General features: G+C 47.1%; 1 protein-coding gene and 2 long non-coding RNA genes across 9 annotated transcripts; 2 read left to right on the plus strand and 1 right to left on the minus strand.

The window, feature by feature from the left end:
• Positions 1 to 524: 524 nt before the first annotated feature.
• On the minus strand, positions 525 to 54,002 carry HNF1B (HNF1 homeobox B). Of its 6 annotated transcripts, none has more exons than XM_053892726.1 (9): positions 53,291 to 53,978; positions 48,354 to 48,553; positions 43,206 to 43,470; positions 41,300 to 41,535; positions 22,170 to 22,330; positions 16,366 to 16,498; positions 12,132 to 12,326; positions 9,369 to 9,487; positions 525 to 1,465 (listed from the first exon to the last, which is right to left on the minus strand). In XM_053892726.1, exons 1-9 carry the CDS (start codon positions 53,632 to 53,634, stop codon positions 1,445 to 1,447), a joined length of 1,674 nt encoding a protein of 557 aa, XP_053748701.1. In that variant the 5' UTR covers positions 53,635 to 53,978; the 3' UTR covers positions 525 to 1,444. The 6 variants fall into 6 exon arrangements, with proteins under 6 accessions (XP_053748701.1, XP_053748700.1, XP_053748703.1 ...); XM_053892725.1 differs by having other exon boundaries at positions 16,366 to 16,501; positions 53,291 to 53,977; XM_053892728.1 differs by having other exon boundaries at positions 43,206 to 43,392; positions 53,291 to 53,976.
• Positions 53,953 to 55,888, plus strand: LOC109251972 (uncharacterized). Its single transcript, XR_002073798.2, has 2 exons — positions 53,953 to 54,056; positions 54,776 to 55,888. It is a non-coding gene; the product is annotated as an uncharacterized LOC109251972 (long non-coding RNA).
• Positions 55,889 to 88,973: 33,085 nt separating this feature from the next.
• On the plus strand, positions 88,974 to 103,917 carry LOC109251970 (uncharacterized). 2 transcript variants are annotated; one of them, XR_002073796.2, is made up of 5 exons: positions 88,974 to 89,761; positions 95,689 to 95,753; positions 99,140 to 99,298; positions 99,996 to 100,071; positions 100,721 to 103,917. It is a non-coding gene; the product is annotated as an uncharacterized LOC109251970 (long non-coding RNA). The 2 variants fall into 2 exon arrangements; XR_002073795.2 differs by having other exon boundaries at positions 88,975 to 89,761; positions 99,996 to 100,080.
• Positions 103,918 to 142,467: the final 38,550 nt, after the last annotated feature.

A 142,467-nucleotide genomic window follows, 5' to 3' on the forward strand; every position in this document is an offset into this window, starting at 1 on the left:
TGTTTGTGGCAATGTCCTTGCTGGTGGAGTGTCCAGGCCTTTGGCTTTTATTCGTCAGCATCCTGGCCGGAGGGGCAAAGCTGGACAGGAGGCGGCAACCACAAGAGTTTCCCATTCTCCTAGTGACTAACAGCTCCATAGAAGGAAGACTGGGATTAATGCTTGAAACGAGGCCAAGAAAGTTACCCACAGGGTTTCCATTCTTTCCGCTTTTAATCTGTCCCTATGACCAAGAGTCACCAAGAGCTGGCTCTATTCCTTTGTTCCTATGAGTTGCAGGGAAGACAAAGGTGTGGGCTCCCACTGTGGCCAGATCCCCTGGTGGTGGGGGTGGGGGGTTGTGGAGTCTGGCGAGGGGAATTAACTCTTCTTACCTTAGCAGTACAGCTGGTGTGAAGACACTAGGACGTGTAGCCATGAATCCAATGGACTAAGTGGAAAACTCCAAGGAGAACAGGAACCAGGGGCTCTTGGTGGAACCGGGGCAGGGGAAATGTCAGAGACAGAAATATGAGACTCTGGGCGGTGATAAAATAAATCGTTTTAATGGGAGGCTTTCCGAAAGGGTAACTTTTTCTTGTGCTATGAAGCAGCCAGTTTCCTTGCCTTGGGGGTTTCTTGGGTGGTGTCCTGACTGAACCCCTAGCCCCACCGGGAGCTGGATGTTAGTCTGACACTATGTTCAGCCCCTCCAGGATCCAGAGGTGTGTCTTAACATCAGGAGATTGGAGTCAGCTGGCAGTCAGTCCCAAACGTACAGTCCCTGTGTGTGTCCAGGCCTGAGGGAAAGGGGCAGAGGCTTCACTTCCGACTCAGGATATGTCTCCGTGGGGGGAGAAAAAAGGGGGCAAATCACTTTGAAAATTCAACTCTGACCTTTACAAAGAAAACTAATAGACACTTTAGTATTATATACAGGGTAGGGGCGAAAGGGAGTGGAGGGGAAATTGCACTTAATTACAGTAGGTTATAGTTTACACCCATTGGACAAATTTGCTTCTTCAAAAGAAATCTCGAGATCAGCTGGGAGGGGGTGGGGGAGGGGGGTCTGCAGATATTTACAGTGTGTTTGGCTCAGTTCAACAGCACGTGTCCTCCTCCTGTCAGTAACAGATTCAAGTTTTCACATCAGTTTGTTCGATGAAGGAGCATAATGCAGGCACGACAGCGTTCTCTCTTCCTCTTCTGCGGTTTCTTGTCTCCCGCCTGTGGGCGGGATGGGAGTACTTGACGTCTTGGGAGAGGCATGGCAACAATACTGCATAGAAGGGAAGGGCTGCGCCTCGGAGCGGCTGTCTGAAGCGTCAGCAAGATGTCAGGTAAGCAGAGACCTCTCGAAGGTGCTTGTCAGGTCACTGGGCTTTTCTGTGACAGCTGCCCGGAGGGTGATGGTGTGGAAAATAGGGTCCTTGTTGCTGTGCACAAAGCAAGTGATGTGTGGTCATCACCAGGCTTGGAGAGGGCACTGCAGAGAGAGCAGAGAGAGCTCAGCTGTGTGCAGTTAGCGGGGACAATGGCCCTTGGTTTGTCTTCTCCAGGGGAGCTGAGACCCAAGTCAGCCGGCAAAGGGCCAAGGACCTAGTGCCTGCTTGATGCCACAGTGTTGGTCCTGAAGCACACTCCCTTTAGGAACACTCGGGAGCCAGATCTTCTGGCCACTCCAGAAGAGAGAAGTGAATTGCTGGGGACCTTGAATTAATCATAACTCACTGACCTTTATTCTGGAGTCAAGCTCCTCTTTCTTTGAGACTGGGTTTTTATTTTAATGTTTATTTGTTTTTGAGAGGGGGGAGGGGCAGAGAGAGAGGGAGACACAGAATCTGAGCAGGCTCCAGGCTGTGAGCTGTCAGTACAAAGCCCGACGTGGGGCTCGAAGTCACAAACCGCAAGATCATGACCTGAGCCGAAGCTGGAAGCTTCTACCCAGGTGCCCTGAGAGTGGGTTTTACGATGTGCTCGGTGTGGGTGCAATGGCATCTGGACAGGAGCTTTTTGCCTCTCATGGAAGTCAGGGTTCTGTTCCTAAGACCTCTAAGGGCTGGGGTCCCCTAGACCATTGATCCCCAAACTTCAATGGACCTAAGAATACCAGACATCCCGTGAAAATGTGTATTCTGATGGAGTGGGCTTGTGGTGGACCTAAGAACCTGCATTTCTAATCAGTTCCCAGATTGTGCCAATGCTGCCGATCTACTTGAGCACATGAGAAAATGGCCACTTGCTCAAACGACCCATCAGGGAAGGAGTATGGGAAAGTGCTCTCTGTAGGCTTGCTCCTAATAGGACAAGAAACCTGGGCTGAAGGCCTCTGATGCCCAGATGAGGGCAGGAGACCCCAGAACAGATGGAGAAACCCCCTGAGAGGAGTTACCCCTTCCAGAGCCCTTGGCCTCATTCATTTCAACCGTCATGGCACACCATTCCCGTCCTTTTCCCTCCAGGGAGGCCCTTTTTGCTTCCCTCTGTCTCTTCTTTCCCTTTCACTTGTTTGGGCATCTAAGGGGAAAGTTCTGCCTTTTGAGTTAATGGCTCTTTCTCTAAAGACTCTTCCCTAAACACTTAGGAGCACACATAAGTGTGCGTGCGCACACACACCCACACGCACAGCCCCCCCCTACCGTTACTACGAAAGGCCTATTATCCCATTATCATCTCATAAATCAGTGCTCCCAGTCATAATCCTGTATGAGGTTGCCATTATGCCCATTTTACAGATTAGGAAGACGAGTTCAAACAAAATGAATTGTCCAGGGTTTTAGAACTAGGACAGCATAGAGACAGAAATTCAAACTGGTTCTGGGTACCCTCCTGGCACATGTTCTTTCTATTATGCTCTGAGGTTAAGAGTCTTCTACTGGCTTTGTGTTCTTGGTCAAGGTATTCTCTTTGTGCCTCAGTTTTTTCATCTGTAAAATGGAAGTTGTAGAGGGATCGGGTGAGCCGATGCATGGGAAGTGTTCAGAATTAACACTGGGCTACACAGGGTGCCCTAGTCCGTGCTGCCCTCGAGCCCTCTTCAGAATGCGACTGAGCTGTACATTCATTTGAAGGGACCGGTTCTGACCCTTTTAAATTCTTGAGGCCCTTGTCAGGGTCCTCTGATACCCTTTGCCTCCTCTTCCTCCCGTCGCCCGCCCCCACTTTTGAGTCTCTTTACTTCCCACTATCAGCCCTTTTCCAATTTTCAGATTTCAGGGAAGGAGAGAGAAAATGGCTTGTGACCTTGCAGGTTTCAATAGAAGAGCAAACAAGAAGGGCAGATAAGGAGACGCCAGCGAGATTCTATGACCTGTCATTAGGGATGGGCTTCCCAGCTATCAAATGTTTGCTCACATAATAAAATGGTGGCAGAGCCCTAAATGTTGTCAAAGGAACTAGAGTTATTTGTCCCCTTCAGAGTCTAAACACAAACAGCTGATAAGGGGTGCGCTGTGGTCCCTCAGAACCAAGGCCTGGCACACACAGCCCCTCGGGGGCCTTGCCCAGAGGATCTGAGGGAACCTCCCTCTGAAGGGGGTGGTAGCTGTGGTGATTACGTATGGTAAGAGCTAACATTTATCGAGGTCCCACTGTGTACCAGGCACTGTGCTAAGGAAGGACTTTACTCACATCATTGTATTGGATTCACACATCAACCCTTTGAAGCAGGTAATTATATTCATTCATTTAATACATTTTTGAAGGCTGTCTATATACTTAGCACTTTTTTAGGCACAGGGGATGCAGCCACAAATAAGACCCTGTCCATACCCTCACAGAGTTTATATTCTAGAGAGAGATCTGAACAATAAAGTGAATGAATATATATGTATGTGTACACACATGTGTACATATATTGTACATATGTACACAAAATACAATTTCAGATGGAGATGAATGCTCTGTAGAAATATAAGCATGATGACAGGTTAGGGTGATTTGAAGGCAAAGGGAATAAATTATAGAGGGGAATCAGGAGGGGCCTCCTGGAGGTGGTGACATTTGAGCTGAATGAAATGAGGGAGCAAGCATGAAAAGATGTGCATTATGGAATTTGGGGGGCAGAAGAGACCACAAATGCAGAAGTCCTGAAGCGAGATCACTTCAATTCTGGTTCAGCTGAAGCCGGGTGAAAGAGGGAGGAGAGGAAGGAAGTGAGAAGGGCAGGGCCGTCAGGGGGCTGATTACACGGCAGGAGGCCTTGGAAGCCTCCATTTCAGCTTGGCTGCAATGGAACACTATTGGAGAGTTTTGACACGGGTGGGGGTGACATGATTGGTTTCCCCTCTCAAGAGATCATTCTGGCTGCTGCGTAGTGAACAGACAGTAACCACCATCGTGGGGCAGGAGTGGACGTAGGAGTGGGAAGCTGGGGCCAGTGAAGAGCATCAGTGAGAGCAGGGGCTGGACTGGTGGGGAGTGAGAAGTGCTCAGATGTGGGATGCAGAGCTTATCCATGGACTGGTTGTAGGGCGCGCAGAGAAGAATCAAGGAGACTCCCAGGTACCTCACCTGAATAACTGGTTACCATTTCTGGAAACGGAGAAGCCCCAGGACGAAGCAGTGCGAGTAGGGAGAAACGGGCAAAATGAAGAGTTCCTATTTTGGTGAGGCTTGTCAGATACACCGGGCATTTGCATGTACATGCCCGAGCTGCACCGGCTTTGTGAATGGGCCACTCAAGGGAGAGGTCTGTACTGGAGACAGAAGTACACGATCCATCAGTGTGTATGCTTGATCCAGAGCCATGGGATTGGGGATCACCCAGGAGTGAACACAGAAGAGAATGAGTGATAGGGCCCTCCAACAACTAAATGTTGGGGAAACAAGCTGCCAGCTATGGAAATGAGGAGTGCCACAGTGGGGGAGAACCAGGAATGGGTATCGTTCCAGAAACCAAGTGAAAAAAGGAGGGAGGATCAGCTGTGTCAGAGGTGGAGGTCGGAAAGTCACCATTGGGTTTGACAATATGGCGGTACTTGTGAGCTGGACCGGAGAGGTTCTAATGCGGTGTCAGGACAAATGCCCATCAGGAATAGCCCTAAGACAGAATTGGGGGTGAGGGAGTAGAGACCGTGAGTACAGATAACTTCCTGCTGTTATTAAGTTAGATTAATTATGGCTCCATTAATTAGAAGTAATGATTATACTTCAAGGAAATTGAGGCCTAGAAAGATTATAAATAACTTGCCCAGGGTCTCACAACAGAAAAGTCTATGCTCTTAAACACAAGGAAGGTTATTTCCTTCTACCTTCTGAGTGTGGTCACAGGGAGGCCACGGAGAAATAAATGCTACTTACAGTCTTCCTTCCTCAGGGTTGCCAGCAGGGGAGGCCAAGTTCACCCCAGCCGCCATGGGCTGGGTGTTCTAGGCCAAGCACCAAGCTAGGTATTTTACAAGATTTATAGCATTCAGTCTTTTTAATGACCGCCCAGAAGAGGAATCATTATTTTCATGTTACAAATGAGGAAACCGAAGCTCAGAGAGGCTAGGACTTTTGCCTGAGGTCACCCGGGTAGAAGGTGGTAGAATCTTGGGCCTGGGTCTGCCTAACTCCCAAGTCAGTGCTCTTAATCATCACACCATACTGGCTGACCACCAGCAGAGATGGTTGGAAGCTGTGGAATAGTTGCCAGGGATTTATGGCAAGGCTGTCCACCTCCCTGTCAGCACCCCTGACTGGTGGCTGCTCTAGGGGCCCTCTCCTGACCTCTCTATAAACTAGGAAGTGGAGCTGTAGGCACAGAGGTTGTGGAAACAGGATTCGGCTCTCAGCCTGCCCACACTTGTTCTAAACAAGGTCGGTGCTTGCTGCGGTCTGGTTTCCAGACTGGCGGGGCATTGTTTTGCAGGAGCTCAGGCACAGACCCACTCGTATGGTAACTCGCCAGCACCCAAGGTTGAGGAGGAGGGGGAGGCATAAGCTCTAGAAAGGACGGAGGGCAGGAGCTGCAGGTGAGACAGTCCCACCCTGAGATTCCTGAAATGTGATCCACAAGGCCCTGGGGCACGTCTGTCCTGACAATGGAAAATACTGGGATCAGATACCAGTTCAAATCCTGGTTTTAGCCTTCTACCTACATAACCTTGGGTCATTTTTATGAGTGCTTAAAAATGGATATTAGAAGGAGAGCATTGCCTAATGGATTTGGAGTGAGAAGACCAGTAGTCTGGAAGTTGAGTTCCAGGTTCATCATCTGTGTGAATTTGGCCAGATCCCACCTCCGAAGCTCAGTGTTTTGCTCTGTAAGTCGGCCTCGCAGAATGGGTGGGGAAGGTTGGCCACGAAAGGTAAGAATGGAAAAGCACCCGGAGTGCTGCTATGGAAATGGGAGGCACTCAAAAAATGTTAGTTCTGAATTCATTCATTCACTCACTCACTCACTCACTCATATTTACTGAATGTCTACTATAGCCCAGGCATTTGGCTAAGCACAAAGGCAGTCCCTGCTCTATTTGCTTTTATCCTGGGAGTGAACCTCCTTTGACCCCATGTAGTTCAGTGAGTTACATTTTGAAGAAGTCGATAGAAAGTATCTCCTAAAGGATCACAGGTGGCAAGGAGAAACAGGGGGTTAGCACTCTGAGTACTTGACCATGTACCAGACACTGTCTCCTACACTTTGAAGATCCTGTGGTGGGGGGTGGGTAGGATTTTCTCCACGAGAGACGCAGAAGTGGTCTCGCAGGGTGAATCAACTGCCCAAGGTCACATGGCGAGTAGGGAAGAAACCAGGATTAATGCAAGGCTGCTGGGCTTTCCTAGAACTCTGGGGTGCTTCTACAGTAGCACTGCCCAGGTTGTGTCCCTCTGCCCGGAGCTTCTGTGCACACTAATGGCCCCATTCGAGGCACACAGCAGCATGTGAAAGATTCGGAGAAGCCCCGCCTTGTGGTGTCTAACTTTAACCCAGCCGTTCACCCAATACTTATAATCAAGGGATCTTCCCCTCCTCACACCATGTGCCCCCAACTCCCAGCAATGGTCTTAAAACTCCTTTTGGAAAATAATACTTTAAAACAAAGAGAAAGCAGAATTGCCACCGGAACTCATTTCTGACCCTTTGCCTTGGGAACAGAGTTAGTGCAAATTTTCTTCACCTTGGTTCTTTCTGCTGTCAGGAGGCAGCACCTGTACCCTCACTTGACTTTGTTCTGCCCTTCCCCCCACTTCCTCTTCTTCAGTTTGTAGGAAGGAAGTTTCCTGATTGGAACACCTATGTGGGCTAGATTTTACCCTTGTTCCTGACCGTTAACTCCACAACAGCAGCAAATACCATGGGTATTTTAGAGATGGATATTGGAAGATAAATATCGTTTAGGTGGAAGGAGTCTAGGATTTAGAGCCAAAGCCCAGAGTCTAAAGGTCCAGCTCTAGAAGTGATCACCTGTTGGACCTTGGGAAGGTCACTCTCCACCTCTGAGCCTCAGTTCATTCCTTTGTACTAAGGAAGTTTCAGTAAAAAGAAATGATGAGATCCTGTTCATGAGAAGTGTAAACATAAAATGCTATGTGAATAGTTTTATCCCAAGTGTAATCATCCTTCTTATCATCCCAGAAATGAGTCTACTACCAGACTCCTGGAATATCCAGGGACTTAGGGACAACTTCACGGTGGTTCTAGAGGGCTGTTCATGCAGCTTCAAGGTTGGCTGGCCACTCTGTCCAGTGGAGGGGAGACGCCATTTGGGGGCCAGATGCTCAGAGAGCATCTCCAAGTATTTTGATTAAGAGACAATTTCCTGAATTCAGAGGGCCTGTTTCAACAAGCAAGCATCAAAGTCAACTTGGGGAAGACAGGAATAATTAATCACAGCCCTGTCTAGGGCTGACCAAGCGGCAGATGGATTGATAAACCTTTCAAAGGGGAAGGTATTCCCAAGCAGGGCTGCTGCGCCTGGCTGCCCCCCTGATTGAGATCTGTGAGCACAGATAAATGTTTTCCCTGCTCACTACAAAGAGTGGGAAATCACACGGGAGTCGAAGGGCAGGGCAACAGGGGGTGTCCTTTCATCTTCCATTGGGTGAGAGAAGAGTGGCAGAGCCGGTCCCACACAACGCTCCCTCTCTCCCCAACTCCAGAGCCCAGCTACCTAGGCTGTGTGTGTGTGTGTGTGTGTGCGCACGTGCGCACGTGCACGCATTTCATGAACACACATGCACACACCCAGGACATGCCAGGCCCTTAATCTACATGACCTCATTGAATCTCCAGAATAAGGAGATGTTACAACTCTCATTTTAAAGCTGAAGAAACAAGGGCTCAGAGAGGTCAAGGTAACCAAACAAGTGGCAAACCAGGAACAGAAGCTACTGCTCCACAACACTGCAGGACCAGGAGATGTGGGCAAAGGGAAAAACAGAGAACCTGAGCCCATGAAAGAACTTGCTCGGCAGCATGTGGCAGTGGAGGAGGTGTGATTCACAGGGCTCAGGTGGATAAAAGACCATCAACAAGACCAAACCCTGCTGAGAGCCACTGACATGAAGTTCAAGGTTGTTGCCTACTTATCTAGTAATCAATAAAGGCCAAACAGTTCCCACACTGCACAGACCCCAGCTCCTAAAAGGTCCTATTGTATTATTCTGGAATTGTCATGCATGCTCAGACATCTTGTCCTATTTCCTAACTCTCGGTGTCCCGTGACAGTCCAGCTGTCCAAGCGGCAATGATGAGCCGCACCTTTGGTTGTCTTTGCTACTTCGTCAACCCTGCGTGGAGGTGGGAACCAGCCATCCACTGAAAGAGTGACTAACCCTCTGGATTTCCCACTTTTCATGTACCAGGAAGTCAATTCCAAGCTTCTTGACAGCAGACCAAGTAAATGCAGGTCCCCTCTAAGGCCAGGTTGTCTACTGGGGCATCTCCATGGGTTGGTTGAATTGGGTCATTCTCTGGAGCTTACAGCGTTCTGGGTCCAGCATGGGTCTTGGACTGGGGGAATTGGCCTCAGGACCCTGACTGCTTACTCCCTTTTTCCATTGATTAACTTGTGGAAAATCCTCAAAGGGGTCCCTCTTGCAAAGCATGAAACTCTTTAGAGGGTGTGACTTTCCTGAGTCTCCCTTGGAAACACCTTTTCTATGGCTCACTGATTAATCTCCTGGGGAATACTCAGTCTCACTACCTGAAGGCTCTGTGTCACCCAGTCTCCAGTGATTTATCAAGCTGTAGTCATTTTTTGCTCTTGTTGGCAAAGCTAGGGGAGCAGTCAGTCCCTTTAGGCTGTGGCCCATCTTCTTTGCCCTGTGACCTCAGGGATTCCTCTAGCAAGTAACCAGGAGCCTGGGAAGGACCAGGCTTACGGCTCAGTCCACATGCACCACGCTCTCTGCACGTCAGTAGCCCCAGCCATTGCCCTCTCCTGACTTCCTGGCGGCATTACCTGTTTACTGGAAGACATGTTGGTAAGCGTACTGATGCTGCTTGTATCCGTGACCACCATCGCAGACGGAAACCGGGATGTGTGCGAATACTGGGGGGGTTCCTGCTTGTGTGTGTACACTGGAGAGACAGAGTGAAGACAGAGTCAAGCTGAGATCACACAAGCACATGCACAGCTACAGATACCCCATCCCATCCGATCACTCCTGTGTCCCCAGGCAGACGGAAGGGCAGTGGTGGCGGCGGCGATGTTTTGGAAGGCAGTGTGATGGGGTGAAAACACTAGCCATGTGTTTAAATCCCCGCTCAATTACTTAACCTCAATTTCCTCATCTGTAAAATAGGAATGTAGGGTTAGAAAACATCATGTGGAAAGTACTTTGTACCAAAGAGCTTTGCACAGTGTCTTTCATGTAGTAGTGGACAGCACTTCTGTTCTCCTGACTTTCAAGTGTTGATTTATTTTTGAGACAGAGCGAGACAGAGCATGAACGGGGGAGGGGCAGAGAGAGAGGGAGACACAGAATCTGAAGCAGGCTCCAGGCTCTGAGCTGTCAGCACAGAGCCCGACACGGGGCCCGAACTCACGGACCGTGAGATCATGACCCGAGCCGAAGTCGGACACCCAACCGATGGAGCCACCCAGGCGCCCCGTGTTCTCCTGACTTTCAATAAAATGTTAGGTGCCCAGACATCAACAAGTGGCCCCCTCAGGCATATGTGACGCATCAGAGATTTTAAGACAAAAAAAAAAAAAGTTCTAAGCAGTTAGCAAACATAAACGAGCTGGCCAGCGCATGCTTGTTGTATCTGCCATGACTCAAGCACCTGGCCTCATGCAAGCAATTATAAATGAATTAACAATGATAATTAGACATGGATATAGTTAATTGTATAATCAACAATTATACAATTATAAATAATTATATAAATCTGGGTTGTTCCAGACTGCACTAAAATGACATCGTATGTCACATCATGCCATCGCAGAAATAGGAAGGATGACGAAGGGAGACAAGATTCAAATAAAACCTCCAGGAGCATGTGACTCGGTTTTTAGCTTTAACAGTACTTGTTCACCAAGTCTAGAACCTTTTGAGTTCTGTAACTGACCATTAGATTCATATAAACTCCAGGTCACATGACCTAACAGAAGCATGTGGCTGTTGGGCCATGAGGGAGGGAGCAGTTTATTCTCTACCAAAGCATCCTCTAGTAGGGAATGGGGTAAATGTCACCACTTGCCAGCCCAGCTTGTCCTTCCTGTGGAGGGAGGCCAGTTATTTCCTGGTCCGGGGGCCCCTAGCTGGGCCTTGGTGGTCCACAGGTCACTGGTGACCAGTGTCTGGCTGTCCCACCTAGGCCTGGCCACTGAGGAATCCTGCCCAGGTGAGGGGGCAGGGACAATTGGGGGCATATTGCCAGGCCCTGAAAAGACAGAAAGTGGGGTATGACATATGGTCCCAGACTCTGCTACAGGCTATGCAGATTTTTTTTTAAAGCCACAAAAAAAAAAAAAAAAATGTGATTGGAATGTGAGATGGTGCATAGAAACAAGCTCCACAGGCCTGAGGCGGGGACAGAGCCTGAGGATAGAAGGCCGAACTTGGTTGCTCTTCCTTAGACCCATGGTTCCGATTGAGGCAGCTGGGGAGAAACAAAACTCCCCTTCCCCATTCCTGCCTCCTCTTATTAAAAACTCCCTTAATAAACAATGACTTGCATTTCTTTCACTCTTATGCTCACCAAACACGGTTCATACCAAGTCTTACTTCATCTCCATTATCACTCTACATTATTATTTCCATTTTACAGATGAGGAAAATTGAGGCCCAGAGAGTGGCTAAGTAACTTACCAATGGCTACACAACTGGTAAGTCTCAGGACCAGGATTTAAGTCTAGGTGTGTCTGACTCCAAGAGATGATCACTCTATTACAGAGACTTCTCTGGTGTTCCTGTGGGATGGTGCCTGCCATGATTTCTCCCCAGACTTGTAGGCCAGGGGCTGTATCCTGACATGGCCAGAGGGCTGGGGGCCTGGGGCTCAGGGTGGAGGGCAGAGATCTAGTGGCTGGCTGTGGGTGGGAAATAAGTGGCTGAAAGACAGGACTGAGAGTAGGTATAGAAATAGGATATGAGAACTGGCGGGGGAGGGGGGCTGGGGGAGGGGAGAAGTGCTAATATTCCTTATCCAGGATGGCATGCAGATGGCATTTTCCACCTGTGCTCATGATTCTCAATTCGAGATGTTCGGGGTGTGTAAATTGGAGAGCACGGGGATTCTAGAAGATTCTTCAATTTCAGGGAGGGCACATGGGATGCAAATTGCATTCCCACTCTTGCCATCTGGTAATGGCTGCTCAGACTTTCAGATTGAAAAGGCTAAGTTGAGGCTCATCAGGAAAAGGTACTGTGACTGATCGGTGATATCTTCCATGGGTACCAAAGTGGGCAACGGTGGCATGTGTCCCACACATGTGTTACACCCTGCTTTCTTTCTCCAACTCCACTTGTGTAAAGTGGGCCCTCAACTGTCCTCTTCAAACCTGCCCACCCCCCAGGAATTGGGCGGGGGGATCTAGGAAAGGCACAGACCACAGGAAGGTCATGCTGAGACACTGTCTGGGTTGATAACAGGTAGAGAAAAGTGACCAAATCAGTATACTTCCAAGCAAGTACAGATCCAGAGAGGGCAGAGGTGGGTTGCGTAGGGCCCTTGCTGGTACCTCCGCCCCACCCCCCCAACCCGCCTGCATCCTTACTGTGGGAGTTCTGTAGCTGAGTCACGGCTGCCATGAAGGGCTGCTGAGTCATGTGGCTGCCGGGGCTTTGCTGCATGAGGGGCTGCTGGTGAGGGCTGTGTAGCTGCTGGGAGAACTGGACAGGCTGCAGGGCGGCCAGGCTGCCAGCCACACTGTTGATGACAGGGACGCTCTGTGCTTGGGAGGTGTTGAGGCCTGTGGGAGCAAGAAGGAAAGATCAGAGGTGGCTTCCGGGAAGGGGAGGGTTGAGTGCATGGATGAGGTCACCCACCGAGCCCCTGCTGTGAGCCAGGCAAGGCTGAGCTTTGCTTGAGAGATTGCACAGGAAACGACTTTCTAGATCCGTTATACAGACAAAGAAACTGAGGCTTGGAGAGATCGACCTGCTGACATTCCACAGTGAGTTGTAGATGGAAATGGGCTTACACAGATCTGAGGTGTGAGAGTCTCCCAAAGTCACCCAGCACCTCCCAAACTTGAGGTTGCCAGGGCCCTGGGAAAGCTGCCTCTACTTGCCCACTCCCTCCAGGCCCGACTCCCTGAGAGGGCTGCCCGGTGCCCTCAGGGCACTTAAAGGAGGCAGATTAGTGCCCAGGCCTGTCTGTCCAGCAGAGGGCAGGAGTGATCAGGAACTCACATTTCGACAAAACAACAAAACCACCTCCACAGTCCTAGGAGTACGAAGCCAGAACACCCTCATTTAGTGGACTGGTGCAAAGACCCCGACAGAGGTCAGGTGCTCATTCTCTTGCCGATAGCAGAGAGCAGGAAAAACAGCAGACCTCAGCCAGTTCTATGAAGTGGACGTAACTCATCCAGTGGCACGGGGCTTGTGGCATCCAGAGGTCCAGGTACTGGGAGGAGGTACGACTCACTTACTGAGTCGTAAGTGAAAGGTTGACAGTTTACAGTGGTTCTTGCCATCTTTCTGTTCTGGGGGTGGGAGGCTTCTGTGGTACTGCTCCATGCCTGTGTCCTGAAGCCTCTTCAGAACCAGGGCCGGCACTACAGAGACTGGGTCCCTGGTCCCACATCTCTGGGCAGGAGTGTGGGGGAGACAGCTGAGGCAGAGTATGAGTAGGGATGAGGGGATCAGGGGCAAGACACCCTGACCTCTTTCCTGGGGCTGTCAATGTTCCTTTGACCGTGCTTTCTGTGAAATGGGGGGCAGGATGGGAGGGAAGAAGAAAATCCAGAAAAAGGTGTCTAGGCAAGTGTAGAAGGGACAACTCGAGAGCCTTTCCTGAAACAGAGAGGGTTCCAGAAGTGGGTTTGTGGGAAGTCCTCCAGGGAGATAGCACAAAGACCTCAGCTGCTGCTTACTCAGGGCTTTAGCTGATACTGTTATCAGAACCCTAAAAGGCAAGGCTCCTGAGCGGAAGTGAAGGAAGAAGCCCCCTCCTGGCTTCCCTGGGTGGGGATGGGGCCGGGTCCTCTGATCGCCCTCAGACCAGCACTATCTCCCATTCCCCAGGGGCTCACCTGATACCCTGACATCCTGTTTCCCTCTCCTGCCTTCCACTGTGGTCTCAGTCTCCTGGGAGGCCCCAGATGCTTGCTGTTCCCCCGGGGAGCCCATTACAGCTGCTCTTTTGGGAAATCCCTGCCCAGAAAAGCAAATTACCCTGCCTAGAGTGGATGACATTTGAGGGCACAGTTCTGAAACCTGCCTGTGCTTTAGAGTCATCTGGGGGAGCTCTTTAAGAAATACACATTCCTCCGCCCCACCCAAGACTTAATGAGTCAGAACCTTCCGAGGTGAGGCCCAGGAATCTTATTTTCAACACCGTCTGTGATGCTGCTGTGCCTCAATTCCAGGATCCAGAGCCACTGATGTCATCCTAGCTCCCGCGAAGTGTGACTCGTGGCCTTTTCCCCTGCTTTCTGCGCACTGGTTCCTGCCCAAGAAGCATGTTGTGCAGCCCAGGGGATGAAGAGAGTGTGAGGAGTCGGCAGTGCTGGGGCCTTTGCTATCACTTCTCCATGGGCCTCTGTGGTCCCCAGGCAGGACCCACACACTCAACCCAACAGTTGGCCACATGAAGGTGCCTGCAGTAATTATTCATCCTGACACTCTGTAGGGTAGGACCATGTGTCTCAGCTGGGTTTTCTGTTGACGCTCACCATTGTTCATGCTCCCTCCACTCCAAGCACACACACGCACGCACACGCACACCCTTCCAAGGGCCACCTACACTCTGGTGCTGCCCACCTGCAGTAGATTAGGACTACAGTGAGAAGGTAGACAAGTGTGGGTGAGGAGATTAGGAGGAACGAGATTGAAAAATATGGGATAGCTCCAGGAAAAATTTTAGTTCAGATAGTGCCTAAGAAAATATGTAATTGTGGGGGCGCATGGGTGGTTCAGTCGGTTGAGCGTCCGTCTGACTTAGCTCAGGTCATGATCTCACACTCCGTGAGTTCAAGCCCTGCATCGGGCTCTGTGCTGGCAGCTCAGAGCCTGGAGCCTGCTTCGGATTCTGTGTCTCCCCCTCTCTCTGCCCCTCCCCTGCTCATGCTCTGTCTCTCTCTGTCTCAAAGATAAATAAAAACATTAAAAAAAAAATTAAAAAAAAAAAAAGAAAATATGTAATTGTGTAGCTGTCGGCCAAAGCTTGATGTGGGAAGAAAAGAGGCAAGTGGGATGGTTCATGTATCATTTTGGTTGTGGAAATAAAGAGGTGGCATATCTTACTCATGGGTCTTTTACTCAAATCTTCTAGAAGGCGAGCAAGCTGGGTTTAGATATCCTATCTCATTCTCAAACCCTGGTGTTAGTCTGGTTACCATATTCCTGTGAAAAGGCAGTAAGTTCAAAATAAATTTTTATTTGGTAAGCCCTCTAAATGCTTCTCTACTCCCATTTCTCTCTGCAAAGAAATGCAGGGTGCAACCATTTCTTTAAAAAAATTTTTTTTTTAAGGTTTAATTTTCAGAGGCAGAGAGAGACAGAGTGGGCGGGGGGTGGGGGAGGGCAGAGAGAGACACAGAATCCGAAGCAGGCTCCAGGCTCTGAGCTGTCAGCACAGAGTCCGATGTGGGGCTCGAACGCACAGACCGTGACATCATGACCTGAGCTGAAGTCGGACGCTCACCTACTGAGCCACCCAGGCGCCCCTGGGTACATCCATTTCTGAGCAGTTGAGGATACAGTGAGAGCCACACATACTCAGGAAAGCCGTGCCTCCCGTAGGCCCAGCCCTGTTTTGCCCTCAAAGAACACATAAGCCGTCTCCTCAGAAGGGATGAGTTGCTACTTTGCTGGGGCTGATTTAGAGAGAGAGAAGAGAGAAACAGGAAAAGGTGATAAAATACAGAGGAGTCGGTGCAGCCACAAGGGCAGAGGAACAATGTCAGTTAAAACAAAGATGAGCAATGCGCCTTCCTTCGATCCCTCCTGAGACTTCTTGGGAGCGCTTCCCAGGGTCACAGTGGTGACTTGGCCTTAGCTGTCACGACTGAGCTGAGAACACACTGAACACTCATCCACATTAGGATTCTGAGAGAGCCATCCACAGACATGGCCCCAGTCAGCCTTCCCATGCCCTGAACTGGCCCATCTGTGAGGATGTGGAATGAGGGCCTCCTAGACCTGGGAGGACCTGATCCATTCACCAGTCTCCAGCCATGTTTCTCCTTAAAGACTCGGAGATGCTCCGCCAGTTTCCCTCAGAGCTCCCTCTCACTGGACTTGCACCACTGGGCAAACAGGCGTCCCATGACCACATGAAATTCCCTGTTTAGAAGGAAGCCCATTGTTGTTCCATCTTTGCCAACACAAAGAAACATCAGCATAACTTTGTGGAAAATCCACCGTAAACTTAGTGGTCGAAATGAACACTAGACAAAAGTATAAGCTATGATATTATACATACTCACGCCTTATAGATTGGCAAGCATGTTTCTACACACTATTATTTAATCACCTCAGCAACCCATTTTACAGATGAGGAAACAGAACCTCATTAAGGTTAATGATTTGCCCCAGGATGCACAGCTGGTGAGTTGTGCCCAAGATTCACCTTGATTCTGTTATTTTCTCTTTCTTTAGGCTAAACAATCCAAATACGGTTGAGGAGAGAGAAAAGGAACTAAACAAGTGGAATCAAATCCCACAAGTGGTGGGTGAGTTTGAAGGGGGTCTGCTAGGAACTGTTTTGAAACTCAGGTTGACTTACTTCCCACACTTCTCCTTACCTACCCCCGAAGTTTTCTGACCAAGAACAGAACTTACTTTGTGCAATGGCCATGACTCCAGAGAGGGGGGTCATGATGAGGTTTTGAGATTGCTGGGGATTATGGTGGGACAGGCTGTGGATATTCGTCAAGGTGCTGACGGGGGGCAGACCACCTCCTGAGACTGAGATCTGCTGGAGAGAAAAAACAAAAACACCATGAGTGGAGCTGGGATTGCAAAAAGCAGTGTCCAAATTGACATAACTCGGGGCACCTAGGGGCTCAGTCGGTTAAGCGACTGACTTTGGCTCAGGTCATGATCTCGCGGTCTGTGGGTTTGAGCCCCGCATTGGGTTCTGTGCTGACAGAAAAAAAAAATTTTTTTTAATGACATGACTGAGCAATTCCTTGGCACAGCTCATTCATTCATTCATTCATTCAGTAAAAATTATTAAGCATACACTGAGGCACATTTCTAGATGCTGGAGATAGAGAAGTAAAATACCCAATAATCCCTTCCCTATGGTGCTTCCAGTGGTTGACTATCTTTTTTTCTTTTAAGTAAAAAATATTTTTAACATTTATTTATTTTTGAGAGACAGAGTGCAAGCAGGGGAACGACAGAGAGAGGAGACACAGAATACGAAGCAGGCTCCAGGCTCTGAGCTGCCAGCCCAATGTGGGGCTCGAATCCACAACCCATGAGATCATGACCTGAGCCAAAGTTGGAGGCTCAACTGATTGAACCACCCAGGTGCCCCTCATTGGTTGACTATCTCTGAGTTCCTAGCCTGCCTTAGACATTCTTCTGCCCATGGGGTATTAGAGGACTGTCACTTGCTTAATTTGGAAGTATCCTCTGTTCTGCTCTGTACCTTGTATATTATTGGTGCTAAAGACACGTGGCTGCTAAAAATAATAACTGAAGAAATGCTCTGGGAGAGCAGACTGGGGACCAGGCAGAAGTGCAAGAAAGCTTTCACGGACTACAGGCTCCATTAAGTACCACTTGTACATTAACTTACAAACTTCATGATAGTTCCATAAGGCAGATACTTCTGCCATCCCTGTTTCCCTGATGAAAAAAACCAAGGGTCAGAGTAGATATGTATAATGCCTAAGATCCAATAACCTAGTAAATGGTATATCTGGTATTCAAACACAGGTCTGTCTGCCTCTAGAATTTGAGTTCTTTTAGAGAACTTCTTTTAGAGAGAAACTTTCCCCACCCCTGCAATTATTATCAAGGGTTGCAGGGGGATCAGACATCATTGGGCTTCTCTACCTTTTCCAAATCTCCACTATCCATTAAAAGATTTTTATTTTTTATTTTTTGGTCAAGGAACTGATGTTGTAATGAGAAAGCTACTAAACAATAAGCCCTCGGCCCCAGGTGCCCCCATTCTGTTTCACCATTATATTTTAGTGATAGGTTAGTAAGAGAAAGCTACTGATTTTCACGTGTTTACTTCATACATCCTTTTGGGGGGGGGGGATCGAATCCTTTTATTTATTCCTAATAGTGTCTTTTCCTTATTGATTTTCTTCATTTCTCCAAACGTATAATGACATCACAAGCACATGTGCTGATAGGGTCTCTTCCTTGCTAGTACTCATATGTGTACATGTCTATTGCATTGGTTAGAACTTTCTAAATAGTATCAAACAGTAACAGCTGTAATAGATGTGCTTGCTTTGATTCTGATGTTTTCAGAAATGCTTCCAGTGTTTCCCCATTAATTATAAGGAGCTATCACTTTCACACACACCCACACCCACTTTTGGTGATGAAGCATTTTAATACTTACAGTTTTAAAATAATTTCTAAAATTATTAAGAAAGGGTGTCTCAGGCCACCTAGCTGGCTCTGTTGGTGGAGCACATGACTCTTGATCTCGGGGTTGTAAGTTCAAGCCCCACGTTGGGTGTAGAGATTACTTAAAAATAAAATCAGGAAGGAAGGAAGAAAAGGAGGGAGGGAGGGAGGAAGGAAGGAAGGAAGGAAGGGAGTGAGGAAGGAAGGAAAGAAGGGAGGGAGGGAGAAAGGAGGAAGAAAAGAAAGAAGGAAGGAAGGAAAATAGAGGTCTCCCATCATTGTGAACTGCTCCAGACATTCTTGATGGTATCAGGACCACTGGGAAACGTTTTAGGGTTAGGATACAAACATTCAGTGTCTGAGTAACTCAGCTGCCCTTCCTCCCAGAGCTTGTCAAATTATAGGTCGCACACCAGCACCCAGGTAAGACACTATCTCCCACCTTGACCTGGTCAGCCACAGAGCTTCCAAGGTTAATTTGAAAAAGAAAGAAAGAAAAAAACCAAACAGGTTTGTTTGTGTTTTTAAAATGGGCATCGAGAAAGGAGTTGGGGGGTCACGTGACCAAGAAGGAATTCCGACCACATCAAACAAGAGAGAACCAGCCTGTTTGCTGGACTTGTTTTTCAAAATGTCAGAGTCATTAAAAAAAAAAATCAGTAACCTGCCTTCGGACTTCCTTTGGGTAATGTAGTCCTTTGGAGAAAGTCAATGAAGTGACGGTAATCTCTCCTGTTTCAATGTTTGATTTTAATGGTGAAAGACAAACGCAGATGCCGACGATAAAAACAACTTAAATGTGCATGGCTTCAGAGTCTGTAATGTGCTTCCACTGACTGTCCTCAATAGGTATCGACACAGCTAGGGAGGGCATTATTATCACTGCCCCTGTGTTACAGATTAAGAGTCTGATCCCCCGAAGAGTTGCAAGACTAACACTAGGTCCCTTGACTAGTGAGTGAGGAAGCCAGAATTCAAACTCAGTTTTACTAGAGTTCAAATACTTACTGTTTGGGGGTAACCTTGGTCAAGTGCCTTCCCACTAAAATGCAACCATTCTTTTCTATTTGTCACCAAGACTGAAGGAAGCCCGGGGCTGCCAAGGACGCAGCTGGGTTTGAATTACATGAATGCTGCCATTTGCAGAACTTTCACCTATGTTAAGTGCTTTACTGCCTACAGCCTAAGAGGTTAGTGTTATTGCCCCTACATTGTGGACAAGGAAACTGAAGCTGAAGAAGTGAAGAAATTTGCACAAGAAGTGGTGTTGGTATTGAAAGCAGGCCATTTGCCGCCAAGGTTTTTCACTGTTAGGCTATACTGCTTCAATGTGAAAGAATCCAGAATGTGCTTTTTAATTATTATTATTATTTTTTAAGTAAACTCTACACCCAGTGTGGGGCTCAAACTCACGACCCTGAGATCAAAAGCCACATGCTCCACTGATGGAGCCAGCCAGGCACCCCAGTATGTGCTTTTGAAAAAAAAAAAAAAAAGGAGAGGGGCACCTGGGTGGCTCAGTAGGTTAAGTACCTGAATTCAGCTCAGGATCTCAACATTCATGAGTTCGAGCCCCGTGTCTATGCTGACAGCTCAGAGCCTGGAGCCTGCTTCAGATTCTGTGTCTCCCTCTCCCTCTGCCCCTCCCCTTTCATGCTCTGTCTCTCTCTCAAAAATAAACAAACATTGAAAAAATTATCTATGAAAAAAACAACAACAAGGTTCAACATACACAAACTGCAACCCTAAATCTGGCCAGCTTTTTGTCAATGCATTTGGGTATGGGAGAGGGGACAGATAGTGCAAAAGAAAGCTCAAATGATCAGCAGCATTTCCCAAACTAATTACTGGGGTAAGATTTCCAATTCACGTCCCACTGACAGTACACAAGAGATTGTCACTCCTCACATGGGGCTTACCCAAACGACAGCGGAGCTATAAGCAGCCCTCACACCAACCCCATGACGCAGGCATTATTACCCCCCATTTTATAGATGAGGAAGCTAAAGTTAAGCAACATATCCATCTGATTGCTGAGCCCAAGGCTTACACACACTGGTTCTCTTGCCCGTGTTATTTTTAACCATACTCCACTCTTGCCTTGGTGGACCACAATCTGTGATGCACCTGTTAGATATTAACAGAAAACAGATTCTTGAATTTGGGCATCCAGTAATAGTGACATAACATATGAACCAGGGTGTTGGAGACTAGTAAAAAGCTGGTCCCTGCAAACAAGCTTCCAGGTGTTTGCTAACGTTGAGGTGTGCTCTCTTGGTCAATCATCAATCCAATAATATACTGGCCATTAGGGCACTGCTGAGCAGAACAGGAAGCAGAAAGTGTGTCTGCAGGCTGCCTTTGGAGCAGCCCCGGCTTGGGGTGAGGCCACTTGCCTCTTAGGAAAAAGAGCAGGAGGGTGCAAGGGAAACCCCAAGGACCTTCAAGCAATAGAAGCAGAGACTTGAAGGATTTCATGCACTGAGAAGTCAAGACTTCTTCCACAAGACCCTCTTCCCCAGGGCAGCTTGGGCAATCCTTACTCTTAACCTGTTTGGGTCTCAAAGTGACTCATGAAGACTTGTCTGTGCCTCTTACAAAGTAGCCACACAAACGGTTTTTCATGAAGAAAAGGCATAAGGGATGAGGGGAGGGAAAGGGGGCTACAAAATGCCTCCCTCAGGAGCGCCTTTTCATTTTTGTTTGCACAGACCACTACCAGGGAAAGCAGCTCGCGTCCCCGAGACGAGAGTTGGCCGAGCCAGCACTCCTCTTGGAAACTACACTTTGTTTTTCCTCCAGGGAGCTGGGGACTCAATCACCTGTGACTCACCATTCCTGTGTTGCCTACACAGCACACACGTCAAGGTCTAAAATGGCATCTGCTCCCCGTCCCCTTCCCCCACGCCGGCCCCCACCTGCCCCTGGGTCAGACACCTTGAGGGAATGTGTGCGGCTCCACCTTGAGCGTGGAAGCCAGGAACCTGCAGCTCCTCCCCCCCAACCCCCCCACTGAAACATGGAGCATGACCCAAAGAATAAAGTTTTCCATTTCCTGCCCTTACTCGTGTCGTAATGCTTGTTTCTCTCCGGGGCTGCGCTCCCCTGCACTCGTGCTGTTAGAGAATGAGAGCCTTGAAAATTCAAATTCAAAAAGAGTCTATTCCTCGCCAAGTGTGCTAAACTTACATCTGGGTGTGGGCTGTGGTTATGATTGTAGAAAACTTCAGTTAAAGAGAGGAACACTGACATTAACAATAACACCAGTCACTTCTTGAATATTTAACACGGTGCTGAGTATTTCCCTTGTTATCACAGTTGTTCCCCCCAACAACCGCACTGTTATTATGCCCGTTTTATAGTTGAGAGACGGAGAGTGGTTCAGTAACCTGCCCAAGGCTACACAGCTATTAAATGCTAGAGCTGGGATTTGAACCGGGTCACTGGAACTTCAAAGTCGGTGCTTCTCACTTTCCTTGTAAGCCTCACCTCGCCCTGCCCCGCCCCACCGCCATTTTGTGCCCTGCTCTGCACTGACATACCACCTGATGTCCCAGTTCAAGAAGCCTCTCTCCATCTCCTGCCATCCACTACATCCTGACTTAATTTCTCTCCTTGCCGGCACCAGGGTGTGGCGAAGAGAAAGAGGGGGCTTGTTTCAAAGTGAAATACTCTCTAAGGTTAAAAGACTGGCTTTGGAGGCCTTGGGGGGGGGGTTACGAATGAACATTTTATCAACACAAATGTCATTGCCTGCCCCAAAACAAACAGCGTCCCACCCGGCTTGCTCCTTTATGAGGCATTCAATCAATAAAATGAGAGCAGGACTCTGTCAGATTTATTGGCTAGGTTCAAACCGAACACCTCTTCCACCCGCCAAAGGCTGGGTCACCAGCTCTACCTTTCCGTCCCAACTCTGGACAGCCCCCGTTTTCCCCTCTGGGGCTACAATGGCTCATTGTTTGAGGCAGGCCTTGTGAGAAGTTGTGTTTGTTTTGCCTCTTATCTTATCAGCTCCAGAGCTACAATGGCCCAGGTGTACTCACCATTTTACCATCAGGTGAGAGGAGATTGTGGCCAGGGTCCAGACTGGCTGGAGAGACTTGCTGTAAAACAGACTGGCTGGTCACCATGGCATTGTTGCCATGGTGACTGATTGTTGAGGAGGAAGTGACCTCATTGTTTCCCTGCTGGCTGTAGCGGACTCCTGCAAAACAAGACAGACCCAACAGCAGACATGAGTGCCCCCAGGGCCCTGGAACACACATTTGACTCCCCTTGTTTTCACACAGTGGATGACAAGAACCCAAAGTTGCCTTTTCCTCCCCTGTTTCCTATGAGAGACACTGGCTGGCTTTCTCCACGGTAAAGGCTAGAGTGGACTCTACTTAATTTTGGAATGTAAGCTCCTTGAGGGCAGGACATTTTTATCTGTTTTGTTTTGTTCATTGCTGTATCCCCAGTACCTTGCCACTTGGTAACCACTCAATAAATATCTGTCAGAGGAATGAATGAATGAATGAATGAATGAACGAACGAACGAGCAAGTGGACAAAAGGATGCTGCTTATTCTTGCTTCAGCATACTTCTTGCAGGATTTGGGGGCTGAGATTGGCCTTCTCTTCCTAACTAGAGTATTTCTTGTATTCTTCAAAATGTCTTCTAGAAATGTTTCCCTGGCATCTCTTGGCAATGTGTGGCTGCAAAGCATGAGTAGACCCGTCCTACAAAGAGGCACTTGTCCAGGGAGCCCTGTAAGAGCCAGAGTGGAAGGCATCGGTCTTTGCACACTACTATTATGGCTGAGCACAAGAGGCCGGGGCTGGGGGTGGGGAGGGTGTTGCACACGGACAGAACAGGTCAGGGATGGGGCTGTAGCTGGGGGTCTGTGGCTCTGGAACTCACATTCCTTTGATGGGGTCCCATTTGGCTGACTTCCAGGGCCCAGGGGAAGGCGAGTCTGCCGGGAGGTGGGGCAGGCAGCACACACAGGCAGGATGTGGATGCTTTAGTAAACCACTGCAGTTAGGTCTGCAAGGGAGGGGAGAACCAAGCATGTTTATAGCCTCACTACTCTGGCCCTCCCTCTGGTTCAGGAACCAAAACAGAGGTCTGTGCTCAGGAAAGGAAAAGCACTGGGCAGAGAAGGCGACCGAAGGGGTGCAAGTAACCTGGACCCAGTTTGCAGAGTCCAAGTCCTGCTAGATGTGCCCGTGAAACAGACAAAGACAAAGCTGGGGGCAGCTGGGGCATCTCACCCTAAGCTCAAAGCCTACAAAGACTGTGTTCTTGTGTTGTACTTTGGACTTGACAAAAAGGTTTGGGGGACCCTATTTCTACCTGCAGGAGAGGGAGACCAGTGCTCTGGGCATGCAGTTATTTGGAGGGGTGGGCCAACTATCTGGCTGCACTTCTCCTTTTGCCAGCTTTTCCAAGACAAACCATTACTGTATAAAGTATACTGACTCTATTGGTCTGTTTCCCCCTGTCCTGCTTCCTGCTTCCCCCTGGAGCCCCACCTGCCCAAGGAGGCTACAAAGCCCCCCTTCCCAGGGGCCAGGCAAGCTGCCATAACCAGCAGCCTCCAAATCACTAAGATGAAGCTTGCCAAGAGGAGACCCAAACCAGTCTTCTGGCATCATCCAAAGGACATTACCCAAGGCTGATATGACCTAGAGCTTAAGAGGGCTGGGAAGAAAACAAATGCTAAGGCAGGGTTCTAACCTTCAAGAGCAACGTGTTTGACTCTGCGTGGCTTGATGAATGCTCTATGGGCTTCCTCTATTGGTTGCTGTCCTCATCCTTTGATTCAAGGGGCTGTCAGTGGGGGGTGACGGTGGCAAATTGGAATTTGGTGGTTATTGGTCTGGGGCACCACACTTTTGGGGGAACAGGAGCCATGAGGTTAAAAGGAGGAAGGCTCCCCTGCCTCTGAACCAACACCCCCTCCCCAGTCCTGCCCGCGGTCCTCCACACCTATCTGCAGTCCCTGCATCTCCTATCTCCTACCCTCTATTCATCCCATTGGATCACACTGGGTCTTTTTTCTCCACTCACATTTACCACTGGGCTCCTGGCAGGATACATCCAACAGCTCACAGTGTTGTGACATAGAAGAAGAAAGATCTGTGCCTTGTGAGCTCAGGAGGCAGAGAAGATCCAACAGAAAAGAGGGAGGCAGGTTTCAAAGCAATAATAGGAAGAATTTTCTGAGGAGGGACAGTGGGAAGACTGTGGGCTCAGGAGCTAGACAAACTCAGGCTCAAATCCCACTTTGCCCTTAGGAGATGTTCGATCTTGGAAAAATTACTTCTCTCTCTCTCTCTGTGCCTTCACCTCCTCTCATAAAATGGAGGGAACACTTCCTTCACAGGGAAATTTCTGGATAAGAGAATATATCTAAAAGTTTCCTAGCATGATGCTAAAGAAATGGTAACTATGGGTCGGGAGGCAGCTAGTATGGGGATGGACCCCAGGATATTTGCCCTAAGACTCTAGAATTCTAGGCAACTTAGGGCAGATTCTAAGTACTGAATGGAATGACCTGTCCATGGAGCATAGTTCCCCAAGAATCCTACTCTGAAGAACCACTTATGTGTTTTGCCCTGGAAGCTACTTGGGAGGCAAGCCTGGCTCCTGTTTTCTCGTTCTTTCCTTTTGGAGGGACTGCACTTCACCTTGTTTTTCTCTTGCTTTCTCTGACTCCCCGGCCCGCTATTTACCTCCCCAAGATGCTCTGCTCCTGAGTGAGTGGTGATAACGCTGGGAGTCAGGTGTGTGTTCACCTCCCAGCCTGTCCCCATCATCGATTCAGCCTCAAGTCAAACAGACTCTGGTTTTAGCCTATTTAATTTGGCCAAAGGAAGAGGGCCCGTCCTCTGGTGATCAAATATGGGTCACAGGGAGGCTTCTCCCCTACTGCAGGCTACATAATTATGTATTTAAAAATAATTAACCAAGGATACCCATAGGAAACAAAGCCTTCTTTAGGAGGGAGCCTGGCAGAAGAGCGTCAAGGGCCATTTGTTAGAATCCAGCCAGGGTAGCCCAAGGCTGCTGTGGTTTTCAAACCTTGTTTTCTCCCCCAGCACAGCTTCATGTAAGGGTGGAGCTGTTCTGTTTAAAGACAGAGGGGCCTTGGGGCGCCTGGGTGGCTCGGGTGGTTAAGCATAGGACTTCAGCTCAGGTTCATGAGATCGAGCCCTGCATCTGGCTCTGCACTAACAGGGTAGAGCTTGCTTGGGATTTTCTCTCTCTCTCTCTCTCTCTCTCTCTCTCTCTCTCTCTCTCTCTCTCACTTTCTGCCCCCCCCCCCACTTGTGCTTTCTCTCTCTCTCAAAATAAATAAATAAATAAATAAACTTAAAAAAAAAAAAAAGAAAGACAGGGGCCTAGGCCTCTGGCTAAGGGACAGCTTTGGGTTGGCAGGCAGGGGATCATCCCTGTTTGATCTCAGCTCGGCCATCAGTGTCCTGGGTGAGCTCAGCTTCCTCATCTCTGAGCCAGAGGTCTGCCCACTGTTGGGGGTGGGGGGGGTGCTGTTCTCACTGCAGAGTGTGGTGGGAGCTGGTGGGGCTGCTTGCCAGCTCCAGATTCACCTGTAACCTTCCCCACCGGTGCTTCTCCCACCAAGGAGTTTGGCAGTCACTCTGGACCCAGAGAAAGTGGCTGTAATCAGGTAGCCACCTTAAAGGGGATGGAAGGTGTATCACAAAGTATCCACTGGCGATCCCCCAGAAATAGGTGTTCTTGTCAGAGGAAGGAAAGAGGCCAGGTCCTTGTGTATTTCACAAACTCAGAAGGGTACTTCAAAGGAGAACCAAAGTGGAGGAGGCTCTGGAGCCAGGCAACCTGGGTTTGAATCCTGGCTCTACCACAGATTAGCTGTGTGGCCTTGGGGAAGTTACTTAACCACCCCAAGCTTCAGTTTCTCTGCTGTTAACAGTATCTGCCCCTTAGGGTCATGGGGAGGAAGATGAACGACTCAGTGGATGTGAAAGTCCCCAGAATGTGTTTGGCACAAGATACCTCATTCCTTCTACTTTGGGACTGTCTTTGTTTAAAAGACATTTTCAGGAGGCTGAGGTTACAAAACTTTATTGAGTACCTATCATGTGGCAGGTACTGTGCTTGGGGAATGGAGCACATTCCCTTCCTCCTTCACCATTGCAAGCTCTGAAAATGAATATACCACAAGGGCTCTGGGTTACGATGCCAAAGATGCCAGGTTAACAGCCCCAGAGGCCCCACAGGAGATATGACAACACTAGACGTGGCCCCGTACCTTCCACTCTCTTCTTGGATCAAGTCACTAATTGGCCATGCCCCCATCGCTGGTCCTATGAACCACGGCATAAGCAGTAAACGTCATCCCAGCTAGAATCTAGTGACAAACACATCAAAACATGAAAGAAGCTTGTGGGTTCCAGAAGCCAGTGTCTCCACATTCCACTTTCTGCACCAGCACCACCTCCAAGGCACTCTTCTCACTGCTGGAGCTTGGGATTTCTTTCTCAAACAAACTTGTACCACGTCACTGCCCTGTTTGGAAACCTATGACGGCCCTTCGCTGCCTTCTGGAAAACCCCCAACCCAAGACTAGCAGAATGGGGCCTTTGTGACTCCAGCTCGCCTTATTTGTATCATCTCTCACGACATCCCATACAGCCATGTCGGAGCACCTGCCGTTCGTCACATTGGCCCTGCCATCTCCTGCCTCTGTGCTTTTGCTTCTGCTGTTCCCTCTGCCAGGAAAGCTCTTCCCTTCTTCTCCATGCCACATCTTTTAAGAGGGTTAAATGCCATCTCCTCTGTGGAACTCACTTTGATTCATTCTGATAGTTAACTGCTTCGCCCTTGGTATTTTACATGCAGTCAAGACTCTTACAGCAGGAGTCGGACACCCTGCACCATAATGTTCTGATAATAGGATACTTCTTGTTCCCTCTTAAAGGAAGGGATGACTTTTTACTCATTGTTGCTTCCTCGGAGCCTCACAGAGGGCCTTGGGACTGTGAATATTTCCCGAATGAAGGAATGAGCCCTCAGCTGCTTTGAGCATTCATGCTCTAGAACAAGGGAGCATCCCTCTGGCAGAAGGAGAGAATGCTGTCAGTCCTGCGGGAATGTTGGTATTGAAAGTGTGGATCTGTTCCAGTTCTACTGACAAATATGGGATAATCTGAGTGTAACATGAATTTCACACTTGAGGAATTCAGAAATCGGCACCCAGCTGAATGGAGCCACAAAGGACACTAACCATACTAGTGTGTGTGCACGTACATACATGCATGTGCATGCATGCGCACACGCACACACACTCTGAGCATCTACCAACAGTTCACTGCATGTGCTATAAGCCACATTGATCCGCAGCTAGAGTTACAATTTTCCTTCTGATTTCCGACAACCCTCCTTCTCCTACTTCACATTAACTCTCAAGCCACAGCCCTTCTGATGCCTGCTTCCGAAGGCAAACTGCAGGACTGTTTTCAAGGTAAAGGGCCATATTTATCATTCTACAGCATTTATGCATTTCCTAACCACGTAACAGGTGTAAAACTTGGCTAATGTTTTTGTTAGATTCTTATCTTTCTAAGGGGTGTCATTGAAGAAGTTTTGAGTATTGTGTCCTTAACCCCATTTTGTTCCCCATAAACCCTATAGTTTTTATTGGGTTACTTTACAGAGCACAGTGGTTTTTATGATGTGAATGTTGGGTTCTATAGAACTGACCATGTATCTGTTTTCAAAGACAGACACAACTGCCTTGTGGAAGGGACCCCAGAGAGGACCTGCTCAGGGAGTAATCAACCGTGGGGACTTTTCAGAAACCTGTGCTTCAGGGGCTTAGAACTATAGCCCTCTTAGAGCTTCTAAAATTTTTTTAAATGTTTTATTTATTTTGGGGAGAGAGACAGACAGAGTGTGAGCAGGGAAGGGGCAGAGAGAGAGAGAGGGAGATCCAGAATCTGAAGCAGGTTCCAGGTTCTGAGCTGTCACAGAGCCCAACACAGGCTCGAACCCACGAATCACGAGATCATAACCTGAGCCAAAGTCAGATGCTTAACTGACAGGGCCACCCAGGCACCCTCTCTTAGAGCTTCTAAAAGCAGCTGAGATCCCAATTCCACAATTCCAGAAATCAACAGGACACCAGCAATTAGACACTTGAAACTAATACCCTCTTTCTGTCTCTCTGCCTTGATGATTCTGGACCAATCAACTTTTGGGTCTTGGTATTTTTATCTACAAGATGGGCATATGGATCTTCCTTCCTCAGAAGCCATAACGATGAATGAATTAAATAAGGTAAGAGAAACATTGGGTTTTGCTCAGAGAGAAAATGCCAGGCAAAGAAAAGAGCAACGTCAGCCAGGAAAACATGACCAGAATTGCTCTTTTTAGCAAGAAGAAAAGTGGGAGGTGTGGCCTCCTGGGCCATGTGAGGTTCAGCTTGCCCCCACGTGGCCTTTGGTGCTGAAGCGAGGGGGTCCTTTTTACTGGGGTCTGTGAGCCTCACCCAAGGATCTGGTGGGATGCCTTTCACCCTTGACATTTCAAAACCAATCTCCCATCCCTGATAATGCAGGAATGTTCCTCTGGCTGGTGGACCTCTGCCAGCGCGAATGAGCGTCCCAGCCACCCACAGAGTAAACATTACTCAACTGGCCAGAGCTCTGTCACACGCATTCTTCCCCTGTGTTTCTAACCTCATGCAGAGCACAGCCCAACCCTGTTGGGTCTAGAACCTGGGAATTTAAACCCAGGCAAGCAGGAGCGTGCGACAGAGAAAGCTCCTCCCAAAGGAAACAACTCTGCTCATCAGTTATGGGTAGACAGAGCTGTCTTTCCTATGACGCCAACACATACGGCCGGGGAGGGGGCCAGGCAGAATTAGGCCCGGGAACCTATCCTCAGAAATCCATTTCCCCTCTCCCCACAGAGGAGTCACTTTCTTGAGAAAAGAGGCAGACACGCAAATTATTCAGTCTAGTGACCGTCTGAGAGGCTCATCTGGGATAAAAGATTGTGAACTGGGAGGTCCAGAAATAAAAGCTTTAAATAAAGGAGATAGCACGGCTGCCTCAGTTTCCTCACTGGTAACACGGGACTACCACCAGCTCTTATTCTCATTTCCTCCCCTCTGGGGATAAAGATTAACATTTGTGAAGAGTTCAGATTAAAAATCCGAAAGCCTGAGAGGAAAAAAGCTGATGCAAGGCGGAAGCAGTTGAAACACTGGGCTGGGTTTTAATTCCACATCTCTTTCTACCCGAGGTGGCTGGGTTAGGAGCCCAGTTCCTAAGAGGAGAAATACAGACAGGCCTGCGGGGACGGTAAACATTCTTGAACTCAAGGAGTAAAAGTTGAGTGATACTTAAGGAAAGCCCACAAACTGGTTTTCTTATAAAAATCAAAGCAAATGTAACCAACGGGGGAAAAAAAATCGTCTTCCATCAAAAGCATCTTGGCCAAGAACAGAAGTTGACCTGCACAGTGCACCTGAGAAAATCACACATGTGGGGAGGTAGGAGGGCCACAGAAACCGGCCACCATGCCTGGTCCTTACTGGAGAGCCCGTTTCTGCAGGCAAACATCAGATGCTTTGCAACAAGCCCTTCAGCCCGGAGGCCACTGTACAAGTGAAAGAAACCAGGCCGGCACTTGAGAACTTGAGAAGTCCTCACATCTGTGAGTGTTTTACGCAGCCTGCTCTCAATGTGTCACGGATGCCCATTCGACAGAATGGAAAGCTGAGGTTCGAAGAGGAAGAGGTTATTTTCACTACCTCTTGTGAAGGGGCCCCCAGCAAGTCAGCGGCGTCCTGAAGCCGACCCTTCTTCTTCTTCCCCGTAAGCCCCAAATTGATTCCAGGTAGGTTGAGCCTCCATCGTGACCCCCCAAGGAGTTTGAAATGATTTTGTTTACTCGTTTCTTGACTGTCTCTGTCACTGGAATGTAAGCCCAACGAGGGCAAGACCTTGCCTGCGGTCTCCACTGTGTCCTCAGCACCTCGCACAGAGCCTAGCCTGTGAGAGGCGCTCGGTAAATATTGGTGGAATGAGCAACTGATGACCAGGTTTCACATGGTCTGTGGAGCTGAGCGGTGCAAAAGCGACAGTGGTATACATTTCTCCTCTAGGTCTCCTGATTTTGCTGAGGTTAGTGGGAGGCATGCCCCTTAAAGAAGGAGGAAGGGGGAGTGAGAGAGGAGGAGAAAGCGAGAGTAAAATATAATCAAAATAGAAATAGCACTGACACATTGGGGTGATTTTGTGTTTGAAGGCGCAGGGTGAGTGCACCGAGGAGTAGTACTTACGAAGCAGCCTGGATCTCGTTAGTGCTTTACCTAGTGTGAAAAAGGCCAATGGGGGTGCCTGTAGGGGGCCTACCCATTCCTGACTTCTTGGGGCCTAAGCATAAGTCTCACTACCTAGGATGCTTAAAGCAGGTGGGGGGTGGGGGGTTGAAATGGGTGCTTCCATGGGCACAGGCTGAGCATTTCTAAAGGTGTGGGGCAGCGGGTGGGAAGCCCGAATTTGGACTCACTCTGTTAGAACCCAGTTTGAGGCTCATCGGGTTGATTTTGAGGAAGGATCAATTAATGGGAATTTACTGTGGCAACACTAAATGTCACTTAAATGCCTTTTTCTCCAAAGGAAGCTGGAGTGAAAACTTAGAAGGGTTAAAAGCGGACATCATTAGGCCTAAAGGCTGTGAGGACAGACAGAGCCCTGCCGCAGTCTGGCTCCTGGGGTCTCTTTTCTCAGAGGCAGCCTTTGCAAGGAGGGGTAATGTAGCTGTAACAAAGGCCCCTGGGCTTGGCTGGCGAGGAGGACGATGACGCTTCTAGTGGATCTGGGGAACGAAGAAGGCTATAAAGCCATCAGCAGACTGAGCCACTGGGTGTCCACACAAAAGTAAGGTCCTAAAAACAGACATCTGTATTGTGACTGAAAGGCTCATAAAATTGCCTTAGAAAGGAGAGGTTTTCCACTGCGACCCATTCATAAGCAGGGCCCCGCTGGGAAGTGACACCCGGGGAGAAGATCCTTTGAGGCCTGGCAAGTGTCAGAGCTGTCCCGTTACGGGAGTTTGCCTGGCCAGACCCCAGCCTCTTCATCACCACCGTTGGAGGCAGCTCCCCCAGCAGCAGCAGCAGCAGCAGCAGCAGCAGCAGCAGCATCATGACAGATAGCCATTGGGTACCAGCTCATGGACGCTGGTCCCAGGCTGCACCAGGCATCGGGGTGAGGCTTTGGAGGTTGGATGATTACTGGCTTCCACTGAACAGGAGCACCAGCAAAGCACTCAGGGAGCAGTCCCCCAAGGATGGCAGCTGCTTAGAGCCATCTCTCCAAATGACTCTGATCTGCAAAAAAAAATCCAGGCCCTTTTCTAGACCTTGGCTTACTCAACATAAACTCAGGAAGAGCTATTCTAGCTCTTTTCTTGTCCAAGACATGCTGGTAAGAAATTATAATAGGAACTAATGTAGTAGAGCATTAAGCTGACTAGTAGAACTAAATTAAACTAGTAGACTAAGCTAGTAAACTAAACCAGTAGAACATTAAGAGAAAAAGAATAATAATATGCTCTCTTTTATGTTGAGAGAGAGAGAGAGAACAAGCAAGCACATGTGAGCAGGGGAGAGGGGCAGAGGGAAAGAGAGAGAATCTTAAGCAGACTCCATGCTTAGCACAGAGCCCAACATGGGGCTCCATCCCACGACCCAGGGATCATGACCTGAGCTGAAATCCAGAGTCTGATGCTCAAATGACTGAGCCACCCAGGCACCCCAAAAATATGTTCTTTGAAAACTTCCTGGTAACATTAAATATTGGAGGTTATGCGTGTGTGTGTGTGTGTGTGTGTGTGTGTGTATACACTGTATATTTTGGTTAAGCAGTATCAATGAAAGTAGAGCTGGATGTCATTGTTTCTAGAAAAGGGAAAATATGCTTTAAATCATAATATGTACTATGTTACGTAAAGCAAGACAAACTATGGAGTTTGTCAGTTTAACTCTAAACCTGAAAAACAGATTACAAAATAGAGGATTTATGTATTTGGGTTTTGGACAAGAAGCCCTTCATAATAGATATGGTCAGTGCACAAATAATGGAATGTCCACCATGTGCCAGGCACAGGTTATGGACTGGAGACATAGTGGTGAAGAAAGCCAACTCGGGCTTCGATGTGGGTACAGCCTGGAATTCCACCACTCAGCATACATACACAGTTTTAGAGACTCCGGGAACTACTTTTCCTCACAGGAAGAATGAGACTTACTGGATTTCTTTCTTTTTCTTTGACATATAGGGATGCAAACCTTATACTTCACCCAGCAGGAAGATTCTCAAGAAGGAGGAGAAGGCTTGTTTCTGTTTCCATTGGTAAAACATCTTGAGATAAATCAAGCAGCTATTTTGTACCCACCATGCAAATTGATGTGACACAAATGGGAGATGTTATTCAGAGGTTTTCCCCGCTCGCTGAACAAGAACTCCCTGGGCTTCATCACCAACCCAGTCCAAGAGGTGCTGACCAGGAAGCGGCACCCTGCCTTGGGTAGGGCCAGAAGGCAATGGGCATGCAGGCTGCCACTCAAAGGCCCTGAAAGTGTTAACCTTCAGCAGTGATAGGTGTCTCGTTTACACCCATTATAAATCTGTTTATTGTGACTGGCCCCACCCAATCTGCTGCTGCTGTAAAGCTCTAATGGTCCCTAATAAAGGTGGAAGGATTGTAACAGCACACAGTTCCTGAAATGGGGAAGGAGCGAGAGACAGACAGATGATGAGCTTAACAATAAGATATCACAATGACCAAGTCCCTCTGCTACTTCAGGCAGCAGGGGCCTGGGCCTCAACACTTGATGCTACATGCAATCTCCAAATACTCACCTGTCAGAGCTGAAAGGTCCGACACCCTCATTTGCCAGAATCCCTGAGAAGTTAGGTGATTGGCCCAAGGTCACCCCTTCTCATTCGCGGATCAGGTCTCCTGAATCCTAGTCCAGGGCCCTTCCCCCAGCGGCCTCACCTCTCCTAGTTTAGCAAAGGGCCTTCAGGATCATCATCAACCCCTTCAGACCCTCATGCTCCATCTGGCCTTGTGATGTCCAGCCCTGACTGTATATCCAAATTTCTTAAGAGAGTTTATTGAAACTTTCCACGCCTGACCCGCCACCCCCGCGCCCCCCCCCCCCCCCCCCCCCCCGCCAACATCAAGTTCTGATTCTAAAAGGTGTAGGTGGGGGAGATGTGGGTGTTTTTAATGAGCTCCCAAGATGCCTTTTATGTGGGCTGGGATGGAGGTGTAAGAAGCACAGGTCTTGCCAATACTTGGGTTTCATGGTTTCTGATGTCTCAAATGAGAAGCAGGGTTCATGGAAAAGGAAACTTCCAGGGTGAAACTGCAAGCCACACCCTAGTCAAGAACCCAAGGAAACCCAAAGCTCTTCTTCTCTCTCAAGGCCCTAAGGGCTCCTGAGCCAACCCAACAATACCTTGTCAGGCACCTTGTTGCTGGGCCCTTTATCATACTTAAACCTCACATCAGCCCTGAGGAGACAGACATCACAATCCCTGATCCCTATTTTATAGATGAACACACTGAGGTTCAACGAGCCCAAGTAACCATCAGAGAGTGAAGGAACCACAGATCAAGCCCAAGCCTGTTTGGGGATGCTACCCCTTGCTACCCAGATACACCCTTCTTGAGTGCAGTCCAGGCAAGGGCCTGCCCGTAGCCAGCTTGCCTCAGGGGATGGAGACTTCCCTGGGAGAGTCATTAAACACTAAAGATATCTGCATGGTGTTTTTCCAGCTTGGGAGGGAGGTGAGTCTGTGTTCTGAGAAAGATGGTTCTTGACTTCCTGAAAGCATTAGAGATTGGGCTTCATCGGTTGACTCCTCAGTGGCTAAACTCACACAGTGGTGCTTTTGTCGGGCTGCTGAAGCCAGAGCACAGGGCAACAGGAAGGCGTATCTTAGGCAGATGCAGGCTCACAGGCTGAGGGAAGCAGCTTCCAGAGAATCAGCCCTCTGGAGCCTCTGAGGTTTCCTGTGTTCACTGCAGGAGTTGTGTCCACCCTCCCCTTCTTACTGCTCTTGTGCCTGAAATTTGGGGGAGCTTCCCTCCTAAGAACAAAGGCCATTAAGCTTCTCTGATCGGGCTTCCACCAAGAAAGTACCACACCCCCTCTAATTGGCAGGATCCCAGGGCTAATTACTAACAAGCAGGGTGCTCGCGCCTCCTTAAATTAAAGGAGAAAAATGCCCTACAGGAAATTCAGGGTCATCTTATGAACCTGACCTCCTGCTACATGGTCATGAGCCTCCGCCCCTCCCCACAATCCTTGGCGCTTCCCAGCTCTGTTTTTTTGCTCTAAATGCCTATGGTACTGGATATGGCACTGGACGTGCGTTATGGATGTCACAGAGCAGTCCTTCTTGGAAGAATGAGAAACTGCATTATACAAGAAGCCAGACTTAATCTGCCACAAACACCAAGATGAGTGTCTAGTTGGAAACCCTTCAAGTTCTCTAAAAGTCAGGGTTGAAAGAAACCTCCAAGAGGAACAGAGAGAAAGAGGGGGAATAAAAACCCAAAACAAGGCCCTGCAAGGAATGGCAATAGCTACCATTCATGAGCACCTGCTACATCCAGGGTGCTTTACATACACCAGCTCATTTAATCCTCATAGCCTCTGCATGAGTTGGTGTCCCGTTTTACAAATTGAAAAACTGGGGCTTAGTGATCCCAGAGATTTGCCCATTGTCACACAGGCCAAGTCGAGGTTGGAATTCAGGTCTGCCTGCATAGTATATGACTCGTTGCTACACCCACTGGATTTAGAAAAGCATTTCCCCAGATTATCTTCAATCTGTATCACACGTCAGGGTGATGGTCAGGCATCTATGGCACAGCCTGGGCACTGGGATTTTTACATTTTTTTTAACATTTATTTTTATTTTGAGAGAGTGATAGAGAGCAAGCAGGGGAGAGGCACGGAAGGAGGGAGACAGAATACCAAGCAGCACAGAATACCTTACAGCACAGAGCCCAATGAGGGGCTCGAACTGATAAACCGTGAAATCATGACCTGAGCCAAAATCAAGAGTCGGATGCTTGACCAACTGAGCCACCCAGGCACCCCTGGGTATTGGGATTTTAGAAGCTCCCTAGTTGATTCTAAAGTGTGGCAAGGTATTGGAAACCATTATCCTAGAGTGGGGGTCCGCAAACTGTGGTCCAAACAGGCCAAAGCAGTTTGTGGGACCCATGAGCTCAGCTTGGCTTTTACCTTTTTAAACGGTTGGGGGAAAAATCCAAAGAAGAATATTTTGTGATATTTGAAAATTATAGGAAATTCAAATCTCAGTCCCGTACATAACGTTTTGTTGGAAGACAGCCACATTCGTTTGTTTACATATGGTTCATGGCCACATTTATCCCACAAAGGCAGAGTCAAGTAATTGTGAAGACAGACTATACAGCCCAAAAAGCCTAAATTATTTACATAAAAAGTTTGCCAACCCCTATACCAGAGTTCCTAGGATGATAACCACAACTGAATGCCTCATTTGACCTTATATTGGGGCTATGTTACATTCATATATATATATGAATTTTCATATATGTGGGTGTGTATGTATGTGTGTGTGTGTGTATATATATATATATATAGCTTCCCCATTTGTGCTTGTACTTCTCATCGAAAAGTGGGTAGAGGCAAAATGCCAGATCTTGTGCCTTCCCATCGAGCAGCTAGCTTCAAAGGCCCTTGCACAGATTTTGGCCGCTCTCTGTACCTCTGGTGCTTAATTCCCCCCAAGTTCCTGTCCGTTCCCATCAAACCTTCAACAAACAGATTCCAAGGGCACTTCTATAACCTGCAGGCAGGGGCTGTGTGTTTACTGGCAGCTTCCTTCCTCCTCAGTGCTGACTGGAGGCAACAAGGAGTCCTTGAATCATCTAAGGGTCCTTCAGGGGGATTAGGCATGGCCCACGGGGCTGCCTACAGTGATAGCACTCCAGTATCTCCTGGCTCCTTTGTGCACAAGCTCTGAGCCCCACCAGCCCAGCAGCCAGGTTTCTTTGTATGCAGACCAGGCTCGGTCCACTATCAGGAGGAGGTTGCCAGCAGAATCTCTGAAGGCTGGGCCTCTTAATCTCATTAATATCCTGATTGTCTTCCTCAATCTAGCGGCAGCCGACAGGGTGGTACCGCAAGATAAAATGACCTTCAAATTCAGCAGATAAAATGGCCGTCAGATAAAGTCCTTCTGAAGGAGAAACGTGGAGCCAGGTCCACCCCTGGACTCCCAGTCAGGGAGGGTTTCCTAAAACACCAGATGTTTCAAGGTGGCATTTGTTTCTTTTCTGAACTGAAATAAGCTGCTACTTTGGGACAATAGGGCTTATTTACTATGGGGACCTTTGCTGCCGAGATGAATATTTTTACGACCACCCTCATAAACGCCCCGCCCCTTGTCTGCTGCCCGGGGAGGGGGCGGAGCTTCAGAGGTGAGCTGAGGTGACCCGGCTGTCTCAGAAGCCCCATTAAGTTGTTAAGGCATTTAGTGCCCCAGACAGTGCCGACTGCAAGGGCAGTTCAAATCCCTGCCCAGATGGGGATGGGGTGGTGGAAGAGGGGGCTCACATCTCTTTCTGCAGAGTGCAGAATCTACCTTGGTCAGGGGCAACAGTTGGTGCAGGGGAAGCAGTAAACTAGCCAGACTGGGAGACCCCCATCCTTGGCCATGCTCTCCTAAAGCCTTTTGTCTTTCAGAGGGGAGCAATAAGAATGTGGGAAAAGAAGGGACTGTGGGGGTATTGTGTGTGTGTTGGTTTCCATGCCTGAAAAGTTCTTAGCATCTGCATAAAGCAGAAGAGATGGTCAGTGTGTAATAGTTCAAAACCTGTCTCTACTGCTTGCTAACTATATGAACTTGGGCAAATTATCTACATTCCAAACATCTTACCTTCGTTCATTGTAAAATGGGGATATGGGTACAGAAAGTTTCTACCCTACAAGGTTGTCATGAGAATTAGATAAGATGATGCATGGAGGCACTCAGCGCAGGGCCTGGAACCCAGGAAATATTTAATCAACACTAGCTGTTATGATTATTCACATTAGCCATAACCCTTCCGTTGGGCACTTTTGAGATTTCCTTGGGTCCTACAGATTTCAGCATCAGGGAAAGCAGCAGCAACCACACAGATATCCTGGCCCAGAGTTTGATTTGTCTGAGACTCAGTCTTTGGACTCTTGTGGGTGACTTGGTAGGGCATGCGAGAGGCCACAAGGGGGAGGTGGGAGGCAGGATTCTCTGGGTTTCAAGCTCTGATCTGACCATCAAGTCCACTAGGCTTGGAGAAAGAGCAAGAGAAGCAGGAGTAAGCAGCCACAGAAATAAAGGTCTCCACTTAAAGTACCCAAAGATTCTTCTGGAAGGGCTTCCTCTCACCTCTGGGAGAATGAGCCTCAATCTCCTTCCCAAAAGATGATAGAAGAGTGAGGACATGATGTGTTGGCTGAATGAAAGCTGAAGACCTTCTGCTCCCCCCTTGCTGTCGCAGACAGCTGCAGGCTGGAGCAAAGGGTACAGTGAGCCAGGCCACCACAGATCATGCAGCTGGGCCCCAAGGCTTGGGCCAAGGCTAGCCCAGCTTCCATTCCATGCCAACTTCCTCCTCCTCCTCCTCCTCCTCCTCCTCCTCCTCCTCCTCGAGCCAATCAATACAAGCACCTGTCTCCAACCAGTCCCCTTCCTCGCCACAGCCCTGCTCTCTGACCTTTTGGGGGCCTTTCTCTTGATTCCATTCCAGAATGGAGGTAGGGGCCATCACTCCGGGCCTGCTCAATGGCCTCAGAATGGGCTGTCATGGGGCCTATAACCAGGGACAGCTCCTGCTGGCGAGAGCAGGGCTGGGAGGGGGGTGTGTGTGCAGATAAAGGCCTTCCAGACTGAAGATAAATGGCCGCCTGCAGCCTGCTACAGTAACTTCAGGCCCCCAAGAAGAGCAAACAAAGGGTGCCCCTGTGACACTCACTGGAAAGATGAAGGCCCATCAGCGGCAGCCAGGCTGGTTCAAAGCCCCAACTTAATTGGCAATTAAGCATGCATAAGGGAGACAAAGCCATGACAACCCTGGGCTGCATGCTGGTGTGTGATTGTAAAGCCGGGAGGGGCAACGCCGAAAACAGCTGATTCTGCTGACAGCGTGTTTGTAGGGCACCTTGTAACCAATCAGCCGCTGACAGAGGCAAAGTGCTCCTCCTGCCACTCCTATTGTGCCGGACATTCCAGGACCAGGGTCACACTGTGGTCACCGTGGGCAAGTGGGCCACAGCACACCCAGAGTGGCTGGGAGAGAAGGCGGCTCGTTAGGGAAGGGATGCTCTCCTCTCCAGGAAGAAGGTTCAAGGGAAAGATTGGTCTCTAAAGTGCCTCCAGTCCTCCTGGCTCAGAGGCTGGCGTTCAGAGGGGAGGGAGTGCGGGGGAGGGAGATCGGGGCCTTGTCTCCCCAGCTTAGCCTTGGAGGGTGTTTGGTGCTGCTGCTGACTCTGGGTGTTGGTCTCTCCTCGGCCTCCACAGAGCTCGTTTTGTATTCTACACCCACGTACATTCTGGGCTTGGTTAGAGAGTGTACCTTGGCCGTGGGGCCCATGATAGGAAGTGCACCATGAGGCTCTATGGACCGTAGCCCTCCCTGAGTGCTGGGCTCCAGCCTGCTGTCGGCCTAGCCCTGGGTGCGTTCCCCAGCAGCCCCATTACACCTCACGTGCCCCCCCCTGGCAACCTGAGAGGGGGAAACAGACACGCATGCCAGCATCCTGCACCCCAGGCCCCAGCCCAGTGGCCGCTTCTGCTTCCACTCCCAGGGCCAGGTCACATGTCACTGCCTCTTAGGAATAATGCCCCAGTGTGTGAAATTTAGAAGGAAATGGATTTCTGCTGCCTGTCCTTCTTCCCACCGCTGTAATAACAAGAGTGATAATGATAGCAATTACAGTTTATTGGGAAAGATGGTGTTTATACATTCTCTCATTTAATCCTCACGTGGACCTGATGAGGTAGGCCTGACTTCTTGATTTTACAGACAGGAAAGTCAGACTCAGAGAAGTTACATGGCTGGGTCACGCTGCAGTTATGGGAATCAATCTGGCTGGCTAGATGTGGGCTTCAAAACTAAGTCCAGAGCATCCACTCTCTGGGCATGGAAAGGACTATCCTGACGAGCCCCGAGTGAAAATTAAGGCAGAGGGGAAGGGCAGCCACTGAAAATATACAATGTCCCATAATTAATGCTCCATAAATAGGAGTCTCTCCCTAGAAAGACACACAAAGCCCTGAAAGACAGCCTTGGTCCCTAGATGGTTCTGGGCCCTCCATGCCAGCACAATGTCTTCCCAAGAAGACAATATGCTCCTGTGGGCAGGGACACGTGTGCATCTATGCTGTACCAAGTGGGAATCAGCAGGCCTGAGTTCCAGTCCCATCTGCCACCATCGCTCTGTATAACTTTGGCAAGTCACTGCTTCTTTTGAGCCTCAGTTTCCTTCTTTGACGTTCTGCCCAGTTCCAGCATTCCATGATTTTTTTCAAAGGCCAACATCTAGGGAGACCCCAGAGAACCCACTCCAAGTGGGCCATGCCTTCTGGGACTCCACTCAGAGGGCTCTGGGACTGTATTTTCCACCCACCCTGCTCAGATTCCAGGACCTGTCCCTGTCCCTCCAGCCCCTCTCTGTCTCCTGTCCATATACAGAAGGCCTAAGCTAACGACCCTGTGGTGACCTCACCACAACCCCAGCTTGTCAGAAAGCTGCTGGGCCTTTGTTTGGTTTGCAGGCTCCCTGACTTTGGTGTGGAGATCACAGGTCCCAACACAATAGCCATTGTCTCCTCAATAATGCCCCTTGCCCCAACCACGCCCCCCACAGCTCCAGAGCCAGCTCCGTGGATCACTGCGGGCGGCAAGTGCTCCAGTCTTGCTCAGTGCAGGCCACATGCCGTTTGCCACTGCCCTCTGAACCCTGGTTTGAATTTCCATTAAGGCACTGGGTTACTCTGCAATCGGACCAGTGTCCATTAGGGGCTCCTCTGCCTCTCAAGGGTAACCAAAACTTACTCCCTGTGCGGCTGAGCCTCCCCTTCTATGGGAGTTGGATCCAGAGAAGCCCCTAGCCCTGGCCCTGGCTTCATGCCGGACAGTTTCAGGCTCCCAGAGATCCTGGTGGGAGCACAGAGTGGAACAAAAGCTTGGGCCCCACAATACTTAGGCCAGCCCCAGACCTCAGGGCTCTCCAAGCAGTGGAGCAACCAGCAGGCAAGGAAGCAACAGACTTCAGAACCAACCCTGAGTTGGAAATGGTGCTTGGTTCTCCTTTTGCAAGCCCTTCCCCAGAGCAGGTGGGAGACCATGCCATACTCTTTCTACACGGGCACCACGCTGGCCTCAATAAGCATCCTAATTCTGGGAAGCCAGCTTTCCTGGAAGAACTAAGCCCCAGGCGGAGAAGTGCCTTCAGACTATGCGTGATGGAACACTCAGCATATAGAGCTTCCACCCTGATAAACCCACACCCCACAGCAGAGGCATGCTAATTCAGGCCGGGACCTGGCACACAGTAGGTACTCAATGAGTTTTGGCCGATTCATCAGTGCAAAGACTTTATGTGGCTGTTTCCACCCAAACTCTGGCAGAGAACAAGCAGAGACTGTCAACAGAGTGGCCCTTCCCCAGAGGCCCCTGGGCTCCTCCTGCTGGAGCTGGACAGAGCCCTGGGGTAGGATATGGACAGGGGTGGAGGAGGTGACCCCTTTGCCTGCAGTGTGGACCTGGCATGCCAATAAGGCAGCCTCTCCGTCTAATCTGACAGCCGCACTGACTTGCTGAGTCAGCAGCCACACAGGGAGAAGAAAGGGGACCAGAGAAGACTGGGGAGAGGGGCTCTTGGAGGCTGAGCAAGGACTCAGAGGAAACCTGACCACAGCCAAACACTGTTTTCACAAGAACACTCTGGCAATGGGAGGCCAGCCTGAGCACCATCCCAGAGCATTTCCTCCTCTGAAAAGTCTTGACCCAGATGAGACCCATGGCGGGAAGCAGGATGGTTGGGCTGCCGAGGCAGTGAGGCCTGGGCTGGGCTTACCTGACAGCTTATTTGGAGGAGAGGTGCTGGGCTGGTGGTGGGGAGAGCCGTGGGAGAGCAGGGGGTTCAGGTTGTGCGTCTGGTTGGAGCTGTAGGCATCCATGGCCAGCTTCTGCCGGAACGCCTCCTCCTTCCTGCGGTTTGCAAACCAGTTGTAGACACGGACCTCAGTGACCAGGTTGGAGCCCAGGCCGTGGGCTTTGGAGGGGGAGACGCCTCGCTGCAAACATTCTGCCCTGAGGATGGAGAGTGGGGGAGATGGTGAGCAAGGACAGCCAGGGGGAGGCTTGCCGGTGTTTGGCCCCAGACACACAATCCCAGTGGTCTCGGTTAGGAGTACGAAGAGGCCAAGGATAGAGCTAGATCCTGGGGAAAAGCCTGTCCTGAGAAAAGTCCAGCCTGTGTAGTAGTTCTCTGATGACATGCTGGGAATAGGGCCAAACACAGGTGCAGCACAAGCTCTGTGGCCCTGTCAGTGAGGGGCATAGGCCTCTGGTGTGGCTCCTTACAAGAAGAGAGTAGTCAAGAGGCAGGTAATTCAGGGAGAAGGTCCAGACTGGGCCTCTTGACATCTTATGTTGCTACCCTTCCCGACCTACAAAAGGTGACATCCTTCACTAGCTCTGGTTCCCTTCAAAGGGACTTCTGGTCATTTGGGGTTTGGATACCCCCAAAGGGTGCCAGGGAAACCAAATTCCTCATTTGTGCCACAGGAATCCTCCCCAAAAGGCAGGCTGGGTGAGGTACAAGGAGAACATGCCCAGGTGGCTGGTCTCCAGCTTTATCATTGCCCATGAAACCCCAATTCCACGTGTCAGAGACTTTTAGACACCATTGGATGCTAGGGGGCTTCTCATTAGCAGGGGGACAGAGTATAGGCTGTGACATGTCCAAGCTGATTGCTTTGCCTCCCCCTTCCTGGCCTGACCTCCCCAGCCATATGTTATTGCTAGAGCCAGCCCAGCCCAGAAACAGAGAGACCACAGGTGTTGGCCAGAGCAAAGACCAGACTTTTAAGAAAGTCAGTGTTGGAGGGACACCGGGGTAGCTCAATCAGTTAAGTGTCCAACTCTGGATTTCAGCTCAGGTCTGAATCTCATGGTTCATGAGTTCCAGCCCTATATTGGGCTCCATGCTGACAGCATGGAGCCTGCTTGGGATTCTCTCTCTCTCTGCCCCTCCCGCACTTATGCGAGTGCTCTCTCTCTCTCAAAATAAATAAATAAACTTAAAAAAAAATCAATGTTGGAGTCAGGGAGGATGGCAGGAATGAATGAATGAATAAATAAGGAAATAAATAAGGTATCCCAAGGATTTCTAATAGTTTTCTTTAAAATTACATGTAGTTGTTAAGATACCAAAAGAACTCTATTCAGTGTGGGCAGAGTGGATTGGACAGATCTGACCAGGTCTTTTCTGCCAAGTTTCCTTTTAGACCAATGGTTTTTCCCTAGTCTGCATGGAGGTCAGACATATGATTCTCATTTCACTGGCATACTTTAGACCAGGATTCTCCAGAGTATCTTCCCTGCAATAATAGCTCATGGTGTAAATATCCCCCAGAAAAAAAAAAAAAAAAGATTCCACAGCTAACAATCAATTCAACAAAGCCAAGTAAGTCTCTTGACTCTAGGCCTTCTTGGAATCTTTAATATGTTACTTTATGCCATGACTCCCCAAGAGGAAGTATGCATCCGATTGATGTTTCTCAAATTATTTGAGACTTATTTGACTTATTCAAGTCTTATTTGACTTGAAATTGGGGTTCCGTGGAATGCACATTGGGAAACCCCAATTTAGCCACACTTAGCTGGATAATCAGTATTTCAATATCCTGGGACTGAGGGGATGGATCTCAGGTCCGTGTGCTTGCCTGCCTGCTCGAGCGAGTTTCTGGTCGTGTTACCTGTTGCACTCCTCCACTAATGCTTCCCTCTCTTCCTTGCTGGGGTTCTTTTGCCGGTCGTAGGCCTGGTACAAGATTTGCTGGGATGCGGGCCCCCATTTGAACCGGTTGCGACGCATCTTCTTGTTGGGGGGCTCAGAGCAGGCGTCATCGGACTGCCCAGGCCCCTGGCTCTGTTGACTGAACTCTGGAAAGAGAAACAGCAGCTGATCCTGACTGCTTTTGTCTGTCATATTTCCAGAACTCTGGACTGTCTGGTTGAATTCTGCAAAGAGAGAGGAGTAGATTTGATAGGGTCTGTAGCCTTCACTTGGCAGACAGACAGACGGACGGACGGACGGACGGACGGACAGACAAAAACACTTTTATTCTTCTTCCCAAAGCTTTGCCATCTGCCGTTATTTCATGTGGGGTGTGGGGTACAGAGGGGAAGCCCATGATAGGCTCCTCTCTGCCCACCTCACTCTGCCCCACAAAGGCACCCCTCTCCTTTCTTTAAAGGAGCTCAAATATGACCAACCATTGTTTTTAGGGGTAATGTGTTTTCATTGGATCACTGGCTCTCAGACAATGAAGCAACCCTCTGAATCCTGACATCTTGTGTTTTGGTGTCCAAGAGGATGAGCTCAACCAAGTCTCAGGTCTAGAGGGAAAGGGCTCAAAGGTACAATTTGCACTTAGACAAAATATTCAGAGACTAAAAACAGCTTTCCCCACCTCTCCTCTCTCCTCATAGATCCTAGGGGTCCACATTATGATGCTATGTTCTTAGAAAAACCCAGGACCCAAACCTGTTGACTGGTACTTTGAAATAAATAGAACTGGAGTTTTATATTAGAAAGAGAAGCAGCTCTCTGATTTCAGATCATTTCAAAGGTGATGGTGTGTATGTGTGTGTCCAGGGGTCCATTTATGAGGGAAATAGCCCCAGAGGGAAATGTCTCACAGACTTGCCTACACATTTAAAAGATGGCAAATGCACAAGTCTACAGACAAAGGATCTTTCTAGTAATGGCATTTAATGAGTTGGAGAAAGATAAATATAGGTGAAATGATGCTCCCTGTCCACCCAATTCCCAGGGTCCAGGTACTGTCGATACATTTTTGGTTGAATGAATGAATGAAAGGTGGCAGCTCACCCAGTGATGACACCCTAGCCTATATGGTTTAAATGAGGTTTGATATTTACTTGTGGGCGAACTTTGTTGTTGTCCTCCTCATATCTGCATGAAGCAGGGTTCAGGGTCATTAGTTCCATTTTACAGATGAATAAGCATAGAGGCCAACCGCCCTGCTGAGCAAGGACACATAACAGATTCATTTCCTAACTCCTGGTCCCCATGTTCTGGACCTTGATGTTTTTCTTTCTTCGTTCCTAGAGTCCCTCCTGCAGGTCTCAGAGGCAACTCGTTCCAAAATTCTCCAAGGTTCAAAGTCGGGACTACTATTTAATGCTTGAATCCCCTTGACAACACCCTACCATGTGTTTTTCCAGTCTATTCCCTCCGGCAATAGGGAACTTACTACCAATCTAAGGATCCATTTCCATTTGGTTCCATCTTCAGAAGCAGTGGGCCTCTAACCAGCCTGGACTCAGGACTCAGCGATAGGTGGTGTTGGGCTTTGTTTGAACCGGTTGCCGATTGGCCAAGGTACAAGCAGACTCCTTGGTGGATGGACCAAACATGTCACTGGGGCCTTTGATTTGGGCCCCACCCACTTTGGATGATTCTCAGGCTACTTAAAGTGGTGTTTTCACTGGTTCCCAACACTTGCTTTAGATACCTGAGAGAAAGTTCTGCCAAATCTACTGGCAGGAAGCCACTGCCTCGGTTGGATACTGGCGGGTCCCAGCCAAGTCACCTAATTCCCCCCTGCCCTCAGCTTCCCTGCCTGTGGAATGGGACTGGGTGAACACCTAAGGGGCACTCAACAGTCTCTCAGAACATCTACCTCTAGTCAGGATGGTGATGGGGACCCGAATTCCTATGGATGCCATGTCTCTCAAAGTGCTTTCATACCTCTTATGTCATTTGGCTTCATGGCAGCCAACTAGTGCATTTACCTCAGGGACAATAAGAGGGAGAGAAAGAAGTTCCCCACTCAGGGTCTTCTCTCCTCACTGTGACCCTGTGGAGTCACCATAAGTAAGAGCCAAAAGCCAGTATGGATAATCCCAAGGACCCAGGATCAACATGAGGCTCTTCACGTGCTATGAAGAGATGTGATAACCATGAATATTTATTGAACCACTCCCCTGGAGGGGTATCGTACAAGGTCCTCTAAGTATATCCCTTCGTCTAGTTCTCACAACCTCTACATGCAAGAAGTATCATTATCTCCACTTTGTAACTGAAGAAACAGAGGTTCAGACTGGTTACAGGACCTGCCCGAAGTCGCATGAATGTGGGGCATCAGCCAGGACATAACCCAGCCTAAAGACACGAAGTTCCTTATCAGCAGCCTATGCATCATCTCTTGCTAAAAACAAAACCCAACCAATACATGCCCCAAACCTTCCAGTCTGACTTGGGTGGAGGTAATACAATGGACTCCACTGTTGTCTGTGGCAGGTGTGAGGCTCACTCAGCCGCCCAGAAGCGCGGGGCTGTCCTCTGAGGGGGCAGCCACTGGCACTGTGTTCAGAACTATGTGTGTGCCGGGATCAGCCTTGATACATTGCCTGTGGGGGCCCAGAACCATCCAGGCTCTCCCCACCTCAGGGCCCTAGCTTCTCAATTTTTGAAGAAGCAAACTCTGGTCTCTACCACCTCTCCTCCACTTCCTTCTAGATTAATGCGGGGTGGGGGGAGGGGAGCGGAGAGACAGAAAATGTTCACTGCCCATAAAAATTACCTTGGAGAAGCTGGTTTCAACAGCCTCTTTACAGACTCAGAGCCAGCTTGGACAAGCAGGTTCTCTATGTGCAGATGGGCCCATGAATATTATCACTTATTAGTTTTAGTTTCTCAAGAAAATTTATGTAATCTTTTTCAGGTTATTTATTTGAGAACGGGGGAGGGACAGAGAGAGAGGGAGAGAGAATTCCAAACAGGCTCCGCACGGTCAGCACAGAGCCTGACTCAAGGCTTGATCTCATGACCGTGAGATCATGACCTAAGCCAAAAATCAAGAGCTGGACGCGTAACTGACTGAGCCACCCAGGCACCCATGTATCATCTTTAAATTCTCCCATTTCTTTCTCCTTCCAGACACCCCATTCACTTGTGTCTCTCTTTTATTCATCTCATTTCCTAATTTTTATCCCATGCTTACGTGTCTTATATTCATCCTTCAAGAATTAGTTCCAACATCACCTCCTCTAGGAAGCCCTCTGTGAGGTCTCTAGGCAATTTAGCAGTTCCTCTGCTGCCCCTTGTGTACACCTTTATAACAGCTCTTAGAAAGCTGCTGTCATGATCCACTCAAACATATCATCTCCCCCACTGGGCTGTAAGTCCCTGGAGAAAAGGGCCTTTGTATCTCACAGCCCCACACAGTGTTTGGCACCTAATAGATGTTCATACAGTATTTACAGAATGAAGGAATGTTTCTTAAGGTTTAGGTCTCACGTGGCTTTAAACCAGTAATAACAATAACTCAAAAAATCCCTGGCAGAGCCTGTCGTATGTTTTTGTAAAATGTTTCTTCTCAAGCATGTGGTGAAACTTTCTAGGACTTGTGTGTTTTTCAAAGCTTCTAGCTGGCCTTTCCTGTCTCCCTCTCCTTTCTGGGGGGACTCTCATTGAACACAGAGAGGCAGCTCAAACTGGAGACACCACATGGGGTTTGGATTGGAGCGAGGGCAGGCCCAATGGTTCCCTGGCCTTCGGAGACTGTGTCTCCTGAGAATGTTCTAGGCCTTTTCAGGAATTACAGAGAGTTGCTTCATGTCAGACACACAAATTCTTAAAGACCTAGTCACCATGGATGGTGAGTCAACCCAGAGTGGGCCTCTTCTCCTATGCCGCTTTGCTTCTTCTAATCTATCCATTTAATGCTTCAGACAAGCAGCCACAATAGGAGATGGAGGTCTAAAACCTTTCCTTCTGCCATGAAGGCCTTTCCAGCCCACAGACATTGAGACCATAAATACTGAAACAATCACTTCAGAGCAGTGTAGGACAGAAAACAAGAATGATTTTAAAAAGTGGCCATCCAGTGAGAAGGGAGAAATTCCAACCCAGAAGGCAGTGGAAACTGATATCTTAAAGACAGAGAAGCCCACGGCCCAGAGGATAGTATAACGGGAAGGGCAGAAGCTCATACAAAACTTTACTAGGAAAGGGGCTGATGGAAATAATTAAAAGATAATGGAAGTATGCTGTCCTAAAATAAACAGAGAATATCATTCAAATGCTGTTCCAACTTCCCGACACTTCAAAACAAAAATCTCTTGGTATTACTAGGAGGAAGGGATGTTGGGACAGAAAGGAGATTTGGGGATGGGGATGGAAATGACAAGTATTGATCGGTCAGAGTTCCAAATGCAGACACTTGTGCTGTGTCCTGATTTAGCCAGAGAACCTTCTTCATCAGGCAGTGTCACTGGCTCAAGTCTCAAAGCTTTATGGATCTTGGTAAATGTGAGTAATCACCTTGAGTTGCTTTGGGATGCGCGCGCACCCTCCCCCCACCCTCCCAAATATCAGGGTCGAGTTCTGAATACCTCTCTATATAAAAATATCTTCAATTTTGTATGCTCTCTTCAGAGGGGAGGGAAGAGAACAGGAACAGTGATCAATATTATTGATCGCTACAAAATGTCTTCCTTGGAAACTCGGATCTGTGGTTATATATCAAGGGGGAGCTGCTTGGCTGACTTGGGGGACAATATTCCACTGTGACTTACTTGGCTTCAAAGAGAAGGGTGTTGGAAGCAGGGACCAGAAAATTCAAGGTATACTACATACACTAAGCACTTGTCAAGGTAGCTGGCTGGGTAGTAAGGACCATGGGAAAAGAAAATGATTGAAGCCAATCCATTGTACAATAACTATGGAAACCAAATCCACCTGCCAGCTTCCTTATATTTGCCAAGTGCTATGTAGGCCTTCTCAATGAAGGGGAAACGAGGCATCCCACGGGGGTCAGAATCAGGGCAAAGGTCACCACAGGTTGAGGTCGAGGGGGGATTAAAGCACTTACGTCGGAGGATCTCCCGTTGCTTTCGGACGTACCAGGTGTAGAGGGCTGCTCGCTTCTGGGTCTTCATGGGGGTGCCCTTGTTGAGATGCTGAGAGAGGTGTGACTGGTTCAGACCTGTGACGTCGACCACTTCCCTCTGGGGGATGTTGTGTTGCTGCATGTAGCCCTTGATCATTTTGGCAGCCCTCCAGGGGTCCTCACTAGACAGATAAGCAGATGGTTAGGATTCTGGTGGAAGATGTCTGGGGAGAAAGATTCTCTTTTTAGGAGTTTTACCTAAACTCTCTGCAAAACTTTGATCTTCACCCACTTCTCCATCCTTGGGAGAGAGGGGAGGCCAAAACAGAACCTAGAAAAAAGGGAGATGAAATCTTCCATACAGTACACTCCGTCCCTTTCACATGAGATCAGGAGGGTAAAGGTGAGGAGGACTTCCTGTCTTCAGGGATGGGACAGCACCATCAACGCTCTCTCTCATTAAGCAGAAAGAAAAGTTCCCATTTTGTTTTGCTTTCCTCCATTTTCCTGGAAAGTGAGGGACCTGAAGGCAAGAATTTTCCACTTCTGGAAAGTGGAGATGCCATTAGCTCAGGGCAGGGCTGGCTGATCCTGCAATGATGGGGGCCAGCATCAGTTCTGATGCTAGACCTCTTCTACCTTATTTCCATTCCGAATGGGTGTCTCGGTGTCTTAGCTTATGCGATTGGAGTGAAACGCGTGCCCATCTCCTGAGAAGCAAGGAGAACTTCTTGGCCAAATGCTAAACAGTTTTCAGAGTTTCAGAAAAGTTTTAAGAACTACAATGATGTTCCTCCTGGAGTGAAGAATTGTTCCAGTGAGGTGAGGCAACTTAAAAAAAAAAAAAACAGGGGCATCTAGGTGGCTCAGTCAGTTAAGCATCTGACTTCAGTTCAGGTCATGATCTCATGGCTCATGAGTTCGAGCCCCACGTCGGGCTCTGTCCTGACAGCTCGGAGCCTGGAGCCTGCTTCCAATTCTGTGTCTGCCTCTCTCTCTGCCCCTCCCCTGCTCTTGTTCTCTCTCTCTTACAAGAATAAATAAACATAAAAAAAAAACAAAAACAAAAACAAAAAACAAGTCACCAGAGCCCCACCTCTCAGATGAAACAGAGTGGGGATATTTTCAATTTCTGAATCAGATATTAAGCATTCCAAATGCCGTGGTCTCCTGTATTCTTGAAGTTCCTCCCTGATATAGGGTAAGGGTTTCTGGAAGGCAATGGCTTTCATAAATTTCAAGCTTGGGATAGAACTTGTGTATGCTTTTCATTTCTCATAAACACAGGCACGCATAAGCTTCTTTATAGCAATGTACTAGGGCCTTTGAACTGCACTTAAAGTGTTTTCAACTTCGCTAGTATGTTTTATTGCTTATTAACTTAAAAGTGAGAGATATAATTTAAAACAAGAAATTAAGAAAATGAGGCAAAGTATAGAACAAGAGTATTAATGCAATACATCACATGTACTGTTTGTTTAATACAGCTGTATATTTAACTTTTAAAACAGACCCAGCACCCCTTTACTGTATGCTGATGTGCCTAGTAGCCTCATAGAACATGAAAAAAAAAAACAAAACAAAAAACGAAGGGAAAAAATTAGTTTCATACCAAACAATAAAGAACGTGTAAAGCAGAGGACAAAACGGATAGTGTTGTAAATGAAATAGCCAATTCATTTCTAAATGGTGCCTATCGTAGGTCAAATAAAATTAGTTTTTGTTTGATGAATTTAAAAACCTAGTAATTTAAACATATTTTGTAAGCATTTGAATAATTGTGGCTATTTTAACAAGTCTGGTATTAAATTCGTGAAATCACAGGCTTTGGTGGAGATGTTTTTGGGAAAGACAAACTTTTAAGATTAATTATATATGTTAGTACATTTCCCGAGTATCTATAAAGCTACATCCAAGTAACAAAACATAATAAACTAACAACAAAAACAAAAAATGTGAAAACACGTTCCAGTTTCACACATGTAAAATTCACCTTGACTAAAAGTAGTGTTAACAGGTCCATGGAATGCACATACCCGTATAAACACCCACGATCATTTTAAAGCTTACTTCTCACGAGTATTTCCACAGAGGTTTTTAGGGCGGAAAAACATTTCCAACAAATACAATTGCTTCAAAAGTTGGAGTGTTTGGATTTTCAAAGTTAATATCGCTTTAACAGATTCTTTGACTATTTCCGTTTTGTTCAAATTTCTTCACCTGTGTTCATTTCGTGTGTCTCAGAAACCTAGCAAAATAGTGTAATGTTCTTTAGAGCGAAGGGTTCTGTGGAAAGAAATATTAGCCTAACAATTGGAAGGTTAAAAAAAAAAAAAAAAAAAAAGCCCAGGGAAACCCTGCAAAGCAGCAAACCTTTGAGCCCGGATCTGAGGACAGGAGTCAGGGGTAAGATGGCGCAGTTATTTCTACCTTTCCAGGTCTGACCACAGAATTCACCTGGGTTCACCGGGAAGCGCCCTGAAAGCCGCTTACGTTTGTTCATTGGAAATACAGCTTACATGGGGCGGGGGGGGGGGGGGGTCCGACCCCCAAAAATACACGGACTCGGAGAAGCACGAGCCGCCACCGTGCTCGGGGCGTAGGTGTCAAACGCCCGACCCCAGCGCCCCGAGTGGGCCCAGCACGCTCCTTTTCCAACAGTGACTTTGCTGCCCACGAGCAGGAAAGCCCTGGACCCCGGCATGGCTCGCCCCGCGTTCCTTAAGAAGCCTCAGCTCTGGCTTCCTCAGGGAGCAGCCCACTTTGCAAACGCTGCAGGCGCCCCAGGGCAGAGGCCGGCGCTGGAGGCTCCGAGCCCGGAGCCCGGGTCCCGGGGCTGGGCGACGCTCAGTCCCGGACCTTCCCCTGTCGCCTTTCCCTTCTAGGAAGTATAAAGAGCGTCCAGGCAGTCCAAAGAGTGAATTTAGTTCTGTTCTCTCGGCTTTAGAACAGGGTGGGCAAAAAAGGGAGTGCTCAGAAGCCGACCGTGCAATGACCTGGGAACCGCTAGCAATTTCTTGAAAAATTACTTTAATAAAGTCTGAGCACTCCCGAAGGTGGGGGGAGGGAAGGCGGCGCCCGCCGGGGAAAGCGGGGGTGGGGGGGGGACCTTGGGTCTGTCCAGCGTCTACACCGGGGTGAGGGGCTCGGCCCCTCGCCTTCCTCCCCGCCTCGCTGGAGCCAGGAGCTGGGCGGAGGGCACAGGGCCGAGGCCCGGGCAGGGCCTGCAGGTGCGCGCGACCCGGGGCGGCCGGGGCAGTCGAGGTCCGGCGCCGGGGGGCTTGGCTGGGAGCGCCCCGCAGCGCCAGGCGTGCGCGAGGGCAGCGGCTAGCCGACCCGCGTCGGCGTTTGGATTTCCTTCCCCCTCTAAGCCGCCTTTACAACTTCACCAATGAATAACCCGCCTCTCTTTTCAACCTAATCACGACTCTTTGTGTATCTTTCTGTTGATGATTTATAGAAATAAATTAATAACACCCTAACTCCACGTGCTGCCGTTTATGTTACATCTCTGCTGCGTCCAGCCCAGCGCGGGGCTGGGTGCGGAGGGGGCCCTGGGTCGCCTCGCGCTGCCCAAATCTTCTCCGAGCCCCGCTACAAGCGGCCGCTTGCAGCCAGGTGGATGGGCCTGGGCCCCGCTGGCTCCCCGTGGCAGACGGCGGGAGCTCGGTTAGCCCCGGTCGCCCCAGCTGCTTCTCTTCCGACCCCTCGCCTTCCTGCGCCCGAACCCCGGCGCGGGAGAAACCTCCGCCGCTCGCGGAAACTGCGAGGCAGGAACCCCAAACCTACGAATGGCCAAATACTTTGGGGGGGGGCACTAGAAATCCCCCCATTGTCTTTGCTAGAGACTAAGCCGCTGGGCCCTCAGATCGCAAATTCAAATGCAAGGTCACATCCCACTCCAAACTGCTGCTGCGGCCGTGCGACCGAGGCTGCCTGAATCAGAGCGCAACTTTGGTCCTGGCCCCTGCCTTGAAACCGCGGCGCTCAAGTGTCCGAGGCCACGCGAGGGGCTCGGTCCTCAAGCCAAGCGGCCGAGAGAGACGTGCGGTCTAAGGGTACCGCTGGGCTCCTTGGATAATTAGTAACCAGCTGTCAAAGCCCTCGGCCGGTCGGAGAGGCCCTGCAAAGGATCCCGGACCCGCCAGCCTGCCTGAATTCCCCAGGACGCCGGGATGTCGGGGGCGAGATCTGGAAACGCCCTTCTTTCTCAGTAGGCGACCAAATCCTCTGCGAATGTGGTCTTAGCCGCATTTGCCCCCCCCCCCCCCGCGCCCCCCGCGCTTGCTTAGATACGTGCTTCTTTTGCCCCGTGCGGGTCAGGCCGGGCCCTGCGACACGCAAACATTTCCTTTTGCAAATCTGAACCGGCTTTGAGGATTCCGGATAATCCTGGGGCCTTGCATGGGCGCTGCAGATGGGAGTGCCCTCCAGAGCACTGGCCCCCCGAGTGCCGGCCCCGGGTGCCCCCAGGCCCTCTGCAAAGAACAGCAGTACGCTGCGCCCGAGGCCGGCCTGCGTTTCCCGGGACCGGGTAGGAGGCTGGCCCGGGAGAAATGCTCGGCCCGGGATTTGTGCGGCCCGAGTCTCTGCTCCTGGGAAGTGGCCACCGTCTCACTGCACCCACCCGCACCTTCAGTAGCGCGCGCAATCCTCCCGCAAAAGGTTCCGTCGCTGTGGTTCTCCCAGGCCGGGAGGACCCCGCGGTCCGGGGCGCTGGCCTGGGCAGGGGGAGAGGGAGCTCGGGATTCAGGGCCCTCCGACTGAGGTACTGGGAGGGGTCCAGGTGTCGGGAGAGAAGCGGAGCGCCCCCCGGGGGACTTCCTTGGTGGGAAACGGACTTGGCGAGAGGGGTCTGAAGCAGCGGAGCTCAGGCACAAGGCCCGGGCTCTAGGGGCTCCACCTCGGTCCGCGCCTACCTGAGCATCCGGTCCACCTCCGCCCGTTGCTCGGCCGCCTCCTCGGTGTTGAGCGCCTGCAGCTCCTTGAGGATGGGAGGGGTGTCATAGTCGTCCCCGTCCTCGGAACCCTCGTCCCCAGACAGGCGGCCCTTGGCGTGGCCGTTCGTGAGAGTATGGAAGACAGGCTTGGTGTCCGGGTCGGCCCCACTCCCGGGGGACAGGGGCAGCGTCTCCAGCTTCACCCCGAAACTCGGGGATGGCAGCAACTCCTCTAAGGCCTGGACCAGCACCTCCTTGGTGACCCCGGAGCTCAGCAGGGCGCTCAGGAGTTCTTGCTGGAGCGACGTGAGCTTGGACACCATTTTCCAAGGACAGAAAAAGAAGGGGATGAGGGGGTGGGCGCGAGAGAGGAGGGTGGAGGGGAGTTTCACAAGCGAACCCCAAGTCCAGGAGCCCCCCCACCCTTCAGACACCTGTTACTCCCCGGGGTCCCGGAGTCTCCTCCGAGAGGAGTCAGAAAACTTCTAACTTGCCATGATCGCCACCATTAGGCCATATAAGATATGCAAATTAGTGGGGAGGGCCCGGCTTTCGGCAAGATGCAAATGGTCGTGGGGAGGGGGGAAAAGCGAGAGAGGGAGCGCATGAGGAGCAGACGTGGAGAGCTGGAGACCCGGGCCGGGAGCAGGGCTTGCCAGGGTCCATTGTACTCACGCTGGGGGGCTGAAGACCTTCTTGTACTGGTTCTGTTTATCAGCCAAACTTTAGCTGACCTTTGGACTTGGTAAGCAAGTAGCTTGCAGCCTAGTGTGGGAGGCTTTGGGGCTTTTCCACCCGCTGCGGGTCCAGTTTTAGTCTGGAGAGAAGAAACTGCCCTTTGGGGGTTCAGATGAGAGCTGGAAGAAGTTAGGGTGCTCTTGGAAGGAGATGGAAGAGGATGCAAAGAGTAGAGACTTTCGGAGGCATCCCAACAGATGCAGGTGGCCGGCAGGGAGAGACAGCCTGGGGAGGAGAAACTGACTCCTTGGGAATGGACGCGGAGACCCGGGGGAAGTGGGGGTGTCAGGCGGGGTGAGTGCGGATCGCTGCGACCCCATTTAGCTCTACCCCTCCTACCGTTCTGCAGACCCCAGGCCCTTACCACACGGTCTGGAGGTTTGGATCTGCAGAACTGCTGGCCCGGAGAGCGTAGGCGAGCGGGAAGGAGGCCCGGAGAACCCTTGGGAGGAGGCGCCCACTAATTTATGGTCAGGGGAGTAGCCAAAGGTGAGCCCCGCAAGCAGCCAGGCTGCACCTAGGCTGCCCAAGCCTCGCGGGAGCTGGCCGCCTGGGCCATGCTCTCCTGTTTAAACCCGGAATATCAAAGCGCCTCCGCTTTCCGGGCAAAACTAGAATCGCTGGGCCTTCTTCCTAGCCGTGAAAGCAACGCGTGGCCAGCAGCTAGCTGCGCAGACGGTTGGAGCCGGGTGTCCCCAGGGCCACTGCCTGCTGGTTTATTCGCAGCTCCAGGACACAGCAGTTCCCAGGATGGCGCTCTGCGGCCGCGAGGTCACCACAGCACTGGTGGGAGCAGACGCCCACCAAGCCGCTGAGGGAATGAAGTTTTTTTCCACCTGGGTCCGGGTCAGGAATGAAACCGGAACCGTTCAGCTTTACGAGAGTTTCACCTGCATCTCCCCAGGGCGCCGAGGAGGGAAAGGAAGGAGGCCTGGGGCGCACCTGGACGTGCAGGCTGGTTCTGACCTGCAGAAGAACAGGGCAAGGGGCTTTTTAGGATCCACCGTTCACAGACCCATAGGCAGAGGACACCCCCTGACCCTCTCTAAGCCTCAGTTCCTCATCCGAGAAATACTGCAGCGGACAGTGCAGGGGGAGGGGTGGTGCATACATTGAATGAGACCACCTGTGAACCCGTTGGTCTAATAATTGGTGTTCACACTTTTCAGCCTGGAAAGGGGAGGAAGCCAGTTCCCGGTAGGAAAATCTAACCCCTTTGGGGACTTAGTGTTCTCAGAATCGGGCAGATCCAGCACTGGGGTTGGAGGGACTGGGAGATTAGGGAGAAAAATTCAGAATCAGCAGGGAATTTGCAAAGGGGCTTCTAATCAAAATCTCCTACCATTCCCACCTTTAAAAGGCAGGAGGAAGTTGGGACTAGTTCTGGGAAATGTGGAATTTCAGCAAGGGGGAGGAAGGATCAGCGGCTCTCATCTGCTTCATTCTGGATCAAATCTCTTAGGTGTGCTAGAGCTGAAGCTCCAGGGGCGACTGATCCAAGTTTGACTGCTAAGAGTGAGGCTGCCTCTTAAACACGGGTTCTGCTGGGGATGCCTGGGACATGTGCCTGGAGCCAGAAAGAAGGGGGTGATTGTGTGCATGGAGTGTATGGAGTCTTCCAGGAAGTTTACACTGTCTCAGGCTCTTCCCTTGAGAAAGAGTTAATAAGTTCATGGAAATGAGGGTCCTTCATTTCACCCTATTGTCTTTTAGTTTGTTGTGACATATGGCAGGTCCTTGCCCCTCCCAATTCGGCCCAATGGGAGAACATTCTCTGCCTACCGAGATCCCCTCAGCCAGGATAATGAAGTGTTCAGAGTAAATGTCCCTGGAGAACAATCTCTTTTTCTCTGTGTCTCACTTGCTATCATGATAGAAGCAGTCAAGTGTAATTGAAGATCAGTTTCTGTGTTCGGCTGGGAAAACCCATTAAAAAACCAGCAATCACTTCCCTTTTAACAACAAAGCTTTGATTTGTAGTTCTAACTACCATGTGCCCTGTCTGACTCAAGTTTCCTTATCTCTCAAAATTCAGGTGGTAGCAAACCCATTCTTTCCCCTCTACCCCAGGCCAATGATGTGAGCGTAGGGGAAGTTTCACTTTCAGAGGGAAACTTCCTATGAGTGTCCAGGTATGCCTTTCAGTCAACCTGACTCTTCATGTCCAGCAACTTCCTGTAATCCTCTTGCTCATTCCTACCTTGGATACGATACCTGGTGTAATATGGGTGCTCAGTAAGTAACAGCAACTATAGCTCTGTGAGCAGATCCAACACCTACCTCTTCATATGGATATTTAAAAGGAAAAGTGTAATGATCTCAGCAGATAGTTCTTCAGGATGTGGGTCATAAATGCTAATTCAATGAGTTATCTCTTAAAACCCTTTGGTGAAACTTCCCCCAAATAGGGGAAACAAGAGTACAGTTGAAATACTTTGCACTTATGCTTCACACAGGATACAATGGTGATGAACTGATATAGTTAGCCTCCTTTTAAAGGTGGGAAAATAAACCATAAGACTTTAAAGGAGGTGGCTTGCAGCTCTTGGAGTAAATGAGGGGCTGGGATTGGGGCTCAGGACTTTTGAGCAGGGTTAAAAGAGGGAAGTCTCCAGTTTTTACTGCTTTGGGAGATGGGAAGTTGAAACAGCAGAAGTGAAGGATCCACGGCAGAGAAATAGAGGGTAGATGTTGAAATCAAACAGACCTCAGTTTGGGTCTCAGATCTGCTTAACCAGCGGTGTGACTTCGGCATAGTGCATCATCACTCTGACCCTCAGATTCCTTATGTGAAAAATGATAATACGCCCTACTGGGTTTTTGTGTGAGGGTTAAATGAGTTAGTAATCGTGAGTTCCCAGAGGATGACCGGCTCCCACACGTTGAGAAAGAAGCAGAGATATAGGTCATGAAAACATGCAAACAAGTGAGGCAGCTGATCTCTTTGATATCATTCATTCCTAGCTTATTTTTTTTTAATAGTCACTGTATTTAAAGAGATCATACTAAGTTCTTCTACTCAAAAAATGCACCTGCAGGTTAAATCACAAGATTTGCTATAGGAAGTGCAGGCCCTGGTGTAAGGTCATTTAAAATTCAATTGGCTCATTACTGGATGAAGGCCTTTGGAGCACCATGTTGGAAATTTCACAGGATGGCAAACGTAGTTCCAGTGGATTCAACTCTCCTGTGACTTCATAGCATAAGTGATTTTCCTTTTCTGCTCTTGGGCACACCATCTTCCCCCTACTTTCCATGGCTACCCTCCTTTGCTTATAGCAGAGAGAGCCTGGTCCTCTACCTCCTACCACTACACTCTCCAAGGCTCTCCCATTGATTTGGCAGTCCCTAGAAGGCATCAAAACGAAATCTTCTCTAGAGTAAAACATAAATACTGTTCTATCCTGCTCTGAAGCAGGGGAGGGTCTTACTATTAGCACTGTCCATAGCCTAGAGAACTTTCTGCACTGCAGGGTTAGAGTCTGAGGTTCCAGCTCTGGATACAATACTCCTTTCTGGAGGACTCTTTCACCTTCCCAAGGGCTTTGATGAGCATCCTTCTCTGAGCCTCTGATTCTGCTCTTTGAAAAATAAATCTTCTATGATTTGACATTTCTAAATGGTTCCATATTACCAGGCTATCTGTTTCCAGGCCTTTGGGCAGATGGCTTAAGAGCTCAGACTGGACTTCTGTGTAATGCTGGCCACGGGGCTTTTGAGCAGCTCTCGGAAAAGTACACCACAGACAGGAGACTCCATGAGGGCAGGGACTGTCTCAGGTCCTCCTCTTCAATGCCTGGAGAGATGCCTGATACATAGCACATGCTCAATAAAATAGCTGTTGAACAAAGGAACAAGAGATCATCTCTGGATGCCACCACTAAGGAAGATTTTTGTTGCTTTATGTGTACTGCTCAATTTCCCAAATTGTCAGCAATTAAGTTGTAGTTTAATGTTTATTTTTGAGAGACAGAGTGCAAGCGGGGAGGGGCAGAGAGAAAGGGAGACACAGAATCCGAAGCAGGATCCAGGCTCTGAGCTGTCGGCACAGAGCCTGACACGGGGCTCGAACCTATGAACCATGAGATCGTGACCTGAGCCTAAGTCAGATGCTCAACAGACTGAGCCACCCAGGTGCCCCTGTGTGGCTGTGTTCTGATGAAACTATTTATAAAAACAACTGGCTGGCTGGAATTGGCCTATGGGCCACAGTTTCTCAACCCTTGGGTAAAGCACTTACACAGGTAGAAATCCAGAGATCTGAAGAGATCTTGTAGTCATCCCATATCACAGTCTATTTTCAGGTTGGGGAAGCAGATATAGGAAGGAGAAATGCCTTTCCCAAGAGATACAGAACATTGCACTAGAGAAATCCTAGCATTGGAGCCAAACAAACCAGCTGCTTCTGGGGGGTGGGGTGGGGGTGGGTATGGCTATGGCTTTGTGCAAGTTACTTAATTTCTTTGAGTCTTTGTATATATCATCACCACATGTAGATGGTGATAATCATGGAATTTATCCCTTATAGGGTTAATAGAAGAATTAAATTCGATAACACAGGAAAACATCTTGTTATGGGGGCTGGCCAGAGTAGGGCTTACCTACAACCAAGTTGCTTCCTCAATCACAGGACGTGGTTCAAGGACTCCCTCCCTCCCTCCCCGTCTCCCCCACTGCCTCTCCTCTAAATGGAGAGCTTCTGGATTGAGTTCACTGACAAATACTACCAAGCGTCTGCTATGTGTGAAGCCCTTTGACGGGAGAGCTGTGAGCTAATAACGAATGAATACAGGAAAATCTCAAATCCCACCAACCCCAGGCCTCAGCTTTCTTTCTAGAAACCCCTTCCCACTCTGTGCTTCTATTTCCCAAACATGCTGCTATCAGATGATCTTCGTCGGGGAAACTCCTAGGGGTAGCAGAGATTTCCCTCATTTCGATTCAACAACCCACATCCTTCTCCTGGGTCATTTTTAGAAATAGGGTGTTCCCAGTAGCTTGTAAAAGATTAAATTAAAAACTAGCAACCTAGTACGATATTAAACTAATAAATACTACACCTCGCACAGAGAGCCTTCATTCCAGAGCAATAATCTATTCCTCCTCCTAGCACAGCCATGAAGAGTGATTGGCAGTGGGCCCAACACACAGCAGGTACTCCATAAGTGTTTACTGGACGATGTGGGCTCGGGTATGTATTTAGAAAAAAAAAGAAGAGCACTAGTCTTTACTAAAATCCCTTGGAATCTGTTTCCAGATTAATATTCAAATAAGTGCTAGTGAGGTGCCCTTGCTATATTCTCCCCTTCTCCTCATGAACTTACGAGATAGGTGGTATCAACCCCACCTTATTGATGAGCAAATGGAACCTCTGAGAGAGAAGGATTGGCCCAGAGACCCACACATGGTTAAGGAGCGGAACCTGGGATCTGAATGACGGACCTTCTAATCCCGCGTTCTCAGTGCCTCTTTTCTGGCCCTTCCTGGCAACTTCCAAACCCTCCACCCATCCAAACCGAGGGGGGAGCACGTAGGAGCACCCCGAATGGTCTCGGCACAGAGAGACACCTTGTGATCAGGTGTGTGAGAGACAGATCAGTCTTTCCTGTCCAAGGAGATATCTGCCACGTAAAGAACTGTAATACTTGAACAGGGTTTAGTGGTGTGCAAAGAGCTCTCTCCTTTCCTTTGATCCTCAAAACAGCCCCGTAAAGAAGGCAAGGCAGGCATTACCATTCCCGTTTCACAGATGAGGAAGCCGAGGCTCCGAGAGGAAAACCGACCGACCCCCTGAAGGTGGCAGACCCACCATCTCTTGACCCAAGTCTTCTGAATCTAGAAGCCAGCATTTTCTCCACAACACTGTGTTTGTGTAACGACAAGGTAACACAAAGTGCGGCCCACGTACAAGACCTAAGAATAAGACACGCCCAGAAACTCCCATCTCCACTCCTGAAAAGCTGCACGAGTGCTGGGAAAGACACCGGGTCCAGTCTATGAGGCAGGACCCGCCAGGCACTTGCTTTATTTACCCTGTGCCTCCCCCACCTGTCTCCTCTCCGCCCCCCCTCCCCTTGGTGGCCCCTGTGCTCGCTCTGCCTTCTGTGTCTGGACAGGAGTGCTGTCTACCGCATGCACCTTGGGCATGACAGTGACCACGGGACCCCACGCTGAGGGGATGGTGTCCTTCAATGCTCTTGTGACTAGACACAGTCCCTGCTCCCAGGCCTGGGGGTAAAGAGCATTGCAGGGTTGCTGACTCAGTGTAGCAAACATTTACTGGGCACCCATTACGTGCCAGGTGCTGGGGTAGGTGTCCGGCCACTGAGATGGGCAAGATTCGATTTATATAGTGGGACGTAGAGACATGTAAATACTTCTATTTCTAGTTAGAATGGAGCGGCTTTATAAGAAGCCCTGTGCTGACTGTTTTACATAAGACATCTCACTTACTCCTACTAACAGCCCCATGAGACAGTAATATTACTCCTACTTTTAGTTTTCTCAGCTGATGCTCAGAGCGCTTGAGGTTCAGAAAGCCGGTTACTGATCATACCAAGTTAGAAATCAAAATAGCGCTGTCTGGCTTCTAACATCTGTAGCCAAGAGGCAGATACAACAGGGGAATCAGCATGGGGCTTGGAGTCAGGCTGATCTGAGTTTGAAATTTGCCTCTTCCACTTCCTAGGTGTGACATTGGGCGAGGGGCTGCTCTGAATCTCAGTTTCTTCACCTATAAAAAAAGAAAACAGCGTAGAATTTGGCAGGAAAGATAAATACATAAACCACCTGGCACAATTAATCATAGAAACAAATGCTAATAATCATAGGGGAGCCAGCAAAGTGTTGTAGGGGCTCAGAGCCCTGGAAGGATAAGTAGGATTTTGACAAGAAGTCAGAGAGTGTTTCAGGCAGAAAGAAGGGCTGAGCAAAGGCTTCAAGCACAAACCAGATTCTGCAGCTCCTCTGAAAACTTGCTTTAAAATTCATGCGCCACAGGAAACTTTCCTGATGAGTTCTGTTCCTTCTAGCGATTCCTGGCCCCCCACGGCCTTCTGGGATCCGCTGATGGCTCACTCTCTTAGGAAACCCCAGCAAAGCCTGGAATGAGTTTAGTGGTTCTCAGCCAAGGCTGGTTTGGGCCCCTAGGGCAGATTTGGCATTGTCTGGCAGGGTGTTCCTGGATGTGCTTGGGGTTTAACGCACTGTAGTCCCTGTCCCGAAATTCTTAATCATTTTACATTTGAGTTTCTATTTTGTAAGTGAAGACTGATGGGATGTCAGAGCTGGCCCCAGGGGCTTGGAGCCTCAGCTCACCGGAATCATCTCCTGTCGCCTCCCTGACTTTCTGGGATGGAATTTCAGGTCCAGCTCCTGCACAACCTGGTGTCCCTAGCCCTGCCAGACCTGTCTCCCCACGCTCACCCGGCAGCCATTGCCTCCCTCTGTGCCTTTAGGGGATCTGACTGTGGGCACGGGGAGACTGGGATAGGCTGCTCTGGCCGTGTGGTATCTCAGGGTGGAGCATCCCTGACACAAGCTGGCAATGCCACGGAGCATGAGGCGGGCGGCTGTGTAAGGCCTTCACCAAACCACATCCTTGTAATACCTCTGGGGGTTGCCTGTCTGTGTCAGAGGAGCAGTGGTGGAAAGGGTACATGCATGGCTTGATTTCCATGCCCACAGATGGGGCACCGTGACCTGGGCAGCTGACTGGTCAGGAGGGAAACTGGCAGCTGGTGACGGAGTGCACGTTTGCACACTGAGTCACAGAGCAGTCCCCAGACACCTATGGGGGCTTGCACTAACCCCAGTAGCGTGTCCCCATTCCCCAGGGAATGAGACATGAAGTAGCAAATAAAAACAGGGGAGAGGGAGGGAGGAGAGAAAAAGTGTGTGGGGAGGGGACGGAGGAAGGGAGGGCAGAGGGAGAGAGAGAGAGATCACTGAAGAATTGAAAAATCTTTATATTTCAGGATCTTCAATAACACTCGTTTTCCCTGCTTTTTGAATAAAGGGTCCCACGTTTTCATGTTGCACTGGGCCCCACGACTTCTGTAGTCTAGAGACATTTTTTATTGTCCTAGCTAGGGGTTGCTACGGCACCTGGCAGGTAGAGTCCAGGGATGCTGCTTAAACACCCTGCCACGCACAGGACAGCCCCCAAAACAAAGAATTATCTGGTCCAAATGTCAACAGTGCCGAGGTTGAGAACCCCTGGGGTTATCTGCTCCTCCTTTCTGCTTCCAGTATCTTCTGCACTTATCTCTCCCTCTGCTCTTTGCCCACATGGTTGAAATGACCTCACCAGCTGTCTAGCCTGGGGGTTCCTCAAAGGCAGGGTTGCAGTTTTATTCATCTTTGCGTTGCCAGATCCTAAGGCAGCACCAGCACATAGTAGGTTCTCAGCACTCATGGACTGGACTGACCAGTGGGGCCTACGAATTTACCTTCTCTTCCTTAAACCTGTCATTTTGTGGTTGTGGGAAACGTGAAACCACTCTGAGCTTTTCGGAGACGCTACATGATTCTGTTTTATCTCCTCTAAGTGGATTGTAAATATCTAAAGCCACAGGAAAGAAGCTTTCTAAATCTTCTGTGTTGGTCTGTGGTCCTGAGAACGAGCCCTGCCCTGCCGGCAGTCTGTAAGGTGCTTGCTGGCAAACCACTTTCTCTCTGTGCTGATGCCACCTTTCTGCATGTCCAAGGCCCAGACAACATTCACTTATTCATTCAACAAACAGCCATCAAGCATTTACTCTACGTGAAATGCTGGGAGCTTGGAGACCTTAGAGGTAGAGCTCCTACCCTCAAGGAGTTCGGTCTGGCCAGTTCTAACTCAGCGAAATTAAGCATCACAGTTGCTGTGAAATTAGCCTTCAGAAGACTAATGATAAAACAGAGGAGAGAGAGAAGATCCATGACCCCATTTCTAAGGGAATGCCCTCAAGCCCTGTTTGGTCCCATTGGCGGCACTTTGTGTGCTCGCTGAGTGTCTATGTGTGGGGGGCACAGTTCTCATTCCGGGGGGCAGCAGGGAGGAAAGCCGAGGAAGGCTTGGCCTCACAGAGCTTTCACTCCAGCAAGAGTGGGGGGACCCACCACAGAACTGGTGAGCGAGCGGAGCCACAGCAGGTCGGAGGATGGCACGTTCTGGAGAGAGGTCAAAGGGCAGCCAAGTGAAGGAGCATATGGGAGACATGAGGTACTGAAGGGTCTTTCCAGGGAAGGCTTTCCAGTGACAGAACTGAAAATCAAGCTTGGTGTAGTTTCTCAGCCTGTAGTATCCCCTCAGCTTGGGGCCCTGGGAGCCCAGAAATCCCCTCGGAGGGTAGTCAAAGGCACTGACTGTTAATAGGAATGGGTTGAATGGTTGAATGAGGTGTTAGTTTTTTTTTTAAGTTTATTTATTTATTTTTGAGAGAGAGAGCACAGGAAGGGCGGGGGGGGGGGGGGTGGAGGGAGAGAGAGAGAGAGAGAGAGAGAGAGAGAGAGACAGAATCCCAAGCAGGTTCCATGCCGACAGTGTGGAGCTTGAACCCACAAACCATGAGATCATGCCCTGAGCCGAAATTGAGTTGGATGCTTACCTGACTGAGCCACCTAGGTGCCCCTGAACTATTAGTTTTTAAGGGGTTTTTCTTTAAAGCAGTAATCTGTAAATGGTTTTCCCAATTATTCCTTTCAGTTAAAATAAAAATGTTCAAGCACCTCAATCCCATTATCTGTATTAAGTAATCAATACACTTACTATGTGTGCAACTGGGCTAATACTTTGTGCTCATTATAAAGCAAGCAGGAATATTAAAAAAGCCCACAGAATTCACACAAACATGAAAATAAAACCTCATGTTTTCATCCTGTCCCTGCAATGTATCACCTTGTGAGCTCTGCTTTGGGTCCCCTGTTCTAATGCACGAAAGTGCTACATTTTATTTTATTTTAGAAGTGAAAACCTTCCTACATGCCATCAGATACCTGCCTCTCAGGAATTTTTTAAGAGTTGGAAAAAAAGGGAAATTGATTGGAGGCACAGGTTGAGAGAAAGGATCAAAGGAAGAAAAGGAGGATAATGAGAAAAAGAGGTCAGATTAATACAATTTTAAAAGGAAAGGAAGAAAGGTAAAAGGGAGGGACAGAAAGAAAGAAAGAGAAAGAAAGAGAAAGGGAGAGAGAGAAAGAAAGGGAGAGAAAGAGGAAGAAAGAAAGAGAAAAAGGAAAAAGAAAAAGAAAAAGAGAAAAGAATAAAAGAAAAGAAAAGAAAAGAAAAGAAAAGAAAAGAAAAGAAAAGAAAAGAAAGGTAGGAAGGTGTGGGGAGGCAGGCAGGCAAAGGGTAAAGGAAAAATGTCCCCAGGATGCCACTGGATAGAGGCAGTGAGGACTCTCTCGGGCTGGCCTTTGCCCAGACCTCACCGTGTTGTAAGAATGTCCCGTCACAGTTCGTAGGCTGGACCTTGGCCTCTCTCCACACATTTGGAATCACCAGCTAATGAAGTGGATATTGTTTTCTGGTCCTTCTCTCTTACCCTATAGCTAGCTCCCTTCCGTGGCCTTCACTTAGCAGCGGTGTCAGGAGTGATGGAGAGGCTGACCTTTTCCCATCACTGTCCCACACACCTCATTAATTTCTCCTTGCAGCTGGAGATGCCCATTATGGCTTAGGCGAGCCGATGGGTTCTTCAGAGAGCAGAGGAATGCAGTTTCCCAGAAGCGCCTGACCCAGGGCTTCTCTCCTGCAGGACATGGGAGACAATCTTCTGGTTTATAGAGCTAACAGAAGAAAGTCATGTTTGAAGCCCTCAGAAAGCCCTGAGCACTTTCTTTTTAGAGCCTTGCTTTAAAGGCAAAGGAACGACACCAGTCACTTCAGTGTAGAACTAACCAAAGAATACAAAAATACTGCGCAAAATGGTACAAAATGAAAACTCAAGCAATGCTCATTGAATGCTTGTTTAGAATTTGATCTAGCCCGGGGCCAGGAGGCATACAATATTTGTTGAAAAAACGAATGGTGAATTTTCACAGTAATCCTGCGATGATGAGACCAAGTGGTAGTGTCCTCATGTAACAGGAGACAAAGGCCCAAGAAGTTAAGTGCCCAAGGTCACCCAGCGATAAAGTCCTGTCCTCCATTGTCACTGGGGCACTGCTTCCATGCAGTCCTTTTGTTACCTTTGGGAAAATTTGTCACTTTCCTAGATGTTCTGGTGAAATCATTCCTTCAGTCCATGTATACTGTGCACCTGCAAGAAAACAGGCATGGTGTTGGGCATGGGGTAGACTGAAGTATAAAGCTCCAAGGTTGGCCCCTGCCCTCAGCCATCACACAGCCCAACAGGTGCTCCTGGAGCCCATGGTGACCTCAATGACCCCTTAAGCCCATCGTCTTCTTTCAGTATTGTCTTCCATGCCTCAGTATTAAATATTTTTTAATCTACGTGAGCGTTCACTTAAAAAAACTTTTATTTTTAAAATTATAAACCTAATAAATGTTACCATGTGATCCAACAAGTCTACTTCCGGGTACATACCCGAAAGAATTGAAATCATGGTCTCGAAGAGGTAATTGTCCACCAATATTCATAGCAGTGTTATTCACAACAGCCAAAAGGTGGAAAGAGCCCAAGTGTCCATTAGTGGATGAATGGGTAAGCAAAACGTGGTGTGTACCTTGAATGGAGTGTTATTTGCCATTAAAAAGGAAGGAAATACAGACACATGCTACAACATGGATGAACCTTGGCTGAGTGGAATAAGTCAGTCACAAAAGACAAATACATATTACTCCACTTATATGATATACTGAATACAGTCAAATTCATAGGCACAGAAAGTAGAATGATGATTGCATGGGGTGAAGGAGGAGGAAGGGTGAGGGGTTAGTGTTTAACGGGTGCAGAGTTTCAGTGTTGCAAGGTGAAAAATTTCTGGATATGGACACTATCATGGTTGCACAAGAGTGTGAATATATTTAATAAGGCTGAACTGTACATTTACAAATGATCAAGGGGTGCCTGGGTGGCTCAGTTGCTTAAGCATTCGACTCTTGATTTCAGCCCAGGTCATGATCTCATGACCTGAACGAGCCCCGAGTTAGGCTCTGTGCTGACAGCACGGAGCTTGCTTGGGATTCTCTCTCTCCCTCTCTCTCTGCCTTTCCCCTGCTCTCTCTCAAAATAAATAAATAAACATTTAAAAAAATGATCAAGATATATACTTTTAAAAACCCAAGCAGGATTTCTGATTCCTCCTTTTCCATTGTGTACTCACTCCTCAAGGGCAGCCAAGAGGAGGATGGCATGCAGGGACACATGACTGGGTATGAATTTCCATTCCATCCCTTATTGACTGCGACCATGGGCTAGTGACTTTCCTTTCCTGAATCTCAGTTTCTTCATGTGAAAATGGGTACACCATCATTGTTGGGACTTAATAAAAAGAGGAGTGGCAGATGCTTGGCACATAGGAAACACACACTAAGGGCTGACTGTGGTTGTTCTTCTCTGGAAGGTCCCCTCATGACTTGGGCTCTGCGAGCAGTCAGGGCTCAGGGAAGTCCACGGCAAGGGAGGGGAAGAAGGACCTTCTGGAAGGTGCTATACTCATACTTTCAATGTGTAGATCATCTTTCCACAGAGGGGCTATCTGAGAACAAGTGATTAAGAAGGTGTAATCTTTATCTTTCCAGCGATCAAAAGCAGCTGTTATATACAGATGTCCTTTTCAAAACAGCAGATCCCCAGAGTGAAAGCTCATAATGTAAACTTTTAGGAAGAGGTGGCCAAGCAGAATCCAGAGAATACTTAGGACCCAGGGCACATGGATAGGTAACCACAGAAAGATAGTAGTGGAATATATGAACCACTTAGCATCAAGAGACCTGAGTCCAACTTCCACCTTTTGGTTTTGTCTCACCTTGAGTCATGCATCCTATAAACTCTTTGAACCTCAGTTTTCTCACCTAGAAAGTTGGCATCATATTGCATGTCATATAAGATTACTACGAAGATAAGGTAAAGCTGTATGCAAACGTGCTTTGCAAACCATATAGTTCTAAGCAGGTGTAAATGATTATTACTGATTTTTTGTGTCAATGGATTTGTGTCAATGTCCTGCCACACAGGCAGATGTAGTACTGGAATCTGATTTTGTTTTTTAGGAATGGAAATAATTTGCTTTTTTTGTGTTCTTTGTAAAAAATTAAAGCAAAATGAGAAAGTGCCTGTTTCCTTAATCTCAAGTGCTATTGATACTTTTAAATCCTTATTTATTTATATAAAGATATCTCAATATGTTAACTGAAAAAAAGGTTTCAAACATTTTATAGTGTGATCCTCTTTATGGCTTATTAAGTGCAACCAATCAAGTATCAGTGAGGAGGATGAACATATAAGACACTACATTAAGATCATATGATCTTTTATAATTCTGAAATTCTATTAGTTATTTCTAAAAAACCTTCCTGTATTTAAACTGGAATAGGGTGCCTGTTAGGAACTAGGTTCTACATGGGTAAAATGGATCTAATATAGTGTAAATTCATAGTTTTAGTGAACATTAAATTAGATAATGCACAGTGAGGGATGCCTGGATGGCTCAGTCGGTTGAGCATCCAACTTCTGCTCATGTCATGATCTTGTGGTTTGTGGGTTCGAGTCCCACATCGGGCTCTGTGCTGACATCTCAGAGCCTGGAGCCTGCTTCGGATTCTGTGTCTCCTTTTCTCTCTGCTCCTCCCCTGCTCACACTCTGTCTTTCTCTCAAAAATAAATAAACATCAAAAAATAGATAATGCACAGTGATGTCATAGAGTGAGTCTTCAATAAATATCAGTTGTTATTATTGTCAGTAATGATACATTAAAGTTCTTTTGTTCCCTGTGTCTATCAGACCACTGGCTTATTGATTACCAGTGGGTCGTTGATCTGATTAACCCATGATTACCTGAGATAAATAATGTCGACGATTTTAAGAACTATGATTCTCAATTTACAAGGTTTGAAGGTAGAGCAGAAGTAAGGATGGTTGTATAAAGACTCTTTGATTGGGAGTGGTGGATGTGGATGGTGATTTCTAACCTGTGGTGGCTCACTGTAGCTTCTTTGGTCTAAACTTTAACCACTAGTCCTGAGATTTCATGTGACTTTCTCCCCATCTCCTTGTCCAAAGCTGCTTTAGTCCTCCTGCCAGATTTGCTAATATGTGAGGAAATAGTACCGTTTTTTTCTCCTCTGCCAATTTTTTTTCTGACAGGAAACCTATTATGTGAACCATCTCGTAATTCCAAAGCAAAAAAGTTTGTTCATTGAATCTAATTCTAAAGTCTTTCCTTCCTCTGGGAGGAAGTCTAAACCTTTCCTACTAGTTTTTGAAGTTTAAAAGTTACTTTTTAAAACAGCATTTGCCTACCATAGGGAATTTTTTCTGTATCAGAGAAAAGCGGTTAAAATACACACACACACACACACACACACACACACACACACTCACACACACACACACACAGGCACACACACAGTGCACACACACCTCTCTGGGTTTCCAATGAATGATACACAAAACAATTGGGACTTTAACCACAACAAAAATGTATCACTTTTTGGGTGGTCTTTGAGATTTACTTTCTAAAAACTGTTTAGAGGAGCCAGGTTTTGGTTTTGGTGTTTTTCCTCTGATCACTGCCGACTGACTAAGGACTTCAGGCTGTTTACCTGAGGGAGAGCTTTAGATATGGTTATTTGTGTGGCATTGTATTGAGGCCCTCAAATATTTGCCGGGAGGTTTGGTGGAAAAAGTCTAGACCAGTGCAAACACTGCAGGGCCCCAGAGAAATCCAAGAGGCTCAAAGGACCATTCAAGAACCCCCTCTCTGTACTGTTATACTGCCAAGAAGCCCTCAGAATCTTTGTCAGACTGGATGAGCCCACTGAAGAGAGTTAAAAGGGTCCAAGTCAAGGAAGAGATCCTTGATTTCATCATCACTGGTGGCACAGTGGAAAGAGGTACAGTGGAAAGCCATTGACCTACCCCTCAGCAACGCTGACCACCAGCCCTAGCTCTGTTACTCACTTGCCAGATCACTTTGGCAAGTCACTAGCCCTCTCTGGGCTCTGGCTTATTAGTTTCATTTATTTATTTACTTATTTATTTATTCATTCATTTTTAAACATTTATTTATTTATTTTTGAGAGAGAGAGAGAGAGAGAGAGAGATCATGAGTGGGGGAGGGACAGAGAGAGAGGGAGACAGAATCCCAAGCAGGCTCTGCACTGACCAGAGCCCAGCGTGGGGCTCCGACTCACGAACCATGAGATCATGACCTGAGCCGAAATCAAGCGTCATACAGATGCTTAACTGACTGAGCCACCCAGGCACCCTGGTGTATTAGTTTTAAAAGGAGTGAAATGATCTCTAAGGTCCTTTTCTTCAGTCCTATCTGTCCATTACGAACCTCTTAGGTGTAGTCACTGGACTGGGCTGGCAGTGGACTGAGCCCTCTGCTAGATATTTTAAAAACTTTGTCTCAGGAATCCTCGTGACAATCTTGTAAGGTAGGCAGCATTATCCACATTTTACACACAAGGAAACCAAAGCTTTAAAAGATTACAAAACTTGCCCAACATCAGATTTCTTCTAGTAAGAGCCTCCAAATCCAGCTCTTGTCGGTTCCAGTCTCTCCTTGTACCTCCACCCCTAGGGGTAATGTTTTGCGTTTTACAAAGCACATCTATATGTCCAGATTATGAAACGAGTAGATCAGAGCACAGAGTGCATATGTGGTGTGGCCCAGATCCCTTGGCTAGAGAGTGCCAAATGTGGGGCTCGAAACCAGATGTTCTGACTCAAAAAACCAGGGCTTTCCCCACCTCACAACATTGCTTGTGCAGCCTGCTGTGGCTGACTTGTTTTGTAAGATTTGGGGCCCCACCCTCCCAGGTGGGGCAAGCATGCCACATGTCTCTGATCTTATTGTGTATACACAACTTCGGTTTCCTTCCCCAACCGTGCTTTTCCTGCAGTCGCTCCCAATTCTCTGAATGACAATTCCATCTTTCCACCGCTTGTGCCTCAAACAGGAACTCATCCTTTTCTCTTCTGCCTGTATCTAATCCTGCGGCAAATCCTGCGGCAAATCCTGCGGGATCTTCCTTCAGAATAAGCTCAGAATCTGACCGCTTCTTGGCACCTTGGCATGAGTCACTTTTCACCAGGCCATTGTCTAATCCGGTGCCTCTGCTGCTGTCCTTGCTCCCTACACTCTTTTCTCCACACAGCAGCCAGAGGGATTTTGTCAAATCAAAAGTCATGTCGTGTTCTTTTCTCCTGAAAAAGACCCCAGTGGCAACCCTTCTCGCTCTGAGCAAAAGGACCTCACTCACAAGGTACTGGACTCCAGCCACAGAGCCTCCCCGCTGTTCCTGGAACACCAGACATATTGCTGCCTCAGGGCCTCTGCACTCACTGTTTCCCTGCCCTGGGACACTTTCCCCAGATACCTGCACGGCTCACTCTTCACCTCCCTCAAGTCTCTACCGATTTGTCATCTTCTCTAGCGTCTAGAGCAATGCCTGGCACTTAGTAGGTGTTTTGTGAATGAATGAATGAAACATCTCTGTCCCCTGACAGGTATTTGAATTTCAGCCCTGTGGGTCTCATCTTTTTGTGATCTGCAGAACAGATAATTTCCCCCCCTCCCCCCAGTCACCTGAGGTCTGGTCCATTTATTACTGCCTCTTCACCTCAGCCCAGCTCCTACCTAAGAAGCTCTCCAAGAGGCTTGTGCTTGCGCTGCAGTCATGGTGGCTTCTGACCTAACCCCACAATTTGTGAACTTAACAAGGAACATTTATTCCAGTGCCATCCTGGACTCTTCCAGAAGGCAGTGCCTTCATGTACAGCATTCTCATTTGGGGGAGTCACCCTGGCGCTGAAGGTCAACCATTCAGCTTATTGAATATTAATTATTCAGATGTGCCTTGTCACATGGGAAATTTCAGCCAGTAATGAAGCGGGGATGAATCCGGACAAGGGAGAAAGCCCATAAAAGTGCCCCCCACAACCCGCAGGATAAGTATCCTCTAAAGAGTCCTTGTGTTTCTGGGTCGAAGAGAAGGCAGGAGCAAAGAGGGAGAGGCAAGACTATCCCTTTTGTAATTTGCAAAGAAAGAAGTCATTTATCAATGCTTGAGATATTGAATGATATAATTGCCATTCAAGATTTCTTTAGGGGCAATGTTGGCTGATTAAAAACACAGCTTATGCTCCCATTTTGTGAATAAGGAAATAGCCACACAAGGAGGGTCATGGTTTTCCAAGAACAACAAGCGACCCAATCAGTCCTACCCCTCCTATCAAGGGAAAGTCATGTTTGCCTCCATCTACCTGACATGTCCCAGACTGTCTCTGGAGACATATGTCATCACGAAACTTTCCCGCCATTGAGAGGAAGAAGAAGTGAAACTCATCTACCACTCAAGCCCCCAACGCTGTTGAGTCAGGGGTGAGAACAGAGCAGGCAAATCTGGGAATAACCTTAGAAGTGGCATCAGCGGCCCAGATAGAGTGATCCCCAGAGCTCATCTAGAGAGACCTCAGAGGTCATTTGCACACGGGGAAGCTGAGGTGCCAAGAGGAGAGCAACTCTGGGTCACATGGGGACTTGGTGACTGGAAAGGAGCCAGAGCTCTCCCACCTTGAGCCTCCACCTGAGGCTACGTTCAGGGTCCTCAAATGACCTTGTGACCTGCTGGTCACATAGTCTCATTTTCCAGTTGAGGAAACAGAGACCAGTAAGGCAGAAAGAGCAATGAGGCTGAGGAGGACTTAGGAGGCCAGAGAAGATATTTAAAATGGACTTTTGCCCCTTCAGATTCTCTTGGGTTGACTTAAGTAGGACTTTCAGTTCTTCCTTTCCTTCAGTGTCACAGTAACTTTTACATCAATTTCGTCTGGTCCCTGAGGAAATGGCCTTGTGAACTTGAAAAACAAATGCCTAAATGCACTGAACCAAGTTAGCTTCTTGTACTGTCCCTTCTGTTCCATGCCAGTGTTCCTGTCTAGAAGTGGGATCAATTAGGTGGGAGCAGTGGGAAGAGGTACATGGACTCCCTCAGAGCCATAGTGTGGCATGAGAAAAAAGGGACATCCAGGGCATTCTCCTCAAAGAACACTCTCCCAGTTTTCTAGGCATACAGCAGGTGCTTAGCAAACGATCGTTGGGGTTGCCTTGCTAGAAAACTTTCAGGTTACCGGTTTCACAGTTGACCAATGGGTGAGTTCACTGATCGATCACTCAACCACTCTATGTCCAGAGTCACATTCAGAATCGTGTAATAGTCAAGGGACATACGTGTTTTGAGTCTTACCCTCAGGGGCTGTTTACTCCCATTGGGAAGTCAGTTCTGTGACATGTGTTACGAGTTGAGCAAAATACAAGACAGTTCCCATGTGAGACCATATAACCTTGATAGGATGATGGAAGTGGACGTAACAGCAGCCTTTCCTCGTCATTATGCCAATATAATAGTAATAGTAATGATAGATAGCTGCCTTTCTTTGAACGCTTACTGTAGTTACAACAAGACACGTGCTAAGCACTTTCTAGGTATTGTCTCACGTATCTGCACAACACCTCCCCACCCCCCGTTGGTACTAATATTGTTCCCCTCCCAAGGTCACAGTGCAATAGTGTGGCGGCAGAATTTGAACCCAGGTCCGTCTTGCCCACACTCAGCCTTCTGCCCCACTCTAGGCCTCTGTGTGTAAGTGGTTTCCTTTCCCTTCACGATGCCTCCAAGACCTTTTAAACTCCCCTCATCCTCTGGCCACCAAGTCTGGCCCAGACCAGTGGTTCTCCAACTCACATAATAGGGTCTAGATGAGCGAGAAAGAAAGGGGAACTGTTCATAACCCGTGGCCCGTTTGCTTCCACCCCAGCTGGGAGTGAGGGGTACAAGCAAACCTTGTCACAACATTACCAGTCAGGTGGAAGAAGCTGAGAACAATTCTTCATCCATTATTGCTCTGCTCCCACTTTGCCCAGGCCCTTGCTGCCCTCCTGTGTTTAACCTTGCTTCCCGAAGTCTGTCTTAAACAGGGGCAAAAATCACCTCTAAAGTTTGGGGAGCCAGCTCTCCTTGATTTACCAGAAGTCTCCTGAGTTCTTCAGGGTACTCTCAGTTCCTAGCCCACTTATTTTGTCCTAAGGGGGTGGGCTCAGACACTGACGCTGCGGAAGCACAATCGCTGTGCCACCTTGTGGTGATTCCTGGGAACTGCAGCTGTCCTTTTCTGTTACCCAGGGCATGAGCCAGCAGCCACCCCCACTCCCCTGCGTATAGATGCAGAAGTTTCAATTCCACCCCTCTCCCGCTCCTACACTCACCTAGACAGTCTTTCAGTTTGATGTGGAGGTAGATCAAGCTGACGAGCCCGTTTGACCTCCTCAAATTACTACGTTGGCTTCTGGGTGCATTGAAATTAAGATTACCCTGCTGTTGCTGCTGCTGCTGCTGCTGCTGCTGCTGCTGCTGAAGACTTGCTTTGGTCCATGGTTTATTGCTTAAACCGTCTCATTTAATTATCGTAACAGCCCTTTACATAGGAAATATTGTTATCCATATTTACAGACTAAGCCTTGGCGAGTCCCAGGAACTGTCACAATTCCCATTGCTAGGAAGAGGCAAGTCAGGATATGAATCCAGGTTGTCTGACCCTGGAGCCTATGCACTTAACCGCTATGCTAGATGATTTTCCGGTGTAAGGATGTGACATTGGCTTTGGAGTCAGGGAGAACTGGGTTTCCAGGCAAGTTAGCCTTTTTTTTTTTTTTTTTTTTTTTACATTTAAAAAAATACATAATTTATTGTCAAGTTAGCTAACGTGCAGTGTATACAGTGTGCTCCTCGCTTTGGGAGTAGATGCCCGTGATTCATCGCTTACAACACTCGGTGCTCATCCCAAGTGCCCTCCTCAATGCCCATCACCCATTTCCCCCTGTCCCCCACCGCACCCCCTCCCCATCAACCCTCAGTTTGTTCTCTGTATTTAAGAGTCTCTTATGGTTTCAGGCAGGTTAGTCTGTGAAATGAAGTTTCCATTTGCATGTGTAGGGTTCTTTTAGGGTTAAAGGAATATATAAAACATGTAACAGAGAGACTGCCATAATTCACCAGCCTCCCCGGGAGCCTCACGGACCTTCCATCTTGTGACTCTCCTCCCATAGCCAACAACAGATGCCCTGAAAACATTTGTAGGATGACCCAGTCTCCTACTGATCATTCGTTTGTTCATCCTCTTACCACACGATCGTTGAGCACCTACTATATGCCAGGCACAGTGCTCGGACTCTTGGAGGTAAGAAGGTGAGGAAGAGCCCTTGCAAAGTGTGCCCTAGGGGGGTTTTCTGTGTGCAGACTGCTGGGTATGTAAAGAGCAGTGTGGACAGGCGAGGCATGTAGCATCGAGAGAGCTTGGAAAGAAAAGCAAAACAAGAACATCCACAACGAGGCACAACAAATATTAATGTCTTAAGAGAGAGGAGAATGGATAGTCTAAAGGGAGAGAACTCCTGACTGCTGGGTCAGGCAAAGCTTGGTAGCATCAATGTGAAGGGAAAGGCAATGGTCAAAAGTAGCAGCCTGGAGGTGCATTGCAGGTGATTAGTGAGTGCCTTGTCACTGAGGGCACTGACCAATTTTCCCAGCAGTGTTACTGAAGAAGGGGGCATTCAAAGTTTCTCTAGAATTAATAAGGGACAGATTCTTAACCAAAGGGAAAATACTTCCACTATATGCCAGGCGCTGTGCTGGACTGCTATCTCCCTCACCTGTGAATGGGCCCCCATCTCACAGGTGAGAAAATTGAGGCTCACAGACGTTCCGTGACTTACTCGAGTCACTGAATATGGAAGTCAGGATGCAAACCTGGAGGCATTTTGTTCCAAAGGCAACACTTTCCATCACAGGGCACATTGTCTTTTTCTTTTGCTAACAAGGCAGGAATCCCGGTGAACTTGCACTCAAATCTGACCACCCAGGGGAGGGGGCCTCTGTCTCATGCAGTGTTTCTCGTGATCTAGAGGAAAGGCGATGTCCTCAATATAAAAGGATGCAGTACTTGGTACCACACAGGGTCGCTGATAGGAATGGATCAAGCGCCTTGGGGCAGGGTGGCTTACGGAGAGGCTGCAGAGGCCAGGGCTTGGGGTCAGGCGGCCCCGGCCTTGAATCTCAGCTGGGCAAGTTTTTCCAAGTTCTTAAAGCCTCGGTTCCCTCCTCTGTGAAGAAGATAAACCAAAAGTATCCACCATAGGATTAAATCAGCTAAAACCAGAGGAGCCTCACCCACCGCATATCTATGGGAAACGCTCTGTGCGTATTAGTTACCAGACATTCTTTTACCAAGAAGGGCCTGGGCCACTGCCCAGGACACGCTTGGTGCTCGAGATGCAGCTATGATGCTTCCTTTTTTCCAAGGCCTTCCCAAATCCTGGCCACCGTACCCCTAACCTGTAAGGCAAGTGGGTGTTACATGAGCTTATGAATTTTTATAAGATTCTATTTCTGCAATTTCATGCAATGCTCCAGTGCCACTGGACACGTCAGCTCCTGACCTTTCGGTCAGCACAGCACTTCCCATAAACAGAGCCATAAAAGCCCGCTGGTTTTCTCCTTGGCATGTGAGTTTGTTTGGTGCTCTCCCTGCCTCCTTCACCATTTGAATATTGATGTCATATTCCCAAATCCTCTCCCCTCTACTGAGAAAGACCTACTCGTGATTCCCTCCTGGGTACTTAGCAATGCCCAGGGGGGGAAGTTGGGGTTTCAACAAGGAGCAGGCATCATGAAACCGAGAGAGCTAGCAGGGTAGAGGAGTTACTCAAAGGTGGAGGAGAGAGCAAAACATCCGTGTGCGATTGTCAACCTCAAGTTGGTGGCTGAGTCAGGTTTTTTGTGGGTTGTTGTTGTTGTTGTTTTTGAGTCCTGCTGGTAAGACACGGGTATAACATTTAAGGAAATATAAATAGAATAAAGCATCCACCCGTATTTCCCCCTGAATGTTAGCCCAACTATTTTGGCTAAATACTTTCAGTATTTACACACATATTTTTATGAAAATTTTTAATCATCCCGTGGGGTTTAATTTGGAGTGCTTCTCTGTTTCCCTTAGTGTTATTCCAGGAAGGCCTTTTCTACATTGCTGTATGGTCTTCATGCTCATATGGAGGCTATCGCATCGTGGCTCATTCCTGAGACTCACTGCTCTAGGGTCTTGGTCCTAAGAAATCTTACGGTTGAGTGGAACAGTCACAAAGCCTTCAGGTCAAGCCTTGGTTCTGCCATTTGCTAACCATGTGACCTTGATTCAGTTACTGCCTTGTGCTGTGAGCCTCTGCACATCTGTGGTAGAGTTACTGTGAGGTTTAGAAGCATGCCAAGTCCGGTCAGAGAATTTCTTCAACAAATGGCAGCTGTCAATAGAGATGTGCTGTCATTCACCTTATTGTTGGAAAGTTCTAACATGATGAGGGACATCTGGTACAAATTGCCTTCTCCTCTTGACTTCTGTTTTGGGGAGAAGAGTCCTAGGAGGGGGATTAGTTGGTCCAAGGATATAAACGTTTTTGTGGCTGGGGCACCTGGGTGGCTCAGTCAGTTGGGCTTCCAACTTCGGCTCAGGTCATGATCTCACCACTCGTGAGTTCAAGCCCCGCGTTGGGCTCTGTGCTGACAGCTCAGAGCCTGGAGCCTGCTTCAGATTCTGTCTCCCTCTCTGCCCCTCCCCTGCTTGTGCTCTGTCTCTCTCTCACAAATATGAAAAATAAAAAAAAAGTTCAACATTTTTGTGGCTCTTGATATGCAATGCCGACTTGCCTTCCAGAAAGCTGATACCAATTCACATAGCTGTTGGCAATGTAACCTGTATTTGAGCCAAAGCTAGCAGCAAAGGAAGGTGCTAGTAATGTTAGTAACGCAGGGGACTAGTAATGTTAGTAACGCAGTTCAGCAACAAGCAGGTTCTTTAAGGAACCAAAACACAACAGTTAGTGGGATTCTGATGACGGAGGGCAGGAATTTGCAAGATAGTATGGAGGCAGTGGGAGTTAGACTGGGCATAGTTACAGGGTAACTAAAGGCAGATAGTTACTTTCTGGGTGGACATAAAGCCTATGCTCCAGGAAAGCTCAAGGTATTTGATATTAAAATGTGACTCTTCCCAAATTTATTTCTAGTTTAAAGTCTCAAATGAAAATTTCTGCTTAAGTCTTGTGTTTATGGTTAACCTCATTAGTTCTTATCTTAGGGAATTTATTAAACTGTTAAGAACAAGCTGCTCCATTCATCCCTTCTTGATTTTCATAGTACATTGAAGCTGTTGCTTAGCTGTGTTTTTTTTTTTTTAATTAAAAAACTTTTTAAATCTTATTTGTTTTTGAGAGAGAGACAGAGTACAAGCAGGGCAGGGGTAGAGAGGAAGGAGGAGGCAGAGAATCCAAAGCAGGCTCCAGGCCCTGAGATGTCAGCAGAGAGTCTGACATGGGGCTTGAACTCACGAACTGTGAGATCATGACCTGAGCCAAAGTCGGACAACTGAGCCACCTAGGCACCCTGTTTTCCTGTTTTTTTTTTAATGTTTATTTATTTTTGAGAGAGACAGAGAGATAGAGCATGAGCAGGTGAAGGGCAGAGAGAAGGAGAGACACAGAATCTGAAGCAGGCTCCAGGCTCTGAGCTGTCAGCACAGAACCGGATGCGGGGCTCGAACTCATGAACCCTGAGCCGAAGTCAGATGTTTAACCGACTGAGCCACCCAGGCACCCCAACCGCTTTTCTGGTTTTTCTATTCCACTTAGCCAAACCATAAACCATAGTGCTCGAGTACTATTTTCCCATTTGGAGGATATGAAGTTCGGGGCTGTGATATTTTCATTCATACGTGGTGGTTTGTACCACGTGCCTCCAGTGGGTGGAGAACACAAGGACCCTGCTTGGGATTCTCTCTCTCCCTCTTTCTCTGCCCCTCCCCCACTCATTCTCTCTCTCCACCCCCCCCCCAAAGAAATAAACTTTAAAAAAAAGAAGAAAATGGGCAAATATTCCTCTTTCTGACAAAATAAAACAGGATGATACATGAAAGAGTTTGTGTTTCATTTATTTATTTTTATTTTTAAGTAGGCCCCATGTGGGGCTTGAACTCATGACCTTGAGATCAAGACTTGAGCTGAGATCAAGAGTCAGACACTTAACTGACTGAGCCACCCAGGTGCCCAGATGAAAGAGTTTTGAATGGAAGTCAGAGAGTGTGGATTCAAATCCCACTAGAATTCTGGCTGAGTGACCTTGGGCATAATTAACATTTCTAACTTTCGGTTTTTCCATGTGTAAAATGCACCTCTCAGGATTGTTGTGAGGTCTAATATGACAATGTCTGTAGAACTCTTCTGTAATAAGTGACCCATTAATGGGTCATAAACTTAATTAATTGTTTCATCAAGAGAAATTGTTGGTTTTTACAAAAGAATATGACTGAAAATGCCAGAGTGTATCTCAAAGTAATGTTGTTGTTTTGTGAAACACATATCCCAGGTTATGATGTAAAATATATTCCTTAGTGCCCTAAGAGCCTAAGAGAGCTGGAGAGAGCTCGAGAGTCTGTTGCTTTAAGGTCAATAGTCATGGGGAGACGAGAATAGCGAAGTCTCCTTTCTCTTGTTCAGAGTGTGAAACTCAGCAGAATTGGTGTCTGGTGGGGACACCTGGGTGGCTCAGTCGGTTAAGTGTCTGACTTCGGCTCAGGTCATGATCTCACAGCTCGTGAGTTCGAGCCCCGCGTTGGGCTCTGTGCTGACAGCTCAGAGCCTGGAGCCTGCTTCGGATTCTGTGTCTCCCTCTCTCTCTGCACCTCTCCCACTGGCACTTTCTCTCTCTCTCTCTCTCTCTCTCAAAAATAAATAAACATTAAAAAAAAAAAAGAATTGGTGTCTGGTGGCTTGCAAGTCAGTTTCAGGGGGAAGTTGGAGAGGATGGATGATTCTGCTCCATGATATTATGGTTATGTCTGTATCACGCCCTGCCATTTGTTAATGTTTTAGTGCTTAGGATCCATCCTTCCTGCTTTCTTTCCAAAACGTTATTTATTAGACACCCAGTGTTACGGACTGAATCGTGTTCCCTCCAAATTCCCATGTTGAGGCCCCAACCCCCAATGTGACTGTATTTGGAGATAGGGCCTTTAAAGAGGCAATGAAGGTTAAATGAGGTCCTAAGAATGAGACCTTAATCCAATAGCAATGGTGTCCTTAAAAGAAGAGGAAGGGACACCTGGAATGAACACACAGAGAAAAGGCCATGTGAGGATGCAAGGAGAAAGCGGTTGTCTAAAGGCAAGGAGAGACCTCAGGAGAAACCAAACCTGCTGACACATTGATCTTGGACTTCCAGCCTCCAGAACCGTGAGAAAATAAGTTTTTGTCCCTTAAGCCACTCAGCCTGTGATATTTTGTTATAGAAGCCCTAGCAAACCAATACACCCACTATATGCCAGGTGTGGCCCCAGGTCCTGGGGGATCCAGAGATGACAAGATCAGGTCCCTGTCTTCCTGGACATAGATATCCAAATAACCACTTACAATGCAACATGTTAATTGCAAACTAATGCTAAGTGTGGCTCGAGCTCCAAAGGCACTCAGAGGGAGCTGTCTCTATGTTTTCCCAAGGGAGTTAGGGACAACACCCCAGAGGAGGAAATTCTAAAGCCTTTAAAGATAAATTCCATTTCTCCTATTTTCTCATACCATTAATGACAGGTCTTAGATGAAAACACAAGTGCTTGATTTGGATACCTTCATTTCTATCTTCGACTCCTAACACCCTATAGCAAAGGGTCTCAGGTCAGAGGAATATCTGATACCTACACAGGAAGTGCAATGGTCTTAAAGCGATATGTGGAGGGGAACTGCCAGGAGGCTCTAATGGGGACCTTCAGGGCTAACATAGCTTATTGGTCACGGGGAAGGTGCAGAAGTGAGAGAGACAGAGCTCACAGAGACACGAACCTGAGCCTCTGCACACGGGGGATTAATTCTTGCCCTGTCAACACACAGTCAGTCCTCTGTCAGCTGCTGGAGATTCTTCACGAGGGATATGTTCCCCCTTGGGAGTTTTTAGTTTTAGATGGCAGAGTCTGGGATCCCCTCCAAAATGCTACTCCAAATCTTCCTTCTCTACCTAAGGGGTCTGCAAGTTCCCTCTGTAAAGAGCAAGGTGGTCAATACTTTTGGCTTTGAGCACTATATAGTCTGTCCAACGACTGGCTCCTACCACTGTAGTGCCAAAGCAGCCGTGGTTAATATGTAAGCAAATGTGACTCCATACCAATAAAATTTTATTTATGGACACTGAAATTTGAATTTCATATGATTTTTACACGTCATGAAATGTTATTTTTCCTTCTTTTTTCCCCCAACCATTCAAAAAATGTACAAACCACTCTCGACTTCAGGGATACACAAAAGAGCAGGCTGTAGTCTCCCCACCCTGGACTTAACATGGTTTCATGCATTTTTCATGAATTTGGTACTTTGCTCCCTAGATGAATTCAGGGATGCCTAATAGCATCTGAGAATGTTAAGGATGGTTGAGATAGTTCTGAGCTTTCATAAATCGGTCTGAAGTTCTCTAGGACAATGTGCCAAAGGATTTTAATCAAAGAATGTATCCCTATATTTTAATAAATGCGTTTAGAATACACTACAGATATTTGCACAGTGACTTGGGGCATCCATTCCTCTAGCTGGGCCTTGGTTTCCCTACCTGTAAACGAGGCGGTTGATTCTGGCAACTGCTCAGATCCCTCTCTCTCTCTGAAGTTCCACGTGTCTCTGGAAGGTGCTCCCAGCCCCCACCCCACCCCACCCCATGCTAATGTTGAGGGTTGCTGTGCTCTGCCTCTGACCATGCACTTGACGTTTGTGGACTTTGTGGCACTCCGATCAGCTTAGCTGCTTTTCCCCTGTTAATCTTTAAGACGGAAAGCATTAAATATACAGAATTGGGGAGCTGGGCCCTTTGTATCTTTCTTGGCAACACAGTTGAGTGGCCCCTTTGAGGAGTTTCCTTCCTCATCTTCGCTGTCTTTCTTAGCCTATTCAAAGAGCCATTTGGGGAGCTCACTGATGGGGTTGGAAGGCCCATCCCAGTGGGGAGCAGTGCAGACTCTGGGGACCCATGCAGCTCTGGGCTGGCTCAGGGAAGCCTATCTCAGTTTCTCTCGCAGGAAGTAACTACGGCCTGGGCCTGAGGGCCCCAGACACTGTTTAGAGGCCACATTCATTGCCAGTGAAAGAAAAACGCCCAGGGCAATGTAATTAAATGTAGATGAGATTATTCCTGGAACAAGGTTTTTCTTCTCCTCCCCCCTTTAAGAAAAAACACCCAACAGGTTCTCGGAGTCAGAGTAGCATAGTGAGGGGGCTCTCACCTCTAGAGCCCCACCAGCTAGCGGTATGAAAACAAACAGGCAGATGGTCAGCCCTTACAACAATGTCTCCCTCTTCCCAACACCATCCTGAGAATTCAGGCATCCATAGGCCGCACAGTTTCTAAAAAGCAGATGGGCTCAGAGGAACCAGAGAGGCTGACGTCTGTGCCCTTGGGCTTTGACTAACTGAGCTGCCTTGGTTATGGCACCAATGCTGCAGGGGCATTTGGGGCGGGTGAGAGGATCGGGTCCCTGGGCCCGTGAGCGAGCATGACTGAAGGAGGCTGCCTTGTTAGGTTTGCTTGAAGACTCAGGACAAAATATTGTGGAAGAGGGAAGTGACTGCCCTGGCCTGGAAGGGACTGTGTTAGAGCTCCCCTCTCTGCGGTTAACTGGGGAAATTATTGGCTCTTCCTTTTCCCATGCACCTGGAATACTCTGGACACAGACCAGTCTTCACCAGAACCACACAAGTGTTTCTTACAGCATTTTCCAGTAGCCTCTGAGCTCTGAGCTTTGGGAGTCTGGCCCTTTCTTTCTTAATGCTTGTGGGTCTTTTCCAACTCCTCACCTCCAACCCCCAAGGCCTGTGTACATTAGCACAGTATTTGGCTTGTGTTAGACCCTTGCTAGTCAAAGTGTGCTCTCGACGGGCACCCTGGACACCACCACCAGCTGGGATCTTGTTAGAAATGCAGACCCTTAGGCCTCACCCCACGTCTCCTCAAACAGGATGTGCATTGTATTAAAAAAAAATTCTTTTTAACGTTCTGTTTTATTTTTTGAGGGACAGAGAGAGACAGAGCATGAGCAGCAGAGGGGCGGGGGGGGGGGGGGGGTGGGACGCAGAATCCAAAGCAGGCTCCAGGTGCTGAGGCTGTCAGCACAGAGCCTGACGTGGGGCTCGAACCCATGGACTGGGAGATCATGACCTGAGCCGAAGTCGAATGCTCAACCACCTGAGCCACCCAGGCGCCCCCGGATGTGCATTTTGAAAAGCTCCCTGGTTGATTTGTGGCACGGTCAAGTCTGAGAAGCCCTGAATTGGAGAAGAGATGTTTGCTGAGAGTAGGACAGGGAATATCAAGAGACGTGGGTCCTACCAATACTGCTGTCACTTTCTTTGCCATCCTCTCAGGAGCAATTCTTAGCCAGCAATTTAACAGCTTTGGGCCTCAACTGCCCGTAGACAGGATCAAATCATACAAAAGTAATTTTTAAGCATAACTTTATAGGTACTATAAAAGACGGACCCTGCCCTCCAGGGGTTTCGGTTCCAGGACGAAGAGAAAGAAAATAGGCAAGTAATGGTGATACAGAGTGAAAAGTGGCAGGTGACCTAAGGGAAGTGCAAAGAAGAGGCCCTGGGGCTTCAGAGAAAGAGGCTTCTGCTAGCCTGTTCTGAAATCCTGCCCTTTTATGGCTCCAGGGGCAAATAAATTTCATGTGCAGGGGCCAGTTGAGATACCCCCACACTCTGCAAGCGACCGTGAAATAAGGTCCACAGAAGCTGCAGCACTGCCACTGTTCAGAAGGAAGGGACATCGTTTAGTAGGAATGTCACAGAGTCTGAGTAGGTGAATACTTGAAAGGAAAATTAAAACATTAAAAAATGTTAACAAATTTTAAAAATCACAGAAAAGCTCTTATTTCCCATCCACGTGCAATACCACCCAGACTGTTAGGATGAGGAGGGCAGGGGATTCATCCTGTTCATCTCTGTGGCCCCAGAATGCGGCATGCTGTAGGGTCCTGAGCAAGAGCTCATAAACGCTTGTAGCACTGAAGCAAACAGCGATGACTTTCATGGGCAAGGCAAGCATACGCTGGGGATGGAAGAGCATAGCCTTTCTCTAGGGCAGTTTCAAGGCAGTATGCACAAAATCCTATAATGTAGCAAATTATTATCCTGTCTGCATTCTAGACATGCAGTTTCTAGAAAGTACTTCCTTCAGCTGCTCAGGCATGAATGGGAATTTCCTGAGGACTATGTCTTAGTCTCCCTCCAATAAGAGTTGGGCATTTCTGTATTTCTTTTTTTTTTTTTAGTAATCTCTACACCCAATGTGGGGCTCGAACTCATGACCCCAAGATCAAGAGTCAGATGTGCTACCAACTGAGCCAGTCAGGCGCCCCAACACTTGGGCATTTCTTTTTTTTTTTTTTTTTAATTTTTTAATGTTTATTTTTGAGAGAGAGAGAGAGAGAGAGTGGGGGAGGGGCAGAGAGAGAGGGAGACACAGAATCCAAAGCAGGCTCCAGGCTCTGAGCTGTCAGCACAGAGTCTGATGCAGGGCTCAAACTCACTAGCTGTGAGATCATGACCTGAGCCGAAGTCAGACGCTTAACCGACTGAGCCACCCAGGTGCCCGAACACTTGGGCATTTCTAAATGCCCGCAAATAACTCATCAGGGAGGTTTCTTGACATTTGACTGTTAGCCTTGTTGGGAATAAATTAAGATACACAGAACTTTTATTTGAAAAGCTCTTTAAAATAGTTCTTTAGGTCTTCTAATATTCCACAAATTGGGTCAAATAGAATTGCTTCCATCTTGAAGAAGAAAAAAGCTAGGCATATTTTCTGTCCATTGTCACCAAATGTAACTGGGAGCAAACCTTAGTTTATGTGCTAAAACATGTGTCCACTGGAGTCAGGGGACCCTTTGTCTATTTCCACAGAAAGGGATATGAAAAGATGAACACGTACTTGGATTTCTGTTTCTGATATTAAGCTTCTCCTCTGAGTACACTTAAAATTATAGACTTTAGACCTGAAGGAACCTTGGGTATCATTCATTCATTCATTCACTCACCATAAAGAAATTTCTGGAGACTTCTGCTTAATGCAACAGACTGACTGACATGGGTTTGTTTCTCTAAAAATTCATAGACAATCTGGATTAAGTAGAACAGAAAAATTTTTTTTTCCAAATACATTGTTGAGTTTGTAAGAAAGAAATAAAGAGAAGGATTCAAAGCTAGAGTGGTAAGTGCTTGAGACCCTGATGGCTGACGGGGGTCCCACATTGAGAGATAGGCTCTCAGTGCTGGAGGATATGATTCAATACTAAATGGAGGCACAGAAGAGAAACTCTGAGGACAGGGAGAGGTGAGGAAGTGGGGTGGATTCTAAGGATTCCCTTGTTCACAAATGGGAACTGGAAAACTGCCCCCCACCTAAGGAATTTACGAGGAGCCTTAACACCCACCTGGGACTGTAGATGGGAGAACAGACACCCATGAGAAATTGTAAGCCAAAGCCTGTGTCATATGTCAGTGTGGAGTCTGAATTTATAATATCCAGGTGAGGAAGTGTAAGAACCAGTTTACAGTAGTCAAATCACCAGGAACCTAGAAGAGGCATGTATGAAAATGCACAAGGGGTGCCTGGATGGCTCAGTCGGTTAAGGATCTAGCTCTTGATTTTGGCTCAGGTCATGATCTCACAGTTGTGAGATAGAGCCTGAGTTGGGCTCTACTCTGGGCATGGAGATGGCTTAAGATTCTCTCTCCCCCTCTCCCTGTCCCTCTCTCCCACGTCCCTCTCTCCCACTCTTTCTCTCTCTCTCTTGAAAGGAAGGAAGGAAGAAAGAAAGAAAGAAAGTGCACAAAACAAAACATATTCCCTTTTGAAGATGAGCCCAGGACGAAAGTCACAAACTACGCTAGGAAATGAAGTACCATGAAGGAGAGTTAACAGAAACAATAAGTAAGAGCATCAGTACCCACAAAATTGCAGATAATAGGAATTCTGAAAGAGATTATAAAATATGTGTGTTGAAAATACTTATAGAAGTAAAAGGTCAAGAATGGGATACTGAAAATGAATAAGTTGACCTGAAAAAGTAGAATTTTCAAAAATGAAAAATACAGTGAAACCTAAAACTTAAGGGGTTGGCTAGTTATAGAACAACTACAAATAAAGAGAGAATTAGTGATGTGAAGTATGGATCTAAAGAAGTCATCCAAAATGAAACATGGATAAGTAAAGACACACACATCATGGAAGGAGGTTAGGAGACATGAAATAAAGAATGGAAAGATCTTATATGCTTTTTAAAAAATGTTTATTTATTTTTGAGAGAGAGAGACAGAGTGCAAGTGGAGGGTGGGCAGAGGGAGAAGGAGACAGAAAATCTGAAGCAGGCTTCGGGCTGTCAGCACAGAGCCCCATGTCGGGCTCGAACTCCCAAACCATGAGATCATGACCAGAGCCAATGTTGCATGCTTAACCGACTGAGCTACCCAGGAGCCCCCTGATATACTTTTAATAGGGATTCTAGAAGAGTCTATAGAAAATATAGAAATGGCAGTATTTAAAGAAATCCTGGCTTCCAAAATTGAAAAGAGATATGAAGCCTCAGGTTAAAGAAGTATACTGAGTTCCATGCAAGATAAACCAAATAGATGTACCCTCAGACATATGAGCATACTGGAGTTGCAGAAATAAGACGGACCAAAGTAAAACAAAACATACACACAAAAAACCAAAAATGTTAGCAGCTATCAGAGATAAATACCAATACATTTCCTACACAGGAATAATAAAATGAAACAAGACCTTTCATCCTCAACCAAAGGTGCCAGAACACAGTGGAAATAATCTTCAAAGTGCACAAGAAGAATAACCATCAGTTTAGAAATGCATTTGACCCAGTGAAAGTACTATTCAGGAGGGATAGCAAAATAATGGTATTTTCAGGCAAAGACAGAGTTTACTTGTCACAGACCTTCACTGAGAGGGCTACTAACGGATGCACTTCAAGAAGAGAATTGAGGGGACACCTGGGTGGCTCAGCCAATTAATTGAGCATCTAACTTTGGCTCAGGTCATGATCTCACAGTTCTTGAGTTCGAGTCCCACGTTGGGCTCTCCACTCTTAGCGCAGATCCTCTCCCTCCCTCTCTCTCTCTGCCCCTCCCCTGCTCGCGTTTTCTCTCTCTCTTAAATATAAAAATAAACATTTAAAAATATTTTTAAAAAAAAGGGAATTGAGCCCAGACAGAAAGAGTGGTATTGAAGAAGCAAGGTAAGTTAAATTACATTAATTAAAAAAAGATATGTATGTATATATATATATATATATATATATATATATATAAAATCATACTGCTGTGATCTCAATAATCACTGGCTATAAATTTTTTTTAATTTTTAAAAATTTATTTATTTATTTATTTATTTACTTATTTATTTATTTATTTTCGGGGAGGGGGGTAGGGAAGAGCAGAGAGAGAGGGACAGAGAGAGAATCCCAAGCAAGCTCTGCACTATCAGCACAGAGCCTGATGCGGGGCTTGAACTCACAAACCATGAGATCATGACCTGAGCCAGAACCAAGAGTCAGACACTTAACCAACTGAGCCACCCAGGCGTCCTTAAAAAAATTTTTTTAAAGTAATTTTGATGGATCTACAAATAAAATGAAACTAAAGTACTAAGAAACAATAGGGATGGGGAAAGACAAGTTAAAGTGTTCTAAGGTTTTTATATGTTGGGGAAAGAGATCAGAGGTATTAGTAACTTTATAGTTATTAAGACAAGAGTTTATGTTACAATGTTAAGGGTTCCCACTAAGAGCAGGGAAATAAAATGTGAAACCTCTAAAAAGAAAAAGAAAAAGAAAGAAAATACAATCAATTGGGTAGAATGCAAAAAAAGTTGGGGCGGGGGGAGCAGTAGACAGAGAAGAAAAAAGTAAAGTAAAAAGGAAACACAAAGCAAAATGTTAGAAATAAGTTCATAAATATCCATAATCACAATGACTATAATTGGATGAAAATCGACATTTCTGAACACACACACTTGATGCCAGGCATTGTGCTATGGGTGGGGGATACAAAAATAGATCAACTACAGTTTCTGTCTTCAAGAACTTCACAGTCTCCTTGGGGAAGGGGGGGTGAGGAAAAACAAAGCCATAATCATAGGTCAAGTGTCATGACAGAGGGAACCAAAGAGAGGGGCACCTGACCCAGCCTGTGGGAGGAGGGTTGAGGAAGGCTTCCTGAAGATGGTGATCCTTCCGCTGCATCTTGAAGGATAAGAAGGCAAAGGGGACAGGAAGGGTGTACCAGGCAAAGGTAACAACGTGTGCAAAGGCACAGAAGTGGGGGAGAACATGGCACTTTCTGATCCAACCTTCTGTTGTGGTAGACCTGAAACCCAGGAAGGGTAGGGAGACTGTCTCAAGGTCACTCAGCTGATTAGTAACCAACCCAGGGTTTGTACCCAAGACCCCCATCTCCTTTGCCACCCCCCTTTCTACTATACCACAGCGTGTTAAGTCTATAGCAGGAGGCTTGGTGACCACGTGCTGTTGAGACCCCAGCCAACTTTGAAAAAGCTGCTTATGGGTGTGGGGACTGGATCTGTCTCTGGCCTATCCTGGGCTGGAGCAGAGCCAGGAACTTGGTAGTTTCCAGGCTGAGCAGCCCAGTTTACCCCAAGGAAGCCACGGCACCGATGCGCAGTTTAATCATTAACTCCAGGTTCACAGGACTGGAGCTGGAATGCAGAGGACCTGGGTGGGGGCAGCCCAGGTCTCCAGGGAGCCATGAGCGGTTCTTGAGATCGTTAAGAGACCAAAGTTTAGAATGGAGTCTTCTGACTCTGAATGGACCCACACTCTGGGCTCAGGAATAAGGACTCGTAGTGTTTCTCTCAATTTTGTGGGAGGTTAGCCATCATCTTGTTGGCTCGATTTCAGGATTCTTTAGTGTTCATAGGGTACTGTAATTCTCTCTGCCACAGCCCTTGCCCGGCATGGAAATTCTTTACTTGTCCATCTATCCCGCTAAACAGTGACCTCCGGGGGGGGCAGGACTCAGCCTTTCATCTGTGACCTCAGTGCCTGGCACAGCCTGGCACATAGCAGGTGCTCGTTAAATGTTTGCTGACTGGTTACATAAATGGGACTCTAACTGTGTACAGGTGTTCCAAAGCACATGTCTTTTTTGTCTGTGTGCTCAATTCAAAGAAATGGAGGGGTGCCTGGGTGGCTCAGTGGGTTAAAGTATCCGACTTCAGCTCAAGTCATGATCTCACAGCTCGTGGGTTCGAGTCCCACATGGGGCTCTGAGCTGACAGCTCAGAGCCTGGAGCCTGCTTCGGCTTCTGTGTCTCCCTCTCTCTGCCACTCTTCCGCTCGTGCTCTCTCTCTCAAAAATAAATAAACATTAAAAATTTTTTTTAAAGGAAATGGAGGGTGATTTTTCATTAAAAGTTCAACAGAAGTTCACAAGCATCCTTTGTGATACTCTGTAGTATCTGAAAATATCACAGAACCAAGATGAGGCCCACTGGTCGGAAAGAGATGGAATATTCTTAAGGGGTTTAGTCTTCTCTCCTTTATCCTTTAGTGTTTGGATGACTGCAGAGCATATTTATGGTTGATTTGGCATTCTTGGGAGAGAGGTGTTGTTCAAGCATGAGGCGAGATTTTATTGAGGAAACAAAAGCCCCATGGAGGTCAAATTCCACCAGCATGAAAAAGGCGACTGCTCCTTATAATTTCTGGAAGCTGCGGCCAGCAGTTGGAAAGACAGCGTTAGCAATAGCATCACCAAGCCCTGAGAATGCAGCTGTAAAGGGACTTCGGGATTCTACAGGACGAAAGCTTCCACTGGAAGGTGAGGGCACAATGTCTGCTTCTTTGCAGTGAACCTGATTTTCCTGATCTGTACGGGCAGGCTTCCCTTCCTCACAAGGCACTTGGCAGGCTGCAAAGGAAGGATGGCATAAAGTCTTTTGTGCCTAGAAGATTCTCAGTCATGGCACCAATATCTTCTCGTTCTCCTGAAAGTGGAAATCCTAAACCTACAGAGAATCAGAGATGTGGAAATAAATTCTGCTCTTAGAGGCCACGTGACTGGTGCCCAGCCACTCAGCTGCCCAGTCTGGAAGGGGAAGAGTCACTCTGCTGCTACCAGCTTAAAGTGTAAACATGTGCCCACAGTGTTTCTACTGACAGCACCCGAGGTGCTGGGAGAACAGCCTTCGCTTGCAGGAACAGTGGCTCTCCTGGAAAAGCCAGCTTGCTTGGTTGGAGTTGAGCCAGCAGAGCTGGCTCTCGCCCTGGCAAATTCTCTATCACTCCAAGGTCCAGGAGACTGGGAAAACTGGCCAGCGTCAGGGGGCCTCCCTCTGTACCAGCCTCCGGGTTCTTGCTCAGGGTGCTGGTTGGTGGCCTACAATACAACCGGTTTGAATTCACCTCTTTCCACCGCCTGTAAGTTCTCGGAGTTGCGTAAATTTGAAATTCTGGCACCCTGTGATTGTTAGGGCGGGAGATAAGGTGATTTAGGAAAGACCCCAGGCTTGGATTCCTCCAGCTTCTCACCTGCCCTTGGTCCCAGTACCAATCTGGCGCAAATCACCTTTGCAGGGAACTGGGAGACACCGCGGCCGCTCTGGTCACCTGATTTCTTTCCCTTTCACCTTTGCAGTTCTCTCCCCTGCCCCCAAAGAACCGAAATGAAATGAGAAGTAAATTGCCAAGGGAGATCCTCTCCTGGGGCAAATTTCCTGTCTTTGCTTATGGGCATGGAGACCCTAAGTGGGGAGGCTAGTTGCAGAGAGCGCTCTCCCAGAACCAGCCCTGGGGGCACAGGTGCAGGCAGCATCTACTCTTTCCTGGGGTGGGGGTAGGGATTTAACAAGAGAAGGAGGAAAAAGAGAGACTGTATAGGAGACCCCAAGGGCTGTCCCTATTTCTCCACCCTGCCCCACCCCGAAACTGTCAGTCTCCACCAAGCCTCAGAGAGAGAGAGAGAGAGAGAGAGAGAGAGAGAGAAGTGGGGGTGGGGAGAAAGAGACGGAGGGGGGAAATCAAAGAAAATTGCAAAAGTCAATGGCCCGGAACTAGAGGCAGCCTCAGCAACTGCAGTGTGACTTTGATTCCCCTATCATAACCCTGAATTAAAAATTCAGGCAATTATCTGCATGGCTTCCTTCTGATTAGAACAAGCCGGAGCCTCATTAATGCATCAGCACAGAGGAAAGCCATTAGGGTCTGTGAAATGGAATGTTTCTCTGAGAACAGGTTCCGCTTGATGTAGAATACCCAGCAAAAAGAAATTTCACACATTTTTGAGCCCAGAGTCACAGGACGGCACCCTGCTTCAGGGCTGCAGACCCCACCAGGACTGTCCCTTTTCAGCAGGCTCTGGGTGAAAGCCACCTTTGTTTCCCAGCCCCTCCCTGGCACCTCCATCCACTGGAGTCATGTGGAGGGAGGAAGAGGGGGGTGAGGGGCCAGAAGGGACTCCTGGCTGCTCCCTTTGCTAAGACATCAAGTCGGCCTGGATGCGGGGTCTCAAAGTCCTTGAGACATGAGGAGCACCCGAACTTCTTGGGAGTTCACTGCTCTTTTTGCTACCGGAAGCAAGCTGGTCAACGACACTGAAGGTCCAAGACTCCAGAAAAGAGCAAAGTATCTGCATGTTCCCTTTCCTGACTCATGTGGTGACTTGGGCATCCCAAGGCCATCGAAGCAGGATGTGGTGACGCTGAGACAGCCCTGGGGGCTCGTTGCTTAGGAGAGGGTGAGGGGTTGGAGGTAAGGAGGGCACTCTTTGTTCATTCCTTATTCTGTAAGCTCAGCACTCTTAGAAATGCACATCTGCCAGTCCCTAAACGGGCAAACATCCCTACCAACGGCTGGTATTCGGAAGCCCCTCTGTTTGGGATTTCCAGGGCACAGCTCTCTTCCTCCAGTGACTGTATATCACTTCCAGGGGAAGCCAGGCGTGGTTTCCCTTGAAGCCCCAATAAGGCCAGTTCTTGGGAAGACTGGGCTTGCTCCAGACGTTATTGTCTAGATTTTCTTCAAGCCAGTGGGTGGGACTTGGGCTCCCTCATTTCGGACAGCCCAGCCTTCTTCTAACACAGGGATTCTCGGGACACCAAACACTGATCCTGGGGATAAGTGAGGTCTTCAGGAGGAAAGCTAGTCTTACACGGTGAGAACTGATACAGATGAAAAAAGTTTTGTAAAAAGAGAACTGGTTACAGTCAAATAGGATGCCAACCAGGAAAACGTTAGCCTTCAGACTGTCTGGCTAAGCCCCGTTCTTCTGCTGGCACACCTGTTAACTACTCCGTGTGAGGAATCAGGGCCAAGTGTCTGTGCAAAGCTGTAAACACAGTGAGCAGGAGTCAATGTGTAACTAATCTCGTTTGTAGCAGCTGCGCCCCCTACTGTATACCAGCCAAAGTAGGCGACCCCGGGGTAATTCAGGTTTTCAAGATGTTTTCAGTCACATCCCACGTTAGAAGGGTACATTCCTGGTCACCGGGGAGTTTTTATGAAGCGTGTTTTCAATACTGCAGACAGTTTTATGGGCAAAGGTTCTTAGAGTTTACCTCCCCTCCCCCCCCAACACAAACAAGATGCTCGGTGATTCAATTATGTTCTTTGTGGACTCTGAGTGTCCGGTCTTTCCAACACTTTGCTCTCACTGGGCCCACACTCAGCAAAGTCAAAGGCGGTGACTGCAGATGACCCCTGTGTGAAGGGCTGACCTAAAGGCACCCGAAGTCTTGGGTGGGGGGAGGTTATCTCTCTAGGCTCACCAGCTGGTATGAGAGTGAGGGGGGTCTGGCCAAAGGTCAGGAATGTGGGCCTTCTAGAGAGCAAAGCTACTCCACCAGCCCCACAGCACAGGCCTTCCTTCTGCCATGGGAAGTGATCAAATCTCAGCCCTGAGTGTCTTACGACCTTCCATGGTATTTCTCAATATTTTAAACATAGACTCTTGCCAGTCAGATCATTCCTTCCTTCCCAAGACCATTTGGTTCCCACCGTTGTGACTTGTCACTCCTTATTCATGCAACAAATATTTTCTGAGCAGCTGTCATGTGCTAGATATTGTTCTAGGAACAGGAACGCTGAACACAAGACAGAGGAAGTCTCTGTTCTCATGGAGCATACATTCCAGTTGGGAATGCAGACAATTACAGAAAGACGGACGAGTGAGTCAGCGGTGTGAGTGCCGTGGACAAACACAGCTGGGTCGGGGAGAGAAACTGAGGGAGTGCTACTTTATACAGGTGGTGTCTCAGAAAAGCCCATTGGAAAACCTTTGTGCTACACTCTGGCAATCTGTCTTATTTCTCTCTTTCTTTAAATTATTTTTTGATGTTTATTTATTTTTGAGAGAGAGAGACTGAGTATAAGTGGGGGAGGGGCAGAGAGAGAGGGAGCCACAGAATCCAAAGCAGGATCCAGGCTCTGAGCCGTCAGCACAGAGCTGGACACAGGGCTCGAACACACGAACCGCGAGAACACGACCTGAGCTGAAGTTCGACGCTTAGCCAACTCAGCCCACCCAGGTGCCGCCTTATTTCTCTCCTTTAAAACTAGGACTGCCTCTTCCGGAAAACATCCTACTAACTTTCCCCCCTGCACTGATGTTTCCTTCGGCTCATTTCTGTTCCATCTTGTTCATTCTTGGAAAGACGTACACTTGTATCTTGGATGATAGCCTCCTGGAATAAGGGTTCTGTCTTCTGTTTCTTTGGTTTGCTATCAGAACAGGAGCTGGGGAAGGCAGGGAGGGAACAAGTGTTTCTATGATGTGCTAGAGACATTACCACATCACTTCATCTCCTCCATGCACAACTCCTGCAGATTCTGTATTACAGTCCCAATTGGAAAACAAGGACAGCGAGGCTTCATTTATCCAAGGGCATACAACTTCCAAATGGTGTGCCTGGGATTTGAACCCTGACCTGGCCATGCAAAAGAAGTGATTAAACTCCTCCTGTCTGCTGGATTAGAAATCCCTCCTTTGCTACTAACCGGGCAGCCACAGGCATATCACTTCTCCTTCCTGGGGCTCATAACCCCTTCTCTGTAAACTGAGGTTAGATCACAGGATCTCCCAGATCTGTTCCAGCTCTGACATTCTAAGAAATACAATCTCCTACAAGGAATGGGGCAGGGTGGAGGGCAAGGGGAAGTCAAGTGACTTCCCCACCTCCAATCTGATCTTTTAAGAGAGAACAAAATGCCACATTTTGTTCATTCAGTTAAAATTCAACATGTACTGAATACGTGTCAGAGCCTGGCATGTGCTAAGGATACGGTCACAAACATTTACTTATTTATTTGTTTGTTTATTTATTTATTTATTTATTTATTTAAATGTTTATTCCTTTTTGAGAGACAGACCATGAGCAGAGGAGGGACAGAGCGAGAGGGAGACGCAGAATCTGAACAGGTCCTGAGCTGTCAGCACAGAGCCTGACGCGGGACTCGAACTCACAGACTGTGAGATCATGACCTGAGCCAAAATCGGTCGTCCAACCAACTGAGCCACCCAGGCGCCCTGCAGACACAAACTTTTAAAGCATGTCTTCATCCTGGAATGCGTATAAAGGGAAAGACAAACATGACAAGAAATTACTACAATAATTATAATGGCCAACATTTTATATTTGGTCTTTTCCAGTAATTGCCCTGAGCACTTGGAAACCTTTTAACTCATTTCACTCTTCCCAAGCAACCAGGAAATGGATACCATTTTTATCCCTACTTTACAAGTGAGTAAACTGAGGCACAAAGAGGTGTGTATGTCAGAGCTTTTGCGAACATTAATAATGCACGCAAACTATTTATTTACAGGGTCTGACATGCAGAAATTATGCTAGGCAGATGTTGTGCAACATTAACCGGTGCTTTTGTGTCCCTGATATTTCTGCAATTCCTTGCTTGACCCCTCTGCCATTGGGAATCAGTCACACACAGCCAGTTGGAGGGATGAGACTTTCTGCAGAGAGCAGAGAAGGCTTTAGGGTTTTAAAACTCCTAATCCGTGGCTGTGACATAACTCAGGACATAGAAGAGATTGGATGAGTTAGAGCCAGTTTTCTGGCCCACAGAAAAGGGGAAAGCGAGGGAGTGGAAAGAAGCATGCTAGACTCCCTGAGAAATGGAGAACTAGACCCTGTTCCCTATTCAAGCTAGATGTCCAGCAAGGTGTAGAGTTAGACGGCAGAGCGGGAAGGGCTGGTGTACATGCTGGGGTGCCTGACACGGACCCGCCAAGTTGTTCCCTGGGCACTGACCTGGTGTGGGGGCAAAGTGCTCTGGGTTTGACAGGTTGAAAGTAGAAGAGATCTGAGCCCTGCAAAGTTCCACTCTGGCCAGCACAGTGCACACAGCACAGTGAATGTCCATCTCCCTAGCAGGAATGTGGATGTAAAAAGAGGGCCACTGGGCCTGAAGAGTCTTCTAGAATAGGAACAAAATAAAATGCTGCCTGAAGGACCGGCATGGGAAGAGGATGTCTTATGGCTGCCACAAAGAGGCAGGAAGGCATAGCGGCCAGGACAGGGCCTACTTGAGGGCAAGGGTCTCTGTCCGCTTAGTCCACTGCTCCATCCTGTGGGTCTGGTTTGGGTAATAGGTGATCGATCAAAACTTGTTAAATGAATGACTTTAGGTACGCTGCCTCCAGAACCAGGCCATTGTGTTTCAAACCTCATCTCTGCCTCTCACTGCCTGGGTAAGTCTCTTCCCTTCTCTGTGCCTCATGTGCAAAATGGGGATAAAAATCGCACAGATCAGGGGCACCTGGGTAGCTCATTCGGTTGAGCATCTCTTGATTTCAGCTCAGGTCATGCTCTTGTGGGTTAATTAGATTGAGCCCCAAGTCGGGCTCAGTGCTGATGCGGAGTCTGCTTGGGATTCTCTCTCTGCCCCTTCCCTCCTGTCAAAATGAATAAATAAATATTAAAAAAATAGTTCAGATCAGTACTGATCCAAGGTCAAAAGAGAGGATGTGTAAAGTGCTTAGTGTCCGGCATAGCACAGGTGCTCATTAAGTATTTGTTCTTAGTATTAGCACGTGCCCCCCCCTTGTCCTGCACCTCAGTGCTCCATTAGGTCCCCCCAAACCCTGAAATCAGACACAACCTTGAAGAAAAGTTGAGGACTCCAGAGTTGGCTAAGATCAAATTCCCACACCATGCTACAATGGAGACTCCTAATAGAAATTAAGCTAAGCACTTAAAAACAAAAGTTACTTTTCTTGCACAATGGATTTTGGAGCCCGATATTCATATTCATGAGGAGTGCAAGCCTGTGAAAAATGAGGCGTCCCTTGAAGACCTTTGCTAGCATTTTAAATTAAATAACGTTCTCCCCTGTAGGCATTCACAGGACAACTTACCTCTCACCTTACCGTGTTTCTAGAAGAGCACAGTTCTGAATTCAGGTGAGTTCTCACTTGCCAGTGCTGCTAATACAAGTGAACTTGCAAGGAGGATAAGTCTGCAAAACCGAACTCTGTTTTTCTCTCTTCCTTCCACTTCCTCCTACTGAAAGCACTCCAGGCTTTCTTGAAGAAATTCAGTACAAAGGTTTTACTTATTGTAAACTCTCTTGAAGGTGAGTGATAAATATTATTAGTAATGTTTTTAAGGTTTCTTTTTTTTAATGTTTATTTTTGAGAGAGAGAGAGAGAGAGAGAGAGAGAGAGACAGAGCATAAGCGGGAGAGGGGCAGAGAGAGTGGGAGAGAGAATCCAAAGCAGGCTCCAGCTTCTGAGCCATTCAGTGCAGAGCCCAATGCCAGGCTCAAACCCACGAACTGTGAAATCATGACCTGAGCCAAAGTCAGAGGCTTAACCAACGGAGCCACCCAATTAATGCCCAAACATTAATTTTTTATTTACAAAAATCTGCATTGATTTGACTTCCCACTTATTTAAATTTTTTTTAATGTTTATTATTGAGAGAGAGAGACAGAGTGAGAGTGGGGGAGGGGCAGAGAGAGGAGGAGACACAGAATCCGAAGGAGGCTCCAGGCTCTGAGCTGTCAGCACAGAGCCCGATGCAGGGCTCAAACCCACAAACCATGAGATCATGACCCGAGCTGAAGTTGGACGCCCAGCTGACTGAGCCACCCAGGTGCCCCATGACTTCTCACTTACTTAAATGCCAATAGGTGACCAACTCTCCCGTGTGCCCAGGACTGTCCCCATTTTAGCACTGAAAACCCCAAATCCTGGGAATGCCAGTGATAAATCAGGTAGACTTGTCAGCTCAAAAAAGTGTTTGGAGATTTTTTTTTTTTGATGGACACAAGGAAATGTACTTGTTCGAAATCAAAAGAGGTTACCTCCTGGGAAACCGATTCCCTCCGGGAGACCCCACTCCACTCACTATTAGCAAGTGTGGCTGATTTGACAAGGAGGAAGTGCGGGTGGGTTGGGGGGGAGGGGGTGGCAGAGATAGGACTGTTTCAGATATGGCTGCCTGACGAGCCTACAAACCCTTGTCTTGGCATCCTTCCTACAATGTCCCTCACTTTGAGTCAGGCTCTGGATCCCCCAACAAACCCCACGGAGCAGTTCTTGCAGCTCCAAGTCACCATCAAATCTGCGTGTACGAAGCGCTGTGGGTGTCCCCGCACAAGGGAGCAGCCCAAGCATGGGGGTTCCTTCAGGACATGTGGGGTGGCTTCCCCGAGCCTCTGTAGATGTATGTCCCGTTCCCTCAGACCGAGTGTCTTGTGCCGTTTTTGTGGTATCCGCACACCTCATGGAATTGGCCCACCGCATGCAGATCGAGTTTCCGGTCACAGAGGATGCAGTGTGGCCTGTTTTCACACACCCGAGAGATGAATGTGAGGGCCCGTCAGGACTGTGGGCATTTGGATTCCTGAGGCCACAGTGCTCCTCCCACGGGTTGGGGTCTCTCGTGAGATTGCTGGACTGCTGTCATCTGAAGGCTTGACTGGGGCTGGGAGGGTCTGCTTCCAAGATGGCTCATCACATGGCTGTTGGCTGGAGGCCTCAGTTTCTCACCATGAGGACCTCTCTGTAAGGTTACTTGAGTGCCTCCCTGACATGACAGCTTCCCCTGTGATGAATGACCCAAGAGAAAGAAAGCAAGAAGGCAGCCACAGTGCTGTTTAAGACCCAGTCATGCACTATCATTTCCTCCATATTCTAAGTCCACCAAGCCACTAAGTCCAGCCCGCGCTCCAGGGGAGGGGAATCAGGGAGGAAAAAGAATCAAAGGATTTGAGGACATATTTTCAAACCACAAGTTTCCCAAGGCATCATGTGGCTGGACCAGGAATGAATCTCCACGAAGGCTGGTACTGGTAGTAACACAGTAGGAAGAACATGGGCTTTGAGTCAAATCTGAGTTGGAAACCAGGCTTTGATCCTTTCCATTTTCTGGGATCTGGGGCAAAACGGTCATCTCTAAACCTTAGTTTCTTTATCTGCAAAATGAAAATTAGAATTGTAATTCTTCCATGGATTTTTTTAATAATTTAAACGAGATGACCCATGCAGGGACAGACTCCAACTGTATGGGGCCTGACACCTTTCCAACTTGACAGGGCCCTCTTGAAGAAAGGAGAATGCAAAATTACAAGTGTAAATAATGCACAAAATGAACATTTATTTAGAATTAAAAATGACAAAAATGGAGTGCCTGGCTGGCTCAGTTGATAGAACATGTGACTCTCGATCTCAAGGTTGTGAGTCCAAGCCCCATGTTGGGCATGGAGCCTACTGAAAATGGAATTTAAAATAATTAAGAAATGACCCCCCCCCCAAACCCCACATGTTAAAGCAGGTGAATACCACAAATGTCACAAAATACAGAAAAATGACAATTAAAAAAATCACCTAGGCATGCCTCTTTAAAATACTGTCTTCCCCACATTTTTACTGCATACTTTTTGGTCACTTGTCAACATGACAAAGATTTTGCAATATTTTCCATAGGCAGGGGCGCCTGGCTGGCTCTGTTGGTACAGTATGTGATTCTTGATCTCGGGGTCGTGAGTTTGAACCCCACATGGGGTGTAGAGATTACTTAAAAATAAAATCTTTAAAAATATATGTTTTCCATGGTCAGAAGATAATTTGGCCTTTCTTTAGCATGGTTGATTAAAATTTGGTTTTTATTATTGAGAGCTTATATTCAGCTCTACAACTTATTTGGATAATGTCAGGCATTTTTTTTAGGGCTGTTGTCAAATTTGGTAAGCCTCCGAATATGTATTTTTTAAATATATGAGCTCGGGGCTTCAAGTAAGTGTTCCTGTGTAGTAAATTGATGGCACCCTTTACCCAGGGCAGTTGAGGGGGTCTGCATAAGAGAGGGGCTGGAAGCTTCAGCTTGCCTGACAGTCTTCCCCTGGAAGCAGGTATGGGTGGAGCATGGGGCTGGCATGTATCAGGTGCTCTGGAAATGGGAGAAGCCTGGAGAGTCCTTGTCTTCCTGCTCCACTGCCTCAGGCAAAACCAGAGACTTCCTGTCCTTGATTCCAACTTCTTTCTTCTCCAGTAGCTTCTCCAGTGCCCTTAGAAGGCGGGAACAGAAATACACCCTTTGGATGGGAAGAATACTGGGCTCAGAATGAAAAGATCTGGGTTTCAGACCTGTCTTTGTCACTCAACTGTGGGACTTTGACAAATTACCCAGCCTCTCTGTGTGTCAGTTTCTTGGTCTCTGAGATGGGCATAGTTATACCAGCCTCATGGGTTGTTGCCTGTGAACAGCAGAATACCAGTACAAGGGGCCTTGTGGATTACAGAGCAATTTTACTAATGTAAAATGTTTTTATTTTGGTGCCTAGAAGTTACCAAGGAATCGGTTTGGACACTATCCAGTGTTTATGGGCATCTTAAATTCTTTGTTCTCTGTGGCCTAAATGAATTGGAAAATCAAACTGGACTTCAGTCAAATATGGCATAAAGACCAGGACAGCAAACTTGTCCACTCTTTCCACAAAAATGTACTGAGTTCTAGCTATTGCCATATTTGTGCTAGAGACGGGGATTCCAGGATAGACAAGACACAGTCCTGGCCCTTCAGGTATGGAGCACAGGTAAATGAAACCCCAGACGGACATCTGGAGGATGGGCTCAGCCTTCAAGCCTGTTAAGTTCAAAACCTTGGCCTCCCTGTGCCTCAGTTTCTCCTTTTGCCAAGGGGCATTGCTAACTGCTAGAGAGGGGTGTGGACACAAATGAGGGTCTGCACATCCTGGAGAACGTCTGGGCAGAGTCATCAGAGGGTTGCACAGAGCCCTGCTGAGACTGGTTGTTCTTGGGGAATTTTCAGGAAGCTTTGAAGTGCCACCAGGACGAGGGAGGCTGCCCCATCCTGGAGGTACATTCACTTGTAATTTACTCCCCCACGTGGGCTCTGGAGCTCCAGTCTCATAAATACATCGCTTGCTCAATCCTGCTGTGGAAGACGGACAGAGGGAGGGGGCTGGAGGGGAGGAATCACTAAATTAAGAAGGTCCCTGGGAGTGACTGGCCTACAGACACAACTGAGTCCCCTAAGTTTCTCTCCTTCAAACATAAATATTTCCAACTAAGATCACAGACTCCCTCCTCATAAAATCAATGAAACCACAAGGGAAAATGACCTCCCGCTTGACTGCACCAGAGATATCTCAAACGGAGTCACTTCCCCTCCCGCAGAAGCAACCGCTGCTGGGGTTCAAGGATCTGAAACCCAGGCACTGCCACCGAGAATCTGAGGCTAAGAAGAAGTCAGGTGGGTTGGGTACGTGTCCATCTCATTTGACTTGCTGTGTTTCGGTGACAGCTTCTGCGCGACCCTGCTGCAGCATGAGACTTTTTTCCTGGAGCCAGACCTGGGTTCAAGGTGCAGCTCCTCTAATTACTGGCTGGGCGTCTTTGGGCAAAGTAGGATCTCTCCAGCGCAGTCTCCTCATCTAGTACAAGGTGGATGATAGATAGATAATGTACAGTCTGGTCTGCCTGCCCTGCAGGGGAGGTGACGAGATCAAGAGAATTGTCCATGCAAATGCTTTGTGCATAAAGCCCTTGATAAATAACAGCTCTTGTTATTAAAAGATAAAAGCACCAATCCTGCTAGTTAGTGTACTTGTTAGAACCCCTTACGCTATAAGTGACAGAACTCCTAACTTAAACTGGCTAAAACCGCAATTGACTTATGTAATTGAAAAGGATGGATTCAGGTGAGGATGAGATTCAACATCACCAAGGACCAGCTCCTCCCCAGCCCCCACAGTGACCGCACATGTCACATCTTGACAAGATGCCATCCAGAGGAGGGGCGTTCCTTTCCCCCAATTTCCATTAAAGAGAGATGGAGGGGGAGGAGTGAGGGACTCTTCTTTTTCCAGAGTTAGCCAATTTCACTGGCTTTCTTTCCACAGCCAGGGGATCAGATATGCTGATTGGCTGAAGAGAATCAAGGACCATCCCTAGATCTGGAAGCAGGATCATGATGCCAACCAAACCACATTTGGAGGCGTTACTTTACCAGAAGAGTGAAAAAATGCCAAGTTGCACAAACACCCAACCAGTACAGTCCACCCCCTTTAACTGCCCAATATCCACACCCACCTGCATCCCCATAAATACACCTCAAAAAATCCCCACTCCCTCTATGAACTCTTTTTCCAAAAGAGACAAGCCATGATTTCATGTAGTCTTGTTCTCTAGGTGATTCACGGTCCTCGTGGAGGGAGCTGCTATGGTCCTATGCGGTCCAGTGAAGCTCAGTGGTAAATTTAATCACCACTGATGCATTTAGTAAACAGCAATGGAGAACAGGGTAATTGCACTAAAAACTCTCATTTGGAAAAGGAAAGGACAGGATACAACTGTCAACGGTCACCCTGTCATATTCTGCCAGAAATCACATGGATGTCCTTCTGCGAAACAAGTACCTGTCCTCCCTAGTGCTGTCCTCCGGAAGGCTCCTCTTTGCCCTTTGCCCTCTGTGGCCCCTGCTGTCTCTTTGGGGAAATCCCTCCTGTGTTAACCTTCACAGACCATGAGACATGTGCATCAAGGGCGGTGCCCCTTTTGGGAGCTGCACTGTTCTATCAGCTCTCTTCCTGCTGCTGTGAGTCTGGGAGCCTGGAAATCACCATCGTAGACTGCCGTGGAGCAGGCTTGTAGTTCCTCTGGCAAAATGATGCCCTTAAAAAGTGAATGGGGTCCTGCTTTATTGCTTCTGGCAAATGCCATGGATGGTAACAAGAGTCAGGGATCTTACCATGCCATAGGCTTTCAACTAGAACTGCCTGGGGACAGCTGTGGCCTGGCAATAGGCCCAGGTGCTCTAGCCATCCTTTAGTATCTGTCTTGGCCTCTACTTGAGAATAATCTAGAACACCGGGCTAGGTGGGGATGACACGGATGACCCTTTCCTCGCAATAACAACTAAAATGTTAGAAGCAACATTTATTGATTGCTTACTATGGGGCGGGCACTGTTCTAAAGTCTGAATCCTCACTGCAACCCTATGAGACAGGAACCATTATCATCTCCCCTTTGCAAACACTGGTCATGGAGCAGTAAAGAATCTGCTGTCATGCAGTGGGGCAGCAATGCAAACCCAGGCATGCTGGCTCCGTGGTCCCAGTGGAGCACTGACTGCTGTTGTGTTGTTCACTGGCTACTTCCTGTGGCATCTTCCCAAGGGGCGTGCTGACTTCTTTGAGGCATCAGGAGGTGCCTGGGAGAGACCCCTCCTGCTTGCTGTCTCTGTCCTTATTATGGAGCTTCTTCTAACTTTCTTCTTCCAAGTAACTTTCTTCTGCTAACTTTGGTTTGAGGGTAGAGAATTGAGATTTTCCTGGATTCCCAGACAATTGTAACTGTAAACCATTGGCAAAAAGGCAACTCTTAGCAAATCTGTATTTTCTTCCCTTCTCTTACTGTTGGATGGGATCAGGTTTCGTTTAATCGAATCATCCTTGGAAGACCTTGCTGAAGAAGTTACCAGCACACTCCAAAATTTGAAATTTTCTTATAATATCCTTTAATGTTAAAGCCTCAGGAAGCACACAGTATGCATCTCAAGGCTTCATAGGCAACAGGTTAACCCATTGCTTACTACAACATAAAGAAGAATTACTGAATTCTCATACCAATTCTTTCCTTCACCCAAATCTCGCTGCTTAGCCTTGTAACATCCGCTTCTGGTATTAGATTCTGTATCAATTAGGAATCTTTTGGTTGCGACTCAAACTAACTTAAGCAGAAGAGACATTTATTGGAAGGCCACTAAGGGCTCAGAGAATTGACGGGAGACTGGGGGTCATGGCGGAGAAACATCAACAGCGACCCCCTTGGGGAAGCCAGCTGGTCCACGCTACAGCCAGCCAATCCCTGCTTATTTGCTCTCTGCTCAAGATCCTGCACCCAGGGAAGGAACATCAGATTGGTCAAGCTCAGGTCACTTGCCCACCTGGGGGTAGATAGGCCCCAGCAGACTACGCTTGGCACAGAAGAGATAATTCCAGTAAGGGAAACAAGGCTGCTATTCCGGAAGAGAAGTGGGTGCAGAGCAGTGGAAATCCAACAAACTCCCCTTCCACCCAGCAACACAGATCATATGGCTGCATAAGCTGTTAGTGTGCAATCCAGCAACATTGTGGCAGCTGGATCAGGAGGAGAACAAGCAGGATAGAGGTCTGCAGGAAGGCACAGCAGTTAGGTGAATGTTAAGGGCGATGAGCGTTCCCAACCAACACCTGTCCTTGGATATCACCTTCAGGGATAGAACTCTATCTACACTGGATCTGATTTACTGTGGTAAGACTTAGGCACTTAGGAGTTAAAATGTAACAAAACAAACATGTTGCTTTAGTGGATGGAGTTTTGCCTGTTCACTTTGGGTGTTTGTGTCTAAGGGGTAAGCACAATACATTTATCTGTCAGCATGGAATTATGTTCTCAGAAACCAGTGATTCTTATTCATTCACTGATTTAACAGATCACTTAATGAGTTTGGTCCTGGGCACTATCCAGGAGCTAAGGAGATACAAACATGGATGGCACAATCTCTGTTCTCGAGACTGAATATCCACGTAGTGACAGAAGTCATAGAAATACTTGTCTACTTGGAAGGAGTGATTCAATGTGAAGGCTCTGAAGTCAGACACAGAAAAGCACAGCGTTGGATTCAAATCCTGGCCATGTGACTTCAGGCAAGTTATTGACACTCTCCAAACCTCAGATTTCTTGTCTCTGTAATGGGGATAATAATAGTTCCTAATTCAAAGGGTTGTTATTCTCCTCAAATTGATTAATAGATTTAATGTAATCCCAAACAAAATCCCAGCATTTTTAAAAAAACATGGAAGTTGATAAGCAGAGTGAGTCTAAAATATATAAGGCAATAAAAAGGGACAGAGATGGCCAAGACAATGTCAAAGAAGAACAGAGCTGGAAGGATCATACTGCCTTATAACATGACTTACTCTAAGTCTGCAGCATCTAAAATGGTATGGTTTGGGCCCAAGGATAGACGAATAGACTAAAAGAATAGTCTAGAAATAGGCTGACATGCATAGGTCAGTTAATTTATTAATTTATGACAAAGATAATATTCAGAGCAGTGGGGAAAGGATTTTTTTTTTTTTTTGGTAACAATATTTGTTCTTTTGTGTCTTGCTTATCTCACTTAGCATAGTGTCTTCAGGATTCGTGCAGGCTGTGCCCTGTGTCAAAATTTCATTCCTCTTAGAGGCTGAATAATATTCCGTCGTTTGTATATCCCACATTGTGTTTATCTGTTCATCCACTGGTGGACATCTGTGTTGCTTCCAGCTTTTGGTCACCCCTGTGAGCAATGCTGCTTTGCATTTTAGTGTGCAAATTTCTGTTCGAGTTCTTGTTTTCAGTTCTTTTGAGTGTATACTCGGAAGTGAAATTGCTGGGTCATTTGCTATTCCATGTTGAATTTTTTGAGGATCTGCCATCCACTTTCCACAGTGGCTGTGCCATTTTACATTCCCATGCGCATTGTACGATGTTTCCAATTTCTCCACATCCTTGCCAAGACTTATTTTCTAGTGTTTTAGCTTGTTTCTGTGCTTTTGTCTGATGATAGCCATCCTTCTGGGTGTGATCCAGTTTTTTTTTTTAATTTACTTTTTGTACTGCTAAATGAATGTCTCACTTTGGCTCATCATGGTCACTGGTCACTATATTATGAAATTTAACAACGAGCATTTAGTGGGTGGTTGTCACATAATAGTCACTGAACTGAGTTCTTTACTTTATTATCTTATTCAGTCCCCACAACAATAATGTTTTTGGCAAACATTTAACTGAAATATAACATGCATATGGAGAAGTGTGCAAATGGTAGGTATACACATTGATGCATTTTCACAAAGTGGATACACCTATGTGACCAGCACCTAGATAAAAGGCTAAAACATTATCAGCACTCCAGAAATCTCTTGGTGTCCTCTCCCACTGCTACACAGTCCCTCATTCCCCCCCAAGCCTCAGTAGAAAGCAATGATAACTATCTTTAAACTCATAGGTTTTGCCTGTTTTTGAATTTTATATAAATGGAATCGTAAACTACAAAATCTTCTGCGCGTTGCTTCCCTTACTAAATATGTTTATGAGGTTCATTCGTGTTTTCACGTGTAATAATAGTTCATTTATTAGCATTGCTAAGTAGCATTTCATTTTATGACTGTAGCACAATTTATTTATCCATTCTACTGTTGAGGGATATTTAGGCAGTTTCCTGTTTTAGGCTCTTACTAACAGCACTGCTGTGAACATTCTTTTTGTAAATATCTTTTGATGAATATATGCACACAACTCTATTGGGTATTTACCCAGGAGTGTGATTGCTAAGTCATAGGATGTACGTCTATGTAGCCTCAGTGGCTACTTCCAAAGGGACTGATAAATATACCTACTTCCCACAGGATAGGAGAGTCCCAACCACTTGCCCACATTGTTTCTCCTTTTCATTTTAGCCATGTGTGGTGAATATTATCATCCTAATGCACTCCCCCACCTCAATTCACCTGTTGAAACCTAATCCTCAATGTGACGGTATTTAGAGGTAGGGACTTTACGAGGTGATGGCAGGTACCCTTATAAAAGAGGCCCCAGATTCATCCTTTGCCACCATGGAAGGTTATAGTTGGAAAGCACAGTCTATGCCCCAGAAAGCGGGTCCTCACCATACGCCAAATCTGTGCCTCCATGGTTGGTCTTCCCAGCCTTCAGAACTGTAAGAAATGAATGTCTGCTGTTTATAAGCCGCTCCACCTATGGTATTTGGTTATAGCAGCACAAATAGACTGAGGCAGTGTCTGTTCAACGCCTGTGAACACATAGTGGTATTGCATTGTGCTTTTAACTTGCATTCTTGGTGAACAGTGAAATTAAGCACTGTTTTCATGTTTATTGGCTGCTTGGATATCTTCTCTGGGGCAGTGTCTGTTCAAATCTTTTGTCCACTTTTCTATTGTGTTGCTTTCCTTTTTTCTTATTAATTGTGAAAGTTCTTTACTCAGAAAATGAGTTTCTGTACCATATATTGCAAATATCTTTCCTCACGTGCCTTTTCACTGTCTTCAGGGTGTCTTTTGATGAACAGAAGCTTTAAGTTTTAATCCAGTCCAGTTTACTGTTTTATTTTAATGACTAGTACCTTTTGGTGTCCTGGTTAAGAATCCTCCATATTCCATCACTTTGGCACTGCTGGTGGGAATGCAAGCTGGTGCAGCCACTGTGGAAAACAGTATGGAGATGATGCCTCAAAAAAACTAAAAATAGAACTACCCTACAACCCAGCAATTGCACTACTAGGCTTTTATCCAAGGGATACAGAATATTGCTGTTTCGAAGGGACACATGCACCCCCATGTTTATAGCAGCACTATCAACAATAGCCAAAGTATGGAAAGAGCCCAAATGTCCATCGACGGATGAATGAATAAAGAAGATGTGGTGTGTGTGTGTGTGTGCATATATATATATATATATATGCATATATATATATACACACACATATATATATGTGTATATATATGTGTGTGTATATATATATATATATATATGCATATATATATATATATATATATATATATATGCACACAATGGAGTATTACTCGGCAAGCCAAAAGAATGAAATATTGACGTTTGCAACTACGTGGATGGAACTAGAGGGTTTTATGCTAAGCAAAATTAGTCAGTTGGAGAAAGACAAATATCATATGACTTCACTCATATGAGGACTTTAAGAGACGAAACGGATGAACATAAGGGAAGGAAAGCAAAAATAATATAAAAACAGGGAGGGGAACAAAACAGAAGAGACTCTTAAAAATGGAGAATAAACAGAGGGTTACTGGAGGGGTTGTGGGAGGGGGGATGGGCTCAATGGGTAAGGGGCATTAAGGCATCTACTCCTGAAATCATTGTTGCGCTACATGCTAACTAGCTTGGATGCAAATTAAAAAATAAATTAATTAAAAAAAAAGAATCTACCATCCTCCAAGGTGATGAAGACAGACATGTTATGTTTTTATTCTAGAATATTTATTAGTTTTCTTTTTCATTTAGATTTAAAAGGCATCTGAATAAATCTGAATACATTTCTGTGTATTATATGAGGTAAGGATTTGAGATTCACCTTTTCTCCATACAGAGAGTCAATCAAACATAAGTTAGATTGTGAATTTGGCCTGGTCCAAATACTACCTCCTTTCTGAAATATTTTCACAGAATCCTAGTTGGAAATAACTAATTATTTTTAATTAACTTGATAAATATTGTTTTGTACCTCTAGTATTTGCTGGTGTAGCGAGGTTGCTAAGGGGAGGCCTCTCTGAGAGCGGACATTTGAGCTCAGACCTGAATGAAATAATGCCAGTCATGAGCAAAGTTGGGGAAGAAAATTCCAGGAAGAGGCACAAGATGGCCAGTGCAGCCGAAGTATAGTGTCCCAGAAGGTGTGAAGCACAAGAGGATTCTTTCAAACGTGAAATCAAAGGAAAGACAACCAGACTGGTATCACCACAAGACAATAAAGCCATGCCCACAAAGTTCTGAGGGAAGCTGTTTTCCAGCCTGGAATTCTTTCTGTCAGGAGTAAAGGCAGAATGAAGACATTTCAGACTTACAAGAACTTAGAAATTTTACCTGTGAAGCAGCTTTCTTTCCTTAGGGTTTTTACATGGCGGTCTACTCCAATGGGGGTAAGGACAAGAAGAGGAAGACACGGGCCCACCCAGGAGGACAGTGAAGCAAAAAGCCACCATGAAAACAGTGTGTCTTTTCCAGACAAGTGGCTCAGAATGGAGCCGGTTTGGACAAGGTTTGGGAGTATTTTTAGCTTTTACTCATGCTCCTTCCAATCCATTTTCCACAATGTTGTTCAAGTAAACTTGGTAAAATTTTAGATTACCTCCCCCTTCAGTTTAAAAGCCTTCATGGCCCCCCATAAGTTTCAGAATAAAAGCCATCTTTCAGTGTGATATAAAAATCCCTTTGTGGTTGACCTCTGTCGTCTCTAACCGCTCTGGATGGCCACTCATACCCACTGCTCCCATCACCGATTTTCTTCTTCTTCCTTTTTAATGTTTCAAGCTTCAGTTTAAATTTTAGTTCGCTAACATACAGTGTAATATTAGTTTCAGAAGTAGAATTTAGTGACTCATCACTTAACATATGACACCCAGTGCTCATCCCAAGTGCCCTCCTTAATGCCTATCACCCATTTAGCCGATGCCCCCGCCCACCTCCCCTCCAGCAACCCTCAGTTTGTCCTCTATAGTTCAGAATCTGTTTTATGGTTTCCCCTATGTTAACCCATTTTGTTTCTTAAATTCCACATTTTTTAAAGTTTCTACCTGCATTTAATACTAAGCTAGTAATTCAAGGTTTTTTTCTATATTTTCATGTACATCATGACCAAACCAAGAATAATACAATATTTTATTTGTCAAAATTGTCTTCTTCCTAATATAATTTATATAAAGTAAATTTAAAAGAATGTCATTTTTTATATTGAGTGAGGCCAAATATTACCAAAGATTTTATTAAACATAAATTTTACCATGTAATATTTGATAAAATAAAGGGTTTTTTTCAACATAATAATTAATTTTATTTTTTTAAAATTTACATCCAAATTAGTTAGTATCTAATGCAACAATGATTTCAGGAGTAGATTCCTTAATGCCTCTTACCCATTTAGCCCATCCCCCCTCCCACAACCCCTCCAGTAACCCTCTGTTTGTTCTCCATATTTATGAGTCTCTTATGCTTTGTCCCCTTCCCTGTTTTTATATTATTTTTGTTTCCCTTCCCTTGTGTTCATCTGTTTTGTCTCTTAAAGTCCTCATATGAGTGAAGTCATATGATATTTGTCTTTCTCTGACTAATTTCACCCAGCATAATACCCTCCAGTTCCATCCACGTAGTTGCAAATGTCAAGATTTCATTCTTTTTGATTGCCGAGTAATACTCCACTGTGTGTATATATATGTATATACATATATATACCACATCTTCTTTATCCATTCATCCATCGATGGACATTTGGGCTCTTTCCATACTTTGGCTATTGTTGATAGTGCTGCTATAAACATGGGGGTGCATGTGTCCCTTCGAAACAGCACACCTGTATCCCGTGGATAAATGCCTAGTGGTGCAATTGCTGGGTTGTAGGGTAGTTCTATTTTTAATTTTTTGAGGAACCTCCATACTGTTTTCCAGAGTGGCTGCACCAGCTTGCATTCCCATTAAATTCCACATTTAAGAGTGAAATCATATGGTATTTGTCTTTTGCTCACTGACTTATTCTGCTTAGCATAATACACTCTAACTCCATCCATGTTGTTACAAATGGCAAAATTTCATTCTTTTGGTGGCTGAGTAATATTCCACTGTGTGTGTGTGTGTGTGTGTGTGTGTAATATACAACATCTTCTTTATCCATTCATCCGTTGATGGACCCTTGGGCTCTTTCCATAACTCGACTATCGTTGATAATGCTGCACACGGGTGCACACACCCGTTGAAATCAGGATTTTTGTATCCTTAGGGTAAATACCTAGTAGTACAACTGCTGGATCATAAGGTAGTTCTATTTTTAACTTTTTGAGAAGCCCCCATGCTGTTTTCCAGAGTGGCTGCACCAGTTTGCATTCCCCCCAACAGTGTAAGAGGGTTCCCCTTTCTCTGCATCCTCACCAACATCTGTTGTTTCCTGTGTTGTTAATTTTAGCCACAATCGCTGATATTTTTACAGACTTCTTAAAGCTATCTGTTATAGCAAATCCTTTGTAGCTACTTCTCTCTCTCTGCAAGGAAACTCATCTTTCCCTCCTTTCCCTGGTAGATTCTTCCTTGTTTTTCAAACTTCATTTTCTTGGGGAAACTATGTGTTCTCCTACCCACCACTGGCTGCAGTGCCCTTGGTTTTACCCCATGATTTCTCTATGCTTCTCACCTCTGGTACCAATCTGTCTCTTTTTCATTTTTTACTTATTTATCTGTTCTCCTCACTAGCTTATAATCTGCTGGAGAGAAGCGACTGCATTTTAATCATTGTTGACGTTTCCATGATGGCTGCTCCGTGGTCAGACTTAGGTAAAATCATTTGCTAGCATCATTTGCTATGGGAACTCAGCCCCAGTTTCCTCACTTGCAAAATGATACGGTATTTTTATCTGCAGCACCTGGCACACAGAAGGTGCTCAGTAAGTTGTGTGGAATGAATCCATGCAGAGTTCCCAGGGGAGGAATATCTCAGCAGGGGAGTAAGGATGACTCACTTCAGTCAATCTTGATCCCTCTCCCCTCTCTCCCCTCTGAAAGAGGAGTGCTTGGCTTCCTTTCTAGGACCATTATGCCTTGAAAGTGGTGAGGAAAATCTGAAAAATGTAGCCTCTTTTCTTTTTCATGTTTATCCATGTGTTGACCTAAGGAATTCAGGATATCTCAGAGGGCAAAAATTTCCCAAAGATGCCATTGTCTGACCATTCTTACAAAGCTGTCTAAACATAGTGTTACTTTAGGACCCAAATTTTCTTAGATGTGGATGTGCTAGTTATAGACTGGAGGAAGCAAAGGAATCATGGACCCGTTCTGCAGATGGAAAACCTCGTAATCTTCCCTAAACTTCTCAGAGCCCAAGAACTCATATAACCTGGCAAGAATCTACCCAGAAGAGCCCTCCTGCCCAGTGTCTCCTCTCCCCCGGTTAATTTTTTTTTTTGATGTTTATTTATTTTTGAAAGAGAGAGAGAGAGAGCACAAGTGGGGAAGGAGAGATTGAGAGAGAGAGAGAGAGAGAGAGAGAGAGAGAGAGACGCAGAATCCAAAGCAGGCTCCAGGCTCTGAGCTGTCAGCACAGAGCCTGACACGGAGCTTGAACTCATGAACCATGAGATCCTGCTGTGAGCCAAAGCCTGATGCCACTGAGTTAAATATATATTCCCCCAGTTAAATATATATTCTCTTTTTGTTCTTACTTTGGAGGCAGCATCCCCATGGAGCTGCCCTACTGTGAATGAGTTTCTAGAACAAAGAAAGACAGTTGACCCTTCTCAATGTGTCTATAAGACCTGGAGCAGAGTCACGGAATGGACTGTGCGCTCCATGAAGGTTCATAGCAGCATTATTTGTAAAAACCCCAACGTGAAAACAGCCCAAACATCCATCAACCAATAAATGGGTACATAAAATGTGGTGTATCCCTACATGGAATATTAGCAGAAAAAAGAATGAAGTACAGACGCATGCTACAACTTGGGTGAATCTTGACATCATACTAAGGGAAAGAAGCCAGACGCAAAAGACCACATAATATGTGATTCCATTTATATGACATGTCCAGGGTAGGCCAATTTATAGAGACAAAAAGTAGGTTAGCTGTTGCTTGGGGCTGGGGGTGGGGACTGGGAAGCAATGGGGAGTGGCCACTGATGGGGGTGGGATTTCTTTCTGGGGTGATGAAAACGTGGTAAAATTGATTGCACTGTTGGTCACACAACTCTGTGTATATACCAAAAGCCACTGAACTGTACACGAAAGTGCACATTGAAAAATGTGCAAATTGTGTTTCAGTAAAGCTGTTAGGAAGAAAGAGATCTTGGAAAGAGTTGGGGTGGGGAGAAAAAAAGAGACTGGATTGTGCTCTCTCGTGTATCGACTCCTGCAAGCATTCATTTTGCAGGAGAAAGAATCAAGATCCTAACAGTGGGTCTGAGACAGATTTCTGGCCATCAGGTCTTCCTCTCCCCCTCAGTAGAGAAGAGTTAGTGATCAGAGCAGGCTCTAGCTGCGTAGCCTTTAAGGTCAACTTTTGCAAACTATTGCTAACTTTTGCTTTTCCATTTCCTTTCTTTCGGTCTTCTTCTCCTTCCCAGGGACCCAGTCGTCCTACAGGTAGAGCAGGTGCACTACAACTTGGATCACAAACTGGGGCAACTGATCTGTCTGGAAAGTGTGTTGAAGGCAACACTGATTCAGGGTGCAGTGCCCTGAGTTTGAGGTCTGCCTTCAGCGTTTCTCTGTGCCAGATGCTATAAGGACGGATCCTTCATGTAGGAGACTTGTGGTCAAGCAGGGAGATTAGCCAATTCATGTCAAGAAAGAGCTCAGAGGGGCACCTGGGTGGCTCAGTCGGTTAAGCGTCTGACTTCGGCTAAGGTCATGATCTCACGGTTTGTGAGTTTGAGCCCCGCATTGGACTCTGCCCTGCCAGCGAGGAGCCTGCTTGGGATTCTCTCCCTCTCCCTCTCCCTCTCTCTCTCTCTGCCCCTCCCACGTGGGCTCCCTCTCTCTCTCAAAAATAAACAAACATTAAAAAGAATGAAAAGAAAGAGCTCAGAATGCAGGTGTTTCTGCCTTTTCTTCTCCATGAGGTATTGAACGTGAGGCTGGCCAAGGGATGTCAGCTTGGCAGGAGGCACAGCACCAACCGCTACCTGTCTGCCATCAAATTCTGCTTAACATGTAAAACTTCCTTTTCTCACAAGTGACTATCTATGCCACTCTCTGTCAAGGTGAACACTGGGACTGTGTTTCTCTAAGTAGTGTAGGTCCAACTTACTTTAAGAGCAAGGAGGCATAGGGCAAGGCCACACTCAAGCCATTGCCGAAGAAAGCAAGAATGAATGCTGGGATTATTCCAGAACTTGCCTTGATGACTGAAGAGCTGTGGTTAGGGCAGGAACAGCTGGACTCACCCAATGATATGGGACAAACCAGGAAGTAAAGGGTTAACTGTCAGGGCTTTTTGGACCCTGAAGACACTGCTGCACTATAACCCTTGTGACTGTGCTCTAATCATTGCTACCTTGTTTCACGTTGCTTTGAATCTTTGGATTCCTTCAACCATGCCACCGAAAAACTTCTAGTATATGAAAAAGCTGAGCACCACTGGATTACCTACTTATTCCCGAAAGTACCCCACTGATTAAGATCGCCAGACAAAATACAGGACACCCAGTTAAATTTGAATTTCATATAAAACAACAGTGCTTTTTTTGAGTATAAGTGGGGTAGCCCATGAAATATGTGTTTGTCTGAACTTCCAATTTAATTGGGAGTTATTCATTCACTCATTCATTCATTCATTCATTCATTTGCTAAATCTGGCCACCCCTACCTCTGATTCCCTTTGCGAAGTCATAGCAGCGCCCACTTCAGATACTGTTTTGTAACGTGTGCGCCATCTAGTGGTCACACGAACAAGGAGGAAACCAAGAAATCACTTTAAAACAGCGGCGTGAGAAAACTGCAAAGACACAACTCTGCTTTCCTTTTTCAAATGTTTTAGATTTTGCTTTACTTACCTCTTTGGATGTAGTGTCTGTGATCAAATCAACAGCCCAGAGCGTCCAGCAGATACCTGAAATCCCTTGTAAGTCATGCCGTGTTCAAAGGGCAACACTCACCCCACCTGCCCGAGGCCTTGGGCTCCCCCATTAACACAGAAACGTGAAAGTGCAGCCTTGTCCTTGATCTACTGTGGTTCCCAGTTCCTAGTAATTGTTTTACAATAAGCACGTGGCTTTCAGCAGCATCTAATGTATTACATGTCAGGCGCAATTTTACTAAACCCCACTGGGCCTACAGGGAGACGGGGAAGCAAGTATTTCCTATTTCCTATTTACCGAAGGGGTATGGCGTTAAAGTGTCAAAGGGAAGCGGCACCATCCAATGAGTCTCTGGCTGCACACTGGAATCACCTGGTCTTTTTAAAAAAAATACCTATGCCCGTGCCTTCCTCCTCCCCTCCACCCCACCCCTTCCTCAGCCCCTTCCTCCTTTTCCTCTTCTACTTGTTCTGTTTAGATCACGTGAGTTCTACATCTGCACGGCATTGCTTTAAAGTAGTTCATTATACAGTGCGGAAGATTTAGTAAGAGATGGACACTGAAATCCAGGTTTCACTTTAACGCTTGACATATTTTAGGGACAAAATCTCTTATCCTCCGTATATCCATAGAGGCTGATACGCTTTATTTTGTTTTGTTTCACAGACAGGGTTGAAAGGTGCAGGAGCTTCTCTGTCTCCAATTTTGTCTTCTGTGGTTCTGTGATCTCATCACAAACACTCATTATGAAATGATGTAGAAACTCCGTTTGCAATTGAGCCCAGGATAAAAGCCCAAAGCTCCATTTGTTCTTTGAATAGATTTTAGAATAAGCTGAGAGGGAGTTTTGGATAGAAGTTTATTTTCAAGTACCCTCCGAATTGAGAAGGTATCTCTATAATTATGACAGTAGTTGTAATCATAATGATTTAAAAAATACCTGCCATTTATTGAGAGGCTCTTCTCTGCCAGATACTAACCAGGATGCTTTACACACATTATTTTTTTTTAACTCTCAAAGCAACCCAGCAGGCTGGGGACCATATCCCCATGTTCCATCCCAGGAAACTGAGGCTCAGAGCCTGTATTTCCTAACAGGATACAGCTGGTAAGTGGCAGGGCTGTCTTCCACACCCGGCTTTGCCTGGCTGAAAAGCCTTTGCTTTTCCTACTCCGATGCTCTGTCAAAGCTACAACATGTGTAGTTCAGGTTTCTTTCCGGTTCAAGCTCACACTTGGGATGGCGAGCTCTCTTCCAAGTCCCTCGCATGTCAATGATGGTTTCCAGCCACAGTCGCCCAGTATTTTGAGGTACTTGAAACCGGATTTTAAAAAATACTCACTTCCTTCTGGCTGGCTCAAGGAATCAAAAAGCAGGTTTCATTTTTTTATGACACCTTTGAGTAGCTGGGTCACCTTGGGAGTCTTATTGGGGCTTTGGTGACGATGTGACAGGCTGTCTCTAAGGATCTGTGGAGGGTGAACAAGAAAACAACCAACCATTCATGAAAGCAGGAGTGGAGATATTACCAACACAGAAACTATTTCAGAATCAATCCATTCCTCATGCCTCAAGGCCCCTCATGCTGAAATGATGTTGCCTCCTCTGGGACACTTTCTGCCACCTGCTTCTGCCCACGGGGGTGCGGGCCATGAACTGCTCTCACGAGGCTCCTACCATTTCTTGCTTTTGCCTTGGTTCTCCTGCTCAGCACACTGTATCAGAAGCAGTGGGCTGGGGGGGGGGGGGCGGTGTATGCACATCCCTTCCTCCAGAGGATGAGCTCCCTGGGCTGAGCAGAGTGGGTCTAGACTGGCTCAAGCTTCCTCAGGAAGTTTGTGGGTGTCCAAGAGGAAGGAGTCCCAGGGCACACGGAGCAGGCAGCAGATTAGAAAGAGGCGCCTTTGCAGGGCTTTGCTTGGGGTCTCAGGATTGCATGGATTTGGCTCTAGGGAGGGCTTTGAATATCATGACGGTGTCGTGGTGAGGTAAATCCTGTCCGCGGCACAGCCTGTGGTTTTTCTGAGCACCCTAGATTTTCCTGAACACCTGTAGCCTCTCCTCTGTGACCCCCTGGCTGTCTGTCATAGGACTTAACGCACTCATTCTTCCATTCAGCAAGTTCTTCTTGAGAGCCTCTTAGGAACTGGGGATAAATACTGAGCAAAACTCTCCCCAGCTCCTACCCCCATGGAGCTTACAGACAGGGGGAAAGGTTTACAGTCATTGGGACTGAAAATGTCCAGTACATGGTGAGCTCCTCTAAAGTACAGATTGAGTTGTATTTACTTTTCAACATTTCCATTTTATTTTTTAATTTTTTATGTAATTCATACAGCATAAAATGCACTATTTTAAAGTGGGCAATTTAAACCATCTTAGTATATTTGCAAGGTTCATAGTATGTAGCCAGTACATTGCTATCTAATAGCAGAACATTTTCACCGCCCCCCAAAGAAACCCCACACCCATTAGCCATGTCTCCCCATCCCCTCCTGGCCCCCAGGCCCTGGCAACCATCAATCTACTCTCCGTTCTGTGGGTCGGCTTTTTCTAAACATTTCACGTGAATGGAATCATGCCATATATGGTCTTTCGTGTCTGGCTTCTTTTACTCAGCATAACCTCACCAAGGCTTATCCTCACTGCAGCGTGTGTCTGTACTTCGATTCTTTTTATGGCCAATGAATTCCATGATGGGAATATCCCACCTTCCACGTAGTTGGCCACCAAGTTGCTGGATGATTACGTTGACTTTTGCATCTTGTGCCTCCGTGACCTCTTCCTGCCCTCTTGCTCTTTCTTCTTGCCTCTCTCTCCTCCATTCCTCCTTCCTTCCCTTGTTCCCGCTTTCCTCTCTCAGATGCTTCTTATCCCACACCTACTGTGTTACAGGCACTGTAATTAAACATCTGATTAAGGCTCCAGCCTGAGGTAAACTGAAAGGCACTGCGTACAATTCTTTTAAGTGAATGCTTCATTTTAAAATAGTTTATAGATCTGCAGGGAGGTTACAAAGATAGTGCAGGATTCCTGTATGCCCATCACCCCGTTCCCTGTTGCTAACATCTCACACACTATGGTGCATTCATTCCAGCTGAGGAGCCAGGACTGTGACAGAGCTGTCCCCTCAACCCTCCACTTTGTTCTGATTTCACTAGTTTTTCCCTAACGGCCTTTTCCTGTTCCGGGACCCCATCCAGGTGCCTTTAATCATTGGGTCTTCTTAGGTTCCTCTGATCTGTGACGGTTTCTCAGGCTTCCCTTGTTTTTTGATGACCTTGACAGTTTTGAGGGGTACTGGTCAGCTTCTTGGTAGAATGTCCCCCAGTTTGGGTTTGTTTGATGTTTTTTTCGTGGTTGGACTGGGTTTTATGGGTTATGGGGGATGGCCACAGAGGTGAATAAAGGCACAATTTTAAAACTGCTGTGAGAATGGGGCGCTTGGGTGGCTCAGTCGGTTGAACGTCCACCTCCGGCTCAGGTCATGATCTCATGGCTCGGGAGTTGGAGCCCCGCGTCGGGCTCCGTGCTGACAGCTCAGAGCCTGGAGCCTGCTTTGGATTCTCTGTCTCCCTCTCTCTGGCCCTAACCCACTCGCATTCTGTCTCTGTCTCTCTCAAAAATAAACATTAAAAAAAAAATTTTTTTTAACTGCTGTGAGAAGCCCTAAAACTAGGAAGTGAGACCAAGTCTGCCAGGATGACTCAGAAAAAACAAACAGAGAAACTTTACTTTTGAGACCTTCAAATGATAAGAGTGGTCTATGGAAGGATCCCCTGGCCTTTTTTCCAGAGCTGTATGCCCACTATCCCCATGGTGGTGAAGAAAGCCTTTTTCTGACACATAAACACAACTTGACATCTGTTCTTTCTCTCCCCTTGGCTCTACGGTATGACCTTGGGTGAGTCACCTCTTTCTTGGTGTCCGCAGAATTAAGAAGTCGGAACGAGTGACCTCCAAGGCTTCTTCCTGCTCTGATAGCTTATGCTGTAAGAGGTGATTGATTCTCCAGTCTCCTCAACACCCAGCTCATTCCAGAGTTTGGCTCCCCTTTCCTCCATATCAGTCCCAGGTGTTTGTCTTCACATGACATATGTCCCCAGAGAATATGCCCACCCCACCCTCATTTTGAAAGCCATCTTGGAAAATGAACTCTAGAATTTTGCTGCGAGGATCTCCGCTCTGAGGAAGCCGGTGAGTGCCCCAAAGCGGCAGTGCCCAGAGCAGGACCCCTGTCCTGGCTGTCCCTGCTCCCTTGCTGACACAGCACAAGGGCCAGAGTGATGAGGGTCACAGGCAGATCCACACGCCGCACGATGTTGGAGACTCTTTCACCCCAAGGGGGCTGTTTTGGTTCAGCAGCTCCTGTGGCTTGAATAAGTTAATCACTGATGACAGGAGATTAATTTATAACTGGGCAGCAGACAAGATAGTTCAGGCTTGGGTGGGGTGGCACTGACCTGTGGCGTGGGGCATTACTCAGAAGACGCCTGGTTTGCAGCTTGGTGCAGAGAGAGGCTGGGAACTTCAGATCTGCCCTGGTCCCTAGAGGCCACCGGGACAAAAAAGAGAGGGGAAAATGTGCCGATGACTCCCCTCTCTGTAGCATATTAGCTGGTCTTAGGAAGCCTTTCCGTCCAACAGCTGGGCTTATTAGAAAAGTCCAGTCTGAAAAGTTCAGTTAAGAGGGAGTGTCAGCCTGCCAACACAGCCCAGGCCCGTTGACTAAACTGTGCGGGAGGGGAGGGCAGGAGGGGCCAAGCATGGAAAGACAAGGCAGTGCAAAGACGGGGAAGGACAGTTGGGAGTCCGGAGTGGGGTGTGGGGTGACAGGTGATTCCCACAGTCTGAGGCACCTAGCCTGTGGACTGCTCACTCCTGTGGAGGCGGGTCTTTGAGGCTCTACCCTCCCATCCCACGTGCAACCCCTCTGTCATTCCCAACGTGACCACCCCATTCTGGGCCCAAGAAAGACATGAATCATGATGTGCAGATCCTTCTGTGGCCTGAACTTCATGCCCCAGACATTGCTTTTCAATCAGGTAAAAAGACCCTTGCCTGCCACACTGGACGCGCATGGCCCCGGGGTCACGCGCATGACCCCCGGTCGTTTGGGGGTGCTGCTGTTTTGCCAGCTTCAGCAATCTCCTATTTCTAGCCAGGATGGTTTGGAGTTCTTAAGTCAAGCCTATTTCTCAAGGAAGCCCTTGGCAATACGGCCCAGGGTTCAGAAGGTTATTCCGGGAGGCCTCTCACTAGAAAAAGAAGATAAGAAAAAGCCAGAAGGTAAATGGAACCAAAAGTAGGAATGGGGTCTGATTAAAAATAGCGGTGGCTGAAATGGCGGGCTTCCTACCCAGAAGGGTCCTGGGATCCCAGCTGAAAAGTGGATGATTTATGCTTGATGGTCTACCAGGGGCCTAATTCTTGTCATTTTGCTTCAGTCCCACTGCCCTTCCCCCATAAGTGCACCCCATGCAGTCACCTGTTTCTGTTTTTGTTCATGTGGTTCCTTCAACCCAGAACGCCGTTCTCTCCTTCCTTCACATGACTCACATTTGCCAAGACCTGGCTGAGGCATCATCTCCGCTAGAAAGCCTTCCATGAACCTTCAGGTCGGACTTGGTCTCCTTGTCTTTGGTGTCTAACGTTCCTTATATCCATGGGTTCCCAAGCCCGATAGGCAATTCGGCATTGCCTGGAGGACCTTGTTCAAAAATACAAATCCTAGACACCCGAATCTCTTGGGGCAAGGCTTGGGAAGCTGTGTGTTTTGGATGCCAGGCCAGGATTGGGTATCTCTTTTCTAGTCTGTGTCCCCTGAGCCTGGGCACAGGGCTTAGGTCATGGAGACTGCATGTCACTGTGCCCAAACGTCCCCTCAGCTTGGAAGAAAGGGACGCAGAAGTGCACGACCCACGCCCTTTGACTCATGCTGTTTCCATCCATTTGTAGCTCCTGCTTCGTGCCCCAGACACTGTCCTTGGGATATAACACAGTGTGTCCTCACAGAGCTTACAGGCTAGTCAGAAGACGAGACCTACACACACGTTATTGCAAAGTGCAGCGTGAGTGTTCTAAAGGACAAGGAAAGCTGTTCCGAAACCCTGCAGCAGGCAGTGGCATAGGCTGAGAGGTCAGGGAGGGCTAAGCAGAGCCCTACATGCAGGGTAGTGAAGGACAGAGAGAAGCAGGGGGCAGCCTCTTACTGGGTTCTTCTTAGAACCATGTTCTTCTGGAAGCCAGCCAAGAGGCACTGGGGGTTTGTTTAAACACCTTCCAGAGACCAAGACGGTCTCCAAGAGGAGCTTCTCACGACCCAGCCTTCACTTCTGCTTTTCTGCTGTCTGCTCTTGCATGAGCCTTTGGGAGATGATGTATTTGAAAGCAGAGGAAACACCTATTTCTCCACGCTGGGGGCTGCTTGCCCGCAAATACAGTGCCTTTGCTGGATTACAAAAAGGTGCACGCACCTCCCTTCGAACTGATATAATCTCGCACGCGGCACACAGCTTGACTGGTGGATTTAAGTCACCCTCCACCTTCACCTCCCTTCCCCCTCATCAGTGGAGCACTCTTGTGCAGTGAACAACTTGGACAACCTTCTGTGGTGGCCCTGCTGCAGTCTCGAGCAGAATGTTCTGGCTTCTTGGCTCTCCCTTATAGCTGGAAGATTCATTTATCCTAGAAGGAGATAATTACATCTTCCATGAGCGTAAATCTCTTTGGACATTTAGAGAGGAATTTATACGTATTTTCTGGAGGACTGGGTGTTTTTCTTATCTAAATTGAAAAGAGGATTCTTTTAAATATGATCCAAGAGAGCTCTTTCATATGGTAATCGCACACACTCTGGCTGATAAGCCCTAGACTTGGCATAAGGTTCAAAGCAGAAATTGGGCTCAGATGAGGCACAGGGATGCTTTTTGATCTGATTTGTTTTTAGCTGCTGACACTGGGATAATTTTGGCTCCTGAGTGGCAGGGGGCCTCAGAAACCTAGGGAAATGAGATCTTTTTAAAGAAAGTCCGAACTACTTAGAATGGTTGGAAGGGTCCTTGTCACCTCTGGGAGCTAGCAAAAAGCAGCATTTTCGGGTGTAAGAGCACTCTTGTCACACGCTAGCCACACTCAGAGGATTTGAGCTTGAGTGGCCCTTGAGAGGCACCTCATCCAGATCCTTCTTTTCGCCAGTGGGGAAACTGAGGCTCAGAGAGCACAAATGGATTGGCCGTGAGTGGCAGAGCCTGGTCGACACCTGACAGGTGCTCTGTTCTGCACCCAAACCTTGCTGGTGTCCAACAGTGTCCAGTATGAGGGTGGTATGAGCTAACTGGGTGACTGCGTGTGTGGGGAAGGCAAGGAAGGGGTAACGTAGGGGTTAAGACATGGAGTCTTGCTGAGGCCAGTGCGGCCCCTCCTCTTTCGGATGCGAGAACCTGCTTTTGTTACTGAAGAGGGTTAGGGATAAGCGTCATCTACAGGAGTGGACACTGGGGATGGAAGTAAGGGAAGATGGAAATCCGTCTGACAGACACCAGACAACGTGCAGTGAGCCACCTGCCACATGGCTGTTTCACAAATGATGGTAGTAGTCGGTTTGGGGTGGGGGAGGGTTGGGTGTCAGAGTGACATCCTACCTTGGGTTCCATATCTTTCTATGTTCGACCTTTGTGAAAACACTTTCAGTTAGGAGGAGGACATGAGCTAATGGGTACTCAGTAAATGGTGGCATCTCAATAGACAGCCTGCTAAGGAAAAGGCTGGAGGAAGGGAACTTTCTCCTTTAAACCCCTCAACAGTGCTCTCGGGGGGTGTGATCCCCCCAGCTCACAGATGAGGAAACAGTTTCCTGCCCAGGGTCATACAGCTCGATAGCAGTGAAACTCTGCTCTTCTGGTTGTGCACTGTGTTCTCCAAGCCATGCTGGCTCCTTTGTCTCAGCATCATTTCTGTGGGCTGCAGCTGACGGTTCCTGTCCCTGACTTCAGGCCCTTCCCGCCCTCCCTGGAGGACATGTAGCGGACATGACCCCTGGATTCAAGTGCATTTGAGTTGAGGTGGGGCACAACAAAAGGGGCAGACAAATGTGTGGGCCACTCAAGCGTTCGAGAATGCTGGAAATTGGGGTCCCTTTCCCCAAAATGAAAGATCAGGGGACACCGTGGGACAGACCTGGGTTTGCTTTTGTTCCAGTTTGTTTTCTCTGGGCGCAAGCTCCACCAGCACACCAAGGCCCTGTTTGGATTTGAACTTAGGACATCAGCAGCTCAGGCTGTCCCTGCTTGGCTCCTGAGGGGTCCAGACCACCTTTCCTTCTCTTGTCTCCTAGTTACTGCGCTTCTGGGGATAAGGAAGGGACAGCTCTGAACAAAGACTTTCATCGTTTCTTTTGTGAAAGTCTCCTACAGATTAGGCAACTGCGAGTTTTTCACCAGCATCCACTTCTCTAGTGAATTTCAACAAGATCTAATTCTAAAAATCAACATTTCCATGTCCTGTGAAGGGTGTAGGGAAAAACGGAAAACAAATTCAAAAGGTGACGGTTTCGAACACTGAAGGGCGCATGCCCGAGTCCTGACCAGGCTGGGAGTGAGGTGACTTAAGTTGTGGTCCTCACTCCCTCCTGCTGCCTGTGTGACCTTGGGCAAGTCGATTAGCCTCTCTGGGCCTCCATGCTTGCTAAGGCCTCTTTCAGTGCACATGTTTCACTGTTGCAAACATGGAGAGAATCTTCTCGGGAATGTTCCTTTGTAGTGCTGAGGTTTGCACATTGACCATGGCCAGTCGTACTTGATGAATTCAGAATTTTCTCTTGGTTGGAACAGGGATGGGTGTTTAAGACAAAGACTTGAGTTCTTTCCAACTGTGGCTCAAAACCAATGCAGCTATAGGTTCCTATGTGTTTTACATTGTAAAAACGTATCCGATTTGCTTAGAATAAAATCCTGGAGGTAAAGTGGTGTTTCCAAACTCCACCGAGTTGCAGCCTGGGAACTAAGAGCCAGACCGTGTGGTCCAAACTCCTCATCTTACAGGCATGGGGGCCCAGAGTCAAGGGAGGAAGCACCCCAGGACTCCTGGGGAATTTGGCATGGAGCCAGAGCCAAAACCTAGCTGCCATCATGTCCAGTCTAATGCTTGTGTCCTCTCTGTATGAATAAAAGCCAATTAGAAGAGTAAGGGATTATAAAAATCATACCATTATCTTAGTAGCAGCTTTAACATATGTAACTGTGGTCCCAAAGACTTTTATTTATATTGGCAGTTTAACACGTGTCAAAACCCTGCACATCTTCAAACACCACTCTGGACGTTCGATGTGTATTTCCTGAAGCCACCCTGCAAGCAACTCTGAAATAAATTAAAAGGAATGGTCAAGCCTGAATGCACACTGAGGTTTCCATGTGCTCAACTCAGCAGATTCAGGTATGACCCCTACAGAGCTTGGACTCTGAACTGGCACTAACATTCTCTACGCTCAATGACCATTTCACACAATGAATTCATCTGTGTAATTGTGCTTAGCTGTCCCGAGATTAACTCCATGTTTGCATGAAGATCAAAATGCTTACTTTAAAAAGTTTGGTTTTCTTCCATTTCTGTCTTATCTGGGGAGGTATACATGCTTGGAATTTCCTGGGCTTTTCTTTTTTAAATCTCTTGTAGGCACTGAGAATGTGAGGCAAGAGGAGGGGGAGGGTTGCTTTATTTACCTCTTATTGTCTTTTTTTTTTTTAAACAATAATTGGCACCCATTCCAACCAAGGGGTTGGTGTCCTCTTGTCAAACGCAACCCAGAATATTGGGATCTTAAAGTAGGTAACAGCGTTCTTGCTCGCCCCTACCCCTAAATCCTACGCTAGTTAGGACGTGATCTAGAATTCTGCTTTATCAAAAAGTTTTCTGTTGGGTTATACCTTACGTACACATCTGAAGTGTACATCCTGATAAACTTTCGTAAAGACATATGCCTCTGCTCTGCTGTGTCTATAGTTATTGTTTATAGTAGCACTCGGGAATGGAATATCCGTTCTGGGTTCTTCCAAAGGGCTGCTGCATCCGAGTGGCCGAGGCCGACGTCTGGGGCGCTGAAAGGGTGGTGGCCTGTTTCGAGTCAAAAGGACTTATTTTCTACAGGTTCACATTACTTGCCCTCCAGATGAAGTCCTGGGAGGAATACTGGAAGGCACACTGCACTTTCGCTCACAATGGGGATTGGCAGGGGAAGGGAGACGTTTGAATGGGGTGGGGTGTTTCCACTTAATCATTACCACTGCTGACATCAATGAAAACCTGCCTGGGCACCTACAATGAGTGCAAAGGAGGCCAGGTTCTTAGTAAGTATTATGATGAGGTAGGGGACGGGCCGAATACAAAACTGAGTGTGGCTTGTATTGCGGCTTCGGCGTGCGGTTGTTTTTTGTGGTTGAAGGGTGCACACTGCCCTGGCTATTTCAAAACAGTGTCAGGAGAGGGATGGTTTTGTTTTCCAGCACCCCAGTGGGTGCCCGGGACACAGGCAGCCTTGAGAACAAATATGTCCTTTTCAGAAATAGGAAGTCCACTATTTACTTATGCAAGTAATGCTATAAAAGGACTTTATACGTGGGGTTGCATCTCCTGAGCTTTGGACCGGCCCCTGGATTTGCCTGAAAACCTCCTTCCGGAGGAAGGAAAGTCCTGAAGCTCTCAGGTCGAGCACTGGCTCAAACAACAATTTAGATCAAGTAGCACCTCCTCCATCTAAAGGCTGCACGAGCCCAGACAAAACACCCTTAGGGCAGCTACTGAACAAAGATGAACGGGCATCACAGCCAGCTTTCAAAATTCATTTTGCAAAGTTAAAGAAAAGTTTTGAAAATAAAATTCACTTAAAATTTTTTTTAATGTTTATTTATTTTGAGAGAGACAGAGACAGAGAGAGAAAGAGTGTGAGCGGAGGAGGGGCAGGGAGAGAGGGAGACACTGAATGGGAAGCAGGTTCCAGGCTCTGAGCTGTCCGCACAGAGCCTGATTCAGAGCTCGAATCCACCAACCATGAGATCATGACCTAAGCTGAAGTCAGACACTTAACCAACTGAGCCACCCAGGCACCTCTAAAATTCACTTTTAAATCCTCTGATTACTTGTTAATCCCTTCCTTGAGTGCCCTCAGCTCTCTCTCTCTCTGAGCCCTTCACCTCCTCACCCTCCTTTGGCAAAGACATAACCTTGGTTAGATCTGACTCAGCTCACTTAGTGCCTGACCGCGTGTAGTCCAACAAGGTTCGAGAAAAATACACAATCATGCTGGTGGCTCACAGTTTAAATTCACAACCTCAAGTCTCACGTGGCTCCTTAGCACTGCCAGGCAGTGATTCTATGGATCCCTAGTCAATATATATTGGCATATCCCATTCAATCAGTATTTGTTGAATGAATATATTGAATAAATGAATTTTATCTAGAGTTCTACTGGCACTATATAGTTCTGCTTGTCCGAGTTTACAAGTGAATTTTATTTTCAAAACTTTTTTATTTTTTTTTTAATGAGTACTGGTCTTGGACCCAGAAGGGTCATATCCCAGTCTCACCACTGCTGCTCACTAGCTGGGTGATCTAAAGCGAGATACGATTCCTTCCTGGGACTCAGCCTTTGCTACAAAATTAGGTGGTTGGACCAAGAAATGGAGCGTCTCTTTAGATGTAGGTCACACAAGTGATATAAGGTCCCTATCTTCTGCTGAAGCTCACAGATCTGTGATTCTTCCTTGAGCCAAGCAAACCCATGGCTGGGAGTCATTCCAGAGAGAGAGGAGTGAGCTCACTGGCATTTAAGGGACCCAAAGAGAAACACTTGCAGGAAGACCTCTTCTCTTCTTTATTGGTCTCTGATTTTAACTTCTGATCCTGCAGGTAGAGATTCCAGAGCAGACAAACCTCTCGCACTAAACACCGACAGCGACTTTGGTTCTGAGCCAACTTCACATGGAGTATGGTGGACAGGTAGTATTGGGCTGGGATGTGGGCGCCTGGATTCTATCCCAACTCTGTCGCTGATCTTCAGTCCCTTCCTCCTGTCGGGCCTCTGTTTCCTGGTCTGTATAATGAGCGAATTTACGTTCACTAAGCTTTTATCTGGCCTCCACCACTTTCTGGTACTGGTGGCGTCTTTTTGCCCTTTTTAACTTGCCTGGCCTGTTTCAGATTGGAACTGGCACTACATCAGCAAGTTTATGGCCTTACAAACCTTGGAACATGCTTTGCAAGTAAATGATGAAGGCATTAGGAATATTGCTTGGAAACACCAAGGTCTTGAACAAGAGCAGGACTTTTGAATGTCGGGAGCAAAGGAGAGGCGTTGATGGTAGTAGAAACACCTGCTCTTGAGTGGACCAGCTGGGTGCATGCCCACAGATGGCAGGAGACCCTCTAGTACTCGAAATATGTACAGCACGTGCCCCCAGTTTGTGGCATACGAGGCAGTTTGGACGCTACACAGGCAAATCATCAAGCACAAATCAAACCCTCTAGTCCTAAAATCATGTTCAGTTATCTTTCAATCTTTCTGATGCATTTAAGGGGTCTGTTGTTGGGCTAGGGGATTTTTGTAACATTCAAACCTTTGCTAATCTGTCCCTTCCTCCTTGGTGACATTCTCCTTCTGGCCCCCACTTTTTATTCAACAGAGAGAAAACAGGGCTCAGGCTCAGAAGCCTTGCCAGTGTAGAATTTGGTAATATTGTGTTGCTGTATTGCATTTATTTTTGTGGATAATTAATGGAAGGCGATACTATGTTCCCATTTAGAGTAGTGAAAAATTCATCTTAAAAAATACGTGCAGGGTCGCCTGGGTGGCTCAGTCAGTTGGGCGTCCGACTTCGGCTCAGGTCATGATTTCGCGGTTTGTGAGTTCCAGCCCTGCGTCGGGCTCTGTGCTGACAGCTCAGAGCCTGGAGCCTGCTTCGGATTCTGTGTCTCGCTCTCTCTCTGCCCCTCCCCTGCTCACGCTCTGTCTCTCTCTGTCTCAAAAATAAATAAAACATTAAAAAAAATGAAAAAAAATACATGCACTTAAACTTTAAAAAATTGAGTTGATTTCTATAAAAATATTAAGTAATAATGTATAAAGTAATGCCCTATGTGACAACATAGAGCAGATGCTTCCTGGGGTTTGAGAAACGCTGGCGGGTGGCATTCCCCCAACACAAATAGGGGAGGTTTCTCTAGACACCACAATGGTGCTTCATTTAGATCTAGTAGGTAACTCAGCTTCAGGTCTCTATTTTCTTTAAAACAATTTTTTAAATGTGTGTTTATTTTTGAGAGACACACACAGATTGTGAGCAGGGAGGGGCAGAGAGAGAGGGAGACACAGAATCTGAAGCAGGTTCCAGACTCTGAGCTGCCAGCACAGACAGAGCCTGACGCTGGGCTCGAACTCACAGACCATGAGATCATGACCTGAACTGAAGTCCAACGCTTAACGGAGTCAACCACCAAGTCGCCCTTCTTTTTTTCTTTCTAAATAAATGTTTACCTTTTCCTGTTCACTGTTGTATAAAACTTGGAAATACAGAAAAACACACGGACTAAAAGGAGAAAATATAGAAAAATCCCTCTACAGAAGAGAGTGAAGAGGCACCTGGGTGGCTCAGTTGGTTAAGTGTCTGACTTTGGCTCAGATCATGATCTTGCGGTTCTTGGGTTCAAGCCCCGCGTCAGGCCTTGTGCTGACAGCTTGGAGCCTGGAGCCTGCTTTGGATTCTGTGTCTCCCCGTCTCTTGCTCCTCCCATGCTCATGCTCTGTCTCTCTCGGTCTCTCAATAATAAATAAGTGTTAAAAAAAAAATTAAAAAAAAAAAAGAAGAGAGTGACTCATGCATTGTCTCTCTACTCAGAAATAACCACTCCAAGTACGTTGGTAAATTTTTCTTCCTCAGTACACCAATACAGCTGTTATGATGATATATGTATTTTATTTTTGTAGCCAAATTTATTTCCCTAATATTATAGTATAAGCATGTCCCAATATCATTCAAAACTCTTCATACACATTATTTTAACATAGAAAAGCCCTGTAGTGGCCCCAACCATTCTCCAAGTAGTGGGCTCTTGGGTTGTTTCCAGTTTTGTCCACTAAAATGTTGTGATGAGTGTCTTTTTATTTTTTTTAATTTTTTTTAATGCTTATTTTTATTTTTGAGAGACAAAGGGAGACAGCATGAGTGGGGAAGGGGAGAGAGAGGGAGACAGAATCTGAAGCAGGCTCCAGGCCCTGGGCTGTCAGCACAGAGACTGATACGGGGCTTGAACTCACAAACCCTGAGATCACGACCTGAGCTGAAGTTGGACGCTTAGCCTACTGAGCCACCCAGGCGCCTTCCCACCTTTTTAAGGTTTATTTATTTTGAGAGAGAGAGAGTGCACATGCAAGCAGGGGAGGGGCAGAGAGAGAATCCCAAGCAGACTTTGCCTGATGAGGGTCTCGAACTCACAAACTGAGATCATGACCAGACCAGGAGTCAGACGCTTAACCCACTAAGCCACTCAGGCGTCTCTGTGATGAGTATCTTTATGCATATCACCTTGTATGCATTTTGTTTTTGTCTGCATTTTGCATTTGTCTGCACCTTACAGTAATTCCAGAAGGGGCATTCCCAAGCAGGAAGATCTTTAAGGCTTTTGAGATACAGACTTTTTCCAAAAAGATGGGGCCTGAAAGCACTTAGATCTGGACCAGTGTGATGGGACACACCCTGGTTTGTGTGTGCAAGGTTGTTACTGGAAAGAGCTCAGCCTCTGCCACTTTGGGCAAGTTACCCAACTTCACCACCTCCTGCTGGTGCAGGTGGGACCCGTCACCCGCCTGGAATCCAAGAGCAGCGTTCTTCACATCTAGGCTTATGAGTGCCCGTATTTCAGCTTCAAAAGTTACACACGTCATTAACTTATGTGATTCTCCCTTTGTGTAAAGGGATCAACAACAGTTTTCTGGAAAATTACTTATCGCAACGGCCTAAAAAATGCTCATTTGCGGCCAAGCTAGGAAAGGTTTGAATGAACACCGGTGACTTTAGGGGAAGAAGTGTAGAGGGCGCTCATACTCGCTCGGGGTCCTCTGTGCATGGGCCGCAGCTTGCTGATAGCCATGTGTCTAGCATCTCACTGAATCGTCCACAACAGCTTTTCCCAAAGTGCATTACAGAGATCCTTAGCTCTGCAGATGCTAACATGTGTTCCTTGCAAAAATGATTCTGTTGCTTGGCAAAGGCCGTGTTGATCAAGGTTAAATGGATTATTTTACAGGTTTCTCAGAGCTTGCTTAATCAGGAATTATTATTATTATTAGTCAGGAATCCCCAAGATGGGGATGTGATATTCAACATTTGCCAGACTCACCTAACAGCAAAACCCTCTCTCACACACCTCATCTGATTGATATTCCAAAGCACACGTTTTGAGACTCACTGCTGACAACACTTTGCAAGATAATGTTGATCCTTGTCGTTTACAAATGAATAAACTGAGGCTCAGATAAGTTGACCAGGGCGTCACAGCTGGTAATTTCTAGACTCAGGATTTGAACCTAAGGCCACCTGACCTTAAGCCCTCATTCTGCTCCACTGTCCCCTGCGGAGCAAGGAATGGGGATCAGAGAGCAAGGCGCCTCTTACCCAAACGTTGGGTGCATGAAACCAGAGGGGGAACGTGAAATCAAGATCAGAGCTTGGAAAGAGGATCCCATTCTGAGGACATCGGTCATGGGGCCAGAGTCAATCAAAACTGATGCAGCTTAAGAAACCAAGGAAGTGAGATGCCCAGAAAGCCGAGATGGAGCAGTGGACGCCAGAGGCGATGGATTCTGGGGGCCCTCGTAGTAACACTTCATGGATCGCTTTCTTATGGACTCAGTTGGATTTTAAGGGAGGAGGTTTCATCCTCTCTTGTGCTTGGGGTAAGCCAGAGATCGAGAAAGGAACATTATCTGTTGTGTGGTGGTGTGGGAGAGCCCAGAAGACTCTTGCCTTATTACCCAGCAGCTCTTTTTTTTTTTTTAATGTTTTTATTTTTGAAAGAGAGAGAGAGAGAGACAGAGAGAGAATGAGCAAGTAGGGGAGGGGCAGAGAGAGAGGGAGACACAGAATCCCAAGCAGGCTCCAGGCTCTGAGCCGTCAATACAGAGCCCGATGTGGGGCTCAAACCCACGGATCGTGAGATCATGACCTGGGCCAAAGTCAGAAATAACCGACTGAACCATCCAGGCTGCCCTGACCCGGAAGTCTTGACTGTGTTTAATGGCTCCCTGCCTTCCACTGTAGGCTCTTCCTTGTTCCCCATCTCCCCTGTGGTCTCTGCTCAAACTGTTTCCTGCTGGGGCTCTGCTGTCTAACAGCTGCATGCCTACTACAGGTGCGTTACACTGACTTCCGAGGTGTGGAAGAAATGAAACCTGATAACACAACAGCATAATAGCCGAAGAAACTTCCATGCATTCAACAAAAATTCACATCCTGGTATTGTTCTAGGCTTCGGGCGGGTATTAGTAAACCATCCAGATACAAATACCCTACCTGGAGTCATAGTCGTTCTAGGGAGGGATGGAGACAATAAACCAGATAAGTAAAATGTTAGATAGTGATAAACAATGAGGAAGAAAAGGGGACATGAACAAGGTTGGGGTGGACAGTGGGGGCTCACATTTGCATCAGGATGGCCAGGGAGGCCTTACCGAGAAGGGGCTTTTTTTTTTTTTTTTTTTAACGTTTTATTTATTTTTGTGAGAGTGCAAGCAGGGGAGGGACAAAGAGAGAGGGGAACAGAAGATCTGAAGCGGGCTCCGCACTGACCGCAGCAAGCCCGATATGGGGCTGGAACTCACAAACTGCGAGATCATGACCGGAGCCAATGTTGGACGTTCAACCAACTGAGCCACCCAGGTGCCCCCCTGAGAAGGGGCTCTTTAATCCCCACACACCCTTTGAGCAGGGAAGGGATCCCACATTTGTTGCACCTCTAGTACGTGCCAGGCATTGCACATTTATATATGTCATATGTATTTTTTTCCTTTTCAATTGACAGATGACTATGGGTGAGGCTCAGAGAATCCAAGTCATTTTTCCTAGGCCACACAGCCAGTGTATGGAAGAGCCCCATTAGAAAATGGTTCTGACACTGGAAAGCCCATGCTTTCTCTGCAAACTCACACTTCCTTCCTGAAAGAGTTAGCCAGGCCAGGCACCATTCACTCACTTTGTAGGGAAGGGCAACAGAGCCCAGAGAGGCACTGGCGGAGGTCAGAGATACTGCTGCATGGTCAGGGGTCCCGCATGCCGAGAGTAGGCTCCAGAACAAGGGATTATCCTGCCCCAGGGGTCGATAGTGTTGAGGCGGAGAAACCAGAAGTAGAGGGAGTCTTACACAAGGTAGGTGAGCTCATGGCACTGCTCCGCTCATGACCTCCCACGGCTGCTGTCTTCTCAGAGCGAGCCCAGTATCCGCAGGGGGCGGGGGAGGGGGAGAGCAGGGCCCTCACGGTTCTGCTCCTGTTCTCTGCTCTACCCCCTGTTCCTCAGAGCCTCGCCCCTACATTCCTCAAATGTCTCCTTTGCTGGACGGCTTCTCCACTGCCTCATCTAAAGCTGCAGCCCTGGCCCAGTGTTCCCCGTCCTCCTGGGTTATAGGGCCACCTGCCTCACTGATGGCCTGACACACTAAGTTAGTTATTGTATTATTTTCTCTTCCCCCCCTAGAGGGTAAGATCCACAGGGAAGGCATATTTGATTTGTTCACTGCTGTACCCCACTGCCTGGTGCTCAGAATCCATTTGCTGAATGAGGGACTACATCAACATCATGTTGTCCCGGACTTGCTCCTCTTCCTACGCCTGCTACCTGATTCATGAGGCCACCATCTAGCTGACACCCGCATCAGCAAACCGAGGGTCGTGCTTGAAACTTCTCTTTCTCCAACAGTGTCATTGAGGTACAACCCACATACCTCACAATTCATCCACTTAAAGTGTGCAATTCAGTGGCTTTTACTAATCAGGTGGGTATCCATCACGTGATTTGAGACCATTTTCATTACCCCTCTGCCCCGAAAACCCCATAGCCCTTAGCCATCTGCTCCTAATCTGCCCAGCACCCCAGCCCTAAGCAGCCAATAATCTACCTTCTGTCTGATACATGGGCCTATTCTGGGCATTTCATATAAGTGGAATCATACAATATGTGGTCTCTTGTGACTTTTTCCAGTTAGTGTAACGATTTCGAGGTTCATTCATGTTGTAGCAGGTATCAGAACTGCATTCCTCTTTTTTATTGAATAACACTTCATTGCATGAATTTCCACCTCAATTCATCAGTTGATGGACATTTGGATAGAGTTTTTGTATGAATGTATATTTTCGTTGCTCTGGGGTATGTACCTAAGTTGCTGGAACACATGGTAACTCAATGTTTAACCTTTTGAAGAACTTCCAGACTGTTTTCTCTCCCTTTTCTCCAAGAAGCCACATCCAACACCCACCGTGGGCTGTCGTTCTCTCTCCTGAACGTGTGCCCTCCTGCATCTCCAGAAATTGCCTGGCCACTTCTTACCTAGATGGCCACAGTGCCTCCTACTGGGATTTCTCTCCAGTGGGTCACCCTCTGCTGTACATTGGACTCGGCAGGGAGGAGGAGTTCAACATCCCAGTGCCCAGGCCACACCCCAGACCCACTACAGCAGCCTCTCTGGAGGGGGAACCCAGGTATCAGTCTTTCTACAGCTCCTAGGCAATTACAAGCACAGCCAAGTATGGGAGCCACAGCACCTCTAACCCAAGCTTCATGATGCCATCTCAGTGCAAATCTGAGTGTGTCACCCGCATTCTTCTTAAAACCCCTATGGCTCCCTGTGGCCCTCGAAAAATCTGAGCTCCCCAGGATGGACGCATGGTCTCTGTGACCTCCATGCACCTACTTCCCTATCCTGCCTCCTTCCCCTTCCTGACTCATATGGCCCTTTGCCACCCTTCCATGCCTTTGGACAGACTGGTCCCTCTGCTGTCTGCTCTCACAGGGGGGCTGGCTCCACACTGACTGTCACGTTGTGTTTACTGGCCTCTCTGTGAGCTCCTTAAGGCCAGGGCGAGTGTATTATCCATCTTTATATCCTCAACCTGCAGCTGCCTGACAGCAGGCAGATTTGTGTGGTGGGTGGGGGAGGGTGATGGGTGAAGGACAGGATGCCTACTGGTCTCTGGAAGGACTGGAGCCAGGGAGGTAATCCTACCAGTTGCCTGACCAGCCTCTTCCAAGTCCCAGCACTAATCCTGGGGCAATCAGCTGGCCCCGCCCACCACCACCGGGACTGTCGGACTGTCGAGTTTCAGCCTCATTTCCACACCTGGGCCACCTCCAACCACATTTCCCTACCTAGGCAAATGTGCTTCATCTCTCTAGCTGCGGCTCTGGTGCCAGCAGGTGTTGGTAGAAAAGTGGGGACTGCGAGTGACAGTCCTTCTGCAGCTAAAGGCAAAGTGCCCCAACCCAGAGATAATCCTATAAGTCCACTTTCAAAGGGCCTGAATGGAGTGGAGTGTCCCTTGTCCCTTCTTTAGCCATAAATCTTCAGGCTGGGGAAGGTAATCGTCCTCCTCTTGAGGAAGCTATAAAGAGCATGGCCCATCAACAGTTGGCAGAGTGCCGGACTATACCCGTCCCTCTGGGTGGGGCCCAGACCGTGCACTCTCTGCCTGCTGAACTGTCCTCTCCCTGCCCCCTGGCACGGTCTGTGCCATCTCAGGAGGGCCTGTTGGAGGATGCAGGGCTCTGCGGCTTGTGCTGGAGGCTTCCATGGAACATTTGCCCTGTAAATAACTGAACTCCCTTCAGCTGCTCAGCCATGCTGACACCACTTTACTTCTCACGGATAAGAGGAGCACTGTAAAGGGAGTTCAGCTCTGCTGTGTGGCTGTGGGTGACTGACTTCCCTCTCAGAGTCTTGATTTGCTTTGAGGTGAAGGGGTAAAGAGGGTGGACTGGATGACCCAGAAGGCTGCTGTCAGCTCTAATGTCACAGCTCGCCCTCCTGAGAGCAAGGCTGTATGAAGGTCTTCCCTTGAGCTCCTGAATTATCAGGAAAACCATAGCTGGCAAGACCAGAGTAAAACACAGCAGAAAAATAATAGGCTTGAAAATCACTCCTTTTTGTATTTTCATTCCTTCTATATCTGGCCTCAAGGTAATAGCAGTATAGAGAGAACAGCATTGGACAAAGGAGTCTCCAAGGCCTGAATTCATTTCCTGTTCTGTCCCTTACTGGCAGCATCATTAGGGGTGAGTCATTTTTCCCTCTGTGGGACTCAGTTTGCTCATCTGTGAAATAGGGATATTTCACATTGCATTCAGCAGGCACTTGCTGAGCACCTGCTCTGTGCTTGGCCCAGTGCTTGGTGGGGGAGATAAAAAGGTGAGAAGACACGATGCTAACTCTCAAGTTGCCCACAGTCTGGTAGGAAGACAGCCAGGTAAAAGGGTGATTGTAATACAGGGTGGTGAGCAATATGGTAAGGAGCATAATAGACACAGTGATAATAGCTAGCATTCACTTGCATCTTATTAGTGTTTGGCTCTCTGCTAGGGGCTTGATCATTTCATTTAATCCTATAACAACCCTATGAGCTGAGCACCACAATACCCCATGTCAGGGTGCTCACGGAAGGCGGCCCAGAGGATATGGTGCCCGAAGGGCTGGGAGCCTCTGGGCTGACCAAAGGTCTGCACAGGCATGGAGCCCACTGGTGGCTGGGTTGGGGGAGGGGGCTGGTAGGCAGTGACACCATGTGAAGGGCTCAGGGAGCAGTGAGAAAGGGGAGGAGACCTACGGATCTGTTAATGGCAGATCACCCACTTGGAGGCTGTTATCATAGTTTCAGGAAGAAGGAAGGGCCCGGGCTTAGGGACTGGTGGCCATGTGGGTACAAGGTGATGAAAGCTAATGAGATCGTGTATCCAGGCAGCCTCCTGGAAAGGTAGAGCCTGCAGGTTCTCCCCTGTCCTACCATCAGTCTCACTCCCAAAGTGACCACTGACCCAACCGCCATCTCGGTTGTCAATACACTGGGCACTAGCACCAGGATAGAGGGGCAGAGGGCTGAATACACTGGGAAGCCTACTATAGCCCTGTGGGAGTATAAGCAGGTAGCATCTGAGTAACAAAGCACGTCAAACCCAGGAAGGATGGTGTGATTATTAAATCAGTGGTACAGAGATGATCGGAGAGGCATACAGTTACAACATCTCTGCCTCATATCACACATCCAAATAAAACTCTAATGTCTGTGAAAGAGCTGCATGTAAGTCAACAAACAATTGGAAAACACCGTCCAGCAATGGAGAACTGGTTAAAATCACGACGTAGTGACTGTGGACTACACTCAAGTCATTAAAATCATGTTTTAGGAAAATATTTAAGGCTATCATAGGTTATTAAATAAAATAGCAGACTATCCAAAACTACACAGGTTATTATCACAATTTTGTAGACTAACTTCCCACCCTATATATCGAAGAGTGATCATATGAGTCCACATGGATGGCATACACTCATACTCACACATGCATGTATCATCAAAAGTCTACAATGAACTTAAAAAATTTTTTAAACAAAAAAAGAAAAAAAGAAAGAAAAGGAAAAAGGGACGCCTGGGTGGCTCAGCTGGTTAAGCATCTGACTCTTGGTTTTGGCTCAAGTCATGATCTCACGGTTTGGTGAGTTCGACAGCACAGAGCCTGCTTGGGATTCTCTGTCTCCCTCTCTCTCTGCCCCACCCCCACTCACCCTGTCTCTGTCTCTCTATAAATAAATAAATAAATAAATAAACTTAAAAAAAAATTTTAAGTCTAAAATGAAACACCAAAATGGTAATAGCAATCATCACAAGTCATTTTTACTTACACATACTTATTGGTTGATTTTTTTTTTTTTTGAAAAAATTCTATAGTGAAGATAGATTCATTACTTTTATAATATGGAAAAGAGGGGCACTTGGGTGGCTCAGTCAATTGAGCATCCGACTTCGGCTCAGGTCATGATCTCACGGTTCAGTTCGTGCATTTGAGCCCCGCGTCAGGCTCTTCACTGACAGTTCAGAGCCTAGAGCCTGCTTTGGGTTGTGTCTCCCTCTCTCTCTCTGCCCCTCCCCCCTTGCACTCTGTCTCTGTCTCTCTCTTAAAAATAAATATTAAAATTTCTTTTTATAATATGGAAAAGAGATAAATGTTATTTAGAAAATTAACTACATAGGCTCTAATATTAAATAATTTAAATACTTTGGTGAAAGAAAGTGAAAACAAATCTGGGAAACATACTTCATGAAGGCTGGTAATCCAGTTGCCCAAGGACCTCAACTTTTTCCTAATCCCCTGCTGCAAAGTGGCCAAATATTAACGCTCTTGGAACCTGACAGCAGCTTGTGCTTCTCTGGAGAGGGAATTGGCTCCTGTGTTCTACAAGATAGCCCAGCTGACCCAAGGGAAAGTTCATGGTTAGCGTTGTTTTCAATTAAAATTTATCTGCTATAAGATTTTCTTAAACATTTGATGCCTGAAGTTACTGGTATATTAGAATCCAGTATAAGATGATACCAGATTTAGTCCTGTCTATATATTTAACTATAGCAATATGTCACCCTTTCGGTATGCACTGGTTCTCAAAAGAATGAAGACTCCAACAGCCCGAGTTTCTGTTTTTCACAAGTTCTCCAGGTGATTCTGAAACTTGCCAGCTTGAGACCCACTGCTTTTGCTCCTTCTTAGGTAGTGGGTCTCAAACTTTGCTGTAATTAGAATCGCTGGTACAGATTTTAAACCTACTAATGGCAAGACTGCACCCCAGGCTGATAAACTCAGAATCTGTAGTTTTTAAACTTCTCCAGGTTCGAGATTCAGCGCTCTACTTACTGAGAGCGACGTGAAATCTAGGTGCCCGGGCTCTCGAGGCTGAGAAACAAGCCCCGGGTCTAAACGACTTTATGTTCTCTGTCTCCATCTGCTGGCCATTCTGCTGCATTGCCACAATTTACCTGAACAAGAGGTGATGCTTCTTTATAGTTTTAAGAACGTCTGCCTCAAGAAACAAAGAACAAAAAAAGAGTTGAAATTTTTAAGTAATAAAAATAGCTACAGAATATATTCTTGTATGTAATAGGATGGTTTAAGTTATACCTGCGGTAGGATAACACATCCAGGATCTTTTCTGTGCTTGGTAAATTAAAAGCAGCCAAAAGATGTTAGCTCTTATCATTATTATTAGCAATATTGGCCCCCATATTTTGAGTACAGTGAGTGATTTCTTTCTTTTGTAAGTTTATTTATTTTGAGAGAGAGAGAAAGAGAGTGTGAGCAGGGGAGGGGCAGAGAGATAGAGGGAGAGAGAGAATCCCAAGCAGCCTCCATGCTGCCAGTGCAGGGCCTCACACTGGGCTTGGGGCTCCGAGCTGGATCTCATGAATTGTGACATCACTGCCTGAGCTGAAATCAAGAGTCAGAGGTTTAACCAACTGAGCCACCCAGGCGCCCTGAGTACAGTGAGTCATTTCGGAATGAATGCTTTTCATCCATTTAAAAGATAGGTTTAGTGCTACTCTACCTGGCACACTGTCCACTATGGGTACCTAAAGGTGAACACTCTGTACACTGAATGAGAGAGAGAGAGAGAGAGATAAAGATGTTTTAAATTATCATTATTGGGGCACCTGGTGGCTCAGTCGGTTAAGCTTGATTTTCGGCTCAGGTCATGATCTCACAGTTGGTGAGATCGTGTGGAACCTGCTTCAGGTTCTCTCCCTCGCTCTCCTTCTGCCTCTCCCCCACTTACCATTGTTATAGACTTTTGAGGGAGTATATGTTCCGGAGTCTCTGAATAGATTTATGTAACCACCACAACAAGGATTCCATCAACCCCAAAACACTCCTTCAGGCTTCCCTGCAGTTGGATGCTTCCTCCCATCCTAATCCTTAGCAAACACAGATTTGTTTTTCCTGCCTATGTTTTGCCTTTTCCATAATGCCATGTACATAGCATCATCTGGTATGTAACATTTTGAGAGTGGCTTCCTTCACTCAGCATAATTTTCTTCCTTCTGCTTGCTTTAGGTTTCTCTTATTTTTCTACAACTTGTGTTTGAAATGGAGATTATTGATTTGAGACTGTTCTTCCTTTCTAATTTTTCTAATGCTGCAGATTTCCATCAAAGCCCTGCTTTAGCTGCACCTATACATTTGTATTTTTTGTTTTTGTTCAGTTTAAATGATTTTCTGATTTTCTAATGTCCTCAGAGACTTTCCCTTGGACCAGGGGTTACTTAGAAGTATGTCCATTTCCAAGGATTTAGAGATTTTTCCAGTTATTGATTTCTGGTTTAATTCCTTTGTGGTCAGAGCTCATATTGTGTGATTTTAACTCCTCGAAATTTGTTGAGATTCATTTTATGATCCAGACTATGGTCTATTCATTCTATTATTGGTTACTGAAGAAGGAGTAAGTGTTGAAGTCTCCACCTCTAATAGTATGTGGATTCAACATCTCTCTTTTCGGTTCTAGCAGTGTTTGCTTCACAGTTTAAATATTTGTTGTTAGGTACATGGCCATTTAGGATTACTATGTCTTCGTCGCGTGTTGACCTTCTATAATGTCCTCCTTTATCGCTGGTAAATGTCCTTGCTCTGATGTTGATTTTGTCTGATGTTAATGTAGCTATTCCAGCTTTCTTTTGATCAGTATCTGCATGCTATAGTTTTCTTTTTTGTCCTTTTATTTTTAACCTACACTATTTACTTAAAATGGGTTTCTAATAAATAATAAATAGGTCTTGAGGTGTTTTTTTTCTTTTTTTTTTAACATCCTGACAATCTCTTTTAACTAGCATAACTTAGATCTTTGAATTTAATTGTTGACATGTTTAGATTTAGGGCTACTCTTTTATTACTTGTTTTCTATTTGTTCCCTATGTTTTTCATTCCTGTTTTTCTTGTCTTCTTCCAGATTATCTGAAATGTTGTTTGCATCCCATTTTTTAAAAATTGCATCCCATTTTTAAAAATGTGTCTATTGAGCTTTTTTACTGTATCTTTATGTGTGATTTTTTTAATTTAGAGAGAGAGCACAGGAGCGCTTGAGAGAGCGGTGGGGGAGGGGCAGAGGGCATGAGAGGGTCTTAAGCAGGTTCTCAGCGCGGGATGTGGGGTGGTGCCCAGTGAGGGGCTCAATCTCACAACCAACCAGGAAGGAGATCATGAGCTGAGCCGAAATCAAGAGTCGGGTGCTCAACTGACTAAGCCACCCAGGTGCCCCATTTTTGTGTAATTTTTAAATGTGGTTTCTCTAGGGATTTCAAAAAACACTTAACTTTTCATAGTCTATTTAGGATTAATATTTTGTCACTTCAAGTGAAGTATAGAAATCTTTACTACCATATAGATATACATTTACTAAAAGTCCCACCAGACCATGTTATGTAAATTTTGCTTTCGCCGATTATACACATTATAAAGGGCTCAAGATGAAAAAAATAGTTGGTTACATTTACCCAAATAATTCCTATTTCTGTTGCTCTTCTTCCATTCCCAAAGTTTCAAATTTCCCTTTGGTGTCAGAGTTCTATTAAGAAAATGCCATCGGAGCACCTGCGTGTCTCTGTCGGTTGAGTGTCTGACTTCAGCTTAGGTCATGATCTCACGTCTCTTGAGTTCTAGCCCTGCATCGGGCTCTGTGCTGACAGCTCAGAGCCTGGAGCCTGCTTCCAATTCTGTGTCTCTGTTTCTCTCTGCCCCTCTGCTGCTCGCGCTCTCCCTCTCTCTCTCTCAAAAACGAATAAGCAAGCAAGCAAGCAAGCAAGAAGAAAATGTCATCACAGTAAGAGGTCCAATAAGAAAACCCAGAGGGAGAGAGGGAGAGAGAAAGCAATGGTCATCACTCACAATGGTCATCACTCCCTTGCAGCAGGGGACTGCGGTTCCACTGGACAGAGAGGAGTTCCTTCCCTGCACTTTTAGGCACCTGCCGCGGTGGGCTGCGGTGGGCTTGCCAAGGGGCTGGTGTCAGGGAGAAGCAACAACAAACAAACAGGACTCCCCCCACTCCACCCCAGGGTCCTCCTTCCCTGTCCTAGAATAGGAGATAGCTTCTCTCCGTCTGCATCTTGTCTGCAGGGCCAGGTCTCTGTCTGCTTGGAGTCCAGGCCAGGGGAGACCAGAGGGGGAAAATGGCAAACCTCATGCCGGTTTGGTGGGGCTCTGACTTCTCTGGTCCCTCCCTGAGGTTCCCATTTATTCCTTCTGTTCATGATAGCTGCTCCATGCATTTAGTCCAGGCTCCATAGCTGCATCTGGTGGGAGAAACAGCATGGAGTAGGACTGGAATGAAAGATGGATTTTTATGTAGCAGGGCGTGTAGATTTACAGAGCATGGAAAGTGTTTCCATGGGGCACACTATTTGAGGGAGAAATTCTCTTTTCTCTCACGGGGTGGTAGCCAAAAGCCTCATTCCTTGGTTTGAATTTTTGCATTTACTTTTCTAGATGAAATTTAGAATCATTTTGTCATTTTAAAAAATCTTATTTTGACTTTGATGGGAATGTGGTTAAATTTATAGATTTAAAGAGAAGTGGTCTTTATAATATTGAGTCCTTCTATCTAGAACATCGTATACCTTCTCTTTTTTAAAAAAGTCTCTTGTGACCTTTGAAAATTTTATTTTCGCACAAATTCCTTGGACTGGCTTTCTTTATTTCTAGGTATTTTATTACTTTTGTGACTTTTGTGAACGGAATCTTTTTTGACAAAAAAATATCGCAGCCATTATTGCTGACATACGGAAGAGCTAGCGATTTGGGCATATTTGTAAACAGCTGCCTTACAGAACTTTCATTAGTTCTATTTGCCAAGTTGATTTATCTCGACTTTCTGCAAATGGTGCTTTGTGGATTCAGTCTCTCAGACTGGTGTTCTACAAATAATCATAATTTGGAAACTCTTTGAAAAAACTTTCTGGAAAATTAATTGCATGGTTGGTTTAATCACCTTGATCATTAAATCTTGTATGTTAGGTAACAGTCGTGATGACAGGGTTCCTTGTCTTGATTCTGACGTTTTAAGGAGTCACTGATAAGATAGGTATACTTTATGATGTTAACAATGTATCTTTAGTTTTTTTAAAAGAATTTTCATCAAAAAAGGACATTGAGCTTTGTCAAATGCTCTTTCAGCATTCATAAAAATGACCATTTGGGTTTTTTTTATTTGATATGTGATAAATTTTGTTAATAGAACTTCTCATTCAAGAAATGCCCCTATTCCTACAGTAAATACCAGCTGGTCATGGAATCAATGGCAGAGCAGTGATTTCCTTTCCTTTTTTTTAATTTTTAAAAATGTTTTATTTTTGAGAGAGAGAGCACAAGTGGGAGAGGGGCAGAGGGGGACAGCGGATCCAAAGCGGGCTCTGCACTGATGTGGGGCTCAAACTCAAACCACAAGAACGTGAACTGAGCAGAAGTCAGACGCTCAACCGACTGAGCCACCCAGTCGCCCCAACAGGGCAGTAATTTTCAAGGAAAGGTTTTTGCAAATGGCATACGCTGCCGCTGCTTTGAATTAAACCCGCAGGCCGCATTCCTGTGGGCTGTTGTTACTGGTGGCAGTGCTTTAGTCCTCTGACCCCAACCCTAATACAATATCCTTGTCCACTGGAGCTGACGATCCCTTCAGTTGTGACCCGAGGCCTCCAGGTGTGTACCAAAAGCAGGTCCCACTCCAATGACCTTTCTCCAGTGAAGAGACAGACATTCAAGCCCAGGAAGGACATCAGAGAGGTGTGACAAGGGCACCGTTTATTGCTGAGTGCTTGGTCTGTGCCAGCTCTGAGCCAGATATCATGCGACCTACTCCTGAAACCCTAGGAGGTACTATTATCCCCATTTTACAGATGAGAGGTCAAGTAACTTGCCCAGGGATGTGGTTATTAAGTTGCAGAGTTGTCCTGCAAAACCCAGGTGTAATTCCAAAGCTTGTGGAAACTGGATGTTAATTCCTGACTGGCCCTTGGGGATGCGTCCTGAGGCAGAACTAGGAAAGGGGTCACTACTGCCCCGTTAAGTATGTGGCCTCCCACACATCCAGGCATTTCCCTTGTCCATGGGGTCCTGTAGGGGCAAGACGGAGGGCCGTATCTGGCAGGCTACCGAGGTCCTGGGGTGGTGCCTCTCCCATACTGCTGGATTCAGGTTCCCGAGGCATCCCAGGTAACACCTCACCTGAGGGTGCAGTCAGGAGACTCCAGCTATTTACCAACACGAAAGGTCATGGTATGTCGACCGTATTTCTGTCTAGTGCTCTGAAAGTTCAAGGAAAATAAGTATCTGACATTTATTGGGTGCCAGAAGCTGTCTGAAGAACTCTCCACATACTAACTCATTTACTCATTATAATATCCTTATGAGGTAGGCACTATTATCCCTCTTTTGCAGATGGGAAAACTGAGGCACAAGATGTTCACAGATAGAAAGCAGCAGAGCCAGGGTTCAACCCTGGGCTCTGAAGCACTGCACTGTATTCACAAAGTGAAGGCCAAATGAAGCCGAGTAGCTAGAATTCACAGAACTCTTAGGCTGGAAAGACGGTGATGTTCAGCTCAGGGTCTGTGTTCACGCACAGATGTCAAAATCAAGGAAGCTCTTGCCCTGGTGTTCCACGTTGGGGGGGGGGGGTGCGTTTCTGCTGCCCTGTAATCACCATAGGACCCCTGCTTTACCATGAACTACTACCATACAACAGGTTATAGCGTGTGCCTTCCTCAAGTTCTCCAAGTGGGTCGGAATTAGTGGCTTTTAGTGGTCACAGACAACTTCAAAAGTAAGCAAGGTGTCATCATGCTGTCAGTTTATTAAACAGAGGCTCTAGCCATCTGTACCTGGATGGCCCCTTCTCCTGTTTGTTTTCCTTTTAATTTTTTTAAATGTTTATTTTTGAGAGACACAGAGAGAGAGAGAGAGAGAGAGAGAGAGAGAGAGAGAGAGAGAGAGAGAGTCACAGAGTGCGAAGATGGGGGGCGGGGGCAGAGAAAGAGGGAGACACAGAATCCCAAGCAGGCCCCAGGCTCTGAGCTGTAAGCACAGAGCCCGATGCGGGGCTTGAACTCACGAACTCATGACCTAAGCTGAAGTTGGACGCTCAACCAACTGAGCCACCTAGACGCCCCTGGTTTTTTCCCTTTTAAACATCAAAAGAAAGTTCAGAGTTTGGCATTCTGAATTAGAATTCTGCA

The sequence above is a fragment of the Panthera pardus genome, unplaced genomic scaffold, assembly GCF_024362965.1.
Source record: "Panthera pardus isolate Hobbes unplaced genomic scaffold, ASM2436296v1 HiC_scaffold_3, whole genome shotgun sequence".
NCBI lineage: Eukaryota > Metazoa > Chordata > Mammalia > Carnivora > Felidae > Panthera > Panthera pardus.

Bases quoted from the DNA above. Each gene is read 5' to 3' on its own strand.
- HNF1B (XM_053892725.1), bottom strand. From the start codon at position 53,634: ATGGTGTCCAAGCTCACGTCGCTCCAGCAAGAACTCCTGAGCGCCCTG. The intron at 43,471-48,353 runs GTAAGTGCTTTA...CTCTCTTTGCAG, and splicing joins GCAACGGGAGATCCTCCGAC to AATTCAACCAGACAGTCCAG. The intron at 9,488-12,131 runs GTAAGGATGCAG...CTGTCTCTCCAG, and splicing joins TCAGCTACAGAACTCCCACA to TGTACACACACAAGCAGGAA.